The 128,287-nt window shown below is 45.2% G+C and overlaps 2 protein-coding genes and 2 long non-coding RNA genes across 5 annotated transcripts; 2 read left to right on the top strand and 2 right to left on the bottom strand.

Moving 5' to 3' along the window:
- Window positions 1-7,613: 7,613 nt before the first annotated feature.
- Window positions 7,614-21,950, top strand: LOC127924984 (rho GTPase-activating protein 8-like; the record flags this gene model as incomplete). The annotated part of the gene is made up of 8 exons (XM_052509634.1): window positions 7,614-7,745; window positions 7,975-8,061; window positions 8,507-8,605; window positions 11,371-11,481; window positions 11,614-11,687; window positions 14,799-14,876; window positions 18,128-18,256; window positions 21,076-21,950. Coding segments are annotated over 8 exons (1,585 nt in total), but the record flags the coding sequence as incomplete, so codon positions are not given.
- Window positions 11,770-13,625, bottom strand: LOC127924985 (uncharacterized). 2 transcript variants are annotated; one of them, XR_008119451.1, is made up of 3 exons: window positions 13,436-13,625; window positions 12,287-12,698; window positions 11,770-12,100 (listed from the first exon to the last, which is right to left on the bottom strand). It is a non-coding gene; the product is annotated as an uncharacterized LOC127924985 (long non-coding RNA). The 2 variants fall into 2 exon arrangements; XR_008119452.1 differs by lacking the exon at window positions 11,770-12,100 and having other exon boundaries at window positions 12,209-12,329; window positions 12,578-12,698.
- A 20,662-nt stretch (window positions 21,951-42,612) lies between the features above and the next one.
- LOC127924983 (uncharacterized) lies at window positions 42,613-51,812 on the top strand. Its single transcript, XR_008119450.1, has 4 exons — window positions 42,613-42,670; window positions 45,937-45,970; window positions 48,478-48,511; window positions 51,731-51,812. It is a non-coding gene; the product is annotated as an uncharacterized LOC127924983 (long non-coding RNA).
- A 6,404-nt stretch (window positions 51,813-58,216) lies between these two features.
- On the bottom strand, window positions 58,217-125,694 carry LOC127924982 (PHD finger protein 21B-like). The gene is made up of 9 exons (XM_052509633.1): window positions 124,855-125,694; window positions 111,646-111,823; window positions 110,890-111,080; window positions 91,921-91,975; window positions 88,845-88,867; window positions 73,968-74,126; window positions 67,377-67,443; window positions 61,651-61,754; window positions 58,217-59,339 (listed from the first exon to the last, which is right to left on the bottom strand). Exons 1-9 carry the CDS (start codon window positions 125,692-125,694, stop codon window positions 59,043-59,045), a joined length of 1,914 nt encoding a protein of 637 aa, XP_052365593.1. The 3' UTR covers window positions 58,217-59,042.
- Window positions 125,695-128,287: the final 2,593 nt, after the last annotated feature.

The following is a 128,287-nucleotide window of genomic DNA, read 5'->3' as shown; positions in this document are numbered from 1 at the left end:
TCCATATCTACCTCTGTGGTCTGTTCTGCTCTATGTAGTCTATATCTACCTCTATGGTCTGTTCTGCTCTATGTAGTCCATATCTACTTCTATGGTCTGTTCTGCTCTATGTAGTCTATATCTACCTCTATGGTCTGTTCTGCTCTATGTAGTCCATATCTACCTCTATGGTCTGTTCTGCTCTATGTAGTCCATATCTACCTCTATGGTCTGTTCTGCTCTATGTAGTCCATATCTACCTCTATGGTCTGTTCTGCTCTATGTAGTCCATATCTACATCTGTGGAATGTCCTCTATGGTCTGTTCTGCTCTATGTAGTCCATATCTACCTCTATGGTCTGTTCTGCTCTATGTAGTCTATATCTACCTCTATGGTCTGTTCTGCTCTATGTAGTCCATATCTACCTCTATGGTCTGTTCTGCTCTATGTAGTCCATATCTACCTCTGTGGAATGTCCTCTATGGTCTGTTCTGCTCTATGTAGTCCATATCTACCTCTATGGTCTGTTCTGCTCTATGTAGTCTATATCTACCTCTATGGTCTGTTCTGCTCTATGTAGTCCATATCTACCTCTATGGTCTGTTCTGCTCTATGTAGTCCATATCTACCTCTGTAGAACGTCCTCTATGGTCTGTTCTGCTCTATGTAGTCCATATCTACCTCTGTAGAACGTCCTCTATGGTCTGTTCTGCTCTATGTAGTCTATATCTACCTCTATGGTCTGTTCTGCTCTATGTAGTCCATATCTACCTCTGTGGAACGTCCTCTATGGTCTGTTCTGCTCTATGTAGTCTATATATACCTCTATGGTCTGTTCTGCTCTATGTAGTCTATATCTACCTCTATGGTCTGTTCTGCTCTATGTAGTCCATATCTACCTCTATGGTCTGTTCTGCTCTATGTAGTCCATATCTACCTCAGTGGTCTGTTCTGCTCTATTTAGTCCATATCTACCTCTATGGTCTGTCCTGCTCTATGTAGTCCATATCTACCTCTGGTCTGTTCTGCTCTATGTAGTCCATATCTACCTCTATGGTCTGTTCTGCTCTATGTAGTCCATATCTACCTCTATGGTCTGTTCTGCTCTATGTAGTCCATATCTACCTCTGTAGAACGTCCTCTATTGTCTGTTCTGCTCTATGTAGTCTATATCTACCTCTATGGTCTGTTCTGCTCTATGTAGTCCATATCTACCTCTATGGTCTGTTCTGCTCTATGTAGTCCATATCTACCTCTGTAGAATGTCCTCTATGGTCTGTTCTGCTCTATGTAGTCCATATCTACCTCTATGGTCTGTTCTGCTCTATGTAGTCCATATCTACCTCTATGGTCTGTTCTGCTCTATGTAGTCCATATCTACCTCTGTAGAACGTCCTCTATGGTCTGTTCTGCTCTATGTAGTCCATATCTACCTCTGTAGAACGTCCTCTATGGTCTGTTCTGCTCTATGTAGTCCATATCTACCTCTATGGTCTGTTCTGCTCTATGTAGTCCATATCTACCTCTGTAGAACGTCCTCTATGGTCTATTCTGCTCTATGTAGTCCATATCTACCTCTATGGTCTGTTCTGCTCTATGTAGTCCATATCTACCTCTATGGTCTGTTCTGCTCTATGTAGTCCATATCTACCTCTATGGTCCTGTTCTGCTCTATGTAGTCCATATCTACATCTGTGGAATGTCCTCTATGGTCTGTTCTGCTCTATGTAGTCCATATATACCTCTATGTCATGTTTCTGCTCTATGTAGTCCATATCTACCTCTATGGTCTGTTCTGCTCTATGTAGTCCATATCTACCTCAGTGGTCTGTTCTGCTCTATAGCAGTCCATATCTACCTCTATGGTCTGTTCTGCTCTATGTAGTCTATATCTACCTCTATGGTCTGTTCTGCTCTATGTAGTCCATATCTACCTCTATGGTCTGTTCTGCTCTATGTAGTCCATATCTACCTCTATGGTCTGTTCTGCTCTATGTGTCCATATCTACCTCTGTAGAAGCGTCCTCTATGGTCTGTTCTGCTCTATGTAGTCTATATCTACCTCTATGGTTTTGTTCTGCTCTATGTAGTCTATATCTACCTCTCTATGGTCTGTTCTGCTCTCTATGTAGTCTATATCTACCTCTATGGTCTGTTCTGCTCTATGTAGTCCATATCTACCTCTATGGTCTGTTCTGTTCTGTCCATATCTGCCTCTATGGTCTGTTCTGCTCTATGCTGTCCCATATCTCCTCTATGGTCTGTTCTGCTCTATGTAGTCTATATCTACATCTGTGGAATGTTCCTCTATGGTCTCTGTTGTTCTGCTCTATGTAGTCCATATCTACCTCTATGGTCTGTTCTGCTCTATTTAGTCCATATCTACCTCTATGGTCTGTTCTGCTCTATGTAGTCCATATCTACCTGTGGAATGTCCTCTATGGTCTGTTCTGCTCTATGTAGTCCATATCTACCTCTATGGTCTGTTCTGCTCTATGTAGTCTATATCTACCTCTATGGTCTGTTCTGCTCTATGTAGTCCATATCTACCTCTATGGTCTGTTCTGCTCTATGTAGTCCCATATCTACTCTATGTGGTCCATATCTACCTCTATGGTCTGTTCTGCTCTATGTAGTCCATATCTACCTCTACCTCTATGGTCTGTTCTGCTCTATGTAGTCCATATCTACCTCTATTCTGCTCTATATGTCTTATATCTACTCTATGGTCTGTATCTACTCTATGTAGTCTATATCTACCTCTATGGTCTGTTCTGCTCTATGTAGTCCATATATCTACCTCTATGGTAGAGACGTCCTATCTACCTCTGTGGAACGTTCTGCTGTTCTGTCTATGTAGTCTATATATACCTCTATGGTTTGTTCTGCTCTGTAGTCTATATCTGCCTCTATGGCCTGTTCTGCTCTATGTAGTCCATATCTACCTCAGTGGTCTGTTCTGCTCTATTTAGTCCATATCTACCTCTATGGTCTGTTGTTCTGCTCTATGTAGTCCATATCTACCTCTGTGGAATGGGTCTGTTCTGCTCTGTAGTCCATATCTCACCTCTATGGTCTGTTCTGCTCTATGTAGTCTATATCTACCTCTATGGCCTGTTCTGCTCTATGTAGTCCATATCTACCTCAGTGGTCTGTTCTGCTCTATGTAGTCCATATCTACCTCTATGGTCTGTTCTGCTCTATGTAGTCCATATCTACCTCTATGGTCTGTTCTGCTCTATGTAGTCCATATCTACACTCTATGGTCTGTTCTGCTCTATGTAGTCCATATCTACCTCTGTAGAACGTCCTCTATGGTTGTTCTGCTCTATGTAGTCCATATCTACCTCTGTGGTCTGTTCTGTTCTGCTCTATGTAGTCCATATCTGCCTCTATGGTTTGTTCTGCTCTATGTAGTCCATATCTACTTCTATGGTCTGTTCTGCTCTATGTAGTCTATATCTACCTCTATGGTCTGTTCTGCTCTATGTAGTCCATATCTACCTCTATGGTCTGTTCTGCTCTATGTAGTCCATATCTACCTCTATGGTCTGTTCTGATGTAGTCCATATCTATGGGTCTGTTCTGCTCTATGTAGTCTATATATACATCTGGTGTTCTGAATGTCCATATCTACCTCTATGGCCTGTTCTGCTCTATGTAGTCCATATCTACCTCTATGGTCTGTTCTGCTCTATTTAGTCCATATCTACCTCTATGGTCTGTTCTGCTCTATGTAGTCCATATCTACCTCTGTGGAATGTCCTACCTATGGTCTGTTCTGCTCTATTTAGTCCATATCTACCTCTATGGTCTGTTCTGCTCCATGTAGATCTATATCTACCTCTATGGTCTGTTCTGCTCTATGTAGTCCATATCTACCTCTATGGTCTGTTCTGCTCTATGTAGTCCATATCTACCTCTGTAGAGACGTCCTCTATGGTCTGTTCTGCTCTATGTAGTCTATATCTACCCTCTATGGTCTGTTTCTGCTCTATGTAGTCCATATCTACCTCTATGGTCTGTTCTGCTCTATGTAGTCTATATCTACCTCTAATATGAACGTCCTCTATGGTCATTCTGCTCTATGTAGTCTATATCTACCTCTATGGTCTGTTCTGCTCTATGTAGTCCATATCTACCTCTATGGTCTGTTCTGCTCTATGTAGTCCATATCTACCTCTATGGCCTGTTCTGCTATGTAGTCCATATCTACCTCTGTAGTGGTCTGTTCTGCTCTATGTAGTCCATATCTACCTCTGTGGATGGTCTGTTCTGCTCTATGTAGTCCATATCTACCTCTGGCCTGTTCTGCTCTATGTAGTTCCATATCTACCTCTATGGTCTGTTCTGCTCTATTTAGTCCATATCTACCTCTATGGTCTGTTCTGCTCTATGTAGTCCATATCTACACTCTACCTCTATGGTCTGTTCTGCTCTATGTAGTCCATATCTACCTCTATGGTCTGTTCTGCTCTATGTGAGTCCATATCTACCTCTATGGTCTGTTCTGCTCTATGGTCATATCTGCCTATGTGGAATCTACCTCTATGGTCTGTTCTGCTCTATGTAGTCCATATCTACCTCTATGGTCTGTTCTGCTCTATGTAGTGCATATCTACCTCTGTGACCTCTATGGTCTGTTCTGCTCTATGCAGTCCCATATCTACCTCTATGGTCTGTTCTGCTCTATGTAGTCCATATCTGCCTCTATGGTCTGTTTCTGCTCTATGTAGTCCATATCTACCTCTATGGTCCTGTTCTGCTCTATGTAGTCCATATCTACCTCTGTGAGACGTCCTCTATGGTCTGTTCTGCTCTATGTAGTCCATATCTACCTCTATGGAATGTCCTCTATGGTCTGTTCTGCTCTATGTAGTCCATATCTACCTCTATGGAATGTCCTCTATGGTCTGTTCTGCTCTATGTAGTCCATATCTACCTCTATGGAATGTCCTCTATGGTCTGTTCTGCTCTATGTAGTCCATATCTACCTCTGTGGTCTGTCCTGCTCTATGTAGTCCATATCTACCTCTGGTCTGTTCTGCTCTATGTAGTCCATATCTACCTCTATGGTCTGTTCTGCTCTATGTAGTCCATATCTACCTCTATGGTCTGTTCTGCTCTATGTAGTCCATATCTATCTACCTCTGGTCTGTTCTGCTCTATGTAGTCCATATCTACCTCTATGGTCTGTTCTGCTCTATTTAGTCCATATCTACCTCTATGGTCTGTTCTGCTCTATGTAGTCCATATCTACCTCTGGTCTGTTCTGCTCTGTAGTCCATATCTACCTCTATGGTCTGTTCTGCTCTATGTAGTCCATATCTACCTCTGTGGAGTGGTCTGTTCTGCTCTATGTAGTCTATATCTACCTCTATGGTCTGTTCTGCTCTATGTAGTCCATATCTACCTCTATGGTCTGTTCTGCTCTATGTAGTCCATATCTACCTCTGTAGACCTCTATGGTCTGTTCTGCTCTATGTAGTCCATATCTACCTCTATGGTCTGTTCTGCTCTATGTAGTCCATATCTACCTCTATGGTCTGTTCTGCTCTATGTAGTCCATATCTACCTCTATGGTCTGTTCTGCTCTATGTAGTCCATATCTACCTCTATGGAATGTCCTCTATGGTCTGTTCTGCTCTATGTAGTCCATATCTACCTCTATGGAATGTCCTCTATGGTCTGTTCTGCTCTATGTAGTCCATATCTACCTCTATGGAATGTCCTCTATGGTCTGTTCTGCTCTATGTAGTCCATATCTACCTCTATGGAATGTCCTCTATGGTCTGTTCTGCTCTATGTAGTCCATATCTACCTCTGTGGTCTGTTCTGATGTGGTCCATATCTACCTCTATGGTCTGATATTTCACCTGTTCTGCTCTATGTAGTCCATATCTACCTCTATGGAATGGTCTGTTCTGGTCTATGTAGTCCATATCTACCTCAGTGGTCTGTTCTGCTCTATTTAGTCCATATCTACCTCTATGGTCTGTTCTGCTCTATGTAGTCCATATCTACCTCTGGTCTGTTCTGCTCTATGTAGTCCATATCTACCTCTATGGTCTGTTCTGCTCTATTTAGTCCATATCTACCTCTGTGGAATGTCCTCTATGGTCTGTTCTGCTCTATGTAGTCCATATCTACCTCTATGGTCTGTTCTGCTCTATGTAGTCCATATCTGCCTCTATGGTCTGTTCTGCTCTGTGTAGTCCATATCTACCTCTGTGGAACGTCCTCTATGGTCTGTTCTGCCTATGTAGTCTATATCTACACTCCATGGTCTGTTCTGCTCTATGTAGTCCATATCTACCTCAGTGGTCTGTTCTGCTCTAGATACATCCTCTATGGTCTGTTCTGCTCTATGTAGTCCATATCTACCTCTATCTGTTCTGCTCTATGTTTATCTCTGCTCTATGGTCTGTTCTGCTCTATGTAGTCCATATATGTAGTCCATATCTACCTCTATGGTCTGTTCTGCCTCTATTTATGTCCATATCCATATCTACCTCTATGGAATGTCCTCTATGGTCTGTTCTGCTCTATGTAGTCCATATCTACCTCTATGGTCTGTTCTGCCTATGTAGTCCATATCTACCTCTATGGTCTGTTCTGCTCTATGTAGTCCATATCTACCTCTATGGTCTGTTCTGCTCTATGTAGTCCATATCTACCTCTATGGTCTGTTCTGCTCTATGTAGTCCATATCTACCTCTGTAGAATGTCCTCTATGGTCTGTTCTGCTCTATGTAGTCCATATCTACCTCTATGGTCTGTTCTGCTCTATGTAGTCCATATCTACCTCTATGGTCTGTTCTGCTCTATGTAGTCCATATCTACCTCTATGGAATGTCCTCTATGGTCTGTTCTGCTCTATGTAGTCCATATCTACCTCTATGGTCTGTTCTGCTCTATGTAGTCCATATCTACCTCAGTGGTCTGTTCTGCTCTATTTAGTCCATATCTACCTCTATGGTCTGTTCTGCTCTATGTAGTCCATATCTACCTCTGGTCTGTTCTGCTCTATGTAGTCCATATCTACCTCTATGGTCTGTTCTGCTCTATGTAGTCCATATCTACCTCAGAGCAGAACAGACCATAGAGGACGCCTACTGGCAGAGACAGTGAGACAGAACTGGCAGAGAGACAGTGAGACAGAACTGGCAGAGACAGTGAGACAGAACTGGCAGAGACAGTGAGACAGAACTGGCAGAGACAGTGAGACAGAACTGGTAGAGACAGTGAGACAGAACTGGCAGAGACAGTGAGACAGAACTGGCAGAGACAGTGAGACAGAACTGAACCTGCTCATCAGACCAGTTGAGATCTGGTGACTGGAGGCGGCCATGGGATGTGTTTTCCTCACATCAGACCATTCCATGACCCCTCCTCCTGCCTTGTGGATGGGGCATTGTCATCTTATGGTACCCAAAATAATGGCCTGCCCTGCAATTTTATACATGACGCTAAAGCATGATGGGATGTTAATTGCTTAATAAACTCAGGAATCACACCTGTGTGGAAGCACATGCTTTCAATATACTCTGTTATCCCCTCATTTAGTCAAGAGTTTTTCCATTATGTTTGGGCTGTTACCTGAGTGCTCTGTTCTCTCCTCTCCTGGCTGTAGGTATCTGATGTATACCCTGGACCAGTATGTAGAGAGTGACTATACGGTAGTGTACTTCCACCATGGTCTCCGCAGCTGCAACAAGCCCTCGCTACACTGGCTACGAAACGCCTACAGAGAATTTGACAGGAAGTAAGTCACCCTGACCTCTTAACCTACGACTTTTCAAGCCCTCTCAATCAAAATATAACTCGACGAGCCAGTTTTTCCAGAATGATGTTTACATTGTGTGTGTGTGTGTGTGTGTGTGTGTGTGTGTGTGTGTGTGTGTGTGTGTGTGTGTGTGTGTGTGTGTGTGTGTGTGTGTGTGTGTGTGTGTGTGTGTGTGTGTGTGTGTGTGTGTCAATGTATTTCCTGATAGGTACAAGAAGAACCTGAAAGCCCTCTATGTCGTCCATCCTACTAACTTTATCAGAATCATCTGGAATATATTCCAACCACTCATCAGGTATGGTGCCCAGTCATCTTTCTACAGTAATAATCTAGAATACAGTATATTCCAACCACTCATCGGGTATGGTGCCCAGTCATCTTTCTACAGTAATAATCTAGAATACAGTATATTCCAACCACTCATCGGGTATGGTGCCCAGTCATCTTTCTACAGTAATAATCTAGAATACAGTATATTCCAACCACTCATCGGGTATGGTGCCCAGTCATCTTTCTACAGTAATAATCTAGAATACAGTATATTCCAACCACTCATCAGGTATGGTGCCCAGTCATCTTTCTACAGTAATAATCTAGAATACAGTATATTTCTACAGTAAAGATGCCATTCAGGCCTTTACTGTACATGTTTAAGTCTGGTCTCCACAACAGTATTCATGACTATGAAAGACATTTGGCATATTGACTGACCTTTCTAACACTCTGTTCTTCCTGTTTAGTCACAAGTTTGGTAAGAAGCTGACTTATGTAAACTACCTGTCTGAGCTCAGAGATCACCTGAGCTGGGATCAGCTCATCATCCCACCTGATGTCCTCAGGTAGGTTACACCTCTACGCCACTACCTTACCCTGACCCCTGACCTTAACCCAACTACCTGGCTGAGCTCAGAGACCACCTGATGTCCTCAGGTAGGTTACACCTCTATGCCACTACCTTACCCTGACCCCTGACCTGTAGCTGCTCAGTTTTTTTCTTTTTTCCTACCGTGTCATTGACTTGTTTATTGTTTACTCCATGTGTAACTCTGTGTTGTCTGTTCACACTGCTATGCTTTATCTTGGCCAGGTCACAGTTGTAAATGAGAACTTGTTCTCAACTAGCCTACCTGGTTAAATAAAGGTGAAATATATATATATATATATATTTTTAAGTAGCTTGATATCAGCAGAGTTTCATGTATTCATGTATCCAACCAATCACTGAGGTGGTGTTTTCATGTTTCCAACCAATCACTGAGGTGGTGTTGTGTCCAACCAGCCCCGGAGGTGGTGTTGTGTCCAACCAGCCCCGGAGGTAGTGTTGTGTCCAACCAGCCCCGGAGGTGGTGTTGTGTCCAACCAGCCCCGGAGGTGGTGTTGTGTCCAACCAGCCCCGGAGGTGGTGTTGTGTCCAACCAGCCCCGGAGGTGGTGTTGTGTCCAACCAGCCCCGGAGGTGGTGTTGTGTCCAACCAGCCCCGGAGGTGGTGTTGTGTCCAACCAGCCCCGGAGGTGGTGTTGTGTCCAACCAGCCCCGGAGGTGGTGTTGTGTCCAACCAGCCCCGGAGGTGGTGTTGTGTCCAACCAGCCCCGGAGGTGGTGTGGTGTCCAACCAGCCCCTGAGGAGGTGTTGTGTCCAACCAGCCCCGGAGGTGGTGTGGTGTCCAACCAGCCCCTGAGGTAGTGTGGTGTCCAACCAGCCCCTGAGGTGGTGTGGTGTCCAACCAGCCCCGGAGGTGGTGTGGTGTCCAACCAGCCCCAGAGGTAGTGTTGTGTCCAACCAGCCCCTGAGGTGGAGTTGTGTCCAACCAGCCCCAGAGGTAGTGTTGTGTCCAACCAGCCCCTGAGGTGGAGTTGTGTCCAACCAGCCCCGGAGGTAGTGTTGTGTCCAACCAGCCCCGGAGGTGGTGTTGTGTCCAACCAGCCCCTGAGGTGGTGTTGTGTCCAACCAGCCCCTGAGGTGGTGTTGTGTCCAACCAGTCCCTGAGGTAGTGTTGTGTCCAACCAGCCCCGGAGGTGGCTGATACGTTTAAACTCAGTTTTTCACAATTTCTGACATTTAATCCTAGTAGAAATTAGGATAGGATCACCACATTATTGTGAAAATGTCAGAAAAATAGGGGTGATTTTTATTTCAGCTTTTATTTCTTTCATCACATTCCCAGTGGGTCAGAAGCTTACATACACTCAATTAGTATTTGGTAGCATTGCCTTTAAATGGTTAAACATGGGTCAAATGTTTTTGGTAACCTTCCACAAGCTTCCCACAAAAAGTTGGGTGAATTTTGGCCCGTTCCTCTTGACAGAGCTGGTGCGCGCAACTGAGTCAGGTTTGAAGGCCTCCTTGCTAGCACATGCTTTTTCAGTTCTGCCCACAAATGTTCTATGGGATTGAGGTCAGGGCTTTGTGATGGCCACTCCAATACCTTGACTTAGTTGTCCGTAAGCCATTTTGCCACAACTTTGGAAGTATGCTTGGGGTCATTGTCCATTTGGAAAACCCATCTGCAACCAAGCTTTAACTGATGTCTTGAGATGTTGCTCCAATATATCCACATAACTTTCCTTTCTCATGATGCCATCTATTTTGTCAGGTGCACCAGTCTCTCCTGCAGCAAAGCTCCCCCACAACATGATGCTTCACGGTTGGGATGGTGTTCTTCGGCTTGCAAGCCTCTCTCTTTTTCCTCCAAACATAACAATGGTCATTATGGCCAAACAGTTCTATTTTTGTTTCATCAGACCAAAGGACATTTCTCCAAAAAGTACGATCTTAGTCCCCTTGTGCAGTTGCAAACCGTAGTCTGGCTTTTTTATGGAGGTTTTGGAGAAGTGGCTTCTTCCTTGCTGAGCGGCCTTTCAGGTAATGTCGATATAGGACTCGTTTTACTGTGAATATACATACTTTTGTACCCGTTTCCTCCAGCATCTTCACAAGATCCTTTGCTGTTGTTCTGGGATTGATTTGCACTTTTTGCACCAAAGCACGTTCATCTCTAGGAGACAGAATGCATCTCCTTCCTGAGCGGTATGACGACTGCGTCATCCCATGGTGTTTATACTTGCGTACTATTGTTTGTACAGATGAACGTGGTACCTTCAGGTGTTTGGATATTGCTCTCAAGGATGTTCCAGACTTGTGGAGGGCAACAAAAAAAAATTCTGAGGTCTTGGCTGATTTCTTTTGATTTTCCCATGATGTCAAGCAAAGAGACACTGAGTTTGAAGGTAGGCCTTGAAATACATCCACAGGTACCCCTCCAATTGACTCAAATAATGTCAATTAGCCTATCAGAAGCTTCTAAAGCCATGACATCACTTTCTGGAATTTTCCAAGCTGTTTAAAGGCACAGTCAACAAAGTGAATGTAATCGTCTGACCCACTGGAATTGTGATACAGTGAATTATAAGTGAAATAATCTGTCTAAACAATTGTTGGAATAATTACTTGTGTCATGCACAAGGTAGATGTCCTAACAGACATGCCAAAACTATAGTTTGTTAACAAGAACTTTGTGGAGCGTTTGAAAAACTAGTTAATGACTCCAATCTAAGAGTATGTAAACTTCTGACTTCAACTGTACATGCCCATGTATTTACTACAGGCATGACGAGAGGCTGCAGGCGGCCCAGAAGGGAGGTCTGCACCCCTCATCTAAGACTCCTCCCCCCAGACCTCCTCTGCCCACTCAGCAGTTTGGAGTCAGCCTGCAATAGTGAGTATTTTAGCTGAGTTCTCTTTAATCGTCCCCCCCCCCAGCCGCTCCATATTTCCACCGTGGTTTATGCCAACTAATATGATGTACCATACTGCAAGCCAACTGAATTAGACGTGTTCTGTTCCCCAGTATTGCTGAGAAGAACCAGGGAGTTCTGATCCCTCCTGTGATGTCCCAGACTGTGTCTTATCTCAAAGACAAAGGTAAGAAGATGGGAGCTGTCTGATAGGACCTTGGTTCAGGTACAGGACCTCTACAGTATAATAGTTGAGGTAGGAGCTGTGTGATAGGACCTTGGCTCAGGTACAGGACCTCTACAGTAATAGTTGAGGTAGGAGCTGTCTGATAGGACCTTGGATCAGGTACAGGACCTCTACAGTAATAGTTGTTGAGGTAGGAGCTGTCTGATAGGACCTTGGCTCAGGTACAGGACCTCTACAGTAATAGTTGAGGTAGGAGCTGTCTAATAGGACCTTGGATCAGGTACAGGACCTCTACAGTAATAGTTGTTGAGGTAGGAGCTGTCTGATAGGACCTTGGCTCAGGTACAGGACCTCTACAGTAATAGTTGTTGAGGTAGGAGCTGTCTGATAGGACATTGGATCAGGTACAGGACCTTTACAGTAATAGTTGTTGAGGTAGGAGCTGTCTGATAGGACCTTGGCTCAGGTACAGGACCTCTACAGTAATAGTTGTTGAGGTAGGAGCTGTCTGATAGGACATTGGATCAGGTACAGGACCTCTACAGTAATAGTTGTTGAGGTAGGAGCTGTCTGATACGACCTTGGATCAGGTACCAGACCTCTACAGTAATAGTTGTTGAGGTAGGAGCTGTCTGATAGGACCTTGGCTCAGGTACAGGACATCTACAGTAATAGTTGTTGAGGTAGGAGCTGTCTGATAGGACATTGGATCAGGTACAGGACCTCTACAGTAATAGTTGTTGAGGTAGGAGCTGTCTGATAGGACCTTGGCTCAGGTACAGGACCTCTACAGTAATAGTTGTTGAGGTAGGAGCTGTCTGATAGGACCTTGGCTCAGGTACAGGACATCTACAGTAATAGTTGTTGAGGTAGGAGCTGTCTGATAGGACCTTGGATCAGGTACCAGACCTCTACAGTAATAGTTGTTGAGGTAGGAGCTGTCTGATAGGACCTTGGATCAGGTACAGGACCTCGACAGTAATAGTTGAGGTAGGAGCTGTCTGATAGGACCTTAGCTCAGGTACAGGACCTCTACAGTAATAGTTGTTGAAGTAGGAGCTGTCTGATAGGACCTTGGCTCAGGTACAGGACCTCTACAGTAATAGTTGTTGAGGTAGGAGCTGTCTGATAGGACCTTGGATCAGGTACAGGACCTCTACAGCAATAGTTGTTGAGGTAGGAGCTGTCTGATAGGACCTTGGTTCAGGTACAGGACCTCTACAGTATAATAGTTGAGGTAGGAGCTGTGTGATAGGACCTTGGCTCAGGTACAGGACCTCTACAGTAATAGTTGAGGTAGGAGCTGTCTGATAGGACCTTGGATCAGGTACAGGACCTCTACAGTAATAGTTGAGGTAGGAGCTGTCTAATAGGACCTTGGATCAGGTACAGGACCTCTACAGTAATAGTTGTTGAGGTAGGAGCTGTCTGATAGGACCTTGGCTCAGGTACAGGACCTCTACAGTAATAGTTGTTGAGGTAGGAGCTGTCTGATAGGACATTGGATCAGGTACAGGACCTCTACAGTAATAGTTGTTGAGGTAGGAGCTGTCTGATAGGACCTTGGCTCAGGTACAGGACCTCTACAGTAATAGTTGTTGAGGTAGGAGCTGTCTGATAGGACATTGGATCAGGTACAGGACCTCTACAGTAATAGTTGTTGAGGTAGGAGCTGTCTGATACGACCTTGGATCAGGTACCAGACCTCTACAGTAATAGTTGTTGAGGTAGGAGCTGTCTGATAGGACCTTGGCTCAGGTACAGGACCTCTACAGTAATAGTTGTTGAGGTAGGAGCTGTCTGATAGGACCTTGGCTCAGGTACAGGACATCTACAGTAATAGTTGTTGAGGTAGGAGCTGTCTGATAGGACCTTGGATCAGGTACCAGACCTCTACAGTAATAGTTGTTGAGGTAGGAGCTGTCTGATAGGACCTTGGATCAGGTACAGGACATCTACAGTAATAGTTGTTGAGGTAGGAGCTGTCTGATAGGACCTTGGATCAGGTACCAGACCTCTACAGTAATAGTTGTTGAGGTAGGAGCTGTCTGATAGGACCTTGGATCAGGTACAGGACCTCGACAGTAATAGTTGAGGTAGGAGCTGTCTGATAGGACCTTGGCTCAGGTACAGGACCTCTACAGTAATAGTTGTTGAGGTAGGAGCTGTCTGATAGGACCTTGGCTCAGGTACAGGACCTCTACAGTAATAGTTGTTGAGGTAGGAGCTGTCTGATAGGACCTTGGATCAGGTACAGGACCTCTACAGTAATAGTTGTTGAGGTAGGAGCTGTCTGATAGGACCTTGGCTCAGGTACAGGACCTCTACAGTAATAGTTGTTGAGGTAGGAGCTGTCTAATACGACCTTGGATCAGGTACCAGACCTCTACAGTAATAGTTGTTGAGGTAGGAGCTGTCTGATAGGACCTTGGATCAGGTACAGGACATCTACAGTAATAGTTGTTGAGGTAGGAGCTGTCTGATAGGACCTTGGATCAGGTACCAGACCTCTACAGTAATAGTTGTTGAGGTAGGAGCTGTCTGATAGGACCTTGGATCAGGTACAGGACCTCGACAGTAATAGTTGAGGTAGGAGCTGTCTGATAGGACCTTGGCTCAGGTACAGGACCTCTACAGTAATAGTTGTTGAGGTAGGAGCTGTCTGATAGGACCTTGGCTCAGGTACAGGACCTCTACAGTAATAGTTGTTGAGGTAGGAGCTGTCTGATAGGACCTTGGATCAGGTACAGGACCTCTACAGTAATAGTTGTTGAGGTAGGAGCTGTCTGATAGGACCTTGGCTCAGGTACAGGACCTCTACAGTAATAGTTGTTGAGGTAGGAGCTGTCTAATAGGACCTTGGATCAGGTACAGGACCTCTACAGTAATAGTTGTTGAGGTAGGAGCTGTCTGATAGGACCTTGGATCAGGTACAGGACCTCTACAGTAATAGTTGTTGAGGTAGGAGCTGTCTGATAGGACCTTGGATCAGGTACAGGACCTCTACAGTAATAGTTGAGGTAGGAGCTGTCTGATAGGACCTTGGATCAGGTACCAGACCTCTACAGTAATAGTAGTTGAAGCCCTTCACTCCCTCCCACCTCTCCTCAGGCCTCCAGACAGAAGGTATCTTCAGGAGGTCCGCTCGTGTTCAGCTCATCAAGGACGTCCAGAAGCTCTACAACCAGGGTGAGATGGAACCTTTATAACCTCCATAATAACTTTTATAACCTCCATAATAACCTCCATAATAACCTCCATAATAACCTCCATAATAACCTCCATAATAACCTCTATAATCTCCATAATAACCTTTATAACCTCCATAATAACTTTTATAACCTCCATAATAACATTTAACCTCCATAATAACCTCTATAATCTCCATAATAACCTTTATAACCTCCATAATAACTTTTATAACCTCCATAATAACCTATATAACCTCCATATTAAATGTTATAACCTCCATAATAACCTTTATAACCTCCATAATAACCTTTATAACCTCCATAATAACCTCCATAATAACCTTTATAACCTCCATAATAACCTGTATAAGCTCTTTAACCAGGGTGAGATGGAACCTTTATAACCTCCATAATAACCTTTATAACACCATAATAACCTTTATAACCTCCACAATAACCTCTATAACCACCATAATAACCTTTATAACCTCCATAATAACCTCCATAATAACCTCCATAATAACCTTTATAACCACCATAATAACCTTTATAACCTCCATAATAACCTTTATAATCTCCATAACAACCTTTATAACCTCCATAATAACCTCCATAATAACCTCTATAACCACCATAATAACCTTTATAACCACCATAATAACCTTTATAACCTCCATAATAACCTCCATAATAACCTCTATAACCTCCATAATAACCTCTATAACCTCCATAATAACCTTTATAACCACCATAATAACCTCCATAATAACCTCCATAATAACCTTTATAACCTACATAATAACCTTTATAACCTCCATAATAACCTTTATAACCTACATAATAACCTTTATAACCACCATAATAACCTTTATAAGCTCTTTAACCAGGGTGAGATGGAACCTCTAACCTCCATAATAACCTCCATAATAACCTTTATAACCTCCATAATAACCTCCATAATAACCTCCATAATAACCTCCATAATACCCTTTATAACCTCCATAATAACCTTTATAACCTCCATAATAACCTTTATAACCTCCATAATAACCTTTATAAGCTCCATAATAACCTATATAACCTCCATAATAACCTATATAACAACCTTTATAACCTCCATAATAACCTTTATAACCTCCATAATACCCTTTATAACCTCCATAATAACGTTTATAAGCTCCATAATAACCTATATAACAACCTTTATAACCTCCATAATAACCTCCATAATAACCTATATAACCTCCATAATAACCTTTATAACCTCCATAATAACCTTTATAACCTCCATAATAACCTTTATAACCTCCATAATAACCTTTATAACCTCCATAATAACCTTTATAACCTCCATAATAACCTTTATAACCTCCATAATAACCTTTATAACCTCCATAACAACCTATATAACCTCCATAATAACCTTTATAACCTCCATAATAACCTATATAACAACCTCTATAACCTCCATAATAACCTTTATAACCTCCATAATAACCTATATAAACTCCATAACAACCTCTATAACCTCCATAATAACCTTTATAACCTCCACAATACCCTTTATAAACTCCTATTAGCTCTACAACCAGGGTGAGATGGAACCTTTATATCCTCCATAATAACCTTTAGAAACTTCATAATATCCTCTATAACCTCCATAATATTCTCTATAATAACCTTTATAACCTCCATAATAACCTTTATAAGCTCCATAATAACGTTTATTAGCTCTACAACCAGGGTGAGATGGAACCTCTATAACCTCCATAATAACCTCTATAACCTCCCTAATAACCTATATAACCTCCTATAAGCCCTTTAACCAGAGGTAGAGGAGCTGGAACTCTGAGCCCCGCCAGAGGCGGGGGTCTCCCGGGGCCGGAGGCGGGGGTCTCCCGGGGCCGGAGGCGGGGGTCTCCCGGGGCCGGAGGCGGGGGTCTCCCGGGGCCAGAGGCGGGGGTCTCCCGGGGCTTTTATCCCTCACTACCAGGAAGCAGAGATCAATAATAATCCAGATCAACCTCTATCTCCTCTGTCTCAGATGACATCACACCACAGCCCCATGTCCCACCCAGACCTCTGTTGACTGTTGTCTGTTATCAGGTATCTCTCTCCTCCTCAGGGAAGCTCAGTCTGTTATCAGGTCTCTGTCTCTCCTCCTCCTCAGGGAAGCTCAGTCTGTTATCAGGTCTCTGTCTCTCCTCCTCAGGGAAGCTCAGTCAGTCTGTTATCAGGTCTCTGTCTCTCCTCCTCAGGAAAGCTCAGTCAGTCTGTTATCAGGTCTCTGTCTCTCCTCCTCAGGGAAGCTCAGTCAGTCTGTTATCAGGTCTCTGTCTCTCCTCCTCAGGGAAGCTCAGTCAGTCTGTTATCAGGTCTCTGTCTCTCCTCCTCCTCAGGGAAGCTCAGTCAGTCTGTTATCAGGTCTCTCTCTCCTCCTCAGGGAAGCTCAGTATGTTATCAGGTCTCTCTCTCCTCCTCAGGGAAGCTCAGTCTGTTATCAGGTCTCTCTCTCCTCCTCAGGGAAGCTCAGTCTGTTATCAGGTCTCCGTCTCTCCTCCTCAGGGAAGCTCAATCTGTTATCAGGTCTCTCTCTCCTCCTCAGGGAAGCTCAGTCTGTCTGTTATCAGGTCTCTGTCTCTTCTCCTCAGGGAAGCTCAGTCTGTTATCAGGTCTCTGTCTCTTCTCCTCAGGGAAGCTCAGTCTGTTATCAGGTCTCTCTCCTCCTCAGGGAAGCTCAGTCAGTCTGTTATCAGGTCTCTGTCTCTCCTCCTCCTCAGGGAAGCTCAGTCAGTCTGTTATCAGGTCTCTGTCTCTTCTCCTCAGGGAAGCTCAGTCTGTTATCAGGTCTCTGTCTCTTCTCCTCAGGGAAGCTCAGTCTGTTATCAGGTCTCTCTCTCCTCCTCAGGGAAGCTCAGTATGTTATCAGGTCTCTCTCTCCTCCTCAGGGAAGCTCGGTCTGTTATCAGGTCTCTGTCTCTTCTCCTCAGGGAAGCTCAGTATGTTATCAGGTCTCTCTCCTCCTCAGGGAAGCTCAGTCAGTCTGTTATCAGGTCTCTGTCTCTCCTCCTCCTCAGGGAAGCTCAGTCAGTCTGTTATCAGGTCTCTGTCTCTCCTCCTCAGGGAAGCTCAGTATGTTATCAGGTCTATGTCTCTCCTCCTCAGGGAAGCTCAGTCTGTTATCAGGTCTCTGTCTCTTCTCCTCAGGGAAGCTCAGTCTGTTATCAGGTCTCTGTCTCTCCTCCTCAGGGAAGCAAGTGGTGTTTGAGCAGTACGGAGACATCCACGTGCCTGCTGTCATCCTGAAGACCTTCCTCAGAGAGCTTCCTGAACCTCTGCTCACCTTCCCCCTCTACCACCAGATACAGGACGTAGTCCGTAAGTACACGAGGCTTTAGCTCAGCAGGCTAAACACACTGTTGTGAAGAGCGTCTGCTAAATGACTTAAATGTAAATGTAAAACGTAGGTCCACGGGTCCAATGCAATGCCTTTTTCCTACAGAGTTCTCTGTCGACATCGTTCATACGCCCCCTTAAGCCTTAGCTCCACCAATCTCTTTAAAATGTCACATGACGGCGGCTCTCTCTTCGGCTCTCTCTTCGTGGTCGCCGGCTCTCTCTTCGTGGTCGGCGGCTCTCTCTTCGTGGTCGCCGGCTCTCTCTTCGTGATCGCCGGCTCTCTCTTCGTGGTCGCCGGCTCTCTCTTCGTGGTCGCCGGCTCTCTCTTCGTGGTCGCCGGCTCTCTCTTCGTGGTCGGCGGCTCTCTCTTCGTGATCGCCGGCTCTCTCTTCGTGGTCGCCGGCTCTCTCTTCGTGGTCGCCGGCTCTCTCTTCGTGGTCGCCGGCTCTCTCTTCGTGGTCGCCGGCTCTCTCTTCGTGGTCGCCGGCTCTCTCTTCGTGGTCGCCGGCTCTCTCTTCGTGGTCGCCGGCTCTCTCTTCGTGGTCGCCGGCTCTCTCTTCGTGGTCGCCGGCTCTCTCTTCGTGGTCGCCGGCTCTACTTTTTTCCACCATAATTTGCAAATACATTCATTAAAAATCCTACAATGTGATTTTCTGGATTTTTTTTTCTCATTTTGTCTGTCATAGTTGAAGTGTACCTATGATGAAAATTACAGGCCTCTCTCATCTTTTTAAGTGGGAGAACTTGCACAATTGGTGGCTGACTAAATACTCTGTCTGAGAAGTAGTTGGTGAACCAGGCGAGGCAGTCATCTGAGAAACCAAGGCTATTGAGTCTGCCGATAAGAATATGGTGATTGACAGAGTCGAAAGCCTTGGCCAGGTCGATGAATACGGCTGCACAGTACAGTGATCACTGAGATCCTGGTTGAAGACAGCAGAGGTGTATTTGGAGGGCAAGTTGGTCAGGATATCATCTATGAAGTTGTCCATGTTTACGGATTTTGGGTTGTACCTGGTAGGTTCCTTGATAATTTGTGTGAGATGGAGGGCATCTAGCTTCGATTGTAGGACGGCCGGGGTTCTAAGCATATCCCAGTTTAGGTCAACATTGGAATTCATATCTCCAGATCATTGTGAAGTAGGAAGCTGTATCAATATACTAATTTAATGGCTCTACTGTGAAGTAGGAAGCTGTATCAATATACTAATTTAACTGCTCTACTGTGAAGTAGGAACCTGTATCAATATACTAATTTAACAGGCTCTACTGTGAAGTAGGAACCTGTATCAATATAATAATTTAACTGCTCTACTGTGAAGTAGGAACCTGTATCAATATACTAATTTAACGGCTCTACTGTGAAGTAGGAACCTGAATCAATATACTAATTTAACGGCTCTACTGTGAAGTAGGAACCTGCATCAATATACTAATTTAACGGCTCTACTGTGAAGTAGGAACCTGTATCAATATACTAATTTAACGGCTCTACTGTGAAGTAGGAACCTGCATCAATATACTAATTTAACGGCTCTACTGTGAAGTAGGAACCTGTATCAATATACTAATTTAACGGCTCTACTGTGAAGTAGGAACCTGTATCAATATACTAATTTAACGGCTCTACTGTGAAGTAGGAAGCTGTATCAATATACTAATTTAATGGCTCTACTGTGAAGTAGGAACCTGCATCAATCAATATACTAATTTAACTGCTCTACTGTGAAGTAGGAACCTGCATCAATATACTAATTTAACGGCTCTACTGTGAAGTAGGAACCTAAATCAGTATACTAATTTAACTGCTCTACTGTGAAGTAGGAACCTGTATCAATATACTAATTTAACGGCTCTACTGTGAAGTAGGAACCTGTATCAATATACTAATTTAACGGCTCTACTGTGAAGTAGGAACCTATATCAATATACTAATTTAACGGCTCTACTGTGAAGTAGGAACCTGTATCAATATACTAATTTAATGGCTCTACTGTGAAGTAGGAACCTGCATCAATCAATATACTAATTTAACTGCTCTACTGTGAAGTAGGAACCTGCATCAATATACTAATTTAACGGCTCTACTGTGAAGTAGGAACCTGTATCAATATACTAATTTAACGGCTCTACTGTGAAGTAGGAACCTGTATCAATATACTAATTTAACGGCTCTACTGTGAAGTAGGAACCTGTATCAATATACTAATTTAACGGCTCTACTGTGAAGTAGGAACCTGCATCAATATACTAATTTAACGGCTCTACTGTGAAGTAGGAAGCTGTATCAATATACTAATTTAATGGCTCTACTGTGAAGTAGGAACCTGCATCAATATACTAATTTAACGGCTCTACTGTGAAGTAGGAAGCTGTATCAATATACTAATTTAACGGCTCTACTGTGAAGTAGGAACCTGCATCAATATACTAATTTAACGGCTCTACTGTGAAGTAGGAACCTGCATCAATATACTAATTTAACGGCTCTACTGTGAAGTAGGAACCTGTATCAATATACTAATTTAACGGCTCTACTGTGAAGTAGGAACCTGCATCAATATACTAATTTAACGGCTCTACTGTGAAGTAGGAAGCTGTATCAATATACTAATTTAACGGCTCTACTGTGAAGTAGGAACCTGTATCAATATACTAATTTAACGGCTCTACTGTGAAGTAGGAAGCTGTATCAATTGCCCAGCTTCCTGAAGTGATATGAAACAGACTGTGGTGACCCGGTGTATCTGAACTGGAAAGAGAACCTCAACGTGTGATGTGTGACGTTGTTGTTCCAGGAGTGGAGAGCAGTCTACGAGTGACCACCTGTAAACACATCCTAGAGAGACTACCAGAACACAACTACATGGTGTTGAAGTACCTGCTCTGCTTCCTGAACATGGTAACAACACCGCACGGCAACACACAACACCGCACGGCAACACACCACGCCGCACGGCAACACACCACACCGCACGGCAACACACAACACCGCACGGCAACGCACCACACCGCACGGCAACACACCACACCGCACGGCAACACACCGCACGGCAACGCACCACACCGCACGGCAACGCACCACACCGCACGGCAACGCACCACACCGCACGGCAACGCACCACACCGCACGGCAACACACAACACCGCACGGCAACACACAACACCGCACGGCAACACACAACACCGCACGGCAACACACCACACCGCACGGCAACACACAACACCGCACGGCAACACCCACACCGCACGGCAACACACAACACCGCACGGCAACACACAAACACCGCACGGCAACACACCACACCGCACGGCAACACACCACGCCGCACGGCAACACACCACGCCGCACGGCAACACACCACACCGCACGGCAACACACCACGCCGCACGGCAACACACAACACCGCACGGCAACACACAACACCGCACGGCAACACACCACACCGCACGGCAACACACCACACCGCACGGCAACACACCACACCGCACGGCAACACACCACACCGCACGGCAACACACCACACCGCACGGCAACACACAACACCGCACGGCAACACACAACACCGCACGGCAACACACAACACCGCACGGCAACACACAACACCGCACGGCAACACACCACACCGCACGGCAACACACAAACACCGCAAGGCAACACACAACAACATGACACAACACCGCAAGGCAACACACAACACCGCACGGCAACACACAACACCGCAAGGCAACACACAACACCGCAAGGCAACACACAACACCGCACGGCAACACACAACACCGCACGGCAACACACCACACCGCACGGCAACACAAACACCGCAAGGCAACACACAACAACATGACACAACACCGCAAGGCAGCACACAACAACATGACACAACACCGCACGGCAACACACAACACCGCACGGCAACACACAACACAACCGCCATAACTTCTCAAAGGGCTTTGTTCTGCATATGAAGACAGACTCTTTACACAATGTAATGTCCTTAAGATGAGACATCTCAAAGCCCACTGAATAAATATGGCTGAAAATGACAGTTTTGTTTTTGTCTGTTAAACCAAATGCACAGCTATATGAATGCCCTGTAGACATTTTAGAAAAGGCCTGACCAACAAAAAACAGACCACCACAATAATAGTCCACTGTTGAGAGAAATCAAACCCACGTCCCCCTTTTTCTCCCATGTGAAATGCTGAGGTTTCAATGTAGAGAAAACCCCTCTCTCTCCGTTCACACTGACCTTTAACTAACCAACCTTAGCCAGAACTAACCCACAAGGCCTCAGACTGGACGGCTGGAGATGTGTCCCTAACAGCACCCTGGCCCCTATATAGTGCACTGCCTTTGACCAGGGCCCCATAGGGAATAGGGAGCCATTTGGGATGAGGGCTTGCTCTGATCCAGATTGTGAGGACTCCCAGGGCTATGTATAAAGTTCTCCAGGAGACTAATGCTTCACTCTCTGAGACTTTACCTTCTCTTCCCATGCTGATGTTAATGTAATGCTGAGCTCTCTGAGACTTTACCTTCTCTTCCCATGCTGATGTTAATGTAATGCTGAGCTCTCTGAGACTTTACCTTCACTTCCCATGCTGATGTTAATGTAATGCTGAGCTCTCTGAGACTTTACCTTCACTTCCCATGCTGATGTTAATATAATGCTGAGCTCTCTGAGACTTTACCTTCACTTCCCATGCTGATGTTAATGTAATGCTGAGCTTCACTCTCTGAGACTTTACCTTCACTTCCCATGCTGATGTTAATGTAATGCTGAGCTCTCTGAGACTTTACCTTCACTTCCCATGCTGATGTTAATGTAATGCTGAGCTTCACTCTCTGAGACTTTACCTTCTCTTCCCATGCTGATGTTAATGTAATGCTGAGCTCTCTGAGACTTTACCTTCACTTCCCATGCTGATGTTAATGTAATGCTGAGCTCTCTGAGACTTTACCTTCTCTTCCCATGCTGATGTTAATGTAATGCTGAGCTTCACTCTCTGAGACTTTACCTTCTCTTCCCATGCTGATGTTAATGTAATGCTGAGCTTCACTCTCTGAGACTTTACCTTCTCTTCCCATGCTGATGTTAATGTAATGCTGAGCTTCACTCTCTGAGACTTTACCTTCACTTCCCATGCTGATGTTAATGTAATGCTGAGCTTCACTCTCTGAGACTTTACCTTCACTTCCCATGCTGATGTTAATGTAATGCTGAGCTCTCTGAGACTTTACCTTCACTTCCCATGCTGATGTTAATGTAATGCTGAGCTCTCTGAGACTTTACCTTCACTTCCCATGCTGATGTTAATGTAATGCTGAGCTCTCTGAGACTTTACCTTCACTTCCCATGCTGATGTTAATGTAATGCTGAGCTTCACTCTCTGAGACTTTACCTTCTCTTCCCATGCTGATGTTAATGTAATGCTGAGCTCTCTGAGACTTTACCTTCACTTCCCATGCTGATGTTAATGTAATGCTGAGCTTCACTCTCTGAGACTTTACCTTCACTTCCCATGCTGATGTTAATGTAATGCTGAGCTTCACTCTCTGAGACTTTACCTTCACTTCCCATGCTGATGTTAATGTAATGCTGAGCTTCACTCTCTGAGACTTTACCTTCACTTCCCATGCTGATGTTAATGTAATGCTGAGCTTCACTCTCTGAGACTTTACCTTCACTTCCCATGCTGATGTTAATGTAATGCTGAGCTCTCTGAGACTTTACCTTCTCTTCCCATGCTGATGTTAATGCTGAGCTTCACTCTCTGAGACTTTACCTTCACTTCCCATGCTGATGTTAATGTAATGCTGAGCTCTCTGAGACTTTACCTTCACTTCCCATGCTGATGTTAATGTAATGCTTCACTCTCTGAGACTTTACCTTCACTTCCCATGCTGATGTTAATGTAATGCTTCACTCTCTGAGACTTTACCTTCACTTCCCATGCTGATGTTAATGTAATGCTGAGCTTCACTCTCTGAGACTTTACCTTCACTTCCCATGCTGATGTTAATGTAATGCTGAGCTCTCTGAGACTTTACCTTCACTTCCCATGCTGATGTTAATGTAATGCTGAGCTTCACTCTCTGAGACTTTACCTTCTCTTCCCATGCTGATGTTAATGTAATGCTGAGCTTCACTCTCTGAGACTTTACCTTCACTTCCCATGCTGATGTTAATGTAATGCTGAGCTCTCTGAGACTTTACCTTCTCTTCCCATGCTGATGTTAATGTAATGCTGAGCTTCACTCTCTGAGACTTTACCTTCACTTCCCATGCTGATGTTAATGTAATGCTGAGCTCTCTGAGACTTTACCTTCACTTCCCATGCTGATGTTAATGTAATGCTGAGCTCTCTGAGACTTTACCTTCACTTCCCATGCTGATGTTAATGTAATGCTGAGCTTCACTCTCTGAGACGTTACCTTCACTTCCTTGTATCATCTAGTCAGATCTCTCCTGGGTTCTGTTAGACACGGTATTAGACTGTATCATCTAGTCAGACCTCTCCTGGGTTCTGTTAGACACGGTATTAGACTGTATCATCTAGTCAGATCTCTCCTGGGTTCTGTTAGACACGGTATTAGACTGTATCATCTAGTCAGATCTCTCCTGGGTTCTGTTAGACACGGTATTAGACTGTATCATCTAGTCAGATCTCTCCTGGGTTCTGTTAGACACGGTATTAGACTGTATCATCTAGTCAGATCTCTCCTGGGTTCTGTTAGACACGGTATTAGACTGTATCATCTAGTCAGATCTCTCCTGGGTTCTGTTAGACACGGTATTAGACTGTATCATCTAGTCAGATCTCTCCTGGGTTCTGTTAGACACGGTATTAGACTGTATCATCTAGTCAGATCTCTCCTGGGTTCTGTTAGACACGGTATTAGACTGTATCATCTAGTCAGATCTCTCCTGGGTTCTGTTAGACACGGTATTAGACTGTATCATCTAGTCAGATCTCTCCTGGGTTCTGTTAGACACGGTATTAGACTGTATCATCTAGTCAGATCTCTCCTGGGTTCTGTTAGACACGGTATTAGACTGTATCATCTAGTCAGATCTCTCCTGGGTTCTGTTAGACACGGTATTAGACTGTATCATCTAGTCAGATCTCTCCTGGGTTCTGTTAGACACGGTATTAGACTGTATCATCTAGTCAGATCTCTCCTGGGTTCTGTTAGACACGGTATTAGACTGTATCATCTAGTCAGATCTCTCCTGGGTTCTGACTTATCATCTAGTCAGATCTCTCCTGGGTTCTGTTACACGGTATTAGACTGTATCATCTAGTCAGATCTCTCCTGGGTTCTGTTAGACACGGTATTAGACTGTATCATCTAGTCAGATCTCTCCTGGGTTCTGTTAGACACGGTATTAGACTGTATCATCTAGTCAGATCTCTCCTGGGTTCTGTTAGACACGGTATTAGACTGTATCATCTAGTCAGATCTCTCCTGGGTTCTGTTAGACACGGTATTAGACTGTATCATCTAGTCAGATCTCTCCTGGGTTCTGTTAGACACGGTATTAGACTGTATCATCTAGTCAGATCTCTCCTGGGTTCTGTTAGACACGGTATTAGACTGTATCATCTAGTCAGATCTCTCCTGGGTTCTGTTAGACACGGTATTAGACTGTATCATCTAGTCAGATCTCTCCTGGGTTCTGTTAGACACGGTATTAGACTGTATCATCTAGTCAGATCTCTCCTGGGTTCTGTTAGACACGGTATTAGACTGTATCACCTAGTCAGATCTCTCCTGGGTTCTGTTAGACACGGTATTAGACTGTATCATCTAGTCAGATCTCTCCTGGGTTCTGTTAGACACGGTATTAGACTGTATCATCTAGTCAGATCTCTCCTGGGTTCTGTTAGACACGGTATTAGACTGTATCATCTAGTCAGATCTCTCCTGGGTTCTGTTAGACACGGTATTAGACTGTATCATCTAGTCAGATCTCTCCTGGGTTCTGTTAGACACGGTATTAGACTGTATCATCTAGTCAGATCTCTCCTGGGTTCTGTTAGACACGGTATTAGACTGTATCATCTAGTCAGATCTCTCCTGGGTTCTGTTAGACACGGTATTAGACTGTATCATCTAGTCAGATCTCTCTTGGTTCTGTTAGACACGGTATTAGACTGTATCATCTAGTCAGATCTCTCCTGGGTTCTGTTAGACACGGTATTAGACTGTATCATCTAGTCAGATCTCTCCTGGGTTCTGTTAGACACGGTATTAGACTGTATCATCTAGTCAGATCTCTCCTGGGTTCTGTTAGACACGGTATTAGACTGTATCATCTAGTCAGATCTCTCCTGGGTTCTGTTAGACTCTGTATTAGACTGTATCATCTAGTCAGATCTCTCCTGGGTTCTGTTAGACACGGTATTAGACTGTATCATCTAGTCAGATCTCTCCTGGGTTCTGTTAGACACGGTATTAGACTGTATCATCTAGTCAGATCTCTCCTGGGTTCTGTTAGACACGGTATTAGACTGTATCATCTAGTCAGATCTCTCCTGGGTTCTGTTAGACATTGTATCATATCACACCGGGGGACTGGTTTATCGGACCGGGCTGACGGGGGACTGGTTATCAGACAGGGGACTGGTTGTCGGACCGGGGACTGGTTATCAGACCGGGCTGACGGGGGACTGGTTATCAGACAGGGGACTGGTTATCAGGCCGACGGGGACTGGTTATCGGGCCAGACTCTCCTGGGGACTGGTTCATCGGGCCAGATCTCTCCTGGGACTGGTTATCGGGCCGACACCGGGGACTGGTTGTCGGATCGGGCCGACGGGGACTGGTTGTCGGGCCTGACGGATCAGGGACTGGTTATCGGGCCGACGGGGTACTGGTTATCGGATCGCCTGGTCGGGGACTGGTTATCGGGCCGACTGGGGACTGGTTATCGGGTTATCGACGGGGGACTGGTTATCGGGCCGACGGGGGGACTGGCTATCGGGCCGACTGGGGACTGGTTATCGGCCCGACGGGGGGACTGGTTGTCGGGCCGACGGGGACTGGTTGTCGGGCCGACGGGGACTGGTTGTCGGTTATCGGACCGGGGGGACTGGTTATCGGTTATCGGACCGGGGACTGGTTTATCGGACCGGGGACTGGTTATCAGACGGGCCGACAGGTTTATTAAAGGGCTTTTTTGTGGATTAGCAGACTTCTCTTCCGCCATGTAGTCTGTCAAACCAATAGGAGTAAATACATTCCTGGAATAGTCTTCTGTTGTCATACAGATCATTAGGATGTTGCCATTTTATATGTGGACTAGGTTGAATGGCAGGCAGTCTGTTTAGTCAGGATCGTACTCTGACAGGTTGAATAGCAGACAGTCTGTTTAGTCAGGATCGTACTCTGACAGGTTGAATAGCAGACAGTCTGTTTAGTCAGGATCGTACTCTGACAGGTTGAATAGCAGGCAGTCTGTTTAGTCAGGATCGTACTCTGACAGGTTGAATAGCAGACAGTCTGTTTAGTCAGGATCGTACTCTGACAGGTTGAATAGCAGACAGTCTGTTTAGTCAGGATCGTACTCTGACAGGTTGAATAGCAGACAGTCTGTTTAGTCAGGATCGTACTCTGACAGGTTGAATAGCAGACAGTCTGTTTAGTCAGGATCGTACTCTGACAGGTTGAATAGCAGGCAGTCTGTTTAGTCAGGATCGTACTCTGACAGGTTGAATAGCAGACAGTCTGTTTAGTCAGGATCGTACTCTGACAGGTTGAATAGCAGACAGTCTGTTTAGTCAGGATCGTACTCTGACAGGTTGAATAGCAGACAGTCTGTTTAGTCAGGATCGTACTCTGACAGGTTGAATAGCAGACAGTCTGTTTAGTCAGGATCGTACTCTGACAGGTTGAATAGCAGACAGTCTGTTTAGTCAGGATCGTACTCTGACAGGTTGAATAGCAGACAGTCTGTTTAGTCAGGATCGTACTCTGACAGGTTGAATAGCAGACAGTCTGTTTAGTCAGGATCGTACTCTGACAGGTTGAATAGCAGACAGTCTGTTTAGTCAGGATCGTACTCTATGATCCTTCTGACAGGTTGAAAAGCAGGCAGTCTGTTTAGTCAGGATCGTACTCTATGATCCTTCTGACAGGTTGAAAAGCAGGCAGTCTGTTTAGTCAGGATCGTACTCTGACAGGTTGAATAGCAGACAGTCTGTTTAGTCAGGATCGTACTCTGACAGGTTGAATAGCAGACAGTCTGTTTAGTCAGGATCGTACTCTATGATCCTTCTGACAGGTTGAAAAGCAGGCAGTCTGTTTAGTCAGGATCGTACTCTGACAGGTTGAATAGCAGGCAGTCTGTTTAGTCAGGATCGTACTCTGACAGGTTGAATAGCAGACAGTCTGTTTAGTCAGGATCGTACTCTGACAGGTTGAATAGCAGACAGTCTGTTTAGTCAGGATCGTACTCTGACAGGTTGAATAGCAGACAGTCTGTTTAGTCAGGATCGTACTCTGACAGGTTGAATAGCAGGCAGTCTGTTTAGTCAGGATCGTACTCTGACAGGTTGAATAGCAGACAGTCTGTTTAGTCAGGATCGTACTCTGACAGGTTGAATAGCAGGCAGTCTGTTTAGTCAGGATCGTACTCTGACAGGTTGAATAGCAGACAGTCTGTTTAGTCAGGATCGTACTCTGACAGGTTGAATAACAGGCAGTCTGTTTAGTCAGGATCAAATGTAAACACTTTCTCTCTCCCTCTTCCTCTTCCAGGTCTGAATCAGCAGAGTATCATCAACAAGATGTCTCCCTCCAACCTGGCTTGTGTGTTTGGTGTCAATCTGTCCTGGCCTTCTCAGGGCTCTGTCTCTCTGACATCTCTAACACCGCTCAACATCTTCACTGAGATCCTTATAGAACATTACCATACAGTCTTCAGCTCCCGCTGCCCACAAGCAGAGGTACTGCCCTGATACCTGCCCTGATACCTCCTGATACCAGCCCTGATACCACCTGATACCAGCCCTGATACCAGCCCTGATACCTGCCCTGATACCAGCCCTGATACCTGCCCTGATACCTGCCCTGATACCAGCCCTGATACCAGCCCTGATACCTGCCCCGATACCACCTGATACCAGCCCTGATACCAGCCCTGATACCTGCCCTGATACCAGCCCTGATACCAGCCCGATACCAGCCGATACCAGCCCCGATACCAGCCCTGATACCAGCCCCGATATCAGCCCCGATACCACCTGATACCAGCCCCGGTACCACCTGATACCAGCCCTGATACCAGCCCCCGATACCACCTGATACCAGCCCCGATACCACCTGATACCAGCCCCGATACCACCTGATACCAGCCCCGATACCACCTGATACCAGCCCCGATACCACCTGATACCAGCCCCGATACCAGCCCTGATACCAGCCCCGATACCAGCCCCTGATACCAGCCCCGATACCAGCCCCGATACCAGCCCCGATACCACCTGATACCAGCCCGATACCACCTGATACCAGCCCCGATACCACCTGATACCAGCCCCGATACCACCTGATACCAGCCCCGATACCAGCCCCGGTACCATCCCCCGATACCACCTGATACCAGCCCGATACCACCTGATACCAGCCCCGATACCACCTGATACCAGCCCCGATACCAGCCCCGATACCACCTGATACCAGCCCCGATACCACCTGATACCAGCCCCGATACCAGCCCCGATACCACCTGATACCAGCCCCGATACCACCTGATACCAGCCCCGATACCACCTGATACCAGCCCCGATACCACCTGATACCAGCCCGATACCACCTGATACCAGCCCCGATACCACCTGATACCAGCCCGATACCACCTGATACCAGCCCGATACCACCTGATACCACCTGATACCACCTGATACCAGCCCGATACCACCTGATACCAGCCCCTGATACCAGCCCCGATATCACCTGATACCAGCCCGACACCACCTGATACCAGCCCCGATACCACCTGATACCAGCCCGGTACCAGCCCGGTACCACCTGATACCAGCCCCGATACCACCTGATACCAGCCCGATACCACCTGATACCAGCCCCGATACCACCTGATACCAGCCCCGATACCACCTGATACCAGCCCCGGTACCACCTGATACCAGCCCCGATACCACCTGATACCAGCCCCGATACCACCTGATACCAGCCCGATACCACCTGATACCAGCCCCGGTACCAGCCCTGATACCAGCCCCGATACCACCTGATACCAGCCCCGATACCACCTGATACCAGCCCCGATACCACCTGATACCAGACCCGATACCACCTGATACCAGCCCGATACCACCTGATACCAGCCCCGATACCAGCCCCGATACCAGCCCCGATACCACCTGATACCAGCCCCGATACCACCTGATACCAGCCCCGATACCACCTGATACCAGCCCCGATACCACCTGATACCAGCCCCGATACCAGCCCCGGTACCATCCCCGATACCACCTGATACCAGCCCCGATACCACCTGATACCAGCCCCGATACCACCTGATACCAGCCCCGATACCAGCCCCGATACCACCTGATACCAGCCCGATACCACCTGATACCAGCCCCGATACCACCTGATACCAGCCCCGATACCACCTGATACCAGCCCCGATACCACCTGATACCAGCCCCTGATACCAGCCCGATACCACCTGATACCAGCCCCGATACCACCTGATACCAGCCCCGATACCACCTGATACCAGCCCCGATACCACCTGATACCAGCCCCGATACCAGCCCCGATACCACCTGATACCAGCCCGATGTTTGGTGTCACCCTGATACCAGCCCCGATACCAGCCCCTGATACCACCTGATACCAGCCCCGATACCACCTGATACCAGCCCCGATACCACCTGATACCAGCCCGATACCACCTGATACCAGCCCCGATACCACCTGATACCAGCCCCGATACCAGCCCGATACCACCTGATACCAGCCCCGATACCACCTGATACCAGCCCCGATACCACCTGATACCAGCCCCGGTACCAGCCCCGGTACCACCTGATACCAGCCCCGATACCACCTGATACCAGCCCCGATACCACCTGATACCACCTGATACCAGCCCCGATACCACCTGATACCAGCCCCGATACCACCTGATACCAGCCCGATACCACCTGATACCAGCCCCGATACCACCTGATACCAGCCCCGATACCACCTGATACCACCTGATACCAGCCCCGATACCACCTGATACCAGCCCCGATACCAGCCCGATACCACCTGATACCAGCCCGATACCACCTGATACCAGCCCCGATACCACCTGATACCAGCCCCGATACCACCTGATACCAGCCCCGATACCACCTGATACCAGCCCGATACCAGCCCCGGTACCATCCCCGATACCACCTGATACCAGCCCTGATACCAGCCCCGATACCAGCCCCCGATACCACCTGATACCAGCCCCGATACCACCTGATACCAGCCCGATACCACCTGATACCAGCCCCGATACCACCTGATACCAGCCCGATACCACCTGATACCAGCCCCGATACCAGCCCCGATACCACCTGATACCAGCCCCGATACCACCTGATACCAGCCCGATACCAGCCCGATACCACCTGATACCAGCCCCGATACCACCCGATACCACCCGATACCAGCCCCGATACCAGCCCCGATACCACCTGATACCAGCCCGATACCACCTGATACCAGCCCGATACCACCTGATACCAGCCCGATACCAGCCCCGATACCACCTGATACCAGCCCCGATACCACCTGATACCAGCCCCTGATACCAGCCCCGATACCACCTGATACCAGCCCCGATACCACCTGATACCAGCCCGATACCACCTGATACCAGCCCCGATACCACCTCCGATACCAGCCCCGATACCACCTGATACCAGCCCCGATACCACCCCCGATACCACCTGATACCAGCCCCGATACCACCTGATACCAGCCCCGATACCAGCCCCGATACCACCCGATACCAGCCCCGATACCAGCCCCGATACCACCTGATACCAGCCCCGATACCACCTGATACCAGCCCCGATACCACCTGATACCAGCCCCGATACCACCTGATACCAGCCCGATACCACCTGATACCAGCCCCGATACCACCTGATACCAGCAACGATACCACCTGATACCAGCCCGATACCACCTGATACCAGCCCCGGTACCAGCCCCGGTACCACCTGATACCAGCCCCGATACCACCTGATACCAGCCCCGATACCACCTGATACCACCTGATACCAGCCCCGATACCACCTGATACCAGCCCGATACCACCTGATACCAGCCCCGATACCACCTGATACCAGCCCCGATACCACCTGATACCAGCCCCGATACCACCTGATACCACCTGATACCAGCCCCGATACCACCTGATACCAGCCCGATACCACCTGATACCAGCCCGATACCACCTGATACCAGCCCCGATACCACCTGATACCAGCCCCGGTACCAGCCCGGTACCACCTGATACCAGCCCGATACCAGCCCCGATACCACCTGATACCAGCCCCGATACCACCTGATACCAGCCCGGCCCGATACCACCTGATACCAGCCCCGATACCACCTGATACCAGCCCGATACCACCTGATACCAGCCCCCCGGTACCACCTGATACCAGCCCCGGTACCAGCCCCGGTACCACCTGATACCAGCCCCGGTACCAGCCCGGTACCACCTGATACCAGCCCCGGTACCAGCCCGGTACCAGCCGATACCAGCCCGGTACCAGCCGATACCATCCCGGTACCAGCCGATACCAGCCACGGTACCACCTGATACCAGCCACGGTACCAGCCCCGGTACCACCTGATACCAGCCCCGGTACCAGCCCCGGTACCACCTGATACCAGCCCCGATACCACCTGATACCAGCCCCGATACCACCTGATACCAGCCCCGATACCAGCCCCGATACCACCTGATACCAGCCCCGATACCACCTGATACCAGCCCCCGGTACCAGCCGATACCATCCCCGGTACCAGCCAATACCAGCTCTGATACCAGCCCCGGTACCAGCTCTGATACCAGCCCCTGTACCAGCCGATTCCAGCCACGGTACCACCTGATACCAGCCACGGTACCAGCCCCGGTACCAGCCCACCACCGTACGGACAGGCTCCACGGCACAGCCCAACACTCAGCAACTCAACAAAACAGACACGCTGTGATTGTCTACTGGGACGACCTGTTTATGAAGAACGTCCCCAACCACCTGTTGCTGCTGAAACAAGATGGCTCCCAAATCTGTTCCTTTTCTTTCTCCTGTCACATAATCCAGTTTGTTTTGGTACACAACTTCCTGACTTTATTGTCCCCATGGGGAAATGTTGTTGCAGTGTCATGTACACATTTAAAGTGGCGTTTAGATACAAAACCAAATTGACAATACAACTTTCATAACAGTTACATACCAATAAAAAATGTAATAATTATAAGAAATAAAGAAATAAAACATACATTTAAAAAAAAATGTAAAAAAGACGTTAGCCTGCTGGTCTTACTGAGTCTATAGGAACATTAGCCTGCTGGTCTTACTGAGTCTATAGGAACATTAGCCTGCTGGTCTTACTGAGTCTATAGGAACATTAGCCTGCTGGTCTTACTGAGTCTATAGGAACATTAGCCTGCTGGTCTTACTGGGTCTATAGGAACATTAGCCTGCTGGTCTTACTGAGTCTATAGGAACATTAGCCTGCTGGCCTTACTGAGTCGATAGGAACATTAGCCTGCTGGTCTTACTGAGTCTATAGGAACATTAGCCTGCTGGTCTTACTGGGTCTATAGGAACATTAGCCTGCTGGTCTTACTGAGTCTATAGGAACATTAGCCTGCTGGCCTTACTGAGTCGATAGGAACATTAGCCTGCTGGTCTTACTGAGTCTATAGGAACATTAGCCTGCTGGTCTTACTGAGTCTATAGGAACATTAGCCTGCTGGTCTTACTGAGTCTATAGGAACATTAGCCTGCTGGTCTTACTGAGTCTATAGGAACATTAGCCTGCTGGTCTTACTGAGTCTATAGGAACATTAGCCTGCTGGTCTTACTGAGTCTATAGGAACATTAGCCTGCTGGTCTTACTGAGTCTATAGGAACATTAGCCTGCTGGCCTTACTGAGTCTATAGGAACATTAGCCTGCTGGTCTTACTGAGTCGATAGGAACATTAGCCTGCTGGTCTTATTGAGTCTATAGGAACATTAGCCTGCTGGTCTTACTGAGTCTATAGGAACATTAACTATCAGTCACTATCCATGGAATGCCCACTGCCCTCTATATACAGTATGTAATGTATATTTAATGTTTGATCTGATTTGTTTAATGATGGACGAAACAAAAGCAAGTAACAGCAGAGGTCTATACTGCCCCCTAACAGCAGAGGTCTATACTGCCCCTAGGGAACAGTAGAGGTCTATACTGCCCCCTACTGTAGGAACAGCAGAGGTCTATACTGCCCCCTACTGTAGGAACAGTAGAGGTCTATACTGCCCCTACTGTAGGAACAGTAGAGGTCTATACTGCCCCTACTGTAGGAACAGCAGAGGTCTATACTGCCCCTACTGTAGTAACAGAGGTCTATACTGCCCCCTACTGTAGGAACAGCAGAGGTCTATACTGCCCCCTACTGTAGGAACAGTAGAGGTCTATACTGCCCCCTACTGTAGGAACAGCAGAGGTCTATACTGCCCCTACTGTAGGAACTGTAGCAACAGTAGAACAGGTCTATACTGCCCCCTACTGTAGGAACAGCAGAGGTCTATACTGCCCCTACTGTAGTAACAGCAGAGGTCTATACTGCCCCCTACTGTAGGAACAGCAGAAGTCTATACTGCCCCCTACTGTAGGAACAGCAGAGGTCTATACTGCCCCCTACTGTAGTAACAGCAGAGGTCTATACTGCCCCTACTGTAGTAACAGCAGAGGTCTATACTGCCCCCTTACTGTAGTAACAGCAGAGGTCTATACTGCCCCTACTGTAGTAACAGCAGAGGTCTATACTGCCCCCTACTGTAGTAACAGTAGAGGTCTATACTGCCCCTACTGTAGTAACAGCAGAGGTCTATACTGCCCCTACTGTAGTAACAGCAGAGGTCTATACTGCCCCCTACTGTAGTAACAGCAGAGGTCTATACTGCCCCTACTGTAGTAACAGCAGAGGTCTATACTGCCCCCTACTGTAGTAACAGCAGAGGTCTATACTGCCCCTACTGTAGTAACAGCAGAGGTCTATACTGCCCCCTACTGTAGTAACAGCAGAGGTCTATACTGCCCCCTACTGTAGTAACAGCAGAGGTCTATACTGCCCCCTACTGTAGTAACAGCAGAGGTCTATACTGCCCCCTACTGTAGTAACAGCAGAGGTCTATACTGCCCCTACTGTAGTAACAGCAGAGGTCTATACTGCCCCCTACTGTAGTAACAGCAGAGGTCTATACTGCCCCCTACTGTAGTAACAGCAGAGGTCTATACTGCCCCCTACTGTAGTAACAGCAGAGGTCTATACTGCCCCCTACTGTAGTAACAGCAGAGGTCTATACTGCCCCCTACTGTAGGAACAGCAGAGGTCTATACTGCCCCTACTGTAGTAACAGCAGAGGTCTATACTGCCCCTACTGTAGTAACAGCAGAGGTCTATACTGCCCCTACTGTAGTAACAGCAGAGGTCTATACTGCCCCTACTGTAGTAACAGTAGAGGTCTATACTGCCCCCTACTGTAGTAACAGCAGAGGTCTATACTGCCCCTACTGTAGTAACAACAGAGGTCTATACTGCCCCCTACTGTAGGAACAGTAGAGGTCTATACTGCCCCTACTGTAGTAACAGCAGAGGTCTATACTGCCCCCTACTGTAGGAACAGCAGAGGTCTATACTGCCCCCTACTGTAGTAACAGCAGAGGTCTATACTGCCCCCTACTGTAGTAACAGCAGAGGTCTATACTGCCCCCTACTGTAGGAACAGCAGAGGTCTATACTGCCCCCTACTGTAGGAACAGCAGAGGTCTATACTGCCCCCTACTGTAGGAACAGCAGAGGTCTATACTGCCCCCTACTGTAGGAACAGCAGAGGTCTATACTGCCCCCTACTGTAGGAACAGCAGAGGTCTATACTGCCCCCTACTGTAGGAACAGCAGAAGTCTATACTGCCCCCTACTGTAGGAACAGCAGAGGTCTATACTGCCCCCTACTGTAGGAACAGTAGAGGTCTATACTGCCCCCTACTGTAGGAACAGCAGAGGTCTATACTGCCCCTACTGTAGTAACAGAGGTCTATACTGCCCCCTACTGTAGGAACAGCAGAGGTCTATACTGCCCCCTACTGTAGGAACAGCAGAGGTCTATACTGCCCCCTACTGTAGGAACAGCAGAGGTCTATACTGCCCCCTACTGTAGGAACAGCAGAGGTCTATACTGCCCCTACTGTAGGAACAGCAGAGGTCTATACTGCCACCTACTGTAGTAACAACAGAGGTCTATACTGCCACCTACTGTAGTAACAACAGAGGTCTATACTGCCCCTACTGTAGGAACAGCAGAGGTCTATACTGCCCCCTACTGTAGTAACAGAGGTCTATACTGCCCCTACTGTAGGAACAGCAGAGGTCTATACTGCCCCTACTGTAGGAACAGCAGAGGTCTATACTGCCCCCTACTGTAGTAACAGCCGAGGTCTATACTGCCCCTACTGTAGTAACAGCAGAGGTCTATACTGCCCCCTACTGTAGGAACAGCAGAGGTCTATACGGCCCCTACTGTAGTAACTGCAGAGGTCTATACTGCCCCCTACTGTAGGAACAGAGGTCTATACTGCCCCCTACTGTAGGAACAGCAGAGGTCTATACTGCCCCCTACTGTAGGAACAGCAGAGGTCTATACGGCCCCTACTGTAGTAACTGCAGAGGTCTATACTGCCCCCTACTGTAGGAACAGCAGAGGTCTATACTGCCCCCTACTGTAGGAACAGCAGAGGTCTATACTGCCCCTACTGTAGGAACAGCAGAGGTCTATACGGCCCCCTACTGTAGTAACTGCAGAGGTCTATACTGCCCCCTACTGTAGGAACAGAGGTCTATACTGCCCCTACTGTAGTAACAGCAGAGGTCTATACTGCCCCCTACTGTAGTAACAGCAGAGGTCTATACTGCCCCCTACTGTAGTAACAGCAGAGGTCTATACTGCCCCCTACTGTAGTAACAGCAGAGGTCTATACTGCCCCCTTTACTGTAGTAACAGCAGAGGTCTATACTGCCCCCTACTGTAGTAACAGCAGAGGTCTATACTGCCCCTACTGTAGTAACAGCAGAGGTCTATACTGCCCCCTACTGTAGTAACAGCAGAGGTCTATACTGCCCCCTACTGTAGTAACAGCAGAGGTCTATACTGCCCCCTACTGTAGGAACAGCAGAGGTCTATACTGCCCCCTACTGTAGTAACAGCAGAGGTCTATACTGCCCCCTACTGTAGTAACAGCAGAGGTCTATACTGCCCCCTACTGTAGTAACAGCAGAGGTCTATACTGCCCCCTACTGTAGTAACAGCAGAGGTCTATACTGCCCCCTACTGTAGTAACAGTAGAGGTCTATACTGCCCCTACTGTAGTAACAGCAGAGGTCTATACTGCCCCCTACTGTAGTAACAGCAGAGGTCTATACTGCCCCCTACTGTAGGAACAGCAGAGGTCTATACTGCCCCCTACTGTAGTAACAGCAGAGGTCTATACTGCCCCCTACTGTAGTAACAGCAGAGGTCTATACTGCCCCCTACTGTAGTAACAGCAGAGGTCTATACTGCCCCCTACTGTAGTAACAGCAGAGGTCTATACTGCCCCCTACTGTAGGAACAGTAGAGGTCTATACTGCCCCCTACTGTAGGAACAGCAGAGGTCTATACTGCCCCCTACTGTAGGAACAGCAGAGGTCTATACTGCCCCCTACTGTAGGAACAGCAGAGGTCTATACTGCCCCCTACTGTAGGAACAGCAGAGGTCTATACTGCCCCCTACTGTAGGAACAGCAGAGGTCTATACTGCCCCCTACTGTAGGAACAGCAGAGGTCTATACTGCCCCCTACTGTAGGAACAGTAGAGGTCTATACTGCCCCTACTGTAGGAACAGCAGAAGTCTATACTGCCCCCTACTGTAGTAACAGAGGTCTATACTGCCCCCTACTGTAGGAACAGCAGAGGTCTATACTGCCCCCTACTTTAGGAACAGCAGAGGTCTATACTGCCCCTACTGTAGGAACAGCAGAGGTCTATACTGCCCCCTACTGTAGGAACAGCAGAGGTCTATACTGCCCCTACTGTAGGAACAGCAGAGGTCTATACTGCCCCCTACTGTAGGAACAGCAGAGGTCTATACTGCCACCTACTGTAGTAACAACAGAGGTCTATACTGCCACCTACTGTAGTAACAACAGAGGTCTATACTGCCCCTACTGTAGGAACAGCAGAGGTCTATACTGCCCCCTACTGTAGTAACAGAGGTCTATACTGCCCCCTACTGTAGTAACAGAGGTCTATACTGCCCCCTACTGTAGGAACAGCAGAGGTCTATACTGCCCCTACTGTAGTAACAGCCGAGGTCTATACTGCCCCTACTGTAGTAACAGCAGAGGTCTATACTGCCCCCTACTGTAGGAACAGCAGAGGTCTATACGGCCCCTACTGTAGTAACTGCAGAGGTCTATACTGCCCCTACTGTAGGAACAGAGGTCTATACTGCCCCTACTGTAGGAACAGCAGAGGTCTATACTGCCCCCTACTGTAGGAACAGCAGAGGTCTATACGGCCCCTACTGTAGTAACTGCAGAGGTCTATACTGCCCCCTACTGTAGGAACAGCAGAGGTCTATACTGCCCCTACTGTAGGAACAGCAGAGGTCTATACTGCCCCCTACTGTAGGAACAGCAGAGGTCTATACGGCCCCCTACTGTAGTAACTGCAGAGGTCTATACTGCCCCCTACTGTAGGAACAGAGGTCTATACTGCCCCCTACTGTAGGAACAGCAGAGGTCTATACTGCCACCTACTGTAGTAACAGTAGAGGTCTATACTGCCCCCTACTGTAGGAACAGCAGAGGTCTATACTGCCACCTACTGTAGGAACAGCAGAGGTCTATACTGCCCCTACTGTAGGAACAGCAGAGGTCTATACTGCCCCTACTGTAGTAACAGCAGAGGGTCTATACTGCCCCCTACTGTAGGAACAGCAGAGGTCTATACTGCCCCCTACTGTAGTAACTGCAGAGGTCTATACTGCCCCCTACTGTAGTAACTGCAGAGGTCTATACTGCCCCCTACTGTAGGAACAGTTGAGGTCTATACTGCCCCCTACTGTAGGAACAGCAGAGGTCTATACTGCCCCCTACTGTAGGAACAGCAGAGGTCTATACTGCCACCTACTGTAGGAACAGCAGAGGTCTATACTGCCCCCTACTGTATTAACAGCAGAGGTCTATACTGCCCCCTACTGTAGGAACAGCAGAGGTCTATACTGCCCCTACTGTAGGAACAGTAGAGGTCTATACTGCTCCCTACTGTAGGAACAGCAGAGGTCTATACTGCCCCTACTGTAGTAACAGCAGAGGTCTATACTGCCCCTACTGTAGTAACAGCAGAGGTCTATACTGCCCCCTACTGTAGGAACAGAGGTCTATACTGCCCCCTACTGTAGGAACAGCAGAGGTCTATACTGCCCCTACTGTAGTAACAGCAGAGGTCTATACTGCCCCCTACTGTAGTAACAGAGGTCTATACTGCCCCTACTGTAGTAACAGCAGAGGTCTATACTGCCCCCTACTGTAGTAACAGCAGAGGTCTATACTGCCCCTACTGTAGTAACAGCAGAGGTCTATACTGCCCCCTACTGTAGTAACAGCAGAGGTCTATACTGCCCCCTACTGTAGTAGCAGAGGTCTATACTGCCCCCTACTGTAGGAACAGCAGAGGTCTATACTGCCCCTACTGTAGTAGCAGAGGTCTATACTGCCCCCTACTGTAGTAGCAGAGGTCTATACTGCCCCCTACTGTAGGAACAGCAGAGGTCTATACTGCCCCTACTGTAGGAACAGCAGAGGTCTATACTGCCCCCTACTGTAGGAACAGCAGAGGTCTATACTGCCCCTACTGTAGTAGCAGAGGTCTATACTGCCCCCTACTGTAGTAGCAGAGGTCTATACTGCCCCCTACTGTAGGAACAGCAGAGGTCTATACTGCCCCCTACTGTAGGAACAGCAGAGGTCTATACTGCCCCCTACTGTAGGAACAGCAGAGGTCTATACTGCCCCCTACTGTAGGAACAGCAGAGGTCTATACTGCCCCCTACTGTAGGAACAGCAGAGGTCTATACTGCCCCCTACTGTAGGAACAGCAGAGGTCTATACTGCCCCCTACTGTAGGAACAGCAGAGGTCTATACTGCCCCCTACTGTAGGAACAGCAGAAGTCTATACTGCCCCTACTGTAGTAGCAGAGGTCTATACTGCCCCTACTGTAGGAACAGCAGAGGTCTATACTGCCCCCTACTGTAGGAACAGCAGAGGTCTATACTGCCCCTACTGTAGTAACAGCAGAGGTCTATACTGCCCCTACTGTAGGAACAGCAGAGGTCTATACTGCCCCCTACTGTAGGAACAGCAGAGGTCTATACTGCCCCCTACTGTAGGAACAGCAGAGGTCTATACTGCCCCCTACTGTAGGCACAGTATAGGTCTATACTGCCCCCTACTGTAGTAGCAGAGGTCTATACTGCCCCCTACTGTAGGAACAGCAGAGGTCTATACTGCCCCCTACTGTAGGAACAGCAGAGGTCTATACTGCCCCCTACTGTAGTAACAGCAGAGGTCTATACTGCCCCCTACTGTAGGAACAGCAGAGGTCTATACTGCCCCCTACTGTAGTAGCAGAGGTCTATACTGCCCCCTACTGTAGGAACAGCAGAGGTCTATACTGCCCCCTACTGTAGTAACAGCAGAGGTCTATACTGCCCCCTACTGTAGTAACAGCAGAGGTCTATACTGCCCCCTACTGTAGGAACAGCAGAGGTCTATACTGCCCCCTACTGTAGTAACAGCAGAGGTCTATACTGCCCCCTACTGTAGTAACAGCAGAGGTCTATACTGCCCCCTACTGTAGTAACAGCAGAGGTCTATACTGCCCCCTACTGTAGTAACAGCAGAGGTCTATACTGCCCCCTACTGTAGTAGCAGCAGAGGTCTATACTGCCCCTACTGTAGTAACAGCAGAGGTCTATACTGCCCCTACTGTAGGAACAGCAGAGGTCTATACTGCCCCCTACTGTAGTAACAGAGGTCTATACTGCCCCCTACTGTAGGAACAGCAGAGGTCTATACTGCCCCCTACTGTAGTAGCAGAGGTCTATACTGCCCCCTACTGTAGGAACAGCAGAGGTCTATACTGCCCCCTACTGTAGTAACAGCAGAGGTCTATACTGCCCCTACTGTAGTAACAGCAGAGGTCTATACTGCCCCCTACTGTAGTAACAGCAGAGGTCTATACTGCCCCTACTGTAGTAACAGCAGAGGTCTATACTGCCCCCTACTGTAGTAACAGCAGAGGTCTATACTGCCACCTACTGTAGTAACAGCAGAGGTCTATACTGCCCCTACTGTAGTAACAGCAGAGGTCTATACTGCCCCTACTGTAGTAACAGAGGTCTATACTGCCCCTACTGTGGTAACAGAGGTCTATACTGCCACCTACTGTAGTAACAGCAGAGGTCTATACTGCCCCCTACTGTAGTAACAGAGGTCTATACTGCCACCTACTGTAGTAACAGCAGTCTATACTGCCCCTACTGTAGTTACAGCAGAGGTCTATACTGCCCCCTACTGTAGTAACAGCAGAGATCTATACTGCCCCCTACTGTAGGAACTGCAGAGGTCTATACTGCCCCCTACTGTAGTAACAGAGGTCTATACTGCCCCTACTGTAGTAACAGAGGTCTATACTGCCCCCTACTGTAGGAACAGAGGTCTATACTGCCCCCTACTGTAGTAACAGCAGAGGTCTATACTGCCCCTACTGTAGTAACAGAGGTCTATACTGCCCCCTACTGTAGGAACAGCAGAGGTCTATACTGCCCCCTACTGTAGGAACAACAGTCTATACTGCCCCCTACTGTAGGAACAGTAGAGGTCTATACTGCCCCCTACTGTAGGAACAGCAGAGGTCTGTCTATACTGCCCCCTACTGTAGGAACAACAGTCTATACTGCCCCCTACTGTAGGAACAGCAGTCTATACTGCCCCCTACTGTAGTAACAGCAGAGGTCTATACTGCCCCCTACTGTAGTAACAGAGGTCTATACTGCCCCCTACTGTAGTAACAGCAGAGGTCTATACTGCCCCTACTGTAGTAACAGCGGAGGTCTATACTGCCCCCACTGTCGTAACAGCAGAGGTCTATACTGCCCCCTACTGTAGTAACAGAGGTCTATACTGCCCCTACTGTAGTAACAGCAGAGGTCTATACTGCCCCTACTGTAGTAACAGCAGAGGTCTATACTGCCCCTACTGTAGTAACAGCAGAGGTCTATACTGCCACCTACTGTAGGAACAGCAGAGGTCTATACTGCCACCTACTGTAGTAACAGAGGTCTATACTGCCCCCTACTGTAGTAACAGCAGAGGTCTATACTGCCCCCTACTGTAGTAACAGCAGAGGTCTATACTGCCCCTACTGTAGTAACAGCAGAGGTCTATACTGCTCCCTACTGTAGTAACAGCAGAGGTCTATACTGCCCCCTACTGTAGGAACAGCAGAAGTCTATACTGCCCCCTACTGTAGTAACAGCAGAGGTCTATACTGCCCCCTACTGTAGTAACTGCAGAGGTCTATACTGCCCCTACTGTAGTAACAGCAGAGGTCTATACTGCCCCCTACTGTAGTAACAGCAGAGGTCTATACTGCCCCCTACTGTAGGAACAGTAGAGGTCTATACTGCCCCCTACTGTAGGAACAGTTGAGGTCTATACTGCCCCCTACTGTAGCAACAGCAGAGGTCTATACTGCCCCCTACTGTAGGAACAGTTGAGGTCTATACTGCCCCCTACTGTAGCAACAGCAGAGGTCTATACTGCCCCCTACTGTAGGAACAGCAGAGGTCTATACTGCCCCCTACTGTAGCAACAGCAGAGGTCTATACTGCCCCCTACTGTAGGAACAGCAGAAGTCTATACTGCCCCCTACTGTAGTAGCAGCAGAGGTCTATACTGCCCCTACTGTAGGAACAGTTGAGGTCTATACTGCCCCCTACTGTAGGAACAGCAGAGGTCTATACTGCCACCTACTGTAGTAACAGAGGTCTATACTGCCCCCTACTGTAGTAACAGCAGAGGTCTATACTGCCCCCTACTGTAGTAACAGCAGAGGTCTATACTGCCCCTACTGTAGTAACAGCAGAGGTCTATACTGCCCCTACTGTAGTAACAGCAGAGGTCTATACTGCCCCTACTGTAGGAACAGCAGAAGTCTATACTGCCCCCTACTGTAGTAACAGCAGAGGTCTATACTGCCCCCTACTGTAGTAACTGCAGAGGTCTATACTGCCCCTACTGTAGTAACAGCAGAGGTCTATACTGCCCCCTACTGTAGTAACAGCAGAGGTCTATACTGCCCCCTACTGTAGTAACAGCAGAGGTCTATACTGCCCCTACTGTAGGAACAGTTGAGGTCTATACTGCCCCTCTACTGTAGGAACAGTAGAGGTCTATACTGCCCCCTACTGTAGGAACAGTTGAGGTCTATACTGCCCCTACTGTAGCAACAGCAGAGGTCTATACTGCCCCCTACTGTAGGAACAGTTGAGGTCTATACTGCCCCCTACTGTAGCAACAGCAGAGGTCTATACTGCCCCCTACTGTAGGAACAGCAGAGGTCTATACTGCCCCTACTGTAGCAACAGCAGAGGTCTATACAGCCCCCTACTGTAGGAACAGCAGAAGTCTATACTGCCCCTACTGTAGTAGCAGCAGAGGTCTATACTGCCCCCTACTGTAGGAACAGTTGAGGTCTATACTGCCCCTACTGTAGCAACAGCAGAGGTCTATACTGCCCCTACTGTAGGAACAGCAGAAGTCTATACTGCCCCTACTGTAGTAACAGCAGAGGTCTATACTGCCCCTACTGTAGTAACAGCAGAGGTCTATACTGCCCCTACTGTAGGAACAGCAGAGGTCTATACTGCCCCCTACTGTAGTAACAGCAGAGGTCTATACTGCCCCCTACTGTAGTAACAGCAGAGGTCTATACTGCCCCCTACTGTAGGAACAGCAGAAGTCTATACTGCCCCCTACTGTAGGAACAGCAGAGGTCTATACTGCCCCCTACTGTAGGAACAGCAGAGGTCTATACTGCCCCTACTGTAGTTACAGCAGAGGTCTATACTGCCCCCTACTGTAGTAGCAGAGGTCTATACTGCCCCTACTGTAGGAACAGCAGAGGTCTATACTGCCCCCTACTGTAGTAACAGTAGAGGTCTATACTGCCCCTACTGTAGTTACAGCAGAGGTCTATACTGCCCTCTACTGTAGGAACAGCAGAGGTCTATACTGCCCTACTGTAGTAACAGTAGAGGTCTATACTGCCCCTACTGTAGTTACAGCAGAGGTCTATACTGCCCCCTACTGTAGTAGCAGAGGTCTATACTGCCCCCTACTGTAGGAACAGCAGAGGTCTATACTGCCCCCATTGTAGTAACAGTAGAGGTCTATACTGCCCCCTACTGTAGTAGCAGAGGTCTATACTGCCCCTACTGTAGTAACAGCAGAGGTCTATACTGCCCCCTACTGTAGGAACAGCAGAGGTCTATACTGCCCCCTACTGTAGTAACAGCAGAGGTCTATACTGCCCCCTACTGTAGTAACAGCAGAGGTCTATACTGCCCCCTACTGTAGGAACAGCAGAAGTCTATACTGCCCCTACTGTAGGAACAGCAGAGGTCTATACTGCCCCTACTGTAGGAACAGCAGAGGTCTATACTGCCCCTACTGTAGTTACAGCAGAGGTCTATACTGCCCCCTACTGTAGTAGCAGAGGTCTATACTGCCCCCTACTGTAGGAACAGCAGAGGTCTATACTGCCCCCTACTGTAGTAACAGTAGAGGTCTATACTGCCCCCTACTGTAGTTACAGCAGAGGTCTATACTGCCCCCTACTGTAGGAACAGCAGAGGTCTATACTGCCCCCTACTGTAGTAACAGTAGAGGTCTATACTGCCCCTACTGTAGTTACAGCAGAGGTCTATACTGCCCCTACTGTAGTAGCAGAGGTCTATACTGCCCCTACTGTAGGAACAGCAGAGGTCTATACTGCCCCTACTGTAGTAACAGTAGAGGTCTATACTGCCCCTACTGTAGTAGCAGAGGTCTATACTGCCCCTACTGTAGCAACAGCAGAGGTCTATACTGCCCCCTACTGTAGGAACAGCAGAAGTCTATACTGCCCCTACTGTAGCAACAGCAGAGGTCTATACTGCCCCCTACTGTAGCAACAGCAGAGGTCTATACTGCCCCCTACTGCAGGAACAGCAGAAGTCTATACTGCCCCTACTGTAGTAGCAGCAGAGGTCTATACTGCCCCCTACTGTAGGAACAGCAGAAGTCTATACTGCCCCCTACTGTAGTAACAGCAGAGGTCTATACTGCCCCCTACTGTAGGAACAGCAGAAGTCTATACTGCCCCTACTGTAGGAACAGCAGAGGTCTATACTGCCCCTACTGTAGTAACAGCAGAGGTCTATACTGCCCCCTACTGTAGGAACAGCAGAGGTCTATACTGCCCCTACTGTAGGAACAGTAGAGGTCTATACTGCCCCCTACTGTAGGAACAGCAGAGGTCTATACTGCCCCCTACTGTAGAAACAGCAGAGGTCTATACTGCCCCCTACTGTAGGAACAGTAGAGGTCTATACTGCCCCTACTGTAGGAACAGCAGAGGTCTATACTGCCCCCTACTGTAGTAACAGCAGAGGTCTATACTGCCCCCTACTGTAGGAACAGCAGAGGTCTATACTGCCCCCTACTGTAGGAACAGTAGAGGTCTATACTGCTCCCTACTGTAGTAACAGCAGAGGTCTATACTGCCCCTACTGTAGGAACAGTAGAGGTCTATACTGCCCCCTACTGTAGGAACAGTAGAGGTCTATACTGCCCCCTACTGTAGTAACAGAGGTCTATACTGCCCCCTACTGTAGGAACAGCAGAGGTCTATACTGCCCCCTACTGTAGGAACAGCAGAGGTCTATACTGCCCCCTACTGTAGGAACAGCAGAGGTCTATACTGCCCCTACTGTAGCAACAGCAGAGGTCTATACTGCCCCCTACTGTAGGAACAGCAGAAGTCTATACTGCCCCTACTGTAGTAGCAGCAGAGGTCTATACTGCCCCTACTGTAGGAACAGTTGAGGTCTATACTGCCCCTACTGTAGGAACAGCAGAGGTCTATACTGCCACCTACTGTAGTAACAGAGGTCTATACTGCCCCCTACTGTAGTAACAGCAGAGGTCTATACTGCCCCCTACTGTAGTAACAGCAGAGGTCTATACTGCCCCCTACTGTAGTAACAGCAGAGGTCTATACTGCCCCCTACTGTAGTAACAGCAGAGGTCTATACTGCCCCCTACTGTAGTAACAGCAGAGGTCTATACTGCCCCCTACTGTAGTAACAGCAGAGGTCTATACTGCCCCTACTGTAGTAACAGCAGAAGTCTATACTGCCCCTACTGTAGTAACAGCAGAGGTCTATACTGCCCCTACTGTAGTAACTGCAGAGGTCTATACTGCCCCTACTGTAGTAACAGCAGAGGTCTATACTGCCCCCTACTGTAGTAACAGCAGAGGTCTATACTGCCCCTACTGTAGTAACAGTAGAGGTCTATACTGCCCCTACTGTAGGAACAGTTGAGGTCTATACTGCCCCTACTGTAGGAACAGTAGAGGTCTATACTGCCCCCTACTGTAGGAACAGTTGAGGTCTATACTGCCCCCTACTGTAGCAACAGCAGAGGTCTATACTGCCCCTACTGTAGGAACAGTTGAGGTCTATACTGCCCCTACTGTAGCAACAGCAGAGGTCTATACTGCCCCTTACTGTAGGAACAGCAGAGGTCTATACTGCCCCCTACTGTAGCAACAGCAGAGGTCTATACTGCCCCTACTGTAGCAACAGCAGAGGTCTATACTGCCCCCTACTGTAGTAGCAGCAGAGGTCTATACTGCCCCCTACTGTAGGAACAGTTGAGGTCTATACTGCCCCTACTGTAGCAACAGCAGAGGTCTATACTGCCCCTACTGTAGGAACAGCAGAAGTCTATACTGCCCCCTACTGTAGTAACAGCAGAGGTCTATACTGCCCCTACTGTAGTAACAGCAGAGGTCTATACTGCCCCTACTGTAGGAACAGCAGAGGTCTATACTGCCCCCTACTGTAGTAACAGCAGAGGTCTATACTGCCCCCTACTGTAGTAACAGCAGAGGTCTATACTGCCCCCTACTGTAGGAACAGCAGAAGTCTATACTGCCCCCCCTACTGTAGGAACAGCAGAGGTCTATACTGCCCCTACTGTAGGAACAGCAGAGGTCTATACTGCCCCCTACTGTAGTAACAGTAGAGGTCTATACTGCCCCCTACTGTAGTTACAGCAGAGGTCTATACTGCCCCCTACTGTAGTAGCAGAGGTCTATACTGCCCCCTACTGTAGGAACAGCAGAGGTCTATACTGCCCCTACTGTAGTAACAGTAGAGGTCTATACTGCCCCTACTGTAGTTACAGCAGAGGTCTATACTGCCCCCTACTGTAGGAACAGCAGAGGTCTATACTGCCCCCTACTGTAGTAACAGTAGAGGTCTATACTGCCCCCTACTGTAGTTACAGCAGAGGTCTATACTGCCCCTACTGTAGTAGCAGAGGTCTATACTGCCCCTACTGTAGGAACAGCAGAGGTCTATACTGCCCCCTACTGTAGTAACAGTAGAGGTCTATACTGCCCCCTACTGTAGTAGCAGAGGTCTATACTGCCCCTACTGTAGCAACAGCAGAGGTCTATACTGCCCCTACTGTAGGAACAGCAGAAGTCTATACTGCCCCCTACTGTAGCAACAGCAGAGGTCTATACTGCCCCCTACTGTAGCAACAGCAGAGGTCTATACTGCCCCCTACTGTAGGAACAGCAGAAGTCTATACTGCCCCCTACTGTAGTAGCAGCAGAGGTCTATACTGCCCCCTACTGTAGGAACAGCAGAAGTCTATACTGCCCCTACTGTAGTAACAGCAGAGGTCTATACTGCCCCCTACTGTAGGAACAGCAGAAGTCTATACTGCCCCCTACTGTAGGAACAGCAGAGGTCTATACTGCCCCCCTACTGTAGTAACAGCAGAGGTCTATACTGCCCCCTACTGTAGGAACAGCAGAGGTCTATACTGCCCCCCCTACTGTAGGAACAGTAGAGGTCTATACTGCCCCCTACTGTAGGAACAGCAGAGGTCTATACTGCCCCCTACTGTAGGAACAGCAGAGGTCTATACTGCCCCCTACTGTAGGAACAGTAGAGGTCTATACTGCCCCCTACTGTAGGAACAGCAGAGGTCTATACTGCCCCTACTGTAGTAACAGCAGAGGTCTATACTGCCCCTACTGTAGGAACAGCAGAGGTCTATACTGCCCCTACTGTAGGAACAGTAGAGGTCTATACTGCTCCCTACTGTAGTAACAGCAGAGGTCTATACTGCCCCTACTGTAGGAACAGCAGAGGTCTATACTGCCCCTACTGTAGGAACAGCAGAGGTCTATACTGCCCCCTACTGTAGGAACAGTAGAGGTCTATACTGCCCCCCTACTGTAGGAACAGTAGAGGTCTATACTGCCCCTACTGTAGGAACAGTAGAGGTCTATACTGCCCCCTACTGTAGTAACAGAGGTCTATACTGCCCCCTACTGTAGGAACAGCAGAGGTCTATACTGCCCCTACTGTAGGAACAGCAGAGGTCTATACTGCCCCCTACTGTAGGAACAGCAGAGGTCTATACTGCCCCCTACTGTAGTAACAGAGAGGTCTATACTGCCCCCTACTGTAGGAACAGCAGAGGTCTATACTGCCCCTACTGTAGGAACAGCAGAGGTCTATACTGCCCCCTACTGTAGGAACAGCAGAGGTCTATACTGCCCCTACTGTAGTAACAGCAGAGGTCTATACTGCCCCCTACTGTAGGAACAGCAGAGGTCTATACTGCCCCTACTGTAGGAACAGCAGAGGTCTATACTGCCCCTACTGTAGTAACAGCAGAGGTCTATACTGCCCCCTACTGTAGGAACAGCAGAGGTCTATACTGCCCCCTACTGTAGGAACAGCAGAGGTCTATACTGCCCCTACTGTAGGAACAGCAGAGGTCTATACTGCCCCTACTGTAGTAACAGCAGAGGTCTATACTGCCCCCTACTGTAGTAACAGCAGAGGTCTATACTGCCCCTACTGTAGTAACAGAGGTCTATACTGCCCCTACTGTAGTAACAGCAGAGGTCTATACTGCCCCCTACTGTAGGAACAGCAGAGGTCTATACTGCCCACTACTGTAGGAACAGCAGAGGTCTATACTGCCCCCTACTGTAGGAACAGCAGAGGTCTATACTGCCCCCTACTGTAGCAACAGCAGAGGTCTATACTGCCCCTACTGTAGGAACACTAGAGGTCTATACTGCCCCTACTGTAGGAACAGCAGAGGTCTATACTGCCCCCTACTGTAGGAACAGCAGAGGTCTATACTGCCCCTACTGTAGCAACAGCAGAGGTCTATACTGCCCCCTACTGTAGGAACAGCAGAGGTCTATACTGCCCCCTACTGTAGGAACAGTAGAGGTCTATACTGCCCCTACTGTAGGAACAGTAGAGGTCTATACTGCCCCCTACTGTAGGAACAGTAGAGGTCTATACTGCCCCCTACTGTAGTAACAGAGGTCTATACTGCCCCTACTGTAGGAACAGCAGAGGTCTATACGGCCCCCTACTGTAGGAACAGCAGAGGTCTATACTGCCCCCTACTGTAGGAACAGCAGAGGTCTATACTGCCCCCTACTGTAGGAACAGCAGAAGTCTATACTGCCCCCTACTGTAGGAACAGCAGAGGTCTATACTGCCCCCTACTGTAGTAACAACAGAGGTCTATACTGCCCCCTACTGTAGGAACAGTAGAGGTCTATACTGCCCCCTACTGTAGGAACAGCAGAGGTCTATACTGCCCCCTACTGTAGGAACAGAGGTCTATACTGCCCCCTACTGTAGTAACAGAGGTCTATACTGCCCCCTACTGTAGTAGCAGAGGTCTATACTGCCCCCTACTGTAGGAACAGCAGAGGTCTATACTGCCCCCTACTGTAGTAGCAGAGGTCTATACTGCCCCCTACTGTAGGAACAGCAGAGGTCTATACTGCCCCCTACTGTAGGAACAGTAGAGGTCTATACTGCCCCCTACTGTAGGAACAGCAGAAGTCTATACTGCCCCTACTGTAGGAACAGCAGAGGTCTATACTGCCCCCTGCTGTAGGAACAGCAGACGTCTATACTGCCCCCTACTGTAGTAACAGAGGTCTATACTGCCCCCTACTGTAGTAGCAGAGGTCTATACTGCCCCTACTGTAGGAACAGCAGAGGTCTATACTGCCCCCTACTGTAGTAACAGAGGTCTATACTGCCCCCTACTGTAGGAACAGCAGAGGTCTATACTGCCCCCTACTGTAGTAACAGAGGTCTATACTGCCCCTACTGTAGTAACAGAGGTCTATACTGCCCCTACTGTAGTAACAGCAGAGGTCTATACTGCCCCCTACTGTAGTAACAGCAGAGGTCTATACTGCCCCCTACTGTAGGAACAGAGGTCTATACTGCCCCTACTGTAGTAACAGAGGTCTATACTGCTCCTACTGTAGGAACAGCAGAGGTCTATACTGCCCCCTACTGTAGTAACAGCAGAGGTCTATACTGCCCCCTACTGTAGGAACAGCAGAAGTCTATACTGCCCCCTACTGTAGGAACAGTAGAGGTCTATACTGCCCCTACTGTAGGAACAGTAGAGGTCTATACTGCCCCCTACTGTAGGAACAGCAGAGGTCTATACTGCCACCTACTGTAGTAACAGCAGAGGTCTATACTGCCCCCTACTGTAGGAACAGCAGAGGTCTATACTGCCACCTACTGTAGGAACAGAGGTCTATACTGCCCCTACTGTAGGAACAGCAGAAGTCTATACTGCCCTCTACTGTAGTAACAGAGGTCTATACTGCCCCTACTGTAGTAACAGCAGAGGTCTATACTGCCCCCTACTGTAGTAACAGAGGTCTATACTGCCCCTACTGTAGTAACAGCAGAGGTCTATACTGCCCCCTACTGTAGGAACAGCAGAAGTCTATACTGCCCCCTACTGTAGTAACAGAGGTCTATACTGCCCCCTACTGTAGTAACAGCAGAGGTCTATACTGCCCCTACTGTAGGAACAACAGAGGTCTATACTGCCCCCTACTGTAGGAACAGCAGAGGTCTATACTGCCCCCTACTGTAGTAACAGCAGAGGTCTATACTGCCCCCTACTGTAGTAACAGCAGAGGTCTATACTGCCCCTACTGTAGTAACAGCAGAGGTCTATACTGCCCCCTACTGTAGTAACAGCAGAGGTCTATACTGCCCCTACTGTAGTAACAGCAGAGGTCTACACTGCCCCTACTGTAGTAACAGCAGAGGTCTATACTGCCACCTACTGTAGGAACAGCAGAGGTCTATACTGCCCCCTACTGTAGTAACAGCAGAGGTCTATACTGCCCCTACTGTAGTAGCAGAGGTCTATACTGCCCCCTACTGTAGTAACAGCAGAGGTCTATACTGCCCCCTACTGTAGTAACAGCAGAGGTCTATACTGCCCCCTACTGTAGTAGCAGAGGTCTATACTGCCCCCTACTGTAGTAGCAGAGGTCTATACTGCCCCCTACTGTAGGAACAGCAGAGGTCTATACTGCCCCCTACTGTAGGAACAGCAGAGGTCTATACTGCCCCCTACTGTAGGAACAGCAGAGGTCTATACTGCCCCCTACTGTAGGAACAGCAGAAGTCTATACTGCCCCCTACTGTAGCAACAGCAGAGGTCTATACTGCCCCCTACTGTAGGAACAGCAGAAGTCTATACTGCCCCCTACTGTAGTAGCAGCAGAGGTCTATACTGCCCCCTACTGTAGTAACAGCAGAGGTCTATACTGCCCACTACATCATACATTAGATGAAATCCAGACAGGAAGTAGTATTTCAGCAGGTGAGCTACATCATCATCAGGTTTCCATTTGTCCTAGGGTCTACTGTAGATCTCACAGACACACACACACACACACACACACACGTCAAAGGATCACGTTTCCACCCAGTGTGTTTTGTTCTTGAATTTTTATTTATTTAATGATTCCATTTTTCATAAGAACTTGGTAGAAAACAAAGTGAGACTACTCTTATTAACCATTTACCAATGTCCATCAATCAACTTTAAATCACCATCAAGATACAACTACATTGGCAATAGACGAACGCTTCCCTGTACACGCCATCCACTGAACAGCCCCCTTGTCATCAATGCCAATGGGAGAAAAAAACACTACTTTAATAACAGCCATATGACATTTCCATGTAAAAAAAAAAAAAAGAGTGTAGTCATCTCTCCTGTTTTTACCCTCTCCGTCCTCCTCGTGGCAAAACAACACATTGAACATTGCAAGCTCATTACTATGCATAATTGGCAAACAATATATTTAAAAAACAGTCCCAATGTTTATTTTCTTATTTTTATTTGTTCATCATTGATAAAAGAATATAAAATAATAAAAAAAGATGTATGTTTTTATCATTTGTTCAAAGGTTGTGTCTGAGTGTATTAAAATAGATGTGTATTTAAACACTGCACAGTTTCTCCCGGGGGATTCTGGGTGATGTAGTCTGGGATACCTCTTGATGGGGATAATGGATGAAGGGCACACTGCGGAGGTGGTAGAAGCTGCTTCACTAAAAACCTCTGATCTGGAGTCATGTTATGTTATGTATTCTGTATTCTCCTAATGTTAAAGTTCGGGTTGAGCCTGATCCTAGATCTGTGTGGGGTTGAACTTCTACCTTGATGCAACGTGATGTGGCACCAGTCTTTCAGCCCCCTCTCTTGGGGATTTGATTCCCATCAGAGTGGTAGACCGTATGCTGTGCAGATGCTCGTCTCTGTCTGTCGTGATATTCCATGTTGGAAGAGGCAGAGCTCATGATATGTGTTGAATGTTGCACCAGACTAAGGAATGGTAAAGACCTATTAGAAAGAAAGAGAGACGGACGGACGGATCAGTAGACAGACAGACAGATAGATCAGTAGACAGACAGACAGACAGACAGATCAGTAGACAGACAGACAGACAGACAGACAGACAGACAGACAGACAGACAGACAGACAGACAGACAGACAGACAGATAGATCAGTAGACAGACAGACATATCAGTAGATAGACAGACAGATCAGTAGATAGACTGACAGATCAGTAGACAGACAGATCGATCAGTAGACAGACAGACAGACAGATCAGTAGACAGACAGACAGATCAGTAGACAGACAGTATCAGTAGATAGACAGACAGATCAGTAGATAGACAGACAGATGTAGATAGACAGACAGACAGACAGACAGACAGACAGACAGACAGACAGATCAGTAGATAGACTGACAGATCAGTAGACAGACAGATAGATCAGTAGACAGACAGACAGACAGATCAGGTAGACAGACAGACAGACTGACAGATCAGTAGACAGACAGACATATCAGTAGATAGACAGACAGATCAGTAGATAGACAGACAGATCAGTAGATAGACAGACAGACAGACAGACAGACAGACAGACAGACAGACAGACAGACAGATGTTCGACAGACATATCAGTAGATAGACAGACAGATCAGTAGATAGACTGACAGATCAGTAGATAGACAGATCGATCAGTAGACAGACGGATCAGTCGATATGTTAGTTAGGCTTGGTATGGACGTCCTCAGTGTGTTTTGAGGCTTGGTATGGACGTCCTCAGTGTGTTTTGAGGCTTGGTATGGATGTCCTCAGTGTGTTTTGAGGCTTGGTATGGACGTCCTCAGTGTGTTTTGAGGCTTGATGGATGACAGCTGGATCAGTCCTCTCTATAGTCCTAGCGCTGTCAACAACCTCCTGCAAAGTGTTGACAGTCACTACATCATAGATTCCAGGTCTCTGTGTAGAAAACAAGTATTGTATTCGATATGTATTGGTGGTCTCTTCTAATTATTGCATTTTCCTTCTCATTTGATCAGTTTGGTTCCAACACAAATACAGATTATAATATTGTTGTCCTCTTTAGAGTGATATATTTTCTCTCGATTCCCATAGTTTGTTTTTTGTTCCTCAGTGTGTCATTTTAGAATAGAGGGATCCCACAACACAGCGTTGATTTGATCATCAGGAACCCCTTTACACCTTTAGGACCCACCCACCCCTGTGATGAAGTCTAACGAGATCAACACTGAACTGTTGCAGAGTGATATAACAGTCCTCTTCCCCCCCTGTGACAGCAGGAAGTCAAACTAGAGATCAACACTGAGCTGTTGCAGAGTGATATGACAGTCCTCTTCCCCACCCCCTGTGACAACAGGAAGTCTAACTAGAGATCAACACTGAGCTGTTGCAGAGTGATATAACAGTCCTCCCCCCTGTGACAGCAGGAAGTCTAACTAGAGATCAACACTGAGCTGTTGCAGAGTGATATCAGTCCTCCCCCCCCCCTGTGACACTGGTGTCTGACTGTTTATTAAACTATAGAATAAAGAAACCCTGGTTGGATTCTAGTTGTTCTCGAGGCAGTGTTCATTTTGTACCTTCTAGCAGACTAGAAAGCAGTTCATTTGTACCTATCTAACAGACTATAAACAGAACAATAGAAACAGTTGAAATCAGCAGGCTCTTCAAATGTCAAGTCATCATAATGAACATCATCTAGAGTTTTTTTTTTAAACAAATAGTGTGAAAACGACAAAATATATATTTTTTAAATATACAAAACCAGGCAGGGATAAAAAAAAAAGCATGCCAGACATATCTGATACGTACACAGGATGTCCCAGTACTAAATGTAATGGGTTTTTTTGGCATATTTTTTTCTATAGTGGTGAAAAGAAAAGGATTTAAATGGTTTGGATCTCACAGCTACAGGATGGTTGTTGTTGTTGTGAATCCGGTAACAGGAACATGGACTACTACAGGATGGTTCAAAATGAGTGTTGTTGTTGTTGTTGTAGTAGATGTTGTTGTTGTTGTTGTAGATGTTGTTGTTGTTGTAGTAGATGTTGTTGTTGTTGTTGTTGTAGATGTTGTTGTTGTTGTTGTTGTAGATGTTGTTGTTGTAGATGTTGTTGTTGCTGTAGTAGATGCTATTGTTGTAGTAGATGCTGTTGTTGTTGTAGTAGATGTTGTTGTTGTTGTTGTTGTTGTTGTTGTTGTAGAGATGTTGTTGTTGTTGCTGTAGTAGATGTTGTTGTTGTTGTTGTTGTAGTAGATGCTGTTGTTGTTGTAGTAGATGTTGTTGTTGTTGTAGTAGATGTTGTTGTTGTTGTAGTAGATGTGTTGTTGTAGAGATGTTGTTTTGTTGTAGTAGATGTTGTTGTTGTTGTAGTAGATGTTGTTGTTGTTGTTGTTGTAGTAGATGTTGTTGTTGTTGTTGTAGTAGATGTGTTGTTGTTGTAGATGTTGTAGTGATTGTTGTTGTAGTAGATGTTGTTGTTGTAGATGTTGTTGTTGTTGTTGGGTAGTAGATGTTGTTGTTGTTGTAGTAGATGTTGTTGTTGTTGTTGTTGTAGTAGATGTTGTTGTTGTTGTTGTAGTAGATGTTGTTGTTGTTGACTAGTAGATTGTTGTTGTTGTTGTAGTAGATGTTGTTGTTGTTGTAGTAGATGTTGTTGTTGTTGTTGTAGTAGATGTTGTTGTTGTTGTTGTAGTAGATGTGTTGTTGTTGTTGTAGTAGATGTTGTTGTTGTTGTAGTAGATGTTGTTGTTGTTGTAGTAGATGTTGTTGTTGTTGTAGTAGATGCTGTTGTTGTTGATGTTGTTGTTGTTGTAGTAGATGTTGTTGTTGTTGTTGTTGTTGTTGTTGTAGTAGATGTTGTTGTTGTTGTAGTAGATGTTGTTGTTGTTGTTGTAGTAGATGTTGTTGTTGTTGTTGTTGTTGTAGTAGATGTTGTTGTTGTTGTTGTAGTAGATGTTGTTGTTGTTGTTGTAGTAGATGTTGTTGTTGTTGTTGTAGTAGATGTTGTTGTTGTTGTTGTAGTAGATGTTGTTGTTGTTGTTGTTGTAGTAGATGTTGTTGTTGTTGTTGTTGTAGTAGATGTTGTTGTTGTTGTTGTTGTAGTAGATGTTGTTGTTGTTGTTGTTGTTGTTGTTGTTGTAGAGTTGTTGTTGTTGTTGTTGTAGAGATTGTTGTTGTTGTTGTTGTAGTAGATGTTGTTGTTGTTGTAGTAGATGTTGTTGTAGTAGATGTTGTTGTTGTTGTAGTAGATGTTGTTGTTGTTGTTGTAGTAGATGTTGTTGTAGTAGATGTTGTTGTTGTTGTTGTTGTAGATGTTGTTGTTGTTGTAGTAGATGTTGTTGTTGTTGTTGTTGTTGTAGATGTTGTTGTTGTAGATGTTGTTGTTGTTGTTGTAGTTGTTGTTGTAGATGTTGTAGTAGTGATGTTGTTGTTGTAGTAGATGTTGTTGTAGTAGTGATGTTGTTGTTGATGTTGTTGTTGTTGTTGTAGTAGATGTTGTTGTTGTTGTTGTAGTAGATGTTGTTGTTGTTGTTGTAGATGTTGTTGTTGTAGTAGATGTTGTTGTTGTTGTTGTAGTAGATGTTGTTGTTGTTGTAGTAGATGTTGTTGTTGTTGTAGTAGATGTTGTTGTTGTAGATGTTGTTGTTGTTGTTGTAGATGTTGTTGTTGTTGTAGTAGATGTTGTTGTTGTTGTTGTTGTAGTAGATGTTGTTGTTGTTGTTGTAGTAGATGTTGTTGTTGTTGTTGTTGTTGTTAATCCGGTAACAGGAACATGGAGAAGGACCTGGGATAATTATACAACCTATATACAACGATAGATCCCTTCCATCAATACTCCTCAATACTCAAACTAAGTCATCAACAGCATGAAAATACTCAACTCTCCCCTAAGAAAGACTAAATTCTGTAGTCGTCTATAAATACTTTTTCTCTCTCTCTTTAAACTATATACTAATACTGAGAGAGAAAAAAAAATTGATGAAGGTTTGCATGTGTTTTTCTTCCGTACACAATGAAGACTTCTCTCCCTTTTTCCCCCGTAATCACCTGATAATTATGGCAAAATGTTGTTCACAGAGACCTACTCTCATTTATAGCAGTCCTTTGTCCCCACTTCTTAATATCCATTGTTCATTTGTAACTAACTACGCTAGTGTTGTCTCTCTCTCTCTCTCTCTCTATATGCAGAACAAATATTATACCGGTTTATAAAATAAAAAAATCTAAAATATTTTTCGGCCACACAGAAAATACCTATTTGATTTTGCAGCACTGTGATCGAGCTTTTTACAGTCAGAGTAAATACATTAAGGCCAGGAAACATTGATAATTACAATAATAAATACCACAAAAAAAAAAAACTATAAATAAAATAAATCTCGTAAGCACTGTAGGTGTTGGGTTTAAAAATACTTATCATGAAATGTAGTGAAAAGGAAGATGTGTTTTTTTTTTTGTGTGTTTCTCGTTCATCCCCTCCAGCTCTTCAACCGTACGGTTCACTGATATTCAATGGTTTCAATGGAGTCTCTGACTTCTACTTCTACTTCTTCTTCTTCTTAAAAAACCCCGCTGTCTTCAATGTCTCTGTGACAGGTGGCCACGTGGCATGGATACTTCGTCTAAGTCCCAAATGGCACCCTATTCCCTATGTAGTGCACTACTTTAGACCAAAGCCCTAATTCCCCCTATATAGTGCACTACTATAGACCAGAGCCCTATTCCCTATATAGTGCACTACTTTAGACCAGAGCCCTATTCCCTATATAGTGCACTACTATAAACCAGAGCCCTATTCCCTATATAGTGCACTACTTTAGACCAGAGCCCTATTTCCTATATAGTACACTACTTTAGACCAGAGCCCTATTCCCTATATAGTACACTACTTTAGACCAGAGCCCTATTCCCTATTTAGTACACTACTTTAGACCAGAGCCCTATTCCCTATATAGTGCACTACTATAAACCAGAGCCCTATTCCCTATATAGTGCACTACTTTAGACCAGAGCCCTATTTCCTATTTATTACACTACTTTAGACCAGAGCCCTATTCCCTATATAGTACACTACTATAGACAGAGCCCTATTCCCTATATAGTACACTACTTTAGACCAGAGCCCTATTCCCTATATAGTACACTACTTTAGACCAGGGCCCTATTCCCTATATAGTACACTACTATAGACCAGGGCTCTGATGTCAAATGGACATGTATTTGAAACTTCCCCTATGGGTCTGTTTATTAAAAGTTCTACAGTATATAGGGAATAGAGTGCCATTTGTGGCGCAACCTTGGACTGTGAACTGTGGCCCCTGATGGGCTGGGGTGGTACTACTAGAGCTCAGACATTGCCCTGAGCCTGGCTCTGTGTCTGAGACTGTGGCATGACCAGAGTCTTCTGCTGCAGTAGCATAGACGGTCCAGCAGGGGCAGTGTGTGTGTGGCGGCGCCGGAGGGTTTGATCCAGGGCAGGGAGAGCAGGGACACTCCGGTGGTGGTGGCGGTGGCTGTCATGGTAACCTGGATCATCTGGTCTCTTTGGATCAGACGAATCAGAGCCTTGAGACGCTCCAGGGAGGACTGGGTGTCCCTCTGTTGACCAATCAGACGCTCCCGCACGCCCATCACCTTCTGCTGGGACAGAGACACAGGAACATAAACATGTGTAAGTACTGACAAAGACTTCTGACTAGTTAGTAGCAGTCTGCTTCACTGTTGAGCTCCATCTGACTAGTTAGTAGCAGTCTGCTTCACTGTTGAGCTCCATCTGGCTAGTTAGTTAGCAGTCTGCTTCACTGTTGAGCTCCATCTGGCTAGTTAGTAGCAGTCTGCTTCACTGTTGAGCTCCATCTGGCTAGTTAGTTAGCAGTCTGCTTCACTGTTGAGCTCCATCTGGCTAGTTAGTAGCAGTCTGCTTCACTGTTGAGCTCCATCTGGCTAGTTAGTAGCAGTCTGCTTCACTGTTGAGCTCCATCTGGCTAGTTAGTAGCAGTCTGCTTCACTGTTGAGCTCCATCTGGCTAGTTAGTAGCAGTCTGCTTCACTGTTGAGCTCCATCTGGCTAGTTAGTAGCAGTCTGCTTCACTGTTGAGCTCCATCTGGCTAGTTAGTAGCAGTCTGCTTCACTGTTGAGCTCCATCTGGCTAGTTAGTAGCAGTCTGCTTCACTGTTGAGCTCCATCTGACTAGTTAGTTAGCAGTCTGCTTCACTGTTGAGCTCCATCTGACTAGTTAGTTAGCAGTCTGCTTCACTGTTGAGCTCCATCTGGCTAGTTAGTAGCAGTCTGCTTCACTGTTGAGCTCCTTCTGGCTAGTTAGTTAGCAGTCTGCTTCACTGTTGAGCTCCATCTGGCTAGTTAGTAGCAGTCTGCTTCACTGTTGAGCTCCATCTGACTAGTTAGTTAGCAGTCTGCTGTTGAGCTCCATCTGACTAGTTAGTTAGCAGTCTGCTTCACTGTTGAGCTCCATCTGGCTAGTTAGTAGCAGTCTGCTTCACTGTTGAGCTCCATCTGACTAGTTAGTTAGCAGTCTGCTGTTGAGCTCCATCTGACTAGTTAGTAGCAGTCTGCTTCACTGTTGAGCTCCATCTGACTAGTTAGTTAGCAGTCTGCTTCACTGTTGAGCTCCATCTGGCTAGTTAGTTAGCAGTCTGCTTCACTGTTGAGCTCCATCTGACTAGTTAGTTAGCAGTCTGCTTCACTGTTGAGCTCCATCTGGCTAGTTAGTAGCAGTCTGCTTCACTGTTGAGCTCCATCTGACTAGTTAGTTAGCAGTCTGCTTCACTGTTGAGCTCCTTCTGGCTAGTTAGTTAGCAGTCTGCTTCACTGTTGAGCTCCTTCTGGCTAGTTAGTTAGCAGTCTGCTTCACTGTTGTGCTCCATCTGGCTAGTTAGTAGCAGTCTGCTTCACTGTTGAGCTCCATCTGGCTAGTTAGTAGCAGTCTGCTTCACTGTTGAGCTCCATCTGGCTAGTTAGTAGCAGTCTGCTTCACTGTTGAGCTCCTTCTGGCTAGTTAGTTAGCAGTCTGCTTCACTGTTGAGCTCCATCTGGCTAGTTAGTAGCAGTCTGCTTCACTGTTGAGCTCCATCTGGCTAGTTAGTAGCAGTCTGCTTCACTGTTGAGCTCCATCTGGCTAGTTAGTTAGCAGTCTGCTTCACTGTTGAGCTCCTTCTGGCTAGTTAGTTAGCAGTCTGCTTCACTGTTGAGCTCCATCTGGCTAGTTAGTTAGCAGTCTGCTTCACTGTTGAGCTCCATCTGGCTAGTTAGTTAGCAGTCTGCTTCACTGTTGAGCTCCATCTGACTAGTTAGTTAGCAGTCTGCTTCACTGTTGAGCTCCTTCTGGCTAGTTAGTAGCAGTCTGCTTCACTGTTGAGCTCCATCTGACTAGTTAGTTAGCAGTCTGCTTCACTGTTGAGCTCCATCTGGCTAGTTAGTTAGCAGTCTGCTTCACTGTTGAGCTCTTTCTGACTAGTTAGTAAGTAGTATGCTTCACTGTTGAACTCCATCTGACTAGTTAGTAGCAATATGCTTCACTGAGCTCCATCTGACTAGTTAGTTAGCAATATGCTTCACTGTTGAGCTCCATCTGGCTAGTTAGTTAGCAGTCTGCTTCACTGTTGAGCTCCTTCCGTGAGGGACATGCTGAGTTGCTGGCTCCTGCTGTACTGTGTTGTGAGTGTGTCAGGGTCAGAGATCATACTGTGAGGGACTTGTTGGTTCTGCTGTACAGTGTTGTGAGTGGGTCAGAAGTCATACTGTGAGGGACTTGTTGGTCCTGCTGTACTGTGTTGTGAGTGGGTCAGAGGTCATATTGTGAGGGACTTGTTGGTCCTGCTATACAGTGTTGTGAGTGTTTCAGGGGTCAGAGGTCATACTGTGAGGGACTTGCTGAGCTTCTGGTCCTGCTGTACTGTGTTGTGAGTGGGTCAGAGGTCAGAGGTCATACCGTGAGGGACTTGCTGAGTTGCTGATCCTGTTCCTCCAGGTGAGCACACTCCTTCTTCAGCTCTACATTCCTCCTGAGTAGACTCCTCTTCTCCCCCTCTCTCACTAAACACACAAACACGCCTAGCATTAACACAGCATAACACACACACACCTAGCATTAACACAGCATAACACACAATACACCTAGCATTAACACAGCATAACACACAATACACCTAGCATTAACACAGCATAACCTACAATACACCTAGCATTAACACAGCATAACACACAATACACCTAGTATTAACAGTCATAACTTCACACAATACATCTAGTATTAACACAGCATAACACACAATACACCAAGCATTAACACAGCATAACACACAATACACCAAGCATTAACACAGCATAACACACAATACATCTAGTATTAACACAGCATAACCTACAATACACCTAGCATTAACACAGCATAACACACAATCACCTAGTATTAACACAGCATAACACACAATACACTAGTTATTAACACACAATACACCTAGTATTAACACAGCATAACACACACACCTAGCATTAACACAGCATAACACACACACCTAGTATTAACACAGCATAACCTACAATACACCTAGCATTAACACAGCATAACACACAATACACCTAGTATTAACACAGCATAACCTACAATACACCTAGCATTAACACAGCATAACACACAAACACACCTAGCATTAACACAGCATAACACACACACTAGTATTAACACAGCATAACACACAATACACCTAACATTAACACAGCATAACACACCATCACCTAGTATTAACACAGCATAACCTACAATACACCTAGCATTAACACAGCATAACACACAACACACCTAGCATTAACACAGCATAACACACACACCTAGTATTAACACAGCATAACCTACAATACACCTAGCATTAACACAGCATAACACACACACCTAGTATTAACACAGCATAACACACAATACACCTAGCATTAACACAGCATAACACACAATACACCTAGTATTAACACAGCATAACCTACAATACACCTAGCATTAACACAGCATAACACACAATACACCTAGTATTAACACAGCATAACCTACAATACACCTAGCATTAACACAGCATAACACACAACACACCTAGCATTAACACAGCATAACACACACACCTAGTATTATATCACAGCATAACCTACAATACACCTAGCATTAACACAGCATAACACACACCTAGTATTAACACAGCATAACACACAATACACCTAGCATTAACACAGCATAACACACAATACACCTAGTATTAACACAGCATAACACACACACCTAGTATTAACACAGCATAACACACAATACACCTAGCATTAACACAGCATAACACACAATACACCTAGCATTAACACAGCATAACACACAATACACCTAGTATTTGTCACGCCTTGGTCATTGTATCTTGTTTTTTTGTTATATGTTTGGGTAGGTAGGGTGACATGGGTTTATATGTTGTATTTCATATTGGGGTTTGTATTAATTGGGAGTGTGTATTATTAGGGGTGTGTCTAGCTTCTGGTCCTGGCTGCCTGAGGCGATTCCTAATTGGAGTCAGCTGATTCTCGTTGTCTCGGATTGGGAACCGTATTTAGGCAGCCTGAGTGCGCGTTGTATTTCGTGGGTGATTGTACCTGTCTCTGTGTTAGTCACCAGATAGGCTGTATGAGTTTCATTGTTTGTTGTTTTCTTCTTCCGTTATTTCATGTACCGTATTATCTTTATTAAAAGTCATGAGTAACCTACACGCTGCATTTCGGTCTGACTCTCTTCAAACGACAGACGAGGTTCATTACAGTATTAACACAGCATAACACACAATACACCTAGTATTAACACAGCATAACACACACACCTAGTATTAACACAGCATAACACACAATACATCTAGTATTAACACAGCATAACACACAATACACCTAGCATTAACACAGCATAACACACAATACACCTAGCATTAACACAGCATAACACACAATACACCTAGCATTAACACAGCATAACACACAATACACCTAGTATTAACACAGCATAACACACACACCTAGCATTAACACAGCATAACACACACACCTAGTATTAACACAGCATAACCTACAATACACCTAGCATTAACACAGCATAACACACAATACACCTAGTATTAACACAGCATAACACACAATACACCTAGTATTAACACAGCATAACACACAATACACCTAGTATTAACACAGCATAACACACAATACATCTAGTATTAACACAGCATAACACACAATACACCTAGCATTAACACAGCATAACACACAATACACCTAGCATTAACACAGCATAACACACAATACACCAAGCATTAACACAGCGTAACACACAATACACCTAGCATTAACACAGCATAACACACACACCTAGTATTAACACAGCATAACACACAATACACCTAGCATTAACACAGCATAACACACAATACACCTAGCATTAACACAGCATAACACACAATACACCAAGCATTAACACAGCATAACACACAATACACCTAGTATTAACACAGCATAACACACAATACACCTAGTATTAACACAGCATAACACACAATACATCTAGTATTAACACAGCATAACCTACAATACACCTAGCATTAACACAGCATAACACACACACCTAGTATTAACACAGCATAACACACAATACACCTAGCATTAACACAGCATAACACACAATACACCTAGTATTAACACAGCTTAACCTACAATACACCTAGCATTAACACAGCATAACACACACACCTAGTATTAACACAGCATAACACACAATACACCTAGCATTAACACAGCATAACACACAATACACCTAGTATTAACACAGCATAACACACAATACACCTAGTATTAACACAGCATAACACACACACCTAGTATTAACACAGCATAACACACAATACACCTAGCATTAACACAGCATAACACACAATACACCTAGCATTAACACAGCATAACACACACACACCTAGTATTAACACAGCATAACCTACAATACACCTAGTATTAACACAGCATAACCTACAATACACCTAGCATTAACACAGCATAACACACAAACACCTAGTATTAACACAGCATAACCTACAATACACCTAGTATTAACACAGCATAACACACAATACACCTAGCATTAACACAGCATAACACACAATACACCTAGCATTAACACAGCATAACACACAATACACCTAGCATTAACACAGCATAACACACAATACACCTAGCATTAACACAGCATAACACACAATACACCTAGTATTAACACAGCATAACACACACACCTAGCATTAACACAGCATAACACACACACCTAGCATTAACACAGCATAACACACAATACATCTAGCATTAACACAGCATGACACACACACACACACACACACACACACACACACACACACACACACACACACACACACACCTAGTATTAAAACAGCACAACACACACACACACACCTAGCATTAACACAGCATAACACACAATACACCTAGTATTAACAGCATAACACACACACCTAGCATTAACACAGCATAACACACAATACACCTAGTATTAACACAGCATAACCTACAATACACCTAGCATTAACACAGCATAACACACAATACACCAAGCATTAACACAGCATAACACACAATACACCTAGCATTAACACAGCATAACACACAATACACCTAGTATTAACACAGCATAACCTACAATACACCTAGCATTAACACAGCATAACACACAATACACCAAGCATTAACACAGCATAACACACAATACACCTAGCATTAACACAGCATAACACACACACCTAGTATTAACACAGCATAACACACAATACACCTAGCATTAACACAGCATAACACACACACCTAGTATTAACACAGCATAACACACAATACACCTAGCATTAACACAGCATAACCTACAATACACCTAGTATTAACACCGCATAACACACAATACACCTAGTATTAACACAGCATAACACACAATACACCAAGCATTAACACATTTTAACACACACACACTCCTAGTATTAACACAGCATAACACACACACCTAGTATTAACACAGCATAACACACAATACACCTAGTATTAACACAGCATAACACACAATACACCTAGTATTAACACAGCATAACACACACACCTAGCATTAACACAGCATAACACACACACCTAGCATTAACACAGCATAACACACAATACATCTAGCATTAACACAGCATGACACACACACACCTAGTATTAACACAGCATAACACACAATACACCTAGCATTAACACAGCATAACCTACAATACACCTAGTATTAACACCGCATAACACACAATACACCTAGTATTAACACAGCATAACACACAATACACCAAGCATTAACACATTTTAACACACACACACTCCTAGTATTAACACAGCATAACACACACACCTAGTATTAACACAGCATAACACACAATACACCTAGTATTAACACAGCATAACACACAATACACCTAGTATTAACACAGCATAACACACACACCTAGCATTAACACAGCATAACACACACACCTAGCATTAACACAGCATAACACACAATACATCTAGCATTAACACAGCATGACACACACACACACACACACACACACACACACACACACACACACACACACACACACACACCTAGTATTAAAACAGCACAACACACACACACACCTAGCATTAACACAGCATAACACACCTAGTATTAACACAGCATAACACACAATACACCTAGTATTAACACAGCATAACACACACACCTAGCATTAACACAGCATAACACACAATACACCTAGTATTAACACAGCATAACCTACAATACACCTAGCATTAACACAGCATAACACACAATACACCAAGCATTAACACAGCATAACACACAATACACCTAGCATTAACACAGCATAACACACAATACACCTAGTATTAACACAGCATAACCTACAATACACCTAGCATTAACACAGCATAACACACAATACACCAAGCATTAACACAGCATAACACACAATACACCTAGCATTAACACAGCATAACACACACACCTAGTATTAACACAGCATAACACACAATACACCTAGCATTAACACAGCATAACACACACACCTAGTATTAACACAGCATAACACACAATACACCTAGCATTAACACAGCATAACACACACACCTAGTATTAACACAGCATAACACACAATACACCTAGCATTAACACAGCATAACCTACAATACACCTAGTATTAACACCGCATAACACACAATACACCTAGTATTAACACAGCATAACACACAATACACCAAGCATTAACACATTTTAACACACACACACTCCTAGTATTAACACAGCATAACACACACACCTAGTATTAACACAGCATAACACACAATACACCTAGTATTAACACAGCATAACACACAATACACCAAGCATTAACACATTTTAACACACACACACGCCTAGTATTAACACAGCATAACGCACACACACACACACACACACACACACACACACACACACACACACACACACACACACACACACACACACACACACACACACCTAGCATTAACACAGCATAACACACATTGCAGGCCCAACAGCCACATGCGAGCCAAGTAAAGATGTCTCACCCGTCTTGTGTGTCACATAGGACTGGACAAAGTTCTGTGGCCACGACATGTTCTCTTTGTTCAGAACCTTCAGGAGGAAGGGAAATACAAGGTTATAAAATGGAGGACGACACGAGGTTATAAAATGGAGGACGACACAAGGTTATAAAATGGAGGACGACACAAGGTTATAAAATGGAGGACAAGACAAGGTTATAAAATGGAGGACGACACAAGGTTATAAAATGGAGGACGACACAAGGTTATAAAATGGAGGACGACACAAGGTTATAAAATGGAGGACGATACAAGGTTATAAAATGGAGGACGATACAAGGTTATAAAATGGAGGACGATACAAGGTTATAAAATGGAGGACGATACAAGGTTATAAAATGGAGGACGACACAAGGTTATAAAATGGAGGACGACACAAGGTTATAAAATGGAGGACGACACAAGGTTATAAAATGGAGGACGACACAAGGTTATAAAATGGAGGACGACACAAGGTTATAAAATGGAGGACGACACAAGGTTATAAAATGGAGGACGATACAAGGTTATAAAATGGAGGACGATACGAGGTTATAAAATGGAGGACGATACAAGGTTATAAAATGGAGGACGATACAAGGTTGTAAAATGGAGGACGATACGAGGTTATAAAATGGAGGACGATACAAGGTTATAAAATGGAGGACGACACAAGGTTATAAAATGGAGGACGATACAAGGTTATAAAATGGAGGACGACACAAGGTTATAAAATGGAGGACGACACAAGGTTATAAAATGGAGGACGATACAAGGTTATAAAATGGAGGACGACACAAGGTTATAAAATGGAGGACGACACAAGGTTATAAAATGGAGGACGATAGAAGGTTATAAAATGGAGGACGATACGAGGTTATAAAATGGAGGACGACACAAGGTTATAAAATGGAGGACGATACAAGGTTATAAAATGGAGGACGACACGAGGTTATAAAATGGAGGACGATGGAAACAGTTATCTTCCCTTCATCAGTAGTGTTGTTATAGTCAGTAGATGTCATTCAGTAGTGTTGTTATAGTCAGATGTCATTCAGTAGTGTTGTTATAGTCAGATGTCATTCAGTAGTGTTGTTATAGTCAGTAGATGTCATTCAGTAGTGTTGTTATAGTCAGTAGATGTCATTCAGTAGTGTTGTTATAGTCAGATGTCATTCAGTAGTGTTGTTGTAGTCAGATGTCATTCAGTAGTGTTGTTATAGTCAGATGTCATTCAGTAGTGTTGTTATAGTCAGATGTCATTCAGTAGTGTTGTTGTAGTCAGATGTCATTCAGTAGTGTTGTTATAGTCAGATGTCATTCAGTAGTGTTGTTATAGTCAGATGTCATTCAGTAGTGTTGTTATAGTCAGATGTCATTCAGTAGTGTTGTTATAGTCAGATGTCATTCAGTAGTGTTGTTATAGTCAGTAGATGTCATTCAGTAGTGTTGTTATAGTCAGATGTCATTCAGTAGTGTTGTTATAGTCAGTAGATGTCATTCAGTAGTGTTGTTATAGTCAGATGTCATTCGGTAGTGTTGTTAAAGTCAGATGTCATTCAGTAGTGTTGTTATAGTCAGTAGATGTCATTCAGTAGTGCTGTTATAGTCAGTAGATGTCATTCAGTAGTGTTGTTATAGTCAGATGTCATTCAGTAGTGTTGTTATAGTCAGATGTCATTCAGTAGTGTTGTTATAGTCAGATGTCATTCAGTAGTGTTGTTATAGTCAGATGTCATTCAGTAGTGTTGTTATAGTCAGATGTCATTCAGTAGTGTTGTTATAGTCAGATGTCATTCAGTAGTGTTGTTGTAGTCAGATGTCATTCAGTAGTGTTGTTATAGTCAGATGTCATTCAGTAGTGTTGTTATAGTCAGTAGATGTCATTCAGTAGTGTTGTTATAGTCAGTAGATGTCATTCAGTAGTGTTGTTATAGTCAGATGTCATTCAGTAGTGTTGTTATAGTCAGTAGATGTCATTCAGTAGTGTTGTTATAGTCAGATGTCATTCAGTAGTGTTGTTATAGTCAGATGTCATTCAGTAGTGTTGTTATAGTCAGATGTCATTCAGTAGTGTTGTTATAGTCAGATGTCATTCAGTAGTGTTGTTATAGTCAGATGTCATTCAGTAGTGTTGTTGTAGTCAGATGTCATTCAGTAGTGTTGTTATAGTCAGATGTCATTCAGTAGTGTTGTTATATTCAGATGTCATTCAGTAGTGTTGTTATATTCAGTAGATGTCATTCAGTAGTGTTGTTATAGTCAGATGTCATTCAGTAGTGTTGTTATAGTCAGATGTCATTCAGTGGTGTTGTTATAGTCAGATGTCATTCAGTAGTGTTGTTATAGTCAGATGTCATTCAGTAGTGTTGTTATAGTCAGTAGATGTCATTCAGTAGTGTTGTTATAGTCAGTAGATGTCATTCAGTAGTGTTGTTATAGTCAGATGTCATTCAGTAGTGTTGTTATAGTCAGTAGATGTCATTCAGTAGTGTTGTTATAGTCAGATGTCATTCAGTAGTGTTGTTATAGTCAGTAGATGTCATTCAGTAGTGTTGTTATAGTCAGATGTCATGTCATTCAGTAGTGTTGTTATAGTCAGTAGATGTCATTCAGTAGTGTTGTTATAGTCATTGTCATTCAGTAGTGTTGTTATAGTCAGTAGATGTCATTCAGTAGTGTTGTTATAGTCAGTAGATGTCATTCAGTAGTGTTGTTATAGTCAGTAGATGTCATTCAGTAGTGTTGTTATAGTCAGTAGATGTCATTCAGTAGTGTTGTTATAGTCAGTGTTGTTATAGATGTCATTCAGTAGTGTTGTTATAGTCATATGTCATTCAGTAGTGTTGTTATAGTCAGATGTCATTCATTCAGTAGTGTTGTTATAGTCAGATGTCATTCAGTAGTTGTTGTTATAGTCAGATGTCATTCAGTAGTGTTGTTATAGTCAGATGTCATTCAGTAGTGTTGTTATAGCAGATGTCATTCAGTAGTGTTGTTATAGTCAGTAGATGTCATTCAGTAGTGTTGTTATAGTCAGTAGATGTCATTCAGTAGTGTTGTTATAGTCAGTAGATGTCATTCAGTAGTGTTGTTATAGTCAGTAGATGTCATTCAGTAGTGTTGTTATAGTCAGTAGATGTCATTCAGTAGTGTTGTTATAGTCAGATGTCATTCAGTAGTGTTGTTATAGTCAGATGTCATTCAGTAGTGTTGTTATAGTCAGATGTCATTCAGTAGTGTTGTTATAGTCAGATGTCATTCAGTAGTGTTGTTATAGTCAGATGTCATTCAGTAGTGTTGTTATAGTCAGTAGATGTCATTCAGTAGTGTTGTTATAGTCAGATGTCATTCAGTAGTGTTGTTATAGTCAGATGTCATTCAGTAGTGTTGTTATAGTCAGATGTCATTCAGTAGTGTTGTTATAGTCAGTAGATGTCATTCAGTAGTGTTGTTATAGTCAGATGTCATTCAGTAGTGTTGTTATAGTCAGATGTCATTCAGTAGTGTTGTTATAGTCAGATGTCATTCAGTAGTGTTGTTATAGTCAGATGTCATTCAGTAGTGTTGTTATAGTCAGATGTCATTCAGTAGTGTTGTTATAGTCAGATGTCATTCAGTAGTGTTGTTATAGTCAGTAGATGTCATTCAGTAGTGTTGTTATAGTCAGATGTCATTCAGTAGTGTTGTTATAGTCAGATGTCATTCAGTAGTGTTGTTATAGTCAGATGTCATTCAGTAGTGTTGTTATAGTCAGATGTCATTCAGTAGTGTTGTTATAGTCAGTAGATGTCATTCAGTAGTGTTGTTATAGTCAGATGTCATTCAGTAGTGTTGTTATAGTCAGATGTCATTCAGTAGTGTTGTTATAGTCAGATGTCATTCAGTAGTGTTGTTATAGTCATATGTCATTCAGTAGTGTTGTTATAGTCAGATGTCATTCAGTAGTGTTGTTATAGTCAGATGTCATTCAGTAGTGTTGTTATAGTCAGATGTCATTCAGTAGTGTTGTTATAGTCAGATGTCATTCAGTAGTGTTGTTATAGTCAGATGTCATTCAGTAGTGTTGTTATAGTCAGTAGATGTCATTCAGTAGTGTTGTTATAGTCAGTAGATGTCATTCAGTAGTGTTGTTATAGTCAGTAGATGTCATTCAGTAGTGTTGTTATAGTCAGTAGATGTCATTCAGTAGTGTTGTTATAGTCAGATGTCATTCAGTAGTGTTGTTATAGTCAGATGTCATTCAGTAGTGTTGTTATAGTCAGATGTCATTCAGTAGTGCTGTTATAGTCAGTAGATGTCATTCAGTAGTGTTGTTATAGTCAGATGTCATTCAGTAGTGTTGTTATAGTCAGTAGATGTCATTCAGTAGTGTTGTTATAGTCATATGTCATTCAGTAGTGTTGTTATAGTCAGATGTCATTCAGTAGTGTTGTTATAGTCAGATGTCATTCAGTAGTGTTGTTATAGTCAGATGTCATTCAGTAGTGTTGTTATAGTCAGTAGATGTCATTCAGTAGTGTTGTTATAGTCAGATGTCATTCAGTAGTGTTGTTATAGCCAGATGTCATTCAGTAGTGTTGTTATAGTCAGATGTCATTCAATAGTGTTGTTATAGTCAGTAGATGTCATTCAGTAGTGTTGTTATAGTCAGATGTCATTCAGTAGTGTTGTTATAGTCAGATGTCATTCAGTAGTGTTGTTATAGTCAGATGTCATTCAGTAGTGTTGTTATAGTCAGATGTCATTCAGTAGTGTTGTTATAGTCAGATGTCATTCAGTAGTGTTGTTATAGTCAGATGTCATTCAGTAGTGTTGTTATAGTCAGTAGATGTCATTCAGTAGTGTTGTTATAGTCAGATGTCATTCAGTAGTGTTGTTATAGTCAGATGTCATTCAGTAGTGTTGTTATAGTCAGATGTCATTCAGTAGTGTTGTTATAGTCAGATGTCATTCAGTAGTGTTGTTATAGTCAGTAGATGTCATTCAGTAGTGTTGTTATAGTCAGAGATGTCATTTGGTAGTGTTGTTATAGTCAGATGTCATTCAGTAGTGTTGTTATAGCCAGATGTCATTCAGTAGTGTTGTTATAGTCAGATGTCATTCAGTAGTGTTGTTATAGTCAGTAGATGTCATTCAGTAGTGTTGTTATAGTCAGATGTCATTCAGTAGTGTTGTTATAGTCAGATGTCATTCAGTAGTGTTGTTATAGTCAGTAGATGTCATTCAGTAGTGTTGTTGTAGTCAGATGTCATTCAGTAGTGTTGTTATAGCCAGATGTCATTCAGTAGTGTTGTTATAGTCAGTAGATGTCATTCAGTAGTGTTGTTATAGTCAGTAGATGTCATTCAGTAGTGTTGTTATAGTCAGATGTCATTCAGTAGTGTTGTTATAGTCAGTAGATGTCATTCAGTAGTGTTGTTATAGTCAGTAGATGTCATTTGGTAGTGTTGTTATAGTCAGATGTCATTCAGTAGTGTTGTTATAGTCAGATGTCATTCAGTAGTGTTGTTATAGTCAGATGTCATTCAGTAGTGTTGTTATAGTCAGTAGATGTCATTCAGTAGTGTTGTTATAGTCAGTAGATGTCATTCAGTAGTGTTGTTATAGTCAGTAGATGTCATTCAGTAGTGTTGTTATAGTCAGTAGATGTCATTCAGTAGTGTTGTTATAGTCAGTAGATGTCATTCAGTAGTGTTGTTATAGTCAGTAGATGTCATTCAGTAGTGTTGTTATAGTTAGATGTCATTCAGTAGTGTTGTTATAGTCAGATGTCATTCAGTAGTGTTGTTATAGTCAGATGTCATTCAGTAGTGTTGTTATAGCCAGATGTCATTCAGTAGTGTTGTTATAGTCAGTAGATGTCATTCAGTAGTGTTGTTATAGTCAGATGTCATTCAGTAGTGTTGTTATAGCCAGATGTCATTCAGTAGTGCTGTTATAGTCAGATGTCATTCAGTAGTGTTGTTATAGTCAGTAGATGTCATTCAGTAGTGTTGTTATAGTCAGATGTCATTCAGTAGTGTTGTTATAGTCAGATGTCATTCAGTAGTGTTGTTATAGTCAGATGTCATTCAGTAGTGTTGTTATAGTCAGATGTCATTCAGTAGTGTTGTTATAGTCAGATGTCATTCAGTAGTGTTGTTATAGTCAGTAGATGTCATTCAGTAGTGTTGTTGTAGTCAGATGTCATTCAGTAGTGTTGTTATAGTCAGTAGATGTCATTCAGTAGTGTTGTTATAGTCAGATGTCATTCAGTAGTGTTGTTATAGCCAGATGTCATTCAGTAGTGTTGTTATAGTCAGATGTCATTCAGTAGTGTTGTTATAGTCAGATGTCATTCAGTAGTGTTGTTATAGTCAGTAGATGTCATTCAGTAGTGTTGTTATAGTCAGTAGATGTCATTCAGTAGTGTTGTTATAGTCAGATGTCATTCAGTAGTGTTGTTATAGTCAGATGTCATTCAGTAGTGTTGTTATAGTCAGATGTCATTCAGTAGTGTTGTTATAGTCTTAAAATGTCGCTGTAGCATTACAAAGTATCCATTCTACCCCAACCAGATCTCTATCCTCCCACCTTCTTCTGACACTTGGTGCAAACCCAGACCCCCCGGGGCGGTGTTTTGAGAGGTGGGTGCAGGCAGTCAGGGTGGTAGGCTCTGGGGCAGTTGTGGCACAGCTGCAGCTCTCCGTCCCCCTTACACACAGAGCAGTGGTCGTCGTGCTCCAGCTCTTCCTGTCGGACAGACACACAGTCAGATGGTTCAGGACGTACGGCTGTTAGGGCTTCTCTTCCACCTGCCCTTCAAATATCACAGTAATGACACGTCTAAACAACACACACTTTTATGGGTGGGCGGGGCTTTTGACTGTAGATCCACTGTAAAGTACTGAATGATTGATCCAGTGAAACACTGAATATCTCTCTGATTACATCGCCCTCTAACAGTTCGTCACATCATCCCCCATCTCTCAGATTATCTGTCAAATGACTGTTGGAAAAACTACAACACCACTATCTACAGTATACAACACTACAACCCTACTATCTACAGTATACAACACCACTATCTACAGTATACAACACTACAACACCACTATCTACAGTATACAACACTACAACACTACTATCTACAGTATACCACACCACTATCTACAGTATACAACACCACTATCTACAGTATACAACACTACAACACCACTATCTACAGTATACAACACCACAACACTATCTACAGTATACAACACTACAACACCACTATCTACAGTATACACTACACCACTATCTACAGTATACAACACTACAACACCACTATCTACAGTATACAACACTACAACACTACTATCTACAGTATACAACACCACAACACCACTATCTACAGTATACAACACTACAACACCACTATCTACAGTATACAACACTACAACACCACTATCTACAGTATACAACACTACAACACTACTATCTACAGTATACAACACCACAACACCACTATCTACAGTATACAACACTACAACACCACTATCTACAGTATACAACACTACAACACCACTATCTACAGTATACAACACCACAACACCACTATCTACAGTATACAACACTACAACACCACTATCTACAGTATACAACACTACAACACCACTATCTACAGTATACAACACTACAACACCACTATCTACAGTATACAACACTACAACACTACTATCTACAGTATACCACTACAACACCACTATCTACAGTATACAACACTACAACACCACTATCTACAGTATACAACACTACAACACCACTATCTACAGTATACAACACCACTATCTACAGTATACAACACTACAACACCACTATCTACAGTATACAACACTACAACACTACTATCTACAGTATACAACACCACAACACCACTATCTACAGTATACAACACTACAACACCACTATCTACAGTATACAACACTACACACCACTATCTACAGTATACAACACTACAACACCACTATCTACAGTATACAACACTACAACACCACTATCTACAGTATACAACACTACAACACCACTATCTACAGTATACAACACCACTATCTACAGTATACAACACTACAACACCACTATCTACAGTATACAACACCACTATCTACAGTATACAACACTACAACACCACTATCTACAGTATACAACACTACAACACTACTATCTACAGTATACAACACTACAACACCACTATCTACAGTATACAACACTACAACACCACTATCTACAGTATACAACACCACTATCTACAGTATACCACACTACAACACCACTATCTACAGTATACCACACTACAACACCACTACTAACACCATTACAACACCACTATCTACAGTATACAACACCACTATCTACACTATACCACATTACAACACCACTATCTACAGTATACAACACCACTATCTACAGTATACAACACTACAACACCACTATCTACAGTATACAACACTACAACACCACTATCTACAGTATACAACACCACTATCTACAGTATACAACACCACTATCTACAGTACATAACACCACTATCTACAGTATACCACATTACAGCACACACTATCTACAGTATACAACATTACAACACCACTATCTACAGTATACAACACTACAACACCACTATCTACAGTATACCACACTACAACACCACTATCTACAGTATACCACATTACAACACCACTATCTACAGTATACAACACCACTATCTACAGTATACCACACATTACAACACCACTATCTACAGTATACAACACCACTATCTACAGTATACAACACTACAACACCACTATCTACAGTATACAACACTACAACACCACTATCTACAGTATACCACATTACAACACCACTATCTACAGTATACAACACCACTATCTACAGTATACAACACTACAACACCACTATCTACAGTATACAACACTACAACACCACTATCTACAGTATACAACACTACAACACCACTATCTACAGTATACAACACACAACACTACACTATCTACAGTATACAACACCACTATCTACAGTATACAACACCACTATCTACAGTATACAACACTACAACACTACTATCTACAGTATACAACACTACAACACCACTATCTACAGTATACCACATTACAACACCACTATCTACAGTATACAACACCACTATCTACAGTATACCACATTACAACACCACTATCTACAGTATACACCACACTACACTATCTACAGTATACAACACTACAACACCACTATCTACAGTATACAACACTACAGCACCACTATCTACAGTATACAACACTACAACACCACTATCTACAGTATACAACACTACAACACCACTATCTACAGTATACAACACCACTATCTACAGTATACAACACCACTATCTACAGTATACAACACCACACACTATCTACAGTATACAACACCACTATCTACAGTATACAACACCACTATCTACAGTACATAACACCACTATCTACAGTATACCACATTACAACACCACTATCTACAGTATACCACACTACAACACCACTATCTACAGTATACCACATTACAACACCACTATCTACAGTATACAACACCACTATCTACAGTATACAACACTACAACACCACTATCTACAGTATACAACACTACAACACCACTATCTACAGTATACAACACCACTATCTACAGTATACCACACTACAACACCACTATCTACAGTATACCACATTACAACACCACTATCTACAGTATACAACACCACAACACCACTATCTACAGTATACACAACACCACTATCTACAGTATACAACACTACAACACCACTATCTACAGTATACAAAACTACAACACCACTATCTACAGTATACAACACCACTATCTACAGTATACAACAACACCACTATCTACAGTATACAACACCACTATCTACAGTACATAACACCACTATCTACAGTATACAACAGCACCACTATCTACAGTATACCACATTACAACACCACTATCTACAGTATACAACACTTACAACACCACTATCTACAGTATACCACACTACAACACCACTATCTACAGTATACCACATTACAACACCACTATCTACAGTATACAACACCACTATCTACAGTATACCACATTACAACACCACTATCTACAGTATACAACACCACTATCTACAGTATACAACACTACAACACCACTATCTACAGTATACAACACTACAACACCACTATCTACAGTATACACAACACCACTATCTACAGTATACAACACCACTATCTACAGTATACAACATTACAACACCACTATCTACAGTATACAACACACAACACCACTATCTACAGTATACAACACTACAACACCACTATCTACAGTATACAACACTACAACACCACTATCTACAGTATACAACACTACAACACACACTATCTACAGTATACAACACTACAACACCACTATCTACAGTATACAACACTACAACCACTATCTACAGTATACAACACCACTATCTACAGTATACACACTACAACACCACTATCTACAGTATACAACACTACAACACCACTATCTACAGTATACCACACACTATCTACAGTATACAACACCACTATCTACAGTATACAACACCACTATCTACAGTATACAACACTACAACACCACTATCTACAGTATACAACACTTATCAACACCACTATCTACAGTATACAACACCACACCACTATCTACAGTATACAACACTATCTAAGTATACACACACTATCTACAGTATACAACACTACAACACCACTATCTACAGTATACAACACCACTATCTAACAACACCACTACTATCTACAGTATACAACACACCACTATCTACAGTATACAACACCACTATCTACAGTATACCACCACTATCTACAGTATACCACATTACAACACCACTATCTACAGTATACAACACCACTATCTACAGTATACAACACTACAACACCACTATCTACAGTATACAACACACCACTATCTACAGTATACAACATACAACACCACTATCTACAGTATACAACACTACAACACCACTATCTACAGTATACAACACCAACACCACTATCTACAGTATACAACACCACTATCTACAGTATACAACAACACCACTACAACACCACTATCTACAGTATACAACACTACAACACCACTATCTACAGTATACAACACTACAACACCACTACAGTCTACAGTATACACCACACACACTATCTACAGTATACAACACTACAACACCACTATCTACAGTATACAACACCACTATCTACAGTATACAACACTACAACACCACTATCTACAGTATACAACACTACAACACCACTATCTACAGTATACAACACATTACAACACCACTATCTACAGTATACAACACTACAACACCACTATCTACAGTATACACACCACTATCTACAGTATCCACACAACAACACCACTATCTACAGTATACAACACTACAACACCACTATCTACAGTATACAACACTACAACACCACTATCTACAGTATACAACACCACAATCACCAGTATACAACACTACAACACCACTATCTACAGTATACAACACTACAACACACTACAACACCACTATCTACATATACAACACTACAACACCACTATCTACAGTATACAACACTACAACACCACTATCTACAGTATACACACCACTACACACCACTATCTACAGTATACACATTACACACCACTATCTACAGTACAACACTACTATCTACAGTATACAACACATTACAACACCACTATCTACAGTATACCACATTACAACACCACTATCTACAGTATACAACACCACTATCTACAGTATACAACACTACAACACCACTATCTACAGTATACAACATTACAACACCACTATCTACAGTATACAACACCACTATCTACAGTATACCACATTACAACACCACTATCTACAGTATACAACACCACTATCTACAGTATACAACACTACAACACCACTATCTACAGTATACAACACTACAACACCACTATCTACAGTATACCACATTACAACACCACTATCTACAGTATACAACACACACACCACTATCTACAGTATACAACACTACAACACCACTATCTACAGTATACAACACTACAACACCACTATCTACAGTATACAACACTACAACACCACTATCTACAGTATACAACACTACAACACCACTATCTACAGTATACAACACCACTATCTACAGTATACAACACCACTATCTACAGTATACAACACTACAACACCACTCTACAGTATACAACACTACAACACCACTATCTACAGTATACCACATTACAACACCACTATCTACAGTATACAACACCACTATCTACAGTATACACATTACAACACACTATCTACAGTATACAACACCACTATCTACAGTATACAACACTACAACACCACTATCTACAGTATACAACACTACAGCACCACTATCTACAGTATACAACACTACAACACCACTATCTACAGTATACAACACCACTATCTACAGTATACAACACCACTATCTACAGTATACAACACCACTATCTACAGTATACAACACCACTATCTACAGTATACAACACCACTATCTACAGTACATAACACCACTATCTACAGTATACCACATTACAACACCACTATCTACAGTATACCACACTACAACACCACTATCTACAGTATACCACATTACAACACCACTATCTACAGTATACAACACCACTATCTACAGTATACAACACTACAACACCACTATCTACAGTATACAACATCTACAACACCACTATCTACAGTACATAACAACACCAGTATACTACAGTATACAACACTACAACACCACTATCTACAGTATACACACCACACCACTATCTACAGTATACAACACCACTATCTACAGTATACAACACTACAAACACCACTATCTACAGTATACAACACTACAACACCACTATCTACAGTATACAACACTACAACACCACTATCTACAGTATACACACAGTATACAACACCACTATCTACAGTATACAACACCACTATCTACAGTATACAACACTACAACACCACTATCTACAGTATACAACACTACAACACCACTATCTACAGTATACAACACTACAACACCACTATCTACAGTATACAACACTACAACACCACTATCTACAGTATACAACACAGTATACAACACCACTATCTACAGTATACAACACTACAACACCACTATCTACAGTATACAACACCACTATCTACAGTATACCACACTACAACACCACTATCTACAGTATACCACATTACAACACCACTATCTAAGTATACCACACACACTATCTACAGTATACCACATTACAACACCACTATCTACAGTATACAACACCACTATCTACAGTATACAACACTACAACACCACTATCTACAGTATACAACACCACACCACTATCTACAGTATACAACACCACTATCTACAGTATACAACACTACAACACCACTATCTACAGTATACAACACTACAACACCACTATCTACAGTATACAACACTACAACACCACTATCTACAGTATACAACACCACTATCTACAGTATACCACATTACAACACCACTATCTACAGTATACCACATTACAACACCACTATCTACAGTATACAACACTACAACACCACTATCTACAGTATACACACTACAACACCACTATCTACAGTATACCACATTACAACACCACTATCTACAGTATACACTACAACACACTATCTACAGTATACAACACTACAACACCACTATCTACAGTATACAACACTACAACACCACTATCTACAGTATACAACACTACAACACCACTATCTACAGTATACAACACTACAACACTACTATCTACAGTATACAACACCACTATCTACAGTATACAACACCACTATCTGCAGTACACACCACTATCTACAGTATACAACACCACTATCAACACCACTATCTACAGTATACAACACTACAACACCACTATCTACAGTATACAACACCACTATCTACAGTATACAACACTACAACACCACTATCTACAGTATACAACACTACAACACCACTATCTACAGTATACAACATCTACAACACCACTATCTACAGTATACAACACTACAACACTATCTACAGTATACAATTACAACACTATCTACAGTATACACCAACACCACTATCTACAGTATACCACATTACAACACCACTATCTACAGTATATAACACCACTATCTACAGTATACCACATTACAACACCACTATCTACAGTATACAACACCACTATCTACAGTATACAACACTACAACACCACTATCTACAGTATACAACACTACAACACCACTATCTACAGTATACAACACCACTATCTACACATAACACCACTATCTACAGTATACCACATTACAACACCACTATCTACAGTATACAACAACAACACCACTATCTACAGTATAACACCACTATCTACAGTATACCACATTACAGCACCACTATCTACAGTATACCACATTACAACACCACTATCTACAGTATACAACACTACAACACCACTATCTACAGTATACCACACTACAACACCACTATCTACAGTATACCACATTACAACACCACTATCTACAGTATACAACACCACTATCTACAGTATACCACATTACAACACCACTATCTACAGTATACAACACCACTATCTACAGTATACAACACTACAACACCACTATCTACAGTATACAACACTACAACACCACTATCTACAGTATACAACACTACAGCACCACTATCTACAGTATACAACACTACAACACTACTATCTACAGTATACAACACTACAACACCACTATCTACAGTATACAACACTACAACACCACTATCTACAGTATACAACACCAACACCACTATCTACAGTATACAACACTACAACACCACTATCTACAGTATACAACACTACAACACCACTATCTACAGTATACAACACCACACCATCTACAGTATACAACACCACTATCTACAGTATACAACACCACTATCTACAGTATACAACACCACTATCTACAGTATACCACACACAACACCACTATCTACAGTATACAACACCACTATCTACAATACAACACATCTATCTACAGTATACAACACTACAACACCACTATCTACAGTATACCACATTACAACACCACTATCTACAGTATACAACACCACTATCTACAGTATACCACATTACAACACCACTATCTACAGTATACAACACCACTATCTACAGTATACAACACTACAACACCACTATCTACAGTATACAACACTACAACACCACTATCTACAGTATACAACACTACAACACCACTATCTACAGTATACACACACACCACTATCTACAGTATACAACACTACAACACCACTATCTACAGTATACAACACCACTATCTACAGTATACAACACCACTATCTACAGTACATAACACCACTATCTACAGTATACCACATTACAACACCACTATCTACAGTATACAACACTACAACACCACTATCTACAGTATACAACACACACTATCTACAGTATACAACACCACTATCTACAGTATACAACACCACAACACCACTATCTACAGTATACAACACTACAACACCACTATCTACAGTATACAACAACACCACTATCTACAGTATACAACACTACAACACCACTATCTACAGTATACAACACCACTATCTACAGTATACAACACTACAACACCACTATCTACAGTATACAACACTACAACACCACTATCTACAGTATACAACACTACACACCACTATCTACAGTATACAACAACACTACAGTATACACTATCTACAGTATACAACACCACTAGTACATAACACCACTATCTACAGTATACAACACTACAACACCACTATCTACAGTATACAACACTACAACACCACTATCTACAGTATACAACACTACAACACCACTATCTACAGTATACAACACTACAACACCACTATCTACAGTATACAACACTACAACACTACTATCTACAGTATACAACACCACTATCTACAGTATACACACTACAACACCACTATCTATAGTATACCACATTACAACACCACTATCTACAGTATATAACACCACTATCTACAGTATACCACATTACAACACCACTATCTACAGTATACAACACCACTATCTACAGTATACAACACTACAACACCACTATCTACAGTATACAACACTACAACACCACTATCTACAGTATACAACACCACTATCTACAGTACATAACACCACTATCTACAGTATACCACATTACAACACCACTATCTACAGTATACAACACTACAACACCACTATCTACAGTACATAACACCACTATCTACAGTATACCACATTACAGCACCACTATCTACAGTATACCACATTACAACACCACTATCTGCAGTATACAACACTACAACACCACTATCTACAGTATACCACACTACAACACCACTATCTACAGTATACCACATTACAACACCACTATCTACAGTATACAACACCACTATCTACAGTATACAACACTACAACACCACTATCTACAGTATACAACACTACAACACCACTATCTACAGTATACAACACTACAACACCACTATCTACAGTATACAACACTACAACACTACTATCTACAGTATACCACACCACTATCTACAGTATACAACACCACTATCTGCAGTACATAACACCACTATCTACAGTATACAACACTACAACACCACTATCTACAGTATACAACACTACAACACCACTATCTACAGTATACAACACCACTATCTACAGTATACAACACTACAACACCACTATCTACAGTATACAACACTACAACACCACTATCTACAGTATACAACACTACAACACCACTATCTACAGTATACAACACTACAACACTACTATCTACAGTATACAACACCACTATCTACAGTATACCACACTACAACACCACTATCTATAGTATACCACATTACAACACCACTATCTACAGTATATAACACCACTATCTACAGTATACCACATTACAACACCACTATCTACAGTATACAACACCACTATCTACAGTATACAACACTACAACACCACTATCTACAGTATACAACACTACAACACCACTATCTACAGTATACAACACCACTATCTACAGTACATAACACCACTATCTACAGTATACCACATTACAACACCACTATCTACAGTATACAACACTACAACACCACTATCTACAGTACATAACACCACTATCTACAGTATACCACATTACAGCACCACTATCTACAGTATACCACATTACAACACCACTATCTGCAGTATACAACACTACAACACCACTATCTACAGTATACCACACTACAACACCACTATCTACAGTATACCACATTACAACACCACTATCTACAGTATACAACACCACTATCTACAGTATACCACATTACAACACCACTATCTACAGTATACAACACCACTATCTACAGTATACAACACTACAACACCACTATCTACAGTATACAACACTACAACACCACTATCTACAGTATACAACACTACAGCACCACTATCTACAGTATACAACACTACAACACTACTATCTACAGTATACAACACTACAACACTACTATCTACAGTATACAACACTACAACACCACTATCTACAGTATACAACACTACAACACCACTATCTACAGTATACAACACTACAGCACCACTATCTACAGTATACAACACTACAACACCACTATCTACAGTATACAACACCACTATCTACAGTATACAACACCACTATCTACAGTATACAACACCACTATCTACAGTACATAACACCACTATCTACAGTATACCACATTACAACACCACTATCTACAGTATACAACACCACTATCTACAGTATACAACACCACTATCTACAGTACATAACACCACTATTTACAGTATACCACACTACAACACCACTATCTACAGTATACCACATTACAACACCACTATCTACAGTATACAACACCACTATCTACAGTATACCACATTACAACACCACTATCTACAGTATACAACACCACTATCTACAGTATACAACACTACAACACCACTATCTACAGTATACAACACTACAACACCACTATCTACAGTATACAACACTACAACACCACTATCTACAGTATACACCACCACTATCTACAGTATACAACACTACAACACCACTATCTACAGTATACAACACCACTATCTACAGTATACAACACCACTATCTACAGTACATAACACCACTATCTACAGTATACCACATTACAACACCACTATCTACCGTATACAACACTACAACACCACTATCTACAGTACATAACACCACTATCTACAGTATACCACATTACAACACCACTATCTACAGTATACCACATTACAACACCACTATCTGCAGTATACCACATTACAACACCACTATCTACAGTATACACCACCACTATCTACAGTATACAACACCACTATCTACAGTATACAACACTACAACACCACTATCTACAGTATACAACACTACAACACCACTATCTACAGTATACAACACCACTATCTACAGTATACAACACCACTATCTACAGTACATAACACCACTATCTACAGTATACCACATTACAACACCACTATCTACAGTATACCACATTACAACACCACTATCTACAGTATACAACACCACAACACCACTATCTACAGTATACCACATTACAACACCACTATCTCCAGTATACACCACCACTATCTACAGTATACAACACCACTATCTACAGTACATAACACCACTATCTACAGTATACAACACTACAACACCACTATCTACAGTATACAACACTACAACACCACTATCTACAGTATACAACACCACTATCTACAGTATACAACACCACTATCTACAGTACATAACACCACTATCTACAGTATACCACATTACAACACCACTATCTGCAGTACATAACACCACTATCTACAGTATACAGCACTACAACACCACTATCTACAGTATACAACACCACTATCTACAGTATACAACACTACAACACCACTATCTACAGTATACCACATTACAACACCACTATCTACAGTACATAACACCACTATCTACAGTATACAACACTACAACACCACTATCTACAGTATACCACATTACAACACCACTATCTACAGTATACAACACTACTATCTACAGTATACACCACCACTATCTACAGTATACAACACCACTATCTACAGTATACACCACCACTATCTACAGTATACCACACAACTATCTACAGTATACAACACAACTATCTACAGTATACACCACCACTATCTACAGTACATAACACCACTATCTACAGTATACAACACCACTATCTACAGTACATAACACCACTATCTACAGTACATAACACCACTATCTACAGTATACACCACCACTATCTACAGTATACAACACCACTATCTGCAGTATACAACACCACTATCTACAGTATACCACATTACAACACCACTATCTACAGTATACAACACTACTATCTACAGTATACACCACCACTATCTACAGTATACACCACCACTATCTACAGTATACAACACCACTATCTGCAGTACATAACACCACTATCTACAGTATACCACATTACAACACCACTATCTACAGTATACCACACTACAACACCACTATCTACAGTATACAACACTACAACACCACTATCTACAGTATACAACACTACAACACCACTATCTACAGTATACAACACTACAACACCACTATCTACAGTATACAACACTACAACACCACTATCTACAGTACATAACACCACTATCTACACTATACCACATTACAACACCACTATCTACAGTATACCACATTACAACACCACTATCTACAGTATACCACATTACAACACCACTATCTACAGTATACCACATTACAACACCACTATCTGCAGTACACAACACCACTATCTACAGTATACAACACTACAACACCACTATCTACAGTATACAACACCACTATCTACAGTATACACCACCACTATCTACAGTACATAACACCACTATCTACAGTATACAACACTACAACACCACTATCTACAGTATACAACACTACAACACCACTATCTACAGTATACCACATTACAACACCACTATCTACAGTATACAACATTACAACACCACTATCTACAGTATACACACCACCACTATCTACAGTATACCACATTACAACACCACTATCTACAGTATACCACATTACAACACCACTATCTGCAGTACATAACACCACTATCTACAGTATACAACACTACAACACCACTATCTACAGTATACCACATTACAACACCACTATCTACAGTATACCACATTACAACACCACTATCTACAGTATACAACACTACAACACCACTATCTACAGTATACAACACCACTATCTACAGTATACAACACCACTATCTGCAGTACATAACACCACTATCTACAGTATACCACACTACAACACCACTATCTACAGTATACAACACCACTATCTGCAGTATACAACACTACAACACCACTATCTACAGTATACAACACTACAACACCACTATCTACAGTATACAACACCACAACACCACTATCTACAGTATACAACACCACTATCTACAGTATACAACACCACTACTCTGCAGTACATAACACCACTATCTACAGTATACAACACTACAACACCACTATCTACAGTATACAACACCACTATCTACAGTATACAACACCACTATCTGCAGTACATAACACCACTATCTACAGTATACAACACCACAACACCACTATCTACAGTATACAACACCACTATCTACAGTATACCACACCACTATCTGCAGTACATAACACCACTATCTACAGTATACCACACCACTATCTGCAGTACATAACACCACTATCTACAGTATACAACACCACAACACCACTATCTACAGTATACAACACCACTATCTACAGTATACAACACCACTATCTACAGTATACAACACCACTATCTACAGTATACAACACCACTATCTGCAGTACATAACACCACTATCTACAGTATACAACACCACAACACCACTATCTACAGTATACAACACCACTATCTACAGTATACAACACCACTATCTACAGTATACAACACCACTATCTACAGTATACCACACCACTATCTGCAGTACATAACACCACTATCTACAGTATACCACACCACTATCTGCAGTACATAACACCACTATCTACAGTATACAACACTACAACACCACTATCTACAGTACATAACACCACTATCTACAGTATACAACACTACAACACCACTATCTACAGTACATAACACCACTATCTACAGTATACAACACTACAACACCACTATCTACAGTATACACCACTATAACTACTACGTCAGACACATCGTAGCTGTAATCATGCTCCGGTACATACCTTCCATCTGTAGTCCCCAGTGGCTAGCGTGCGTAACACAGGAAGCAGATAACAGGTTAGTAGCTGACAACAGGTGAAGACAATGGGGGTTGAGCAGCAGTTTGGGCCGGAGAGGGGAAGGGGTGCAGGAACAGGGTTTTAGACCCGGGAAACATTAAGCAACAGACCGGCAACATCTCTGTTCTGGGGAACGCAGCTCATATCGACACAGACATGCTCTAGTCTAGTAGGGTACAGTGTAATTACAGTCCATGCTCTAGTCTAGTAGGATACAGTGTAATTACAGTCCATGCTCTAGTCTAGTAGGATACAGTGTAATTACAGTCCATGCTCTAGTCTAGTAGGATACAGTGTAATTACAGTCCATGCTCTAGTGTAGTAGGATATAGTGTAATTACAGTCCATGCTCTAGTCTAGTAGGATGCAGTGTAATTACAGTCCATGCTCTAGTCTAGTAGGATATAGTGTAATTACAGTCCATGCTCTAGTCTAGTAGGGTACAGTGTAATTACAGTCTATGCTCTAGTCTAGTAGGATACAGTGTAATTACAGTCCATGCTCTAGTCTAGTAGGATATAGTGTAATTACAGTCCATGCTCTAGTCTAGTAGGGTACAGTGTAATTACAGTCCATGCTCTAGTCTAGTAGGATACAGTGTGATTACAGTCCATGCTCTAGTCTAGTAGGGTACAGTGTAATTACAGTCCATGCTCTAGTCTAGTAGGGTACAGTGTAATTACAGTCCATGCTCTAGTCTAGTAGGATACACTGTAATTACAGTCCATGCTCTAGTCTAGTAGGGTACAGTGTAATTACAGTCCATGCTCTAGCCTAGTAGGATGCAGTGTAATTACAGTCCATGCTCTAGTCTAGTAGGATACAGTGTGATTACAGTCCATGCTCTAGTCTAGTAGGGTACAGTGTAATTACAGTCCATGCTCTAGTCTAGTAGGATACACTGTAATTACAGTCCATGCTCTAGTCTAGTAGGGTACAGTGTAATTACAGTCCATGCTCTAGCCTAGTAGGATGCAGTGTAATTACAGTCCATGCTCTAGTCTAGTAGGATACAGTGTTATTACAGTCCATGCTCTAGTCTAGTAGGATACAGTGTAATTACAGTCCATGCTCTAGTCTAGTAGGATACAGTGTGATTACAGTCCATGCTCTAGTCTAGTAGGGTACAGTGTAATTACAGTCCATGCTCTAGTCTAGTAGGATACAGTGTAATTACAGTCCATGCTCTAGTCTAGTAGGATACAGTGTAATTACAGTCCATGCTCTAGTCTAGTAGGATACAGTGTAATTACAGTCCATGCTCTAGTCTAGTAGGATACAGTGTAATTACAGTCCATGCTCTAGTCTAGTAGGGTATAGTGTAATTACAGTCCATGCTCTAGTCTAGTAGGATGCAGTGTAATTACAGTCCATGCTCTAGTCTAGTAGGATACACTGTAATTACAGTCCATGCTCTAGTCTAGTAGGATGCAGTGTAATTACAGTCCATGCTCTAGTCTAGTAGGATACAGTGTAATTACAGTCCATGCTCTAGTCTAGTAGGATACACTGTAATTACAGTCCATGCCTAGTCTAGTAGGATACACTGTAATTACAGTCCATGCCTAGTCTAGTAGGGTACAGTGTAATTACAGTCCATGCTCTAGTCTAGTAGGATACAGTGTAATTACAGTCCATGCTCTAGTCTAGTAGGATACAGTGTAATTATACAGTCCATGCTCTAGTCTAGTAGCATACAGTGTAATTACAGTCCATGCTCTAGTCTAGTAGGGTACAGTGTAATTACAGTCCATGCTCTAGTCTAGTAGGGTACAGTGTAATTACAGTCCATGCTCTAGTCTAGTAGGGTACAGTGTAATTACAGTCCATGCTCTAGTCTAGTAGGATACAGTGTAATTACAGTCAAGCTCTGTGATCTGGACCATCTTTCTAAACAACCACAAAGTCCAGCTTTAATGTTTATAGATGTTCAATTTATTGATGGGTCAGTATACATGTGTTTTACCAGTCCTGTCTAGTTGTGTTGAGGGGCTGGTATACATGTGTTTTACCAGTCCTGTCTAGTTGTGTTGAGGGGGTCAGTATAAAATGTGTTTTACCAGTCCTGTCTAGTTGTGTTGAGGGGCTGGTATAGATGTGTTTTACCAGTCCTGTCTAGTTGTGTTGAGGGGCTGGTATACATGTGTTTTACCAGTCCTGTCTAGTTGTGTTGATGGGGTCAGTATAAATGTGTTTTACCAGTCCTGTCTAGTTGTGTTGATGGGCTGGTATACATGTGTTTTACCAGTCCTGTCTAGTTGTGTTGAGGGGCTGGTATACATGTGTTTTACCAGTCCTGTCTAGTCGTGTTGATGGGTCAGTATACATGTGTTTTACCAGTCCTGTCTAGTTGTGTTGAGGGGCTGGTATACATGTGTTTTACCAGTCCTGTCTAGTTGTGTTGAGGGGCTGGTATACATGTGTTTTACCAGTCCTGTCTAGATGTGTTGATGGGCAGGTATACATGTGTTTTACCAGTCCTGTCTAGTCGTGTTGATGGGTCAGTATACATGTGTTTTACCAGTCCTGTCTAGTTGTGTTGAGGGGCTGGTATACATGTGTTTTACCAGTCCTGTCTAGTTGTGTTGATGGGGTCAGTATAAATGTGTTTTACCAGTCCTGTCTAGTTGTGTTGATGGGCTGGTATAAATGTGTTTTACCAGTCCTGTCTAGTCGTGTTGAGGGGCTGGTATACATGTGTTTTACCAGTCCTGTCTAGTCGTGTTGATGGGTCAGTATAAATGTGTTTTACCAGTCCTGTCTAGTTGTGTTGAGGGGCTGGTATACATGTGTTTTACCAGTCCTGTCTAGATGTGTTGATGGGTCAGTATAAATGTGTTTTACCAGTCCTGTCTAGTTGTGTTGATGGGCTGGTATACATGTGTTTTACCAGTCCTGTCTAGTTGTGTTGATGGGTCAGGTATACATGTGTTTTACCAGTCCTGTCTAGTCGTGTTGATGGGCTGGTATAGATGTGTTTTACCAGTCCTGTCTAGTCGTGTTGAGGGGTTAGGGTTACCTCTCACTGACAGGAAGAGCGGGTCGTTCAGGTAATTTGATGCAAGGCGTTTACGCTGTAAAGTAGAAAGTGAGGAGAGAAACAGAGAAAATGTTTACTTCCTTCACCTCAGACACAACAGGAATTATAGCTCTGCTTATCGACTCTCAACAGCATTCACTGAATTCTCCCAAGTTTACACGGAAAGCACTTTAGTAGAAAGACTGCAGCACACGTTTTGTGGCAGGGTAACTGAACATCATTATGTTATGGGGAAAGCACAAGGCACCAGCTCCAACAGACATGAAACAAAGTGCAGCTGAACATACCTGAACCCATCGGAGACTAAGAACTGTCTAAACTGATCGGAGACTAAGGCCATCAGAGACTAAGGCCATCAGAGACTAAGGCCATCAGAGACTAAGGCCATCAGAGACTAAGGCCATCGGAGACTAAGGCCATCGGAGACTAAGACCGGAGACTAAGGCCATCAGAGACTAAGGCCATCAGAGACTAAGGCCATCAGAGACTAAGGCAATCAGACAGAGACTAAGGCCATCAGAGACTAAGGACTAAGGCCATCAGAGACTAAGGCCATCAGAGACTAAGACAGAGACTAAGGCCATCAGGACTACTAAGGCCATCAGAGACTAAGGCCATCAGACTAAGGCCATCAGAGACTAAGGCCATCAGAGACTAAGGCAATCATCAGAGACTAAGGCCATCAGAGACTCAGAGAGGCCATCAGAGACTAAGGCCATCAGAGACTAAGGCCATCAGAGACTAAGGCAGACTAAGGCCATCAGACTGACCCATCAGACTAAGGCCATCAGGACTAAGGACCTAAGGCCATCAGAGACCAAGGACCCATCAGAGGCAATCAGAGACTAAGGCCATCAGAGACTGAACCCATCAGAGACTAAGGCCATCAGAGACTAAGGCCATCAGAGACTAAGGCCATCAGAGACTAAGGCCATCAGAGACTGAACCCATCAGAGACTAAGGTCATCAGAGACTAAGGCCATCAGAGACTAAGGTCATCAGGAGACAAGGCCTGTCTAAATTGAACCATCAGAGACTAAGGCCATCAGAGACTAAGGCCTGTCTAAATTGAACCCATCAGAGACTAAGGCCATCAGTGACTAAGGCCTGTCTAAATTGAACCCATCAGAGACTAAGGCAATCCAGAGACTAAGGCTAAGGCCATCAGAGACTAAGGCCATCAGTCCTGAACCATCAGAGACTAAGGTCATCAGAGACTTGAACCCATCAGAGGCCATCACTGACAGAGACTAAGGCCATCAGAGACTAAGGCCATCAGAGACTAAGGCCATCAGAGACTGAACCCATCAGAGACTAAGGTTCAGAGACTAACAGAGACTAAGGCCATCAGAGACTAAGGCCATCAGCTTGAACCCATCAGATAAGGCCATCAGAGACAGACAGACTAAGGCCATCAGGACTAAGGCCATCAGACTACAGGCCATCAGAGACTAAGATGGACTAAGGCCATCAGAGACAAGAAGGCCATCAGAGACTAAGGCCATCAGAGACTAAGGCCATCAGAGACCCATCATCAGCTAGAGACTAAGGCCATCAGACTAAGGCATCAGTAGACTAAGGCCATCAGAGACTAATGGGACAGAGACTAAGGCCATCAGAGACATCAGAGACTAAGGCCATCAGAGACTAAGGCCATCAGGACTAAGGCCATCAGACAAGAGACTAAGGCATCAGAGACTAAGGCCATCAGCTAGATGAGACAGAGTAAGGCCAGACTAAGGCCATCAGAGACTGAGGCAGCTAGACTGGGCCATCAGAGACTAAGGCCATCAGACTAAGGCCATCAGAGACTGAGGCCATCAGAGACTAAGGCCATCAGAGACTAAGGCCATCAGACTAAGGCCAGGTACAGCCATAGATGGGACAGAGACTAAGGCCATCAGAGACTAAGGCCATCAGAGACTGAGGCCATCAGAGACTAAGGCCATCAGAGACTGAGGCCATCAGAGACTGAGGTCAGGGACAGGCCATCAGATGGGCCATCAGAGACTAAGGCCACAGAGACTAAGGCCATCAGAGACTAAGGCCATCAGAGACCTTCAGACAGTCTAGTGAGGCCTGGGACAGCTGACATCAGAGACTCACAGCCGCTTAAACTACAGCTAGATGGATTTCAGACAATTAACATAAATCGTACTATCTCTTAGACTACTTTCAGTAAACTATTGCGTCTTAATACAGCTAGATGGGACAGGTTAGATACACACAGCCGGTACAGCTACATATCTCAGACTAAACAGCTCTAACTGACTTTCAGCCATACAGCTAGATGGGTCAGACAGGTAGACACAGGCCGGTACAGGGTAGATGGGACAGAGAACACAGGCCATCAGAGACACACAGCCGGTACAGCTAGATGGGTCACAGACAGGTAGACACAGCCGGTACAGCTAGATGGGACAGGTAGACACAGCCGGTACAGCTAGATGGGACAGGTAGACACAGCCGGTACAGCTAGATGGGACAGACGGGTAGACACAGCCGGTACAGCTAGATGGGACAGACAGGTAGACACAGCCGGTACAGCTAGATGGGACAGGTAGACACAGCCGTACAGCTAGATGGGACAGGTAGACACAGCCGGTACAGCTAGATGGGACAGGTAGACACAGCCGGTACAGCTAGATGGGACAGGTAGACACAGCCGGTACAGCTAGATGGGACAGACAGGTAGACACAGCCGGTACAGTTAGATGGGACAGACAGGTAGACACAGCCCGGTACAGCTAGATGGGACAGGTAGACACAGCCGGTACAGCTAGATGGGACAGGTAGACACAGCCGGTACAGCTAGATGGGACAGACAGCCGGTAGCTAGACAGGTGACACAGCCGGTACAGCTAGATGGGACAGACAGGTAGACACAGCCGGTACAGCTAGATGGGTCAGACAGACAGGTAGACACAGCCGGTACAGCTAGATGGGACAGGTAGACACAGCCGGTACAGCTAGATGGGACAGACAGGTAGACACAGCCGGTACAGCTAGATGGGACAGACAGGTAGACACAGCCGGTACAGCTAGATGGGACAGACAGGTAGACACAGCCGGTACAGCTAGATGGGACAGACAGACAGGTAGACACAGCCGGTACAGCTAGATGGGACACAGGTAGACACAGCCGGTACAGCTAGATGGGACAGGTAGACACAGCCGGTACAGCTAGATGGGACAGACACAGCCACAGGCAATAGACACAGCCGGTACAGCTAGATGGGACAGACAGGTAGACACAGCCGGTACAGCTAGATGGGACAGACAGGTAGACACAGCCGGTACAGCTAGATGGGACAGACAGGTAGACACAGCCGGTACAGCTAGATGGGACAGACAGGTAGACACAGCCGGTACAGCTAGATGGGACAGACAGGTAGACACAGCCGGTACAGCTAGATGGGACAGGTAGACACAGCCGGTACAGGGACTAGATGCCGGACAGGTAGATGGGACAGGTAGACACAGCCGGTACAGCTAGATGGGACAGACAGGTAGACACAGCCGGTACAGCTAGATGGGACAGACAGACAGGTAGACACAGCCGGTACAGCTAGATGGGACAGGTAGACACAGCCGTACAGGTAGATGGGACAGACAGTAGACACAGCCGGTACAGCTAGATGGGACAGGTAGACACAGCCGGTACAGCTAGATGGGACAGACACACAGCCGGTACAGCTAGATGGGACAGACAGGTAGACACAGCCGGTACAGCTAGATGGGACAGACAGGTAGACACAGCCGGTACAGCTAGATGGGACAGGTAGACACAGCCGGTACAGCTAGATGGGACAGACAGGTACACACAGCCGGTACAGGTAGATGGGACAGACAGGTAGACACAGCCGGTACAGGTAGATGGGACAGACAGGTAGACACAGCCGGTACAGCTAGATGGGACAGGTAGACACAGTCGGTACAGCTAGATGGGACAGGTAGACACAGCCGGTACAGCTAGATGGGACAGACAGGTAGACACAGCCGGTACAGCTAGATGGGACAGGTAGACACAGCCGGTACAGCTAGATGGGACAGGTAGACACAGCCGGTACAGCTAGATGGGACAGGTAGACACAGCCGGTACAGCTAGATGGGACAGGTAGACACAGCCGGTACAGCTAGATGGGACAGGGTAGACACAGCCGGTACAGCTAGATGGGACAGACAGACAGGTAGACACAGCCGGTACAGCTAGATGGGACAGGTAGACACAGCCGGTACAGCTAGATGGGACAGGTAGACACAGCCGGTAGAGATGGGACACAGCCGGTACAGCTAGATGGGACAGACAGGTAGACACAGCCGGTACAGCTAGATGGGACAGGGTAGACACAGCCGGTACAGCTAGATGGGACAGGTAGACACAGCCGGTACAGCTAGATGGGACAGACAGGTAGACACAGCCGGTACAGCTAGATGGGACAGGTAGACACAGCCGGTACAGCTAGATGGGACAGACAGGTAGACACAGCCGGTACAGCTAGATGGGACAGGTACACAGACACAGCCGGTACAGCTAGATGGGACAGACAGGTAGACACAGCCGGTACAGCTAGATGGGACAGGTAGACACAGCCGGTACAGCTAGATGGGACAGACAGGTAGACACAGCCGGTACAGCTAGATGGGACAGACAGACAGACAGCTAGATGTGACAGACACAGCCGGTACATCTAGATGGAACAGACAGGTAGACACAGCAAGTACAGCTAGATGGGACAGACAGACAGGTAGACACAGCCAGTACAGCTAGATGGGACAGACAGGTAGACACAGCCGCTGATGTGACAGACTAGACAGGGACATCTAGATGGAACAGACAGGTAGACACAGCAAGTACAGCTAGATGGGACAGGATACAGCCAGTACAGCTAGATGTGACAGACAGGTAGACACAGCCGTACAGCTAGATGTGACAGACAGGTAGTCACAGCCAGTACAGGTAGATGGAACAGACAGTGTGGAGAACAGCACAGTACAGCTAGATGGGACAGTGTGTGGGTTTCACTGTTCATTCAGCTGATGGGAAAAACAGTGATACAGCCAGAGCAGTGTGTGGGTTTCTCCGTTACATTCTCTGTGTGGGAAAAACAGTAGATACTAGCCAGATGGGACAGACAGGTAGTCACTGTTCATTCTCTGGTACAGCTAGCCAGAGCATGTGTGGGTTTCTCTGTTCAGAAAAACAGTGCAGGTAGACACAGTGTGTGGGTTTCTCTGTTCATTCTCTGTGTGGGTAAAAACAGTGATACTAGCCAGAGCAGTGTGGGGTTTCTCCGTTCATTCTCTGTGTGGGTAAAAACAGTGATACTAGCCAGAGCAGTGTGTGGGTTTCTCTGTTCATTCTCTGTGTGAAAAACAGGATAGTCACAGCCTGTTCATTCTCTGTACAGGTAAAATATATATCTAGCCAGAGCAGTGTGGATGAACAAGTTTTTCTCTGTTCATTCTCTGTGTGGGTAAAAACAGTGATACTAGCCAGAGCAGTGTGTGGGTTTCTCCGTTCATTCTCTGTTCATTCTCTGTGTGGGTAAAAACAGTGATACTAGCCAGAGCAGTGTGTGGGTTTCTCCGTTCATTCTCTGTGTGGGTAAAAACAGTGATACTAGCCAGAGCAGTGTGTGGGTTTCTCTGTTCATTCTCTGTGTGGGTAAAAACAGTGATACTAGCCAGAGCAGTGTGTGGGTTTCTCATTCTCTGTTCATTCTCTGTGTGGGTAAAAACAGTGATACTAGCCAGAGCAGTGTGTGGGTTTCTCCGTTCATTCTCTGTGTGGGTAAAAACAGTGATACTAGCCAGAGCAGTGTGTGGGTTTCTCCGTTCATTCTCTGTGTGGGTAAAAACAGTGATACTAGCCAGAGCAGTGTGTGGGTTTCTCCGTTCATTCTCTGTGTGGGTAAAAACAGTGATACTAGCCAGAGCAGTGTGTGGGTTTCTCCGTTCATTCTCTGTGTGGGTAAAAACAGTGATACTAGCCAGAGCAGTGTGTGGGTTTCTCCGTTCATTCTCTGTGTGGGTAAAAACAGCCAGAGCAGTGATATTCTCTGTGTGGTAAAAACAGCCAGAGCAGTGTGTGGGTTTCTCCGTTAATTTAATTTCTCTCGTTGTTACCACCTGCCACAAGACAGCAAAGATGTGCCAATGCCTTGTTGAATTCTGATGAGTTTAATTCAATTAGTGTCACAGGAAGAACTCACCTTCCAGTGTCTCTGTAGTGACCAGGCCAAGAGCCACCATGAAGGACATTTTCTGTAGGGGAGAGGGGACACGTTAGAGTGTGACACCCATATGAATACCATACAGGTGGAGAGGGGACATGTTAGGTGGAGTGTGACACCCATATGAATACCATACAGGTGGAGACACGGGGACATGTTAGAGTGTGACACCCATATGAATACCATACAGGTGGAGAGGGGACACCCATATGTTAGGTGGAGTGTGACACCCATATGAATACCATACAGGTGGAGAGGGGACACGTTAGAGTGTGACACCCATATGAATACCATACAGGTGGAGAGGGGACACGTTAGAGTGTGACACCCATATGAATACCATACAGGTGGAGAGGGGACACGTTAGAGTGTGACACCCATATGAATACCATACAGGTGGAGAGGGGACACGTTAGAGTGTGACACCCATATGAATACCATACAGGTGGAGAGGGGACATGTTAGAGTGTGACACCCATGACACCCACCCATATGAATACCATACAGGTGGAGAGGGGACATGTTAGAGTGTGACACCCATATGAATACCATACAGGTGGAGGGGACATGTTAGAGTGTGACACCCAGGTGGAGAGGGGACATGTTACAGTGTGACACCCAAATGAATAACAGGTGGAGAGGGGACATGTTAGAGTGTGACACCCATATGAATACCATACAGGTGGAGAGGGGACACGTAACAGTGTGACACCCATATGAATACCATACAGGTGGAGAGGGGACAGTTATATCGTTAGATTGATAACAAGGTAGTGTATAGTACCATTCCAGTCCCACTGTGGAGGCATGGCAACTGGAACATCTATCCTCTATTCTCCAGCCGGAGACCCCAGAGAACCCCTCCTTCTTGTCTTCTTGTCTGGGTCCCTCCCTCCTCCCTGTCTGGGTCTATTACCCTCCCTCCCTGTCTGGGTCCCTCCCTCTGGGTCCTCCCTCCCTCTGGGTCTATGTCCCTCCCTGTCTGGGTCCCTCCCTCCCCCTCCCTGTCTGGGTCCCTCCCTCCCTCCCCCCTTGTCTGGGTCCCTCCCTCCCTCCCTTCTTGTCTGTCCCTCCCTCAGGTCTGGGTCCCTCCCTCCCTTAGAGTGTCTGGGTCCTCCCTATCCCTACCATCAGGTGGAGGGGACCGTAACCAGTGTGACACCCAGACCATACTGGGTCCCATCAGGTGGAGAGGGGACAGTTATATCTATAGATGTCTGGTAGTGTCCCATCCCAGTCCCTCTGTGGGAGGACCATATGTCTGGGTCCCTCCCTTCTTGTCTAACTTGCTCCCCTTCTTGTCTGGGTCCCTCCCTCCTCCTTCTGTCTGGGTCCCTCCTCCCTCCCTTCCTGTCTGGGTCCCTCCCTCCCTCCCTTCTTGTCTGTCTGGGTCCCCTCCCTCCCTCCCTGTCTGGGTCCCTCCCTCCCTCCCTTCTTGTCTGGGTCCCTCCCTCCCTCCCCTCCCTGTCTGGGTCCCTCCCTCCCTCCTTGTCTGGGTCCCTCCCTCCCTCCTCCCTCTGTCTGGGTCCCTCCTCCCCCTCTTGTCTGGGTGACCCTCCCTCCATGTCTGGATTACCCTCCCTGCAGTATATACATCCTTCTAGAACATGATACCCTCCCTGGGTCCCTTGTCTGACACCCTCCCTCCCTCCCTTCTGGAGCAAACCTCCCTACCTGCCTTCTGTATGGTCCCTCCCTCCCTCCCTAGTGCTGGGTCTATCTCTCCCATATGATCCCTGACTCTCTCTCTAATAACATTAGTCTCTCTCTCTATCATTATCCAGAACATGTCTTCACCCTGCAGCTCTTGTCCTCTACAATGTCTGGAATGTTCTACAACTCGGGTGTCATAGGCTTGTTTTCTCCCTCAAGTACTCCAGGTAGAGGTGGGCTTTCCAGGGTGGGAGCAGGGCTAATAACGTGTGGTTTCCTAGCAACAGCAACACTTCTGAGTAGTAAGGGGAACCGTTGTGATGTCTCCCCCAGTGACTCCTGTGTTCCATGGCCGTGATCCATCTCTGAATCCCTCAGTCCGTTCTTGTGAATCACTCTCATTAGTCACTGCTTGTTGAATCAGTCAGTCCGTAGTGAATCACTCTCATTAGTCACTTCTTGTCTGAATCAGTCAGTCCGTAGTGAATCTTGTCTTAGTAACTCCTTGTCTGAATCAGTCCTCTCCCTTCTTGTCTGGGTCCTCTCCCTCCCTGCTTGTTGAATCCCTCCCTCCCTCAGTCTGAATCACTCTCATCCCTCCCTTCTTGTTGAATCCCTCCCTCCCTCCCTGTCTGGGTCCCTCCCTCCCTCACTTCTTGTCTGGGTCCCTCCCTCCCTCCCTTGTGAATCCCTCCCTCCCTCCCTTCTTGTCTGGGTCCCTCAGTCCCCCCTTCTTGTCTGAATCCCTCCCTTAGTAACTGCTTGTCTGAATCCCTCCCTCCCCTAGTGAATCCTCTCATTAGTCACTGCTTGTTGAATCCCTCCCCTCCCCTAGTCTGAATCCTCCCTCCCTGTTTGTTGAATCAGTCCTCCCTTCTTGTGAATCCCTCCCTCCCTCACCTGTCTGAATCAGTCTCCCTCCCCTCACTCTCTTAGTCACTGCTTGTCCCTCCCTCCCCTCCCTGTCTGGGTCTATTCCCATTAGTCACTGCTTGTACCCTCCCTCAGTCAGTCCTGTGAATCCTCCCTTGTCTGGGTCCCTCCCTCCCTCCCTGTGGGTCACTCCCTCCCTCCCTCTTGTCTGGGTCCCTCCCTCCGTAGTGGGTCACTCCCTCCCTAGTCACTGTCTCTCTCTCTCATTCAGTCCTCTCTGAATCAAACTCATTCACCCACTGCTTGTTGAATCAGTCAATGTCCGTTCTACAACTCCCTGTCATTAGTCACTGCTTTCTCCTCAGTCAGTCCGTAGTGAATCACTGGGCAGGGTTGCTGAGCAGAGCAGTTCGTGTGAATTTCATTAGTCACTGCTTGTTGAATCAGTCAGTCCGTAGTGAATCATGTCTCATTAGTCCCTTGTTGAATCCTGTCAGTCCGTATGAATCACTCTCATCCACTCTCTGAATCAGTCAGTCCGTAGTGAATCACTCTCATTAGTCACTGCTTGTTGAATCAGTCAGTCCGTAGTGAATCACTCTCATTAGTCACTGCTTGTTGAATCAGTCAGTCCGTAGATGAATCACTCTCTCATTAGTCACTGCTTGTTGAATCACTCTCAGTCACGCTTGTTGAATCGGTCAGTGTGAATCACTCTCATTAGTCACTGTTTGTTGAATCAATCAGTCCGTAGTGAATCACTCTCATTAGTCACTGCTTGTTGAATCAGTCAGTCCGTGATGAATCACTCTCATTAGTCACTGCTTGTTGAATCAGTCAGTCCATAGTGAATCACTCTCATTAGTCACTGCTTGTTGAATCAGTCAGTCCGTAGTGAATCACTCTCATTAGTCACTGCTTGTTGAATCAGTCAGTCCGTAGTGAATCACTCTCATTAGTCACTGCTTGTTGAATCAGTCAGTCCGTAGTGAATCACTCTCATTAGTCACTGCTTGTTGAATCAGTCAGTCCGTAGTGAATCACTCTCATTAGTCACTGTTTGTTGAATCAGTCAGTCCGTAGTGAATCACTCTCATTAGTCACTGCTTGTTGAATCAGTCAGTCCGTAGTGAATCACTCTCATTAGTCACTGCTTGTTGAATCAGTCAGTCCGTAGTGAATCACTCTCATTAGTCACTGCTTGTTGAATCAATCAGTCAGTGAATCACTCTCATTAGTAGTGAATCACTCTCATTAGTCACTGCTTGTTGAATCAGTCAGTCCGTAGTGAATCACTCTCATTAGTCACTGCTTGTTGAATCAGTCAGTCCGTAGTGAATCACTCTCATTAGTCACTGCTTGTTGAATCAGTCAGTCCGTAGTGAATCACTCTCATTAGTCACTGCTTGTTGAATCAGTCAGTCCGTAGTGAATCACTCTCATTAGTCACTGCTTGTTGAATCAGTCAGTCCGTAGTGAATCACTCTCATTAGTCACTGCTTGTTGAATCAGTCAGTCCGTAGTGAATCACTCTCATTAGTCACTGCTTGTTGAATCAGTCAGTCCGTAGTGAATCACTCTCATTAGTCACTGCTTGTTGAATCAGTCAGTCCGTAGTGAATCACTCTCATTAGTCACTGCTTGTTGAATCAGTCAGTCCGTAGTGAATCACTCTCATTAGTCACTGCTTGTTGAATCAGTCAGTCCGTAGTGAATCACTCTCATTAGTCACTGCTTGTTGAATCAGTCAGTCCGTAGTGAATCACTCTCATTAGTCACTGCTTGTTGAATCAGTCAGTCCGTAGTGAATCACTCTCATTAGTCACTGCTTGTTGAATCAGTCAGTCCGTAGTGAATCACTCTCATTAGTCACTGCTTGTTGAATCAGTCAGTCCGTAGTGAATCACTCTCATTAGTCACTGCTTGTTGAATCAGTCAGTCCGTAGTGAATCACTCTCATTAGTCACTGCTTGTTGAATCAGTCAGTCCGTAGTGAATCACTCTCATTAGTCACTGCTTGTTGAATCAGTCAGTCCGTAGTGAATCACTCTCATTAGTCACTGCTTGTTGAATCAGTCAGTCCGTAGTGAATCACTCTCATTAGTCACTGCTTGTTGAATCAGTCAGTCCGTAGTGAATCACTCTCATTAGTCACTGCTTGTTGAATCAGTCAGTCCGTAGTGAATCACTCTCATTAGTCACTGCTTGTTGAATCAGTCAGTCCGTAGTGAATCACTCTCATTAGTCACTGCTTGTTGAATCAGTCAGTCCGTAGTGAATCACTCTCATTAGTCACTGCTTGTTGAATCAGTCAGTCCGTAGTGAATCACTCTCATTAGTCACTGCTTGTTGAATCAGTCAGTCCGTAGTGAATCACTCTCATTAGTCACTGCTTGTTGAATCAGTCAGTCCGTAGTGAATCACTCTCATTAGTCACTGCTTGTTGAATCAGTCAGTCCGTAGTGAATCACTCTCATTAGTCACTGCTTGTTGAATCAGTCAGTCCGTAGTGAATCACTCTCATTAGTCACTGCTTGTTGAATCAGTCAGTCCGTAGTGAATCACTCTCATTAGTCACTGCTTGTTGAATCAGTCAGTCCGTAGTGAATCAATTAGTCATGGATTGAACCAATCAGTCTGTAGTGAATCAGATCATTAGTCACTGCTTGTTGAATCAGTCAGTCCGTAGAGAACTCTCATTAGTCACTGCTTGTTGAATCAGTCAGTCCGTAGTGAATCACTCTCATTAGTCAGCTTGTTGAATCAGTCCATAATCAGAGACCCTTAATCAGTCAGCAGTGAGCACCATACTCATTAGACACTGCTTGTTGAATAGCAGTCATACCGGAGAACCTGATAGTCAGCAGTAGCACCATACCAGAGACCCTGCTGTCAGCAGTAGCACCATACCAGAGACCCTTATAGTCAGCAGTGCACCATACCAGAGACCCTTATAGTCAGCAGTAGCACCATACCAGAGAACCTTATCGTCAGCAGTAGCAATCCAGAGACCCTTATAGTCAGCAGTAGCACCATACCAGAGACCCTTATAGTCAGCAGTAGCACCATACAGAGACCCTTATAGTCAGTAGCACCATACCAGAGACCCTTATAGTCAGCAGTAGCACCATACCAGAGACCCTTATAGTCAGCAGTAGCACCATACCAGAGACCCTATAGTCAGCAGTAGCACCATACCAGAGACCCTTATAGTCAGCAGTAGCACCATACCAGAGACCCTTATAGTCAGCAGTAGCACCATACCAGAGACCCTTATAGTCAGCAGTAGCACCATACCAGAGACCCTTATAGTCAGCAGTAGCACCATACCAGAGACCCTTATAGTCAGCAGTAGCACCATACCAGAGACCCTTATAGTCAGCAGTAGCACCATACCAGAGACCCTTATAGTCAGCAGTAGCACCATACCAGAGACCCTGATAGTCAGCAGTAGCACCATACCAGAGACCCTTATAGTCAGCAGTAGCACCATACCAGAGACCCTTATAGTCAGCAGTAGCACCATACCAGAGACCCTGATAGTCAGCAGTAGCACCATACCAGAGACCCTTATAGTCAGCAGTAGCACCATACCAGAGACCCTTATAGTCAGCAGTAGCACCATACCAGAGACCCTTATAGTCAGCAGTAGCACCATACCAGAGACCCTTATAGTCAGCAGTAGCACCATACCAGAGACCCTTATAGTCAGCAGTAGCACCATACCAGAGACCCTTATAGTCAGCAGTAGCACCATACCAGAGACCCTTATAGTCAGCAGTAGCACCATACCAGAGACCCTTATAGTCAGCAGTAGCACCATACCAGAGACCCTTATAGTCAGCAGTAGCACCATACCAGAGACCCTTATAGTCAGCAGTAGCACCATACCAGAGACCCTTATTGTCAGCAGTAGCACCATACCAGAGACCCTTATAGTCAGCAGTAGCACCATACCAGAGACCTTTATAGTCAGCAGTAGCACCATACATCCCTTATAGTCAGCAGTAGAGCCATACCAGAGACCCTTATGTCAGCAGTAGCACCATACCAGAGACCTTTATTGTCAGCAGTGGCTTAGGGATACCAGAGACCCATATAGTCAGCAGTAGCACCATAAAGACCCTTATAGTCCTGGGAGCACCATACTATTTATAGTCAGCAGTACACCATACCAGGACCCTTATAGTCAGTTCACCATGAGACCCTTATTGATAGTACCATACCAGAGACCCTTATAGTCAGCAGTAGCACCATACCAGAGACCCTTATAGTTCAGTAGCACCATACCAGAGACCCTGGTAGTCAGAGGAGCACCATACCAGAGACCCTTATAGTCAGCAGTAGCACCATACCAGAGACCCTTATAGAGGGTAGCACCATACCAGAGACCCTTATAGTCAGCAGTAGCACCATCCAGAGACCCTGATAGGCCTGTAGAGCCATACCAGAGACCTTATAGTCAGCAGTAGCACCATACCAGAGACCCTTATAGTCAGCAGTAGCACATACCAGAGACCCTTATCGTCAGCAGTAGCACCATACCAGAGACCCTTATAGTCAGCAGTAGCACCATACGCAGAGCCTTTATAGTCAGCAGTAGCACCATACCAGAGACCCTTATAGTCAGCAGTAGCACCATAATGAGACCCTTATAGTCAGCAGTAGCACCATACCAGAGACCTTTTATGCCTGTAGCACCATACCAGAGACCCTTATAGTGAGTAGCACCATAATGATGCCTGTAGTGATGCACTGTAATGATGCCTGATAGTCAGATGCCTGTAATGAGGCCTGTAATGATCAGTCTGTAGTGAGGCCTGTCAGTGATGCCTGTACCCTTATCGTCTGTGTATGCCTGTAATGATGCCTGTATAGTGATGCCTGTAATGATGCCTGTAATGATGCCTGTAATGAGGCCTGTAGTGATGCCTGTAATGATGCCTGTATTGATGCACTGTAATGATGCCTGTATAGATGCCTGTAATGATGCCTGTAATGATGTCTGTAGTGATGCCTGTAGTGATGCCTGTATCGTCAGATGCCTGTAATGATGCCTGTAATGATGCCTAGCACCAACCAGAGACCTGTAATGAGGCCTGTAATGATAGTCAGCAGTAGCACCATACCAGAGCCTGTAGTGATGCCTGTAATGATGACCCTTAATGATAGTCTGTAATGATGCCTGCAGTGATGCCTGTAGTGAGACCTGTAATGATGCACCATACCAGAGACCTTATAGCAGCTATAATGATGCCTGTATAGTGATGCCTGTATCAGATGCCTGTAATGATGTCTGTAGCACCATGAGGCCTGTAATGATAGCCTGTACCAGATGACCTTATAGTTGATGCCTGTAATGATGTCTATAGTGATGCCCATACCAGTGATGTATGTAATGATGCCTGTATAGTGATAGCCTGTATTGAGGCCTGTATAGATGCCTGTAGCACCATGATGCCTGTATTGATGCCTGTACCCTTATAGTCAGCAGTAGCTGAGGCCTGTAATGATGCCTGTAGTGATGCCTGTACCATGAGACCTGTAATGATGATGCCTGTAGTGATGCCTGTAATGATGCCTGTATAGTGATAGCCTGTATTGATGTCTGTAGTAGCACCATACCAGTATTGATGCCTGTATAGTCAGATGCACCATAAGAGGCCTGTAATGATAGAACCTGTAGAGATGCCTTATAGTCAGGCCTGTAATGATGCCCTGTATTGATGCCTGTAATGAGGCCTGTAATGATGCCTGTACCCTTATGCCTGTACCATACCAGGCCTTATAGTGATGCCTGTATTGATGCCTGTATTGAGTCTGTAGTGATGCCTGTAATGATGCCTGTAGTCAGATGCCTGTAATGAGGCCTGTAATGATGCCTGTATTGATGCCTGTAATGAGGCCTGTAATGATAGCCTGTAGTGACCTGATAATCAAGTGACCATGCCTGTAATGATGCAGCTGTAGTGCCATGCCTGTATTGATGTCTGTAGTGATACCAGCCTGTAATGAGGCCTGTAATGATGCCTGTAATGATGCCTGTAGATGCCATACTGTAGACCCTTATCGTACTAGCAATGATGCCTGTAATGAGGCCTGTACCAGAGATGTATAGTCAGCAGTAGCACCATGCCAGAGACCTTAATGAGTAGCCTGTAATGAGACCTTATAGTCAGATAGCCCATACCAGAGACCTGTAAGTGAGCCTGTAGCACCATACCAGATGCCTGTATTGATGTCTGTAACCATGAGGCCTGTATAGTGATGCACCATACCAGAGACCTGTATGTCTGTAGTGATGCCTACCAGTACCTTAATGATGCCTGTAATGATGCCTGTAATGATGCCTGTATTGATGCCTGTAATGAGGCCTGTACCTTGATGCCTGTATTGATGCCTGTAACAGAGACCTTTAATGATGCCTGTACCAGATGACCTGTAGTGCAGTAGCACCATTGATGCCTGTAATGATGCCTAGTAATGAGACCTGATAGTGATGCCTACCAGTAGACCCTTATAGTCTGTAGTGACCATTACCAGAGACCCTGTATAGTGAGTAGCACCATACCAGAGACCTTAAGTCAGCAGTAGCACCATACCAGAGACCCTTATAGTCAGAGTAGCACCATATTGAGACCCTGTATAGTCAGCAGTGCCTGAACCTGATAGGCAGCTGATACCAGAGACCTGTAATGATGCCTGTATAGTGATAGCACCATAATGATGACCTGTATCGTCAGGCAGTAGCACCATGCCTGTAATGATAGTCTGTAGTAGCACCATACCAGAGACCTTTATAGTCAGCAGTAGCACCATACCAGATGCCTGTAATGATAGCACCATACCAGATGCCTGAGTGAGGCCTGTATTGATGCCTGTAATGATGCCTGTAATGAGAGACCCTTATAGTGAGTAGCACCATACCAGAGACCCTTATAGTCAGCAGTAGCACTGTACCAGAGACCCTGATAATCAGAGTAGCACCATATTGATGCCTGTATAGTCAGCAGTGCCTGTAAGAGACCCTGTCAGCATAGAGCCTGTGATTTATCGCAGCAGTAGCACCATACCAGAGACCCTTATAGTCAGCAGTAGCACCATACCAGAGACCTGTATAGTCAGATAGCCCATACCATGATGACCTGTATAGTGATAGCACCATAAGAGACCCTTATAGTCAGCAGTAGCCTGTTTAATCAGAGTAGCACTGTAGACCCTTATAGTCAGCAGTAATGAGACCTGTATTGAGTAGCACAATACCAGAGACCCTGTATAGTCAGCAGTAGCCCATACCAGAGACCCTTATAGTCAGAGTAGCACCATACCAGAGACCCTTATAGTCAGCAGTAGCACCATACCAGAGACCCTTATAGTCAGCAGATAGCACCATACCAGAGACCCTTATAGTCAGCAGTAGCACCATATCATGAGACCTGTATAGTCAGATAGCACCATAATGATGCCTGTAATGAGTAGCACCATACCAGAGACCCTTATAGTCAGCAGTATCACCATACCAGAGACCCTTATAGTCTGCAGTAGCACCATATCAGAGACCTGATAATCAGATAGCACCATAAGAGGACCCTTATAGTGAGTAGCACCATACCAGAGACCCTTATAGTCAGCAGTAGCACCATACCAGAGACCTTATAGTCAGATGCACCATACCAGAGACCTTTATAGTCAGCAGTAGCCTACCAGAGACCACATAATGAGTAGCACTATACCAGAGACCTGTATATGTCTGTAGTAGCACCATACCAGAGACCCTGTCAGCAGTAGCACCATACCAGAGACCCTTAATCAGCAGTAGCACCATACCAGAACCCTTATAGCCTGCAGTAGCACCATGCAGAGACCCTTATAGTCAGCAGTAGCACCATACCAGAGACCCTTATAGTCAGCAGTAGCACCATACCAGAGACCTGATAGTCAGCAGTAGAGCCATACCAGAGACCTGTATAGTCAGAGTAGCACCATACCAGAGACCTTATAGTCAGATGCACCATACCAGAGGCCTGTCGTCAGATGCACTGTACAGAGACCCTGTAATGATGCACCATAATGAGACCCTGTATAGTCAGCAGTAGCACCATAAGATGCCTGTAATGATGCACCATACCATGAGACCTGTATAGTCAGCAGTAGCACTGAAAGAGACCTTTATAGTGATAGCACCATACCAGAGACCTGTATAGTGAGTAGCACCATAAGAGACCTGTAGTCAGCAGTAGCACTACCAGAGACCCTGATGTCAGTAGCACCATACCAGAGACCCTTATAGTCAGAGTAGCACCATGTAGAGACCTTATAGTCAGCAGTAGCACCATACCAGAGACCTGTATAGTCAGCCTAGCACCATGAGACCCTGTAGTCAGCAGTAGCACCATACCAGATGACCCTGTAGTCAGAGTAGCCTGTAAGAGACCTGTCAATAGCACCATACCAGCCTTTATAGTCAGAGTAGCACCATACCAGATGACCTGTATAGTCAGCAGTAGCACCATACCAGAGACCCTTATAGTCAGCAGTAGCACCATAAGATGACCTTTATAGTGAGTAGCACTGAACCCTGATAGTCAGCTGTAGAGCCTGTACCAGAGACCCATATCGTCAGAGTAGCACCATACCAGAGACCTTTATAGTCAGCTGTAGCACCATACCAGAGACCCTTATAGTCAGATGCACCATACCAGAGACCTTATAGTCAGAGTAGCACCATACCAGATGACCCTTATAGTGATAGCCTGAACCCTGATAGTCAGCTGTAGCACCATACCAGAGACCCTTAATGATGCCTGTACCAGAGACCTGTAATGATGCCTGTAATGAGACCTGTATAGTCAGCAGTAGCACCATACCAGATGCCCTTATAGTCAGCAGTAGTACCATACCAGAGACCCTTATGATGTAGCACTGTATACCAGATTCCTTTATAGTCAGCAGTAGCACCATACCAGAGACCCTTATCGTCCTGTAGTGATACCAGAGACCTGTAGTCAGCATAGCACCATACCAGAGACCTTTATAGTGATAGCACCATACCAGAGACCTTTATAGTCAGCAGTAGCACCATACCAGAGACCCTTATAGTGATGCCTGTAATGAGGCCCTTATAGTCAGAGTAGCACCATGTATTGATGCCCTTATAGTGATAGCCTGTAATGATGCCTGTATAGTCAGATAGCACCATACCAGAGACCTGTATAGTCCTGTAATGAGAGACCTGTCAAGTAGCACTAACCTTATTGTTAGCGTGTGGCTTAGATAAATGATAATGTTTTATTGGCTTTAAATCCTTATTTATGTAATATAATGTATTTTAATACAACATGGTTTGTGTTCTTGTTATTGATGTATAGTTATTGTTGTGGTTTTATTGATCCTCATCCTTCTTCCTTCTTGGCTGGTGTAGAGGAGGGAGAGGTGGAGGGGTTGGTGGTCGAGGCTGATGGAGGGATCTCCTGTGAGGGCTGTCGGCCCCCTGGGGTAATCCTGGGGGAGTCCTGGGAGGAGCTGGGGTCTCAGCCTGTGGATTATTTTCAACTGGGAAAACACACCACACACACACACCACACACACACACACACTATACACACACACTGTAATGACACACAACACACGATGGACAGCTGTAATGAGACCTGTTAATTGGCTGTTGGTTCTAATAACTATTTGCCTGTAATGAGGCCTGTATTGATGCCTGTAGTGATGTCTGTAATGATGCCTGTATTGATGCCTGTAATGATGCCTGTAATGATGCCTGTAGTGATGCCTGTAATGATGCCTGTAATGATGCCTGTAGTGATGCCTGTAATGATGCCTGTAATGAGGCCTGTATTGATGCCTGTATTGATGCCTGTAGTGATGCCTGTAATGATGCCTGTAATGATGCCTGTAATGATGCCTGTAATGATGTCTGTAATGATGCCTGTAATGATGCCTGTAGTGATGCCTGTAGTGATGCCTGTAATGATGCCTGTAATGATGCCTGTAATGAGGCCTGTATTGATGCCTGTAATGATGCCTGTAATGAGGCCTGTAATGAGGCCTCCCCCCACCTCTACAGAGAGGTTATATCAGCATGAAGTGTGTGGTTGTAGAGACCATGCTGCCAGAGACAGTCAGTAGGGCTGGTAGGACTGACAGAAGGATGTGTTGGACAAGGACAGTCTTTAACCTTATTGTCAGTGTTGAAGACCAGTGGCTGGACCTTGACTGCCTCACTGATGGTCCACACCCTGTTGTTCCCGGTGTCGGTAGGCGGAGAGGCAGAGATGATGGAGAAGGTCACACCGGGGGCAACTGAGGCTGAGATGGCTGTTGGGCTGCTGCTGCTGGTAGAGGTGGGGGAGATGCCTCCAGGCCAGGCTAGGGCCGGGGAGAGAGACTGGGTCTGGGCTGGTGAGAGAGACTGGGTCTGGGCCAGGGAGAGAGACTGGGTCTGGGCCAGGGAGAGAGACTGGGTCTGGGCTGGGGAGAGAGACTGGGTCTGGGCGGGGGAGAGAGACTGGGTCTGGGCCGGGGAGAGAGACTGGGTCTGGGCTGGGGAGAGAGACTGGGTCTGGGCTGAGGAGAGAGACTGGGTCTGGGCTGGGGAGAGAGACTGGGTCTGGGCTGGGGAGAGAGACTGGGTCTGGGCTGGGGAGAGAGACTGGGTCTGGGCCAGGGAGAGAGACTGGGTCTGGGCCGGGGAGAGAGACTGGGTCTGGGCTGGGGAGAGAGACTGGGTCTGGACCGGGGGGGAGAGAGACTGGGTCTGGGCCAGGGGAGAGACCAAGGTCTGGGCCAGGGGAGAGACCAGGGTCTGGGCCAGGGGAGAGACCAGGGTCTGGGCCAGGGGAGACCAGGGTCTGGGCCAGGGAGGGGTGAGGAGGTTGTGAAGGTGGCTGTGTCTCCCTGGCCTATGGAGGGCGGCGTTCTGGGCTGAACGTGCTGTTGGCTGTAGGCAGGGCCGGGCCGAGGGTGTGGCTCTGGGTGAGGGTGTGGCTCGAGCTGTGGGTGTGGTTAAAACTGTGGGCGTGGCTCTTAGGGCTGACTACAGCGGTAGCTCTCTGGAGGTTGAGGAGACTGAAGGCCTGACAGGATGACTGTTTCTGGCTGGCTGGCTGCTCCTGAGGGAGAGACACAGGGCTGTGGCTTAGGAGGAGGCTGGCTGGCTGCTCCCTAGGGAGAGACACAGGGCTGTGGCTGAGGAGGAGGCTGGCTGGCTGCTCCTAGGGAGAGACACAGGGCTGTGGCTGAGAGGAGGCTGGCTGGCTGTTCCCTAGGGAGAGAGACAGGGCTGTGGCTGGGGAGGAGGCTGGCTGGGATCACACTCTTTGGCTGAACCTGGAGAGGAGGGAGGAGAGGAGGAGCATGTTACAACTTCTTTGGGATAGGGGGCAGTATTTTCACGTCCGGATGAAAAGCATGCCAGTTTCAACTGTTCTGCCTTACTATTATTGACCATGCTGGTCATTTGCTGGTCATTTATGAACATTTGAACATCTTGGCCATGTTCTGTTATAATCTCCACCCGGCACAGCCAGAAGAGGACGGGCCACCCCCACATATGCTCTCTCTAATTCTCTCTTTCTTTCTTTCTCTCTCTTCTGAGGACCTGAGCCCTAGGACCGTGCCCCAGGACTACCTGACATGATGACTCCTTGCTGTCCCCAGTCCACCTGGCCGTGCTGCTGCTCCAGTTTCAACTGTTCTGCCTTGTTATTATTCGACCATGCTGGTCATTTATGTTTTGTTGAACATCTTGGCCATGTTCTGTTATAATCTCCACCCGGCAGAGCCAGAAGAGGACTGGCCACCCCACATAGCCTGGTTTCCTCTCTAGGTTTCTTCCTAGGTTTTGGCCTTTCTAGGGAGTTTTTCTAGCCACCGTGCTTCTACACCTGCATTGCTTGCTGTTTGGGGTTTTAGGCTGGGTTTCTGTACAGCACTTTGAGATATCAGCTGATGTACGAAGGGCTATATAAATCAAATTTGATTTTTATTTGATTTGATGCCCAAAGTAAACTGCCTGTTACTCAGGCCCAGAACTAGGATACGCATATAATTGGTAGATTTAGATAGAAAACACTCTAAAGTTTCTGAAACTGTTAAACTGATGTATGTGAGTATAACAGAACTGATATCGTGAAACCCAGAGGAAAAACATCCCCCAAAGAACTATTTGGCTTACCACTATTTTCAATGGCTAGTACTATAATTATAAGCCCAAGTCCTCCCAAATTGCAGTTCCTAGGGCTTCCACTAGATGTCAATAGTCTTTAGAAAGAGTTTCAGGCTGGTTTTGGTTAATGGTTAATGGTGCTGCCACCTGGTGGTTACTACAACACCTGGGTTTTGTAATGGTGCTGATACCTGGTGGTTACTACAACAACCTGGGTTTGTAATGGTGCTGATACCTGGTTGTTACTACAACACCTGGGTTTGTAATGGTGCTGATACCTGGTTGTTACTACAACAACCTGGGTTTGTAATGGTGCTGATACCTGGTTGTTACTACAACACCTGGGTTTGTAATGGTGCTGATACCTGGTTGTTACTACAACAACCTGGGTTTGTAATGGTGCTGATACCTGGTGGTTACTACAACAACCTGGGTTTGTAATGGTGCTGATACCTGGTGGTTACTACAACAACCTGGGTTTGTAATGGTGCTGATACCTGGTGGTTACTTCAACACCTGGGTTTGTAATGGTGCTGATACCTGGTGGTGGTTACTACAACACCTGGGTTTGTAATGGTGCTGACACCTGGTGGTTACTACAACACCTGGGTTTGTAATGGTGCTGATACCTGGTTGTTACTTCAACACCTGGGTTTGTAATGGTGCTGATACCTGGTGGTTACTACAACACCTGGGTTTGTAATGGTGCTGATACCTGGTGGTTACTTCAACAACCTGGGTTTGTAATGGTGCTGATACCTGGTGGTTACTACAACACCTGGTGGTTACTACAACAACCTGGGTTTGTAATGGTGCTGATACCCTTTACTTCAAAATAACCTGGGTTTGTAATGGTGCTGATACCTGGTGGTTACTACAATAACCTGGGTTTGTAATGGTGCTGATACCTGGTGGTTACTACAACAACCTGGGTTTGTAATGGTGCTGATACCTGGTGGTTACAACAACCTGGGTTTGTAATGGTGCTGATACCTGGTTGTTACTACAACAACCTGGGTTTGTAATGGTGCTGATACCTGGTGGTTACTACAACAACCTGGGTTTGTAATGGTGCTGATACCTGGTGGTTACTACAACAACCTGGGTTTGTAATGGTGCTGATACCTGGTGGTTACTACAACAACCTGGGTTTGTAATGGTGCTGATACCTGGTGGTTACTACAACAACCTGGGTTTGTAATGGTGCTGATACCTGGTTGTTACTACAACAACCTGGGTTTGTAATGGTGGTTACTACAACAACCTGGGTTTGTAATGATACCTGGTTTACTACAACAACCTGTTACTACAACACCTGGGTTTGTAATGGTGCTGATACCTGGTGGTTACTTCAACACCTGGGTTTGTAATGGTGCTGATACCTGGTGGTTACTACAACAACCTGGGTTTTTAATGGTGCTGATACCTGGTGGTTACTACAACACCTGGGTTTTTAATGGTGCTGATACCTGGTGGTTACTACAACACCTGGGTTTGTAATGGTGCTGATACCTGGTGGTTACTTCAACACCTGGGTTTGTAATGGTGCTGATACCTGGTGGTTACTACAACACCTGGGTTTGTAATGGTGCTGATACCTGGTTGTTACTACAACACCTGGGTTTGTAATGGTGCTGATACCTGGTGGTTACTTCAACACCTGGGTTGTAATGGTGCTGATACCTGGTTGTTACTACAACAACCTGGGTTTGTAATGGTGCTGATACCTGGTTGTTACTACAACACCTGGGTTTGTAATGGTGCTGATACCTGGTGGTTACTGGTGGTTACAACACCTGGGTTTGTAATGGTGCTGATACCTGGTGAACTACAACACCTGGGTTTGTAATGGTGCTGATACCTGGTGGTTACTACAACACCTGGGTTTGTAATGGTGCTGATACCTGGTGGTTACTACAACAACCTGGGTTTGTAATGGTGCTGATACCTGGTTGTTACTACAACACCTGGGTTTGTAATGGTGCTGATACCTGGTGGTTACTACAACAACCTGGGTTTGTAATGGTGCTGATACCTGGTGGTTACTTCAACACCTGGGTTTGTAATGGTGCTGATACCTGGTGGTTACTACAACAACCTGGGTTTGTAATGGTGCTGATACCTGGTTGTTACTACAACACCTGGGTTTGTAATGGTGCTGATACCTGGTGGTTACTTCAACAACCTGGGTTTGTAATGGTGCTGATACCTGGTGGTTACTACAACAACCTGGGTTTGTAATGGTGCTGATACCTGGTGGTTACTTCAACAACCTGGGTTTGTAATGGTGCTGATACCTGGTGGTTACTTCAACACCTGGGTTTGTAATGGTGCTGATACCTGGTGGTTACTACAACAACCTGGGTTTGTAATGCTACCTGGTGGTTACTTCAACACCTGGGTTTGTAATGGTGCTGATACCTGGTGGTTACTACAACACCTGGGTTTGTAATGGTGCTGATACCTGGTGGTTACTACAACAACCTGGGTTTGTAATGGTGCTGATACCTGGTGGTTACTTCAACACCTGGGTTTGTAATGGTGCTGATACCTGGTGGTTACTTCAACAACCTGGGTTTGTAATGGTGCTGATACCTGGTGGTTACTACAACAACCTGGGTTTGTAATGGTGCTGATACCTGGTTGTTACTACAACAACCTGGGTTTGTAATGGTGCTGATACCTGGTGGTTACTACAACACCTGGGTTTGTAATGGTGCTGATACCTGGTGGTTACTACAACAACCTGGGTTTGTAATGGTGCTGATACCTGGTGGTTACTTCAACACCTGGGTTTGTAATGGTGCTGATACCTGGTTGTTACTACAACACCTGGGTTTGTAATGGTGCTGATACCTGGTGGTTACTTCAACACCTGGGTTTGTAATGGTGCTGATACCTGGTGGTTACTTCAACACCTGGTTGTTACTTCAACAACCTGGGTTTGTAATGGTGCTGATACCTGGTGGTTACTTCAACACCTGGGTTTGTAATGGTGCTGATACCTGGTGGTTACTACAACACCTGGGTTTGTAATGGTGCTGATACCTGGTGGTTACTACAACAACCTGGGTTTGTAATGGTGCTGATACCTGGTGGTTACTACAACACCTGGGTTTGTAATGGTGCTGATACCTGGTGGTTACTACAACAACCTGGGTTTGTAATGGTGCTGATACCTGGTGGTTACTACAACACCTGGGTTTGGGTGCTGCCACCTGGTGGTTACTACAACACCTGGGTTTGTAATGGTGCTGATACCTGGTGGTTACTACAACACCTGGGTTTGTAATGGTGCTGATACCTGGTGGTTACTACAACAACCTGGGTTTGTAATGGTGCTGCCACCTGGGGGTTACTTCAACAACCTGGGTTTGTAATGGTGCTGATACCTGGTGGTTACTACAACACCTGGGTTTGTAATGGTGCTGATACCTGGTGGTTACTACAACAACCTGGGTTTGTAATGGTGCTGCCACCTGGGGGTTACTTCAACAACCTGGGTTTGTAATGGTGCTGATACCTGGTGGTTACTACAACACCTGGGTAATTGGGTTGATACCTGGTGGTTACTACAACAACCTGGGTTTGTAATGGTGCTGATACCTGGTTGTTACTACAACACCTGGGTTTGTAATGGTGCTGATACCTGGTGGTTACTACAACACCTGGGTTTGTAATGGTGCTGCCACCTGGTGGTTACTTCAACACCTGGGTTTGTAATGGTGCTGATACCTGGTTGTTACTACAACACCTGGGTTTGTAATGGTGCTGATACCTGGTGGTTACTACAACAACCTGGGTTTGTAATGGTGCTGATACCTGGTGGTTACTTCAACACCTGGGTTTGTAATGGTGCTGATACCTGGTTGTTACTACAACACCTGGGTTTGTAATGGTGCTGATACCTGGTGGTTACTACAACACCTGGGTTTGTAATGGTGCTGATACCTGGTGGTTACTTCAACACCTGGGTTTGTAATGGTGCTGATACCTGGTGGTTTACTTAAACACCTGGGTTTGTAATGGTGCTGATACCTGTTACTTCAACACCTGGGTTTGTAATGGTGCTGATACCTGGTGGTTACTACAACACCTGGGTTTGTAATGGTGCTGATACCTGGTGTTACTACAACAACCTGGGTTTGTAATGGTGCTGATACCTGGTTGTTACTACAACAACCTGGGTTTGTAATGGTGCTGATACCTGGTGGTTACTTCAACACCTGGGTTTACTACAACACCTGGGTTTGTAATGGTGGCTGATACCTGGTGGTTACTTCAACACCTGGGTTTGTAATGGTGCTGATACCTGGTGGTTACTTCAACACCTGGGTTTGTAATGGTGCTGATACCTGGTTGTTACTTCAACAACCTGGGTTTGTAATGGTGCTGATACCTGGTGGTTACTTCAACACCTGGGTTTGTAATGGTGCTGATACCTGGTGGTTACTACAACACCTGGGTTTGTAATGGTGCTGATACCTGGTGGTTACTTCAACACCTGGGTTTGTAATGGTGCTGATACCTGGTGGTTACTTCAACACCTGGGTTTGTAATGGTGCTGATACCTGGTGGTTACTTCAACACCTGGGTTTGTAATGGTGCTGATACCTGGTGGTTACTACAACACCTGGGTTTGTAATGGTGCTGATACCTGGTGGTTACTACAACAACCTGGGTTTGTAATGGTGCTGATACCTGGTGGTTACTTCAACACCTGGGTTTGTAATGGTGCTGATACCTGGTGGTTACTACAACAACCTGGGTTTGTAATGGTGCTGATACCTGGTGGTTACTACAACACCTGGGTTTGTAATGGTGCTGATACCTGGTTGTTACTACAAATACCTGGGTTTGTAATGGTGCTGATACCTGGTGGTTACTACAACAACCTGGGTTTGTAATGGTGCTGATACCTGGTGGTTACTACAACAACCTGGGTTTGTAATGGTGCTGATACCTGGTGGTTACTACAACACCTGGGTTTGTAATGGTGTTGATACCTGGTTGTTACTGGGGTTTGTAATGGTGCTGATACCTGGTGGTTACTTCAACACCTGGGTTTGTAATGGTGCTGATACCTGGTGGTTACTACAACAACCTGGGTTTGTAATGGTGCTGATACCTGGTGGTTACTTCAACACCTGGGTTTGTAATGGTGCTGATACCTGGTGGTTACTTCAACACCTGTGTTTGTACTGCCACCTGGTGGTTACTACAACACCTGGTGGTTACTGGGTTTGTAATGGTGCTGATACCTGGTGGTTACTTCAACACCTGGGTTTGTAATGGTGCTGATACCTGGTGGTTACTACAACAACCTGGGTTTGTAATGGTGCTGATACCTGGTGGTTACTTCAACACCTGGGTTTGTAATGGTGCTGATACCTGGTGGTTACTACAACAACCTGGGTTTGTAATGGTGCTGATACCTGGTGGTTACTACAACAACCTGGGTTTGTAATGGTGCTGATACCTGGTGGTTACTTCAACACCTGGGTTTGTAATGGTGCTGATACCTGGTGGTTACTTCAACACCTGGGTTTGTAATGGTGCTGATACCTGGTGGTTACTACAACACCTGGGTTTGTAATGGTGCTGATACCTGGTGGTTACTCAACACCTGGGTTTGTAATGGTGCTGATACAACCCTGGGTTTGTAATGGTGCTGATACCTGGTGGTTACTACAACACCTGGGTTTGTAATGGTGCTGATACCTGGTTTGGTTATACTGGTTACAACACCTGGGTTTGTAATGGTGCTGATACCTGGTGTTACTCAACACCTGGGTTTGTAATGGTGCTGATACCTGGTGTTACTACAACACCTGGGTTTGTAATGGTGCTGATACCTGGTGGGTTACTACAACACCTGGGTTTGTAATGGTGCTGATACCTGGTGTTACTCAACACCTGGGTTTGTAATGGTGCTGATACCTGGTGGTTACTTCAACACCTGGGTTTGTAATGGTGCTGATACCTGGTTGTTACTACAACACCTGGGTTTGTAATGGTGCTGATACCTGGTGGTTACTACAACACCTGGTTGTTACTACAACACCTGGGTTTGTAATGGTGCTGATACCTGGTGGTTACTTCAACACCTGGGTTTGTAATGGTGCTGATACCTGGTGGTTACTTGGGTTTGTAATGGTGCTGATACCTGGTTGTTACTTCAACACCTGGGTTTGTAATAGTGCTGATACCTGGTGGTTACTACAACACCTGGGTTTTGTAATGGTGCTGATACCTGGTGGTTACTTCAACACCTGGGTTTGTAATGGTGCTGATACCTGGTGGTTACTGGTTGTTACAACACCTGGGTTTGTAATGGTGCTGATACCTGGTGGTTACTACAACAACCTGGGTTTGTAATGGTGCTGATGGTGGTTACTTCTGGGTTTGTAATGTGCTGATACCTGGTGGTTACTACAACAACCTGGGTTTGTAATGGTGCTGATACCTGGTGGTTACTACAACAACCTGGGTTTGTAATGGTGCTGATACCTGGTGGTTACTACAACAACCTGGGTTTGTAATGGTGCTGATACCTGGTGGTTACTACAACAACCTGGGTTTGTAATGGTGCTGATACCTGGTGGTTACTACAACAACCTGGGTTTGTAATGCCTGATACCTGGTGGTTACTGGTTCAACCTGGGTTTGTAATGGTGCTGATACCTCTGGTTACTACAACACCTGGGTTTGTAATGGTGTTACCTGGTGGTTACTACAAATAACCTGGGTTTGTAATGGTGCTGATACCTGGTGGTTACTACAACACCTGGGTTTGTAATGGTGCTGATACCTGGTGGTTACTACAACACCCTGGGTTTTGTAATGGTGCTGATACCTGGTGGTTACTACAACAGAATGGTGCTGATACCTGGTGGTTACTACAACAACTGGTGGTTAAAGCCTATATACCAGAGGGTTACTGGTTCAGACCATTACAGCCTCCCAGTAGTCTGAGAAACACAATGTTCTCTATATATCAGAGGGTTACTGGTTCAGACCATTACAGCCTATATATCAGAGGGTTACTGGTTCAGACCATTACAGCCTATATACCAGAGGTTACTGGTTCAGACCATTACAGCCTCCCAGCAGTCTGAGAAACACAATGGTCTCTATATCAGAGGTTACTGGTTCAGACCATTACAGCCTATATATCTGAGAAACACAATGTTCTCTATATACTCAGGGTTACTGCCTATATACCAGTTACTGGTCCAGACCATTACAGCCTCCCCAGTGTCTGGAGAAACACAATGTGTGTGTATATACCAGAGGGTTACTGGTTCAGACCATTACAGCCTGAGAGGGTACCATTACAGCCTATATACCAGAGGGTTACTGGTTCAGACCATTACAGCCTAGAGGGTTACTGGTTCAGCTTACAGCTGGAGGAACCTTGATGGGTTACTGTTCAGGTTTCCCAGCATCTAGAGAAACACAATGTTCTCTATATATCAGAGGGTTACTGGTTCAGACCATTAGAGCCTATGTCAGGTATCTGTGTGTGTGTGTGTGTGTGTGTGTGTGTGTGTGTGTGTGTGTGTGTGTGTGTGTGTGTGTGTGTGTGTGTGTGTGTGTGTGTGTGTGAGTGTGTGAGGTGTGTGCGCGTGAGACCTGAGGTAGAATAGTGGAGAGCCGGTGAGAGCTGACCTGAGGAACCTGATGGGCACTACTGTTAGGTTTCCCAGCATCTTGAGAGAGGAGAGGACAAGAGAGAGAGAGAGAGAAGTTAGTTTCACTACAACATATTGTAATATAACAGGTATGGACAGTGACCTTGTCTGTCTGTATTTAGTCTATATTCATAGAGACAAAAAAGAGACTCTACATACTTTATGACTACCTTGTGACTGTGACTCTAGACACTTTGTGACTACATCTCTACAACACTTTGTGACTACATGTGACATAGCAGCATTTGCTGTTTGTTTTGGCTGTGTAAAAGTTTTGTGCCTTGTGAATGGTAATAATGTCATTTTGGATTCATATTGACAAAATGTGACTCTACACACTACCATGGTGTGACTACAATGATGACTGAGAAAGTTACTAAATTGTGACTCTACACACTATGTGACTACATGTGACTCTACACACTTTGTGACTACATGTGACTCTGACACACTTTACAGGATGTGTTGGATGACTAGAACGAGTGACTCTACACACTTTGTGACTACATGTGACTCTACACACTTTGTGACTACATGTGACTCTACAACAGGATGTGTGACTAACATGTGACTCTACAACACTTTGTGACTAGATGTGACTCTACACACTTTGTGACTACATGTGACTCTCAACTATGTGTGACAGAAACAGTGTGACTCTACACACTTTGTGACTACATGTGACTCTACACACTTTGTGGACTAAGGATGTGACTCTCAACAGGATGTGCTGGAAGGACATGTGACTCTACACACAGGATTATGACTAGACAGTGACCTCTGTGTTTAGGATTTGTGACTACATGTGACTCTACACACTTTGTGACTACATGTGACTCTGACACACTTTGTGACTACATGTGACTCTACACACTTTGTGACTACATGTGACTCTACACACTTTGTGACTACATGTGACTCTACACACTAAGGACTGACTACATGAGACTCTACACACTATGTGACTACATGTGACTCTACAGGATGTTTGAAGGACAGAAACATGAGAACTCTACACTTTGGAAGACTACATGTGACTCTACACACTTGTGACTACATGTGACTCTACACACTTTGTGACTACATGTGACTCTACACTTTATGACTCCACAGTGACTCTGACACACAGGATTATAAGACTACATGTGACTCTACACACTATATGACTACATGTGACTCTACACACTTTGTGACTACATGTGACTCTACACACTTTGTGACTACATGTGACTCTACACACTATGTGACTACATGTGACTCTACACACTTTGTGACTACATGTGACTCTACACACTTTGTGACTACATGTGACTCTACACTCTTTGTGACTACAAGTACAGAAACACAGTGAGAACCCTCCATGGCCCTCAACAGGATGTGTTGAAGAACAGAAACGCAGTGAGAACCCTCAACAGGATGTGTTGAAGGACAGAAACACAGTGAGAACCCTCCATGACCCTCAACAGGATGTGTTGAAGGACAGAAACACAGTGAGAACCCTCCATGACCCTCAACAGGATGTGTTGAAGGACAGAAACACAGTGAGAACCCTCCATGACACTCAACAGGATGTGTTGAAGGACAGAAACACAGTGAGAACCCTCCATGACACTCAACAGGATGTGTTGAAGGACAGAAACACAGTGAGAACCCTCCATGACACTCAACAGGATGTGTTGAAGGACAGAAACGCAGTGAGAACCCTCAACAGGATGTGTTGAAGGACGGAAACGCAGTGAGAACCTCAACAGGATGTGTTGAAGGACAGAAACACAGTGAGAACCCTCAACAGGATGTGTTGAAGGACGGAAACGCAGTGAGAACCCTCAACAGGATGTGTTGAAGTACAGAAACGCAGTGAGAACCCTCAACAGGATGTGTTGTAGAACAGAAACGCAGTGAGAACCCTCAACAGGATGTGTTGAAGGACAGAAACGCAGTGAGAACCCTCAACAGGATGTGTTGAAATACAGAAACGCAGTGAGAACCCTCAACAGGATGTGTTGAAGGACAGAAACACAGTGAGAACCTCAACAGGATGTGTTGAGAGTACTCAGAAACACAGTTTGTGTTGTTCCTCAGAACCTCAACAGGATGTGTTGAAGGACTGAAACACAGTGAGAACCCTCAACAGGATGTGTTGAAGGACAGAAACACAGTGAGAACCCTCCATAGCTTGATGTTTGTGTTGTCTCCTCAGAGTATCACATGTTACCTCTGGAAGCAGCTTGATGTTTGTGTTGTCTCTCAGAGTATCTCAGTGTTACCCTGGAAGCAGCTTGATGTTTGTGTTGTCTCCTCAGAGTATCTCATGTTACCTCTGGAAGCAGCTTGATGTTTGTGTTGTCTCCTCAGAGTATCTCATGTTACCTCTGGAAGCAGCTTGATGTTTGTGTTGTCTCAGAGTATCTCATGTTACCTCTGGAAGCAGCTTGATGTTTGTGTTGTCTCCTCAGAGTATCTCATGTTACCTCTGGAAGCAGCTTGATGTTTGTGTTGTCTCAGAGTATCTCATGTTACCTCTGGAAGCAGCTTGATGTTTGTGTTGTCTCCTCAGAGTATCTCATGTTACCTCTGGAAGCAGCTTGATGTTTGTGTTGTCTCTCAGAGTATCTCATGTTACCTCTGGAAGCAGCTTGATGTTTGTGTTGTCTCCTCAGAGTATCTCATGTTACCTCTGGAAGCAGCTTGATGTTTGTGTTTGTCTCCTCAGAGTATCTCATGTTACCTCTGGAAGCAGCTTGATGTTTGTGTTGTCTCCTCAGAGTATCTCATGTTACCTCTGGAAGCAGCTTGATGTTTGTGTTGTCTCCTCAGAGTATCTCATGTTACCACTGGAAGCAGCTTGATGTTTGTGTTGTCTCCTCAGAGTATCTCATGTTACCTCTGGAAGCAGCTTGATGTTTGTGTTGTCTCCTCAGAGTATCTCATGTTACCTCTGGAAGCAGCTTGATGTTTGTGTTGTCTCCTCAGAGTATCTCATGTTACCTCTGGAAGCAGCTTGATGTTTGTGTTGTCTCATCAGAGTATCTCATGTTACCTCTGGAAGCAGCTTGATGTTTGTGTTGTCTCCTCAGAGTATCTCATGTTACCTCTGGAAGCAGCTTGATGTTTGTGTTGTCTCCTCAGAGTATCTCATGTTACCTCTGGAAGCAGCTTGATTTTTGTGTTGTCTCCTCAGAGTATCTCATGTTACCTCTGGAAGCAGCTTGATGTGTTTGTTGTTTTTGTTGATTCTGAACCTCTCCTCATCAACCAGGCCAGATCTGGGTTTTACTGACCTCTCCTCATCAACCAGGCCAGATCTGGGTTTTACTGACCCTCTCCTCATCAACCAGGCCAGATCTGGGTTTTACTGACCCTCTCCTCATCAACCAGGCCAGATCTGGGTTTTACTGACCCTCTCCTCATCAACCAGGCCAGATCTGGGTTTTACTGACCCTCTCCTCATCAACCAGGCCAGATCTGGGTTTTACTGACCCTCTCCTCATCAACCAGGCCAGATCTGGGTTTTACTGACCTCTCCTCATCAACCAGGCCAGATCTTCTTCCAGTCTTCTGTAGAGTGTAATCCAGCCAGTCTTCTATAGAGTGTAATCCAGCCAGTCTTCTGTAGAGTGTAATCCAGCCAGTCTTCTATAGAGTGTAATCCAGCCAGTCTTCTATAGAGTGTAATCCAGCCAGTCTTCTATAGAGTGTAATCCAGCCAGTCTTCTGTAGAGTGTAATCCAGCCAGTCTTCTATAGAGTGTAATCCAGCCAGTCTTCTATAGAGTGTAATCCAGCCAGTCTTCTATAGAGTGTAATTCAGCCAGTCTTCTATAGAGTGTAATCCAGCCAGTCTTCTATAGAGTGTAATTCAGCCAGTCTTCTATAGAGTGTAATCCAGCCAGTCTTCTATAGAGTGTAATCCAGCCAGTCTTCTATAGAGTGTAATTCAGCCAGTCTTCTATAGAGTGTAATCCAGCCAGTCTTCTATAGAGTGTAATCCAGCCAGTCTTCTGTAGAGTGTAATCCAGCCAGTCTTCTGTAGAGTGTAATCCAGCCAGTCTTCTATAGAGTGTAATTCAGCCAGTCTTCTATAGAGTGTAATCCAGCCAGTCTTCTATAGAGTGTAATCCAGCCAGTCTTCTGTAGAGTGTAATCCAGCCAGTCTTCTGTAGAGTGTAATCCAGCCTGTAACCCAGAAAGGCCTTCTGTTCTTCGTGCTATTGAAGGCCAGTTCCCATGGAAACAAGCTAAAATGGAAATTTGTGCATTGGGAATGGAGTGGTGGAGGAGACGAGGGGTGGAGGAGACGAGCGGTGGAGGAGATGAGGGGTGGAGGTGACGAGGGGTGGAGGAGACGAGGGGTGGAGAGAATCCAGCGAGGGGGTGGAGGAGACCAGCCAGTGGAGGAGACGAGGGGTGGAGGAATCGAGCCAGTGGAGGAGACGAGGGGTGGAGAGACGAGGGGTGGAGGAGACGAGGGGGAGGAGACGTGCGGTGGAGGAGGAGATGGAGGAACGGCCAGTGGAGGAGACGAGCCAGTCTGGAGGAGACGAGGGGTGGAGTGTAATCCAGGGTGGAGGAGAGGGGAGGAGAAACGAGGGGTGGAGGAGATCCAGGGTGGAGGAGACGAGGGGTGGAGGAGATCCAGCCAGTGGTGGAGGAGATCGCCAGTGGTGGAGGAGACGAGGGGTGGAGGAGACGAGGGGTGGAGGAGACGAGGGGTGGAGGAGACGAGGGGTGGAGGAGACGAGGGGTGGAGGAGACGAGGGGTGGAGGAGACGAGGGGTGGAGGAGACGAGGGGTGGAGGAGACGAGGGGTGGAGGAGACGAGGGGTGGAGGAGACGAGGGGTGGAGGAGACGAGCGGTGGAGGAGACGAGGGGTGGAGGAGACGAGGGGTGGAGGAGACGAGGGGTGGAGGAGACGAGGGGAGGAGGAAACGAGGGGTGGAGGAGACGAGGGGTGGAGGAGACGAGGGGTGGAGGAGACGAGTGGTGGAGGAGGCTTAGTGGTGGAGGACAGTGGAGGAGACCTTCCCCCTGGAGGAGACGAGGGTGGAGCAGACGTGCGGGTGGAGGAGACGAGGGGTGGAGCCCCAGACGTGCGGGTGGAGGAGACGAGGAGGGCATCCATTTACCTCCACTTTTCTTCCAGGACATTAGCCCAATAACAACCTCCTTCTCTGGAGTGGCCCGCTGCCTGCTGGACCCCCCTCACCTTATTCCTCCCCCTCACCTCCCCCTCACCTCCCCATGACCCCCAATCTTCTTCCTCCCACCTCACCTCCCGCATGACCCCCAACCTTCTTCCTCCCACCTCACCTCCCCCCATGACCCCCAACCTTCTTCCTCCAACCTCAACTCCCCCATGACCCCCAACCTTCCTCCCACCTCACCTCCCCCATGACCCCCAATCTTCTTCCTCCCACCTCACCTCCCGCATGACCCCCAACCTTCTTCCTCCCACCTCACCTCCCCCATGACCCCCAACCTTCTTCCTCCAACCTCAACTCCCCCCATGACCCCCAACCTTCCTCCCACCTCACCTCCCCCATGACCCCCAACCTTCTTCCTCCCACCTCACCTCCCCATGACCCCCCCAACCTTCCTCACGTCTCCCATGACTCCCAACCTTCCTCCCCCCTCACCTCCCCATGACCCCAAACCTTCCTCCCCCTCACCTCCCCATGACCCCCAACCTTCTTACCCCCTCCCACGTCTCTCATGACCCCCAACCTTCCTCCCACCTCACCTCCCCATGACCCCCAACCTTCCCTCCCACCTCACCTCCCCCATGACCTCCAACCTTCTTCCCCCCTCTCGTCTCCCATGACCCCCAACCTGGTGGTCCTTCTGTAGCTCAGTTGGTAGAGCATGGCGCTTGTAACGCCAGGGTAGTGGGTTCGATCCCCGGGACCACCCATACGTAGAATGTATGCACACATGACTGTAAGTCGCTTTGGATAAAAGCGTCTGCTAAATGGCATATATTATTATTATATTAACCTTCTTCCCCCCTCTCGTCTCCCATGACGCCCGTTGGATGATGTATACCATGCGTATCGAGTACATGAGACTAATAAAACGTCAAATTTGAAGCCCGTTTCAACAGGATACTGTACGTCTAACTCTTCTCATGCAGATTCTGACTTCTTGACCCCCGACCTTCTGTATGAGAGAGTCACCTCCCCACCCCATTTACACACACACACACCTCCCCACCCCATTTACACACACACACACACACACACACACACACACACACACACACACACACACACACACACACACACACACACACACACACACACACACACACACCTCCCCACCCCATTTACACACACACACACCTCCCCACCCCATTTACACACACACACACATCTCCCCACCCCACCACACACACACCTCCCCACCCCACCACACACACACATACCTCCCCCACCCCATTCACACACACACACACACACACACACACATCTCCCCACCCCAATTACACACACACCCTCCCCCCACCCCCAATTACACACACACACACACATACCTCCCCCACCCCATTCACACACACACACACACACACACACACACACACACACACACACACACACACACACACACACACACACACACACACACACACACACACACACACACACCTCCCACCCCAATTACACACACACACACATACCTCCCCACCCCATTCACACACACACACACACACACACACACACACACACATCTCCCCACCCCAATTACACACACACCTCCCCACCCCAATTACACACACACACACATACCTCCCCACCCCATTCACACACACACACACACACACACACACACACACACACACACACACACACACACACACACACACACACACACACACACACACACACACCTCCCCACCCCAATTACACACACACACCTGTTTAATGGGTTCTATTTAAAGGGTTCTGGTGTGGTTCTGTTTAAAGGGTTCTGATGTGGTTCTATTTAAAGGGTTCTGGTGTGGTTTTGATTAAAGGTTTCTATTTATTTAACTTCTTTTGACCAGAGTCCTATGGGCACAAGGCACCCTATTCCCTACATAATGCACTTCTTTTGACCAGAGCTCTATGGGGGAATAGGGTGCCATTTGGGACAGCCAGTGTGTTATAAAATCTTCTATTAACTTTCACAGTAGCGTCACTCTGTCTCTGTCTTCCAAGATCAACAAACCAGAACTACTACTATTAGTGGCCAGCTGAGACCAGAGACACAACAGGGATTCTATTAAAGAACTTTAACTCAACAGACAATAGCTGAAAGCACTCGGAAGAGAGGAGGAGAGGAGAGGAGAGAGGAGGAGAGGAGGAGAGGAGAGAGGAGGGAAGAGGAGAGGAGGAGAGGAGAGGAGGAGGAGAGGGAGAGGAGAGGAGAGGAGAGGAGAGGAGAGGAGAGGAGGGAAAAGCCCTATAGTTATAATGTGTTTTTCACAGGCAACGTGTCTTACATTCCTTGAAAGAGAGGAGGAGAGGAGAGAGGAGAGAGGAGGAGAGAGAGAGGAGGAGAGGAGGGAGGGAGGAGAGGAGAGGAGGGGGAGGAGGAGGGGAGGGGGAGGAGGAGAGGAGAGAGGAGGAGAGGAGGGAGGAGGAGAGGAGAGAGGAGGAGAGGAGGGAGGAGGAGAGGAGAGGAGGGGGAGGAGAGAGAGGAGGGGGAGGAGGAGGAGAGGAGGAGAGGAGAGAGGAGAG

Source organism: Oncorhynchus keta, unplaced genomic scaffold (assembly GCF_023373465.1).
Source record: "Oncorhynchus keta strain PuntledgeMale-10-30-2019 unplaced genomic scaffold, Oket_V2 Un_contig_4876_pilon_pilon, whole genome shotgun sequence".
Taxonomy (NCBI): domain Eukaryota; kingdom Metazoa; phylum Chordata; class Actinopteri; order Salmoniformes; family Salmonidae; genus Oncorhynchus; species Oncorhynchus keta.
This window is presented reverse-complemented; position numbering and strand designations above follow the sequence as displayed.

Excerpts from the sequence above, each read along its gene's own strand:
- LOC127924982 (XM_052509633.1), bottom strand. The coding sequence starts at position 125,694 with ATGGATGCCCTCCTCGTCTCCTCCACCCGCACGTCTGGGGCTCCACCC. Across the intron at positions 91,976-110,889 it reads TCTTCAACACTGACAATAAG|CGTAAACGCCTTGCATCAAA; the intron begins GTTAAAGACTGT and ends TCTACTTTACAG. Across the intron at positions 88,868-91,920 it reads GCTCTTCCTGTCAGTGAGAG|CCACTGGGGACTACAGATGG; the intron begins GTAACCCTAACC and ends TACGCACGCTAG.